General features: G+C 47.6%; 1 long non-coding RNA gene across 1 annotated transcript; it reads left to right on the top strand.

Moving 5' to 3' along the window:
• The first annotated feature begins 25,157 nt into the window (after positions 1-25,157).
• Positions 25,158-102,260, top strand: LOC134929043 (uncharacterized). The gene is made up of 4 exons (XR_010178230.1): positions 25,158-26,410; positions 86,514-86,634; positions 99,678-99,812; positions 101,854-102,260. It is a non-coding gene; the product is annotated as an uncharacterized LOC134929043 (long non-coding RNA).
• The last annotated feature ends 41,919 nt before the right edge of the window (positions 102,261-144,179 follow it).

The following is a 144,179-nucleotide window of genomic DNA, read 5'->3' as shown; positions in this document are numbered from 1 at the left end:
ACATAAAACCCCTGGCAACCAGCATGGATCGCAGAGCATGAAACCCCTGGCAACCAGCATGACACACAGCACGTGAAACCCTTGGCAACAAGCAGGTAATTTAAAAGTAATTAGAAGCTTTACTGTAGGGCATAATGTATCAAGGGCATTGCAGTGAGTGGCATATTATGGTGCAGGAGGCATTACGGTGTGGGGGAACTTATTTATTTTTTCACTGTGGTGGCCGTGATCTGTTGGTGCAGAATAAAAAACTGGGTGTAAGGTAGTCTTTTCAGGCGAGACCACGCCTGTTTTAGAGAGACCACGCCCATTTTAACAAGGACACGCCCCCTTTCCGGTAGCACAGTTGTGTTTTATTATATCTATTTTTTGAATGTCAATGGGGGGGGGGCGCATTTTTAAATCTGGCACTGGGAGCCACATTGGCTAGAAAAAGCCCCTATTGTGGCCTGCGGACAGTTTAAAATGTCACTTTCACCAGTTGTGGGACACAGCGATAGCCACTCTCAGCTTTTTCCGCCTGGGACTGTCACCCAGAAGTTGGCACTACAGAAGAGGAGACGTCCCTCTATATAACCACTCCCTGCCCCTTTCATCCCTTTGTAGCTATGGCTACTGTCTGCCCTTCCCTCTTATCATAATGACCGCCCCCCTCATTTCCCTCAGTGCAGGGGAATAGCCAGAACTTTGTGGGCCCCATAGCAACATTTTGAAGGGGCCCCGTCCCAATGCTTCTAGAGAGACACTTCTTTGCAGTAGTTGTTCATTTTATGCCATATAATAGTGCCCTAGCTCATTTCTGAACCATAGTAATGCCCTAGCTAACGTTATGCCCCATAGTAGTGCCATTGTCTCTTTTATGAATCGCAGTAGTGCTTAAGTTCACCCTATGTCACATTTCAGAGCTGCCAGTACACATTATGCCACACAGTATCCCCAATTCACATTATGATATACAATTCTCCCCGTTCATATTGTGCCTCATTACAGTGCCCCGGTTCATATTATATAACATTAAAATGCCCTCCAATTCATTTTATACCACACTACAACGAGCAGGTCCAGGGGCATACCTAGATATATTGCAGGCTCAAAGGAAAAAGTATGAAAGGGCCCCTACGTAACACCCAATGGCAAAAAATGTACATAACACATGTAACTTAGACAGGGAAGGTGGGCCCCTCTCAGCTCTGGGCCCCATAGCATCTGCACTGCCTGCACTTATGGTAGCTACGCCCTTGCCTCAGTGCTGTAGTTGGCTCACCAAGTAGCCAGCCAGGTGGCAGAGCATACGGAGAACATCCTGTAACCAGCAGCCACCTGCATCTGCCCACTCCCAGCTCCATCACTAGAGTAACTACGGTTAGTCTAATGATGTACTTATGTGCGTTGTGCAGTGGAGGGGGACTGTCTAGTGCCGCCTGTCCACCTCATCTATTTATGCGGGAGCACCAGCACTGCTTGTATAGATGGAGTTCAGCGGCCAGGCAAGGTGGGCTGGCGGAAGGGGAAAGAGTTCCGCATCCAAATAGAGCTGACGGAATGCAGTTCTGCCCCATTCCAGACCACTTTAAATCCTGTTAACAATAATATTTATTTAATAATGTATAAATACATTTTTATAGTAAAATAAACAATGAAACTAGAGTTGGCCAACCCCAGAAACACTGGTGAAAATTAACATAGGATTGTGAGTCTTTGTATATCTACAGTCACTGTTACAACTATCGCAAAATGAGATACGAAACACGAGAAAAAGGTGCTCCGGGCTTCCCCCCCTTCCCCCCCCCCCCCCGTGAAAATGTTTGCACCTATGAGAAGGAGATTGTGTAAGGATAGCAATAACATCGTTGACAATCAATAACATGAAACAACAAAGGATCTGGCAGTCCGCTAGGGTATCCGGACTCCAGGTCGACAACAAAAAGGTTGACACACCTTAGGTCGACGCCAATTGGTCGACACACCTTAAGTCGACATGGACAAAAGGTCGACATGGACAAAAGGTCGACAGGAACAAGGTCAACATGGAAAAAGGTCGACATGAGTTTTTTCACAATTTTTTTCTTTTTTGGAACCTTTTCGATCCACGTGGACTACGATTGGAATGGTAACCTGTGCCGAGCGAAGCGGTAGCGGAGCGAAGGCACCATGCGAGGGGACGCGGTGCACTAATTTGGGATGCCGGTCACTCTACGAAGAAAACGACACCAAAAAAACATAAAAAAACTCATGTCGACCTTTTTCCATGTCGACCTTGTTCCTGTCGACCTTTTGTCCATGTCGACCTTGGTCCATGTCGACCTAAGGTGTGTCGACCTAAGGTGTGTCGACCTTTTTGTTGTCGACCCTGAGTCCCAGACCCGTCCGCTAGTATAGGAAGATTGGGGGATGGGGGGTTTGATTTATGGAAGTCAGACCATATACACCTACAGTAGGAGAGTAAATATGTGGGAACTGTTATTCAGGTACAATAGGCACTGATTTTTCCCACGTCAGCAAGGTGCCAAATTTTACCTATAACCATCAGCAAGGTAGGCGCATAGTGATGCTTCCAGGTGGAGGAAATCAAATATCAAGCTGTGTTGATAATATGAACTGCCAGTCAGCAGGTCTATCTAGAGCTGAGAGGGGAGCAGGTACTATTTAACTGGGCCCAGGCTGGTTAAAGGACCTAGCAGGGCCCAGGTCAGCAATTGCCCCCACCTGTACAAAATAGTATGCATGGCACTGCAAAGCTCAGGCCAGGGCTGGCTTCAGAAGGAAGGCGCAGCTCCAGGGGTCCACCTGTAACACTTTCTGCCCACTATTGGAGGGGGCTGGCCCACCAATAAAGGAATCCAATTCCCCATAACCTCTCCTACAATGTGGGGAGGCAGAACCAAATATCTTATGCAATCTGGTGGGGACCAGGCAGAGGCATATGCTAAGAATTCTGAATGCTTTTAGAAAGAAGACAAATTGTGCTTACCTGCAATCTTTATGTTCAGTTATGCGGAATTGAACTCGGTCTTGTCTCTGCACACGTTACTTCTGATTTGCAGCTACCAGCCTTATGGAGGGGGCAAAGTGCAGTTGGCTATAGATGTAGTTGCAGAGTAAGGGATAGGAAAAGTTGCTCAGAGGCACACATAGGTAGGAGTGGTCAGAAGCACACATGGGCGATGGCAGGATCATAGGCACACATGGAGAGGGTGTTTCAGAGACACACACAATAAGGGTGGGTAGGGGGGTCAGAGGTACAAATGGGGAGGTTGGTTCTGGACTATAGAACACAAGGGGAGGTGGGCAGTGGCTCACATGGAAAGGTGGTTTCAGCAGAACACAGAGGGGGGGGGTTCAGAGGAACACATGGGTTTGGGGGCCAGGGGCACACATGGGGAGGTGGGTTCAGAGGCAAACATGAGGAGTGAGGTCAGAGGAACACATGGGTGGGGGGGTCAGTGAAACACATGGGGAAGTGGGTCAGAGGCACAAATGAAGAGGGTGGTTCAAAGGCATACATGGGGCCAGAGGAACACATGGGAGGTGGGGAGTGTCAGTGGCACAGTATTGCAGGGGTATAAGAAGAGCATTATGCGAGAGGTCAGATGCACACTAGATTATGAATGAGGCACATATTGCAAAGTTACTGTGATACTATTGTGCAAGGCAGGGGCAGGAAGAGAATAAAAGAGGATAGTTGCGAGTCGGGAGTGGGGACATATGTGAATAAAATGAGTCCAGCAGTAGAGGTGGTCTTTAAAGTAAAGTCTGTGAGAGGGGGTCCAGGGAAAATAACTTCCCAAATTGCTTATAATGTTGGATATGCCCTGGGTTAAAGATAGTCCATTCGATCTAGCGGACGATATGTGGGCAGCAGGTCAGCGGGTGTGTACACCCAATATGTCTGTGATCAACATTGTTCACAGACATATCGCTTGGGCCCTGCAACACAGCTGATGCCAGTCTGTCTTGTATGAGATATCAGGGCATCAGGCTGTGTACTGGCGACCCGTCATATCCCATACACTAACTGCAGGGACTAGCATAACAGCTAGTTGGGCAAATTCAAATTGGCCATCTGTATGTCCTGACCATCACATCCAGTGGTCAATAAGCAAGTGTGTATGCTTACCAGAATCAGCTGCTCTGTTGCTCCACCGTCCACTGTCAAGACGGGTCCACCTAAAAGGTGAGCTGGGTGTAGGGATGGCAGGCTCTTTAGGTTCCCTGAGCTCTGTAGCAAGCCCCCGTCTCTGAGCCCCATAGCAACTGCACCCCTTGCACCCACAGTGGCTACACCACTGGGACCAGGTGCAGTGGCTTCACATTGGAGGTGCGGTCTGCACCCAGGTGTCACCCGCCAAGGGTGCTGCACTGTAGTATCATGTTCAGCAACTCAGCTCCTGTCACCCTGTAGAAGCCAGCACCTCAGGCACGCCAGTGTCCAGGGGTAGCCTGCATCTCCCGAAACCCCGGAGTGATGAAAACAGGGGTTGGGGCACTTAGCCACTCCCGCTCCCACGAAGCCATGACCTGTCTTGGAAAGCCACGCCCCTTTTGCTATTGCAGCCACACTGGGTGTACTCCAGGTGAGTGACTCCTCTAACCAGGTGCCACCTATAACAAAATGTTGTCACATTTGATATGCATTGTATAACTAGTGCTTACTCTAGAAGTTAAGAGGAGCTAGAGACCACTCCATTGACTCCCTTACATTTAGTGGAATATACAGTATATGACGGCACTGTGCCAGAGTCATGCACTATCTTTCTGAATATATAAACAAAAAGATGGTGCCCAGTGCCAAATTAAGGTCCACAAGGGCCTGGAGCTGAAATTTATGAAGAGCGTACTGTGTGCTGCGGCAGTGGGTGTGACCATCGCCTCAGGAGTGTGGCTAGTGCTATGGGGTGTGTTACCAGTGTTGTGGAGCTGTGGTCTCATAAAAAACAAACCTCTACCTCAATCCCCTCTTCGTTTAGAATTATCAATGTAATGTATAATGTGAGAATCTGCAAATGAACAAAGGGAAACGCCCCTTGTTATCGTTACCAGAATTTTACGAAAAAGAAAAATGCACCTGATGATGATGTAAATGTGAACCCCTTTACTAATGAATATACGGGTGACTTAGTGATGTCATGAATACAAAATCTCTACATAAAAAAGAGATCTTACCTTACTAATAGCTACAGGGGCATATTTATTAAAATATCCTGTCTGCCAACAAAAATTAAGATCACCTATGCTGAAACGCCTTTCTTATCAATTAATTAGTTCAATACAGGTGACGGCAATCATAAATTAAGAGGAAAGTCCAGGAACAGAGCATTTTGTCCCTCCTGGAATGGATCATGTTGGGAGGTATGCAATAAGGATTATTATTCCACTTGAACATACCAATTTTAACCCCGGCAATCAGGAAGAAGTAAAGTGATTGCATTCTTAGGAGACCGGCGGTCCCCCTACATCCCGCCCCCTTAGAATCTCTACAGTCGGCATGCTGAATAGCAGGGATTATTCACACTCGTTGGTGCCCACGACACCCATAGAGTGGGAATAGAACTCACCCATAGAATGCAGCTCACCACCGAGCCCACAAGGGGCTTGTTGCGTTCACCCCCCCCCCCCCCCCTTCCCCACTGGCCATCTTGATACCGGGATCCCAGCGCCGGTATGGTGACCAACGGTCTACTGACCACCGCTCACGCATACCCAATCTGTATCAATGAAAGGGCAAGCTGTATACAGTAAACATTACGTAATTGATAGGTCTGGAAGAGAACTTATATTGAAGGCCTCCATGAGACACGCCACAGAAATGGAACAAACAGTAGGTAAATCAGAGGTAATTACCTCAAGGTGGCAAATCCTCAAAGATGAAATGGGGATATAAAAATACCAAACATGGTGCAGATACACTACAAAATAAGCACAATTCAATTAATAACATGGAACAAGTGTAGAGGAGAAACAATAAAGTATAAATATTGTGTAAAGTAGCAAATAAGGGAGAGACCATATATAGAAAGTCCTTATGGAACAAGCCATAGTAATAAATAATAAGTATCAGATGTACCTACATCGGGTTCGGTATGGGATACCGGCAGTCAGGATGTCGGCTGACAGCATCCCAAAAGGGGTTCTGGAACAAGGTAAGTCAAATCCTAAATCTCCTCCTAACCCTCCCTCCCCATAGCCTAACCCTAACCTCTCCGCCCACAGCCTAATCATAACCCTAACCCTCCCCGCAGACTATCCCTAACCGCGGCCTAACCCTCCCTCTCCGCAGCCTAACCCTGACTCTGCCTCTCCGCAGCCTAACCCTAACCCTCCCACAGTAGCCTAACCCAAAACCCTCCCCGCAGCCTAACCCTCCCTCCCTGCAGCCTAACTCTCCCTCCCTGCATCCTAACCCTGACCCTTCCTCTCCACAGCCTAACCCTAACCTTTCCTCCCCGCAGCCTAACATTTCCTCTCCGCAGCCTAACCCTGACCCTCCCTCTCTGCAGCCTAACCCTAACCCTCCCTCACTGCAGACTAACATTCCCTCACCGCAGCCTAACCCTGACCCTCCTTCTCCGTAGCCTAAGCCTAAACCTCCCTCTCCGCAGCCTAACCCTGACCCTCCCTCTCTGCAGCCCAACCCTGACCCTCCCTCTCCGGAGCCTAACCCTCCCTCTCCATAGCCTAACCCTTCCTCTCCGTAGCCTAACCCTAACCCTCCGTCTCCGCAGCCTAACATTCCCCCTCCGCAGCCTAACCCTAATCTTTCCCTCACAGCCTAACTCTCCCCGCAGCCTAACCCTCCCTACCTGCAGCCTAACCCTCCCCTCTAGCAGCCTAACACTAACCCGCCCAGCATACCTATGTATGGGATTTTAGCGCCGGTTTTCTGACCGCTTGAACCCGAACACCGGGATGTCAACTACATCCCCAACATCAAGGTACACTGATTCCCCAGGGAATAATATGGATATTAGAATTCCAGAAAAAAGAATAATTAAGGAAAAAGTGGTTTGCCTACATAAATGCAGACATAAATATAAAATTATAGCAAATCAAATAAATAAATAAATAAATAAATAAATATAAAAATTAGAAATAAATATAAAAAAGTGTATGCACCCCATATATACATACACATATATTTACATATTTATGTACATATTCACATATTTGTATGTATGTGTGTGTGTGCATGTATATATATATATATATATATATATATATATATTTATATATATATATATATCTCATGCAATTTATGGTACTCACTGTTCCAGTACATCGGCCGGGGTTCCTTCATCACAGACATATACTGAATATGGGTTCCCTGGTGTGTATCACATCCAAGTAAGGTTCACAGCAAAAACAGTCAAATAAAGTGCATAGTGGAAATTACCAACGTTTTTCAACACCTCTAGGGTGTTATTTTCAAGGTGCTATGCTGCCAACTGCCATTTATTTATTGATTGATTGATGTGGTGAGGATAAGTGAGCTCGCTATGGTGAGTGCTGGATTTTCTGTTTGTGTGTATGTATGTATGTATGTATGTATGTATGTATGTATGTATATATATATATATATATATATATATATATATAAATACAGTATTCTCAGCTAGCAGCAGCCAGCAGATCAGGAAACAACACGTCTGTGACCCTGATCAGCAACAGCCAGGCAGCCAGCAGAACTATACACCTCAGAGTCAGCTCAGGAGCAAAAGTCATTCCCCAGCCGAGCCACCTTCACAGAGCTGTGGAATCGAATGTTCACTGGTTGGATGAATGCAGCAGCAGCTGCTTCAGGGGGCGGTACCTATGTGACGTTTCATTCCACTATGCCGCTATGTATGCATATTCCTTATACCCGGTATTTGATCCGTCAACGGAGAGGGGTTCGCGGGTCGTGGGTCCTTGGAAGGCCACTGCATCAGGGGAAAAATTGCACCTGTTTACAGCAGCATACAACATAGTAGAAGCTGTGGTCTTATTTCAGTGGGGGGCTTGGAACTGTAGCTCCACCTGCCCCATTGTTAATCTGTCTCTGATAGTGCCATCCAAAACAGATGTGAGGGACCCCCAGTTCTTAAAATGCTTAAGTGAGTTCAAGTAAATGGAGCATGTAGCATCCAAGAAATGCTGCTGGGCAGACAGTAAAGGGGCTTGTTTATCCCTCTCAGGCAATGGCAGCTCACACATGTACAGTCTGATTTTCCTGAAGCCCAGTAGTTAAATTATCGCATTAATAATCACGTTACTTCTAAAACATTGCAGGGACGGTTCCTATTGGAGCACCTGTTCCTGCATGTGTTTAATGGCAAATTGTAGCAAACCTTAGTTTCTTATTGCCACAATAAGTAGCATGTGTTTACTCACCGGCATCATAATGCTCAGGGCAAAAGGAAGGTGTCTGTATATGCGCATAGTGATTTGACCCAATGAGAATCCAAGGAAGCACCTCTAGGGGGGTGGCATAAGTGCCTGTGATTAGGTTAATACATAGGTCCCCAAATGCGGCCTTTAAGGCACCCTGACGGTCCAGGTTGTAAGTATATTCATGGCTCAGCACAGATGGTCAAATCAAACTGACTGAGGTACTAATTAAGGCCCTGATTTATCAAGCCTTGAAGAGTGATAAATTGCATTGTGATAAAGTACCAACCAATCAGATCCTAACTATCATTTTTCAAACATAGCCTGCAACATGGCAGGTAGGAGCTGATTGGCTGGTACTTTATCCCCGTGCAATTTATTACTCTCCAAGGCTTGATAAATCTGGGCCTACTGTATGTCACCCGTGGCCAAGCAAGTATATGCTTAAAACCTGGATCATTGGGGTGACTTGAGGACTGCATTTGGGAACCTCTGGGTAAAGGCAACATATTAATCCTTTCATATATTGAATGAAGTCTCTCTGCTAGAAGCTGTATTTAGCAAATGAGTGTGGGACTAGGCCAGTGTTCTCTGAACATGTAGGGGTATATTTGCTAAAGTGAGGGTTTTAGAAGTGAAGATGTTGCCCATAGTAACCAATCAGATTCAAATAATTAATTACTAGCACCATCTGGAAGATAATAACTACATTTCATTGTCTTTCATCTGTTACATATGCCACACAGCATCTTAGTTCCATATAAGGAACTGCAGAACTACTGTGCTAACTTTGTAGGATGCGTGGCCACAGCAGTGTATGGCGATCTTGTGTTTGTGCCTGTGACAAATAAGCCCATTAATCATATAAGTAATCTCCAGAAGATACTACCATATATACAATAGTAGCATATGAGCTACTAGCTCGCAAAAAAACACCTTTCATCCCTGACACACGCGCAGAACGTCTGTGGCTCCTGATATTGCAATTATTTCCCTTCTTTACACATCTCAGGGACGGACTCCTTTTCGAAATCCTTTCACAGGATGTGACTTTTAGTGCATTTGTGAATTTGCCACGAATAACGATGGTAAGAAATTTTAATTTGGCTCAGAAACCGGATAGTTAGCTTGACTTCCACTATAACACAGGGATGTGCGGTAAGGTAAATGCCTGGGGAAACACTGGCTAGCACCAGAGCCAGATTTACACACAATATATGAGCCAAAGGGTGCATGTGGGCATTATACACAGGAGCAGCAGTGCAAACTCCTGGAAATTTGGTGCATTTTGATCAGAGATGTGAGGAAAAGGTAGGCAGGTGAGGCACTGGCTCACCTGTCATAGACTTGTTACTCCAGACTATAAAAATAGTCTCAGACTATAAAAATGATTGGAATAATACAAAGATGATAATTCTAATATATTCTTTGTATTTTTCATATACTTTATGCAGTCAAAACTCTGGCGCAAACACCTGCCTCACCCCACCGCACATCACTGCTATAACATTTGTTGTTTCTGTGTGATGTCCTTTACTTTATAGGTCATTATAGTGGTTAACAAGTAACTTATAATGATTTTACATCATGTATTCTTTACAAACCTGCTCACTACCAATATATAAATTCAGTACTATTCATTTTATTCTTCATGTTTTAATAAAATAATTTTGTGCAAGTGCCCGATATCCCAGTTATTGTGTAACGAGACTGTGAGCAAAAGAAGTATGCTGTTAATGAAAACTAAACATAAGGTTGCAAAAAAGAGTCACAGAGACGTAATCCAACTTCCAAACGGTAAAAACCCCTAAAGGATAGCAGTTGATTTACCGACGGTCATAATCCCGACAGCCATTGACCGACAGTTAAAATACAGACACGGTCAAAATACAGACATTCATTATGCAGACATGTTGAAAATGCTGACATATTCAGAATACCGTCATTTGAAATGCCGACATGTCAAAATGCCGACATGCATTTTGAAAGAATTTTTGGCCAAAAACAGACTTGCTCATACTTTACCATCCCAGTGGACCTGGAGTGGGAACATAATAGTGTGTCGAGTGCAGCGAGGCACTGTGCCCGAAGCATGGCGAGAGCAGCGAGCCCTGTGAGGGGACGTAGTACAATAAGACGGCGTCCATGTCGACAATGACACACAAAAAAACAGAAAACTCATGTAGGTATTTGACATGTTGGCATTTCAAATGTCGGTAGTCTGACTATGTTGGCATTTTGAAATTGTTGGCATAATGAATGTTGGTATTTTGACCGTGTTGGTATTATGACAGTAGGTCAATGGCTGTCGGAATTATGACTGTCGGTATTGTGTCCGTCGGTAAATCATACTGAACCCCCTCTAGATTATAACATTGAGGATCCCAGTTGTTCTTTTCCCAATTATCCTGGCAAATGGGAACCATTCTATACACTGGTGAACTAGAGACTGAGGTCAATATTTGTTATCAGGAAATGGTCTTTGTAATATACCTTGGCCATTAGGGATGGACTCTGCTTTGTACTGTACATTGGCCATCATGGAATCTAAGGATGGGTACACACTGTACGATGTCTGGCGGATGCGACATCGCAAACCATATATCGTAAGTGCATACACAGTAACTAATTAGAGATGAGCGGGTTCGGTTCCTCTGAATCCGAACCCGCCCGAACTTCAGGTTTTTTACACGGGTCCGAGCAGGCTCGGATCTTCCCGCCTTGCTCGGATAACCCGAGCGCGCCCGAACGTCATCATCACGCTGTCGGATTCTCGCGAGGCTCGGATTCTATCGCGAGACTCGGATTCTATATAAGGAGCCGCGCGTCGCCGCCATTTTCACACGTGCATTGAGAGTCATAGGGAGAGGACGTGGCTGGCGTCCTCTCCGTTTAGAGAAGAGAGAGACACAGTATTTTCGGGGAGCATTATTAGGAGGAGTACTACTGTATACTACTATACTACTTGCTGAAGTGATATTTATAGATTAGATAGTGAGACTGTAAGTGTATTATCTGACTTGTGGGGGAGACACTGACAGTGGGGAGCAGTTAGAGTCTGAGAGCAGGACTCAGGAGTACATATAACGTACAGTGCACACTTTTGCTGCCAGAGTCAGTGCCACACTGCCATTGTTGTGACCACACTGACCACCAGTATAATAATATATTTTGTGATTGTCTGCTTAGGCCTCGGAGTACTAGTTGCAAGTTGCAACGTGACCTGTCCTGAAGTGACCACCAGTTTAATAATCAATCACCACTAGTTTAATATATATATATATATATATATATATATAATTGTATATAATATATATATATATATATATATATATATATATATATAATATTGTATACCACCTACCCGTGGTTTTTTTTTTTCAATCTTCTTTATACATACTACTATAGTAGCTTACTGTAGCAGTCTGCGGTGCTGTGCTGACCTGACAGTGTCCAGCAGGTCCGTCATCAGTCATTACATAATAAATATATATAGTACCTATCCGGCTGCAGTACTAGTGATATTATATTGATTTCATCTCATTATCAATAATTTATCATCCAGTCTAGACTCTATATTAGCAGCAGACACAGTACGTTAGTCCACGGCTGTAGCTACCTCTGTGTCGGCACTCGGCAGTCCATCCATAATTGTATACCACCTACCCGTGTTTTTTTTTTTTCTTTCTTCTTTGTACTTACTACTATAGAGTATAGTAGCTTACTGTAGCAGTCTGCGGTGCTGCTGAGCTGACAGTGTCCAGCAGGTCCGTCATCAGTCATCATTACCTAATAAATATATTATCTACCTGTCCGGCTGCAGTACTAGTGATATTATATATACATACATATATATATTGATTTCATCTCATTATCAATCATCCAGTCTATATTAGCAGCAGACACAGTACGTTAGTCCACGGCTGTAGCTACCTCTGTGTCGGCACTCAGCAGTCCATCCATAATTGTATACCACCTACCCGTGGTTTTTTTTTTTCTTTCTTCTTTGTACATACTACTATAGAGTATAGTAGCTTACTGTAGCAGTCTGCGGTGCTGCTGAGCTGACAGTGTCCAGCAGGTCCGTCATCAGTCATCATTACCTAATAAATATATTATCTACCTGTCCGGCTGCAGTACTAGTGATATTATATATACATACATATATATATTGATTTCATCTCATTATCAATCATCCAGTCTATATTAGCAGCAGACACAGTACGTTAGTCCACGGCTGTAGCTACCTCTGTGTCGGCACTCGGCAGTCCATCCATAATTGTATACCACCTACCCGTGGTTTTTTTTTTCTTTCTTCTTTGTACATACTACTATAGAGTATAGTAGCTTACTGTAGCAGTCTGCGGTGCTGCTGAGCTGACAGTGTCCAGCAGGTCCGTCATCAGTCATCATTACCTAATAAATATATTATCTACCTGTCCGGCTGCAGTACTAGTGATATTATATATACATACATATATATATTGATTTCATCTCATTATCAATCATCCAGTCTATATTAGCAGCAGACACAGTACGTTAGTCCACGGCTGTAGCTACCTCTGTGTCGGCACTCAGCAGTCCATCCATAATTGTATACCACCTACCCGTGGTTTTTTTCTTTTCTTTCTTCTTTGTACATACTACTATAGTATAGTAGCTTACTGTAGCAGTCTGCGGTGCTGCTGAGCTGACAGTGTCCAGCAGGTCCGTCATCAGTCATCATTACCTAATAAATATATTATCTACCTGTCCGGCTGCAGTACTAGTGATATTATATATACATACATATATATATTGATTTCATCTCATTATCAATCATCCAGTCTATATTAGCAGCAGACACAGTACGTTAGTCCACGGCTGTAGCTACCTCTGTGTCGGCACTCGGCAGTCCATCCATAATTGTATACCACCTACCCGTGTTTTTTTTTTTTCTTTCTTCTTTGTACATACTACTATAGAGTATAGTAGCTTACTGTAGCAGTCTGCGGTGCTGCTGAGCTGACAGTGTCCAGCAGGTCCGTCATCAGTCATCATTACCTAATAAATATATTATCTACCTGTCCGGCTGCAGTACTAGTGATATTATATATACATACATATATATATTGATTTCATCTCATTATCAATCATCCAGTCTATATTAGCAGCAGACACAGTACGTTAGTCCACGGCTGTAGCTACCTCTGTGTCGGCACTCGGCAGTCCATCCATAATTGTATACCACCTACCCGTGGTTTTTTTTTTCTTTCTTCTTTGTACTTACTACTATAGAGTATAGTAGCTTACTGTAGCAGTCTGCGGTGCTGCTGAGCTGACAGTGTCCAGCAGGTCCGTCATCAGTCATCATTACCTAATAAATATATTATCTACCTGTCCGGCTGCAGTACTAGTGATATTATATATACATACATATATATATTGATTTCATCTCATTATCAATCATCCAGTCTATATTAGCAGCAGACACAGTACGTTAGTCCACGGCTGTAGCTACCTCTGTGTCGGCACTCGGCAGTCCATCCATAAGTATACTAGTATCCATCCATCTCCATTGTTTACCTGAGGTGCCTTTTAGTTGTGCCTATTAAAATATGGAGAACAAAAATGTTGAGGTTCCAAAATTAGGGAAAGATCAAGATCCACTTCCACCTCGTGCTGAAGCTGCTGCCACTAGTCATGGCCGAGACGATGAAATGCCAGCAACGTCGTCTGCCAAGGCCGATGCCCAATGTCATAGTACAGAGCATGTCAAATCCAAAACACCAAATATCAGTAAAAAAAGGACTCCAAAACCTAAAATAAAATTGTCGGAGGAGAAGTGTAAACTTGCCAATATGCCATTTACCACACGGAGTGGCAAGGAACGGCTGAGGCCCTGGCCTATGTTCATGGCTAGTGGTTCAGCTTCACATGAGGATGGAAGCACTCAGCCTCTCGCTAGAAAACTGAAAAGACTCAAGCTGGCAAAAGCACCGCAAAGAACTGTGCGTTCTTCGAAATCCCAAATCCACAAGGAGAGTCCAATTGTGTCGGTTGCGATGCCTGACCTTCCCAACACTGGACGTGAAGAGCATGCGCCTTCCACCATTTGCACGCCCCCTGCAAGTGCTGGAAGGAGCACCCGCAGTCCAGTTCCTGATAGTCAGATTGAAGATGTCAGTGTTGAAGTACACCAGGATGAGGAGGATATGGGTGTTGCTGGCGCTGGGGAGGAAATTGACAAGGAGGATTCTGATGGTGAGGTGGTTTGTTTAAGTCAGGCACCCGGGGAGACACCTGTTGTCCGTGGGAGGAATATGGCCACTGACATGCCTGGTGAAAATACCAAAAAAATCAGCTCTTCGGTGTGGAAGTATTTCAACAGAAATGCGGACAACAGGTGTCAAGCCGTGTGTTGCCTTTGTCAAGCTGTAATAAGTAGGGGTAAGGACGTTAACCACCTCGGAACATCCTCCCTTATACGTCACCTGCAGCGCATTCATAATAAGTCAGTGACAAGTTCAAAAACTTTGGGTGACAGCGGAAGCAGTCCACTGACCAGTAAATCCCTTCCTCTTGTAACCAAGCTCACGCAAACCACCCCACCAACTCCCTCAGTGTCAATTTCCTCCTTCCCCAGGAATGCCAATAGTCCTGCAGGCCATGTCACTGGCAATTCTGACGATTCCTCTCCTGCCTGGGATTCCTCCGCTGCATCCTTGCGTGTAACGCCTACTGCTGCTGGCGCTGCTGTTGTTGCTGCTGGGAGTCGATGGTCATCCCAGAGGGGAAGTCGTAAGACCACTTTTACTACTTCCACCAAGCAATTGACTGTCCAACAGTCCTTTGCGAGGAAGATGAAATATCACAGCAGTCATCCTACTGCAAAGCGGATAACTGAGGCCTTGGCATCCTGGGTGGTGAGAAACGTGATTCCGGTATCCATCATTACTGCAGAGCCAACTAGAGACTTGTTGGAGGTACTGTGTCCCCGTTACCAAATACCATCTAGGTTCCATTTCTCTAGGCAGGCGATACCGAAAATGTACACAGACCTCAGAAAAAGAGTCACCAGTGTCCTAAAAAATGCAGCTGTACCCAATGTCCACTTAACCACGGACATGTGGACAAGTGGAGCAGGGCAGGGTCAGGACTATATGACTGTGACAGCCCACTGGGTAGATGTATGGACTCCCGCCGCAAGAACAGCAGCGGCGGCACCAGTAGAAGCATCTCGCAAACGCCAACTCTTTCCTAGGCAGGCTACGCTTTGTATCACCGGTTTCCAGAATACGCACACAGCTGAAAACCTCTTACGGCAACTGAGGAAGATCATCGCGGAATGGCTTACCCCAATTGGACTCTCCTGTGGATTTGTGGCATCGGACAACGCCAGCAATATTGTGTGTGCATTAAATATGGGCAAATTCCAGCACGTCCCATGTTTTGCACATACCTTGAATTTGGTGGTGCAGAATTATTTAAAAAACGACAGGGGCGTGCAAGAGATGCTGTCGGTGGCCAGAAGAATTGCGGGACACTTTCGGCGTACAGGCACCACGTACAGAAGACTGGAGCACCACCAAAAACTACTGAACCTGCCCTGCCATCATCTGAAGCAAGAAGTGGTAACGAGGTGGAATTCAACCCTCTATATGCTTCAGAGGTTGGAGGAGCAGCAAAAGGCCATTCAAGCCTATACAATTGAGCACGATATAGGAGGTGGAATGCACCTGTCTCAAGCGCAGTGGAGAATGATTTCAACGTTGTGCAAGGTTCTGATGCCCTTTGAACTTGCCACACGTGAAGTCAGTTCAGACACTGCCAGCCTGAGTCAGGTCATTCCCCTCATCAGGCTTTTGCAGAAGAAGCTGGAGACATTGAAGGAGGAGTTTACACGAAGCGATTCCGCTAGGCATGTGGGACTTGTGGATGGAGCCCTTAATTCGCTTAACAAGGATTCACGGGTGGTCAATCTGTTGAAATCAGAGCACTACATTTTGGCCACCGTGCTCGATCCTAGATTTAAAGCCTACCTTGGATCTCTCTTTCCGGCAGACACAAGTCTGCTGGGGTTGAAAGACCTGCTGGTGAGAAAATTGTCAAGTCAAGCTGAACGCGACCTGTCAACATCTCCTCCTTCACATTCTCCCGCAACTGGGGGTGCGAGGAAAAGGCTCAGAATTCCGAGCCCACCCGCTGGCGGTGATGCAGGGCAGTCTGGAGCGACTGCTGATGCTGACATCTGGTCCGGACTGAAGGACCTGACAACGATTACGGACATGTCGTCTATTGTCACTGCATATGATTCTCTCAACATTGAAAGAATGGTGGAGGATTATATGAGTGACCGCATCCAAGTAGGCACGTCACACAGTCCGTACTTATACTGGCAGGAAAAAGAGGCAATTTGGAGGCCCTTGCACAAACTGGCTTTATTCTACCTAAGTTGCCCTCCCACAAGTGTGTACTCCGAAAGAGTGTTTAGTGCCGCCGCTCACCTTGTCAGCAATCGGCGTACGAGGTTACATCCAGAAAATGTGGAGAAGATGATGTTCATTAAAATGAATTATAATCAATTCCTCCGTGGAGACATTGACCAGCAGCAATTGCCTCCACAAAGTACACAGGGAGCTGAGATGGTGGATTCCAGTGGGGACGAATTGATAATCTGTGAGGAGGGGGATGTACACGGTGATATATCGGAGGATGATGATGAGGTGGACATCTTGCCTCTGTAGAGCCAGTTTGTGCAAGGAGAGATTAATTGCTTCTTTTTTGGTGGGGGTCCAAACCAACCCGTCATTTCAGTCACAGTCGTGTGGCAGACCCTGTCACTGAAATGATGGGTTGGTTAAAGTGTGCATGTCCTGTTTATACAACATAAGGGTGGGTGGGAGGGCCCAAGGACAATTCCATCTTGCACCTCTTTTTTCTTTAATTTTTCTTTGCGTCATGTGCTGTTTGGGGAGGGTTTTTTGGAAGGGACATCCTGCGTGACACTGCAGTGCCACTCCTAGATGGGCCCGGTGTTTGTGTCGGCCACTAGGGTCGCTTATCTTACTCACACAGCTACCTCATTGCGCCTCTTTTTTTCTTTGCGTCATGTGCTGTTTGGGGAGGGTTTTTTGGAAGGGACATCCTGCGTGACACTGCAGTGCCACTCCTAGATGGGCCCGGTGTTTGTGTCGGCCACTAGGGTCGCTTATCTTACTCACACAGCTACCTCATTGCGCCTCTTTTTTTCTTTGCGTCATGTGCTGTTTGGGGAGAGTTTTTTGGAAGGGACATCCTGCGTGACACTGCAGTGACACTCCTAGATGGGCCCGGTGTTTGTGTCGGCCACTAGGGTCGCTTATCTCACTCACACAGCTACCTCATTGCGCCTCTTTTTTTCTTTGCGTCATGTGCTGTTTGGGGAGGGTTTTTTGGAAGGGACATCCTGCGTGACACTGCAGTGCCACTCCTAGATGGGCCCGGTGTTTGTGTCGGCCACTAGGGTCGCTTATCTTACTCACGCAGCTACCTCATTGCGCCTCTTTTTTTCTTTGCGTCATGTGCTGTTTGGGGAGGGTTTTTTGGAAGGGACATCCTGCGTGACACTGCAGTGCCACTCCTAGATGGGCCCGGTGTTTGTGTCGGCCACTAGGGTCGCTTATCTTACTCACACAGCTACCTCATTGCGCCTCTTTTTTTCTTTGCGTCATGTGCTGTTTGGGGAGGGTTTTTTGGAAGGGACATCCTGCGTGACACTGCAGTGACACTCCTAGATGGGCCCGGTGTTTGTGTCGGCCACTAGGGTCGCTTATCTTACTCACACAGCTACCTCATTGCGCCTCTTTTTTTCTTTGCGTCATGTGCTGTTTGGGGAGGGTTTTTTGGAAGGGACATCCTGCGTGACACTGCAGTGACACTCCTAGATGGGCCCGGTGTTTGTGTCGGCCACTAGGGTCGCTTAGCTTAGTCATCCAGCGACCTAGGTGCAAATTTTAGGACTAAAAATAATATTGTGAGGTGTGAGGTATTCAGAATAGACTGAAAATGAGTGTAAATTATGGTTTTTGAGGTTAATAATACTTTGGAATCAAAATGACCCCCAAATTCTATGATTTAAGCTGTTTTTTAGTGTTTTTTGAAAAAAACACCCGAATCCAAAACACACCCGAATCCGACAAAAAAAATTTGGTGAGGTTTTGCCAAAACGCGGTCGAACCCAAAACACGGCCGCGGAACCAAACCCAAAACCAAAACACAAAACCCGAAAAATTTCCGGCGCTCATCTCTATAACTAATACGATGTATCAGCGGTGATCGCATCCACCCACATCCCGGAGCATGCAGTACTGTCACATATATTCTGTACTCAAGTGAAGAACAAAAAGATATGTGACATTGTAGACGACCTGCGGGAGATCATCGTATACAATATATCCCGTACACACTGTCCGATGTGACCGATATATCGTATGAGCCGGCGTCTCGTACAATATATCGGGTGCACATTGGAGAGTTTGTGTGTACCCAGCCTAAGTGTACTATACTGCATGCTAAGCACTGTGCCATAGACTCTGAAGGTCTTTTACAAACCAGAAAATATGTGGTCTCACAGCACATTTTAATACAATGTCCCAATGAAACTACGGGCCAAGTTTAGTTTCTTCCACCTCCAAGCACATTTAGAAAACCATCCTTATGCAAGGGAAAATGGCCCCTAAAATACCACGTCACCACATAAATACATTTATTCCATTACTTGAATTTTGCTTATATATCTTATTCCGCGTAATAAAACCCAGCATTTAGTTATCAATGACCCTGATCTGACCAGCAAATCCTATCAGATTAGGCAAAATTTGACACCCACATCAAAATTAGCCCCTTACTGTCACCTGTCCTCCTCCCTGTCCCTGACGAGGGTTGTTCATACTGGAGTGCTGCGAATACTGAGCAGCGGGCGGTTGGGCAGGTGTGGATGTGGGTGGGCAGGGAAAGTTGTGTATGCAGGCAGGAACTGGAAGATGTGTATGCAGGCGAGTGGGCTGGCTGGGTGGCCAGACGGAGTGGCCGTGACCTATGATGTCACACCACCGCGTCTTTAAGGCATAGGTCACGGCCAGGGCACGACTGATCCTCTAAGAAGAGCTCTGGGCAACGGTTCACTCTGAAGGTGCAGGAAGCGGCTCAGGCTCCGCGGCACACCTTGCTACTGGTCGCGGCACACTGGTTGAAAAAGCCTGCACTAGAGGATGCGCACCAAGTGTAATGTATACACAGGAGACAAGGTACTGAGTGCACTATACTCCAACACCCTTCCTCACTCAGGACTGTCTCCGGTCACATATAAAAGAACATGACATTTTATCAAAACTTTTCAATAAAGTCATACCTGTAACCGAAAACATGGTTATGAAGCAAAGAGCAGTAAGAACAAATCCACATCAAATATTTTCTAGTCCACATTCTTTCAAAAACACATTTAGCAGGTGTGATGACAGTCCCTTTGTTAACATGTCGGCAACATTGTCCTCACTTGCCACATATTCCACATTGATGGACTTATTCTCCACTAATTCACAAATGAAGTGATGTCTTATGACAATATGCTTAGACCGCCCATAATGCTTGGCGCTAGAAGAAATCTATTGCTTCTTTGTTATCACAAGCAATGTTGATAGTCTCAATGTGATAAAGAAGACTTAATTCACACAAAGGGGGGTCATTCTGACCCGTTCGCTTGCTGCTGTTTATTGCAGCCGACCGAAGGCCGAACACCGTAGCAGGGCTGCGATCGCCTCTGCCTGATTGACAGGCAGAGGCGGTCGCTGGGCAGGAGGGGGCGGAACGGCGGCGTTTAGCCGCCGTTTCGTAGGCGCGGTCCGGCCAACGCAGGTGTGACGGGACCGAACGGGGGCCAAGCCGCAGCGGTTGCGTGATGTCACACGCAGCCGCTGTGGGCCAGGGGACCGAGGAGTAGCTCCCGGCCAGCACGCCAAAGCTGTGCTGGTCGGGAGCTACTCTTGAAGTGCAAAGGCATCGCCGCTGTGCGATGCCTTTGCACTTCTGCGCGGTGGGGGGGGGGGGGGGGGCAGCACTGACATGCGGGGCAGACTAGCCCTGTGCTGGGCGTTCCCCAGCATGTCAGGGGAAAAGTCTCTTTTATCCATAGTGCTTCCTTTGATGTTTCTGTAAGTGCCATATACTCCGCTTCTGTAGTAGAAAGGGCAACTATGGGTTGCGTCCTGCTCACCCAGCTGACGGTTGTGCCTGCCAATACAAACAGATACCCTGTGTAGGAACGATGGTCATCCTCATCTGACCCCCAGTCAGCATCACAGAAAACTTTTAAGCTGGAATCTTTAGACTTTGTAAATCCCAACTTTAGTGAACTTTAAGGTATCTTAAAATTCTTTTAACTGCAATCCAGTGTTGCCCTCCAGGATTGATTGCAAACTGATGTCAGGACGAGTCCCAATACTTGCGTACATTAAGCTATCAACGGCATTCTGATAAGAAATCTCTTTCATTTCCTCCATCTCTTCCGGGCTGCTTGGTAACATAGCCTTTACCATTTTTACACCTTTGTCAATGGGAGTGCTTACTGGTTTTGTGTCAGACATTCCATACTTGGTAAGTATTTCCTCAATATATATTTGTTGATCAACTGTAACAGTCCGTGTGCTGTTAGCATCCAGTGCTGACAGCTCTGTATCAATTGCTGACTTCCTCTCTGTCCAATCACTGCTTGACTTTGCTTCCTGTATGTTTTGTGGTTCACAGTAAGTGTTTGCATATTCCTCACTGTATTTCTTGGCTGGACACCTTTGTTGCTCCTCATGGAACTCCTGTTTCCTGATTGGTTGTCTACATTGACAGTCTCAGTTTCAGACATGCTTTCTGCTGCCTGTACATCCAATAATACATGTTGTTTTCTTCTTGCTCCACTGCCCCAGTTAGTAGCGCTATTTCATGAAACACCACATCTCTGGATTTAAGAAGACGTTTGTTTGTAATATCCAAAAGTCTGTATCCTTTGCTTTCTTCACAGTATCTGAGCATAATACATTCTATGGAATTTGTATCTAACTTTCTCCTTAGGTATATGTGCAAAAGCTTTGCTCACGAAGACACGAAGATGACTGACACTTGGCTTTTTATTGGACCACGTCTCTAGTTGCGTTTTACCTTTTACAGCTACTGTAGGTGCACAAATTTTTAGGTATACTGCAGTAGACATGCCTTCCATTACTCACATGATAAATTGGAGTACTGTGTCTTTACATCATTATCGGCACATGACACCTCAAGGCAGAGGCGTCACCGGGTGTGGTGACACCCGGTGCGCGCCCCTGATCTCCTGCCACGATCGCAGCAAAAAGGGGCGTGGCCTTGCACTTAGGGGCCGTGGCTTCGCGGGATAATCCTATGAGAGTATGGGATAGTGTGATAAATTTGATCCTCTGTTGAATAACATGGTTTGTGATAATTATGTACATATAAAGATCTCTATGTGTACTGTTAAATTCACTATATATATGTGGAATACGTAATATAATCATGTTATGAGAGTCTAGATAATTGTGATATATTTTAGAATCGGGTTACGTCTGGTCATGATAGCTATAGTAAGCATAATTAATATATAAGATAAATATTTAATAAACAGAAAAAAATTTAAAAAATTTGTTCTTCCTGGGTTTGGAGGTGATTCGAACCCGGGTCTGTCTGTTTGCAGACAGGGGCCTTAGCCTCTTGAGCCACTCTGCTCCACATTGCTCTGAGTGTTATAAAAATATAGTTATTATTTAAAAAGATTTAAGATGAAAATTAACTCCTATGTCTCGTGTTAATACAAATGAATAAATAAATGTATAGTATGGAGACTATATAGTACAAAGTAAATGGGTTTTATATATTTGTATAATAAACATAAATAGATTGTTGCCTTATGCTATAATTTATTATAGTGTTTAATGTGTGAAAGAATGAAAAAAGAAAACACAGGTTTAAAAGATCATCACACCTGTGCTAATTAATGCTAATTAATGCTCTATATTGATTGGGTACCTGGCATTTAAATACGGACAACAGAATGCACCTCAATACCTTCTGATGAAACCGTGAGATTGAAAGCACGGAGAAACGCGTTAAGGAACAATTTTAAAACACCAGCAGGCGGCACGGAATCCCTCTATGCCAGAGGACAATTTGGAGAAATTGCCAGAAACCAACTTTGAAAGTGTACACCCTTCCCCTGTGGACGCTGCAGACACCGCCGCTCCCGCCGGAAAACCTCGGCTTCAACTGCACAAGATCCAGCCTGACGGAGGTTTCAATCTACGGCTGTGGTGAGCATTAAACATTGGCGGTGGGGATAGAAGAGGGTGACACAAGTTGTTGTGCGGCAGACACAACTGTGAACACTTGCAGTTTCTACCAAACTTATTGTTTCAGTCTGTGGATACAAAGTAATAACGGACATCGTCACAAAATAACCAGCTCTTCACCGGGGAGTTATATAAATAGCACTTTGTGTGCTTAAAGAAAAATCTATATTGGAGCTCCAGCGGTATAGGGTTATTTGGACGGTAATAGTCACAGTTCTGGACATTTCAATATTGCAGCCCTGGTGTGTTTTAAAGATTTTATTTATTTTTATGTTGTGCATTAACAAGAAATCGGATTATTAAACAATAAATAAATATATAATTGTAATCAAAAGATCAAAATATATATGCGCTTCCTTGTAATATACATATTTTATATGGTATATGGTTTTAGTGTTCACAGTAAGTGTTTGCATATTCCTCACTGTATTTCTTGGCTGGACACCTTTGTTGCTCCTCATGGAACTCCTGTTTCCTGATTGGTTGTCTACATTGACAGTCTCAGTTTCAGACATGCTTTCTGCTGCCTGTACATCCAATAATACATGTTGTTTTCTTCTTGCTCCACTGCCCCAGTTAGTAGCGCTATTTCATGAAACACCACATCTCTGGATTTAAGAAGACGTTTGTTTGTAATATCCAAAAGTCTGTATCCTTTGCTTTCTTCACAGTATCTGAGCATAATACATTCTATGGAATTTGTATCTAACTTTCTCCTTAGGTATATGTGCAAAAGCTTTGCTCACGAAGACACGAAGATGACTGACACTTGGCTTTTTATTGGACCACGTCTCTAGTTGCGTTTTACCTTTTACAGCTACTGTAGGTGCACAAATTTTTAGGTATACTGCAGTAGACATGCCTTCCATTACTCACATGATAAATTGGAGTACTGTGTCTTTACATCATTATCGGCACATGACACCTCAAGGCAGAGGCGTCACCGGGTGTGGTGACACCCGGTGCGCGCCCCTGATCTCCTGCCACGATCGCAGCAAAAAGGGGCGTGGCCTTGCACTTAGGGGCCGTGGCTTCGCGGGATCCCGGAATCGTCACTCTGGGGGCGTGCTCAGCATCTCCGGAGATGCTGGGCTTCCCCCAGAGCCAGTCTCCGTCCACTGTCGGCTCCTCTTCTGTGACAGGAGCCGGGTGCTGTAGGAGACTTTCTCACTGCAGCACCTGGTTCCTGTCAGTGCGGAGGAGCTGACATTTGGTGTCACCCTCCTCCAGGCGTCACACTCGGGTGCGGGCCGCACCCCCCGCACCTGCCTTGTGACACTACTGCCTCAAGGTCAGGAAACACAACAGGAGGGAGTGGTTCTGGAATAGAGGGCGATACAGGGGCATGGAGACATTGCAACTCCCCCTCCAGGCTACAATAACACGATTTATCGTGAATCACCCGCCTATTTTTCCTCTGTGAGCGGGGAGTGTGGGCGGAAGTCAGCTGGATGTGGGAGACTTGCCCACTTTTTCCGGGTGGCTGGGGGTGCCACCCAATTTTTGAGAGCATCTTGCCCATTCTGGGAGAGTAGGCAAGTATGCCATAGGGTTCCTGCAAGTATGCCATAGGGTTCCTCTATGGCAATGGCCACTCAAACATGCACAGTAGCCCAAGAATGCACAGTAGCGCAGCTAGTCACCTTACCAGGATGTAAATTGATCACATTAATTTGTTCATGTAACTGTAAACAGATACAGAGAATCACAGAGAAGCATAGCCATCTGCAAAAGCCGTCGCAATTACGGATGCCTTAGCACAGGTGCAAATACTAGAAATGTGCGCCGGACACTTTTTGGGTTTTGGATCTGGATTTTTTTTTGCCAAAACCACCTTTTTAGGTTTTGGATCTGGATTTTTTTTTAAAAAATATAAAAACGGCTAAAATCATAGAATTTGGGGGTATTTTTGACCCTACAGTATTAATAACCTCAAAAACATTCATTTCCACTCATTTCCAATGTATTCTGAACACAGCACACCTCACAATATTGTTTTTAGGCCAAAAGGTTGCACCGAGGTAGCTGGATGACTAAGCTAGGCAACACAAGTGGGCGGCACAAACACCTGGCCCATCTAGGAGTGGCACTGCAATGGCAGACAGCAGGGCCGTAACTACCTATGGGCCAGCGGTGCGCCGCACACAGCGCAAATGCGCTGAGGGCGCAGCCGCTGCCATCTCTCTTTGCCGGCACTCACTGAAACGGATGTTACCAGCGGGACTCCCAGCTTCAGTAAGCTGTTTGCAAGGCAGCATCAGGTGGTCGGCGATAGTGCTGCTGTCAGTGCTGTGTGTTCCCGGGGATAGTTATGGTTGTCCCTCACTCCCTCTGCTGGCTGCAGGTCCTGGAGTTCCCCCGCTAATTGGTGCCCAGGGTAAGCTGATATTTGTCCTACTGGGCTCAGTCAGTCAGTGTCAGGCTGATGTGCTCGGGGCTCCATGGGGAAGAGGCAGGGAGGAGAGAGTGGCGATGTCCTGCTGGGCTCAGTCAGTCAGTGTCAGGCTGATGTGCTCGGGGCTCCGTGGGGAAGAGGCAGGGAGGAGAGAGTGGCCATGTGCATGATGCCTGCTGCTGCATGGTGCTATGTATGTATTTATTTATTTATTTATGTATGTATGTATGTACAGAGTACTGTATATGTGTGTATGTAAGTACATTGTCTATGTATATGTACAGACAGTGTATATGTAGGTGTGTACAGTGTGCATGTATGTATGTATGTATGTACAGTGTGTATGTATGTATGTATGTACAGTTTGTATGTTTGTGTTTACAATGTATATCTGTATGTGTGTACAGTGTGTATGTATGTGTGTGTACATGTATGTGTGTACAGTGTGTATGTATGTACAGAGTACTGTACATGTATGTAAGTACATTGTCTATGTATGTACAGTGTATATGTATGTGTGTACAGTGTGTGTGTATGTACCTATGGATGTACAATGTATATGTATTGTATGTATGTACAGAGTACTGTATATATGTGTATGTAGGTACATTGTCTATGTATGTACAGTGTATATGTATGTGTGTTCAGTATGTATGTATGTATGTATGTATGTATGTGTTTGTACAGTGTATATGTATGTGTGTACAGTGTATTTGTATGTGTATACAGTATGTATGTGTATGTACAGTGTATATGTATGTGTGTGTATAGTGTTTATGTATGTACAGTGTATATGTATGTGTATATGTGTATGTACATGGTGTATGTGTGTACAGTGTCTGTATGTATGTGTGTACAGTGTGTGTATAGTGTATATGTATGTACAGTGTATATGTATGTGTGTATAGTGTATATGTATGTACAGTGTATATGTATGTATGTATGTATGTATGTATGAACAGTGTGTGTATATATGTGTGTACAGCTGGGCCATAGTTGGCTACCCTCCCACCTTCTGCGGGAGACTCAGTTCACGGTGGAGTTTCCCGCTGCCCCATATTTTACATGAATTCCCCCAAATTAAATTGCAACATCCTTAATCAGGATTGCACAAGTGTGAGTCCATATACGACAGGGTGGGTCCTGGACGAGAGGACTGGGCCAGAAGCAAACCCTATCCACGAGCCTGCTGGTTCCCCCACCCACCTCCTGACCAAAAAACATCTGACAAGAGCCGTCAAGAAAGGACCCCTCTGCCCCCATCTAGATCCCTGCTACACTGGTAAGTACTGCTTATCTCCTGCACTTTCCCTACTCTGTGGGTACACGACTGATTTACCGACCCTCCAGACTTTAATGTGTAAAAGGAGGCTCTCCCTGCCATAATGTGAAAAAGGGGACTCTGCCTGCCGTAATGTGTAGAAGGGGACTATGCCTGCCGTAATGTGTAAAATGGAGCTCTGCCTGCCATAATGTGTAAAATGGAGCTCTGCCTGCCGTAATGTGTAAAATGGAGCTCTGCCTGCCGTAATGTGTAAAATGGAGCTCTGCCTGCCGTAATGTGTAAAATGGAGCTCTGCCTGCCGTAATGTGTGTAAGTGGTGCTACTGTGCGGCGTAATTTGAATAATGGAGACTACTGTGCAGCGTAATATGAATTGGTATTATTTGGCCACACCCCTATATTTTTTCTGCGCGCCTACTGGCCCTACTTTCAATTTAGTGTGTGGGGTGGGGGGGCGCCAATCCTGTTTCTTGCACACAGCGCTAAAATGTCTAGTTACGGCACTGGCAGACAGGATAGCAGTTTTAAAAACTAGGCCCCAAAGAGCACATAATGTAAAGAAAAAAAAAAGAGGTGCAAGGTGGGCACTCCCACCCACCTTTATGTTGTTTAAACAGGACATTCACAGTTTAATAAACCCATCATTTCAGTTACAGGTGGTCCCCCTGGAAAAAGCTCGCCAAGTTCACCGAATCATAGCTAGCTACAAACATACCACCTCCATATTTGATGACTTTTCACATTGGTGGTCATTCCGAGTTGTTCGCTCGTTGCCGATTTTCGCTATGCTGCGATTTGTTGCTAATTGTGCATGCGCAAAGCACGCAGGGCGCATGCGCTTAGTTATTTAACTAAAAATTTAGCAGATTTGCTGTGGATTCTGCGGCACTTTCCAGTCGCTCTGCTGATCGGTAAATGATTGACAGGAAAGGGGCGTTTCTAGGAGGTAACTGAGCGTTTTCCGGGAGTGTGCTAAAAAACGCAGGCGTGTCAGGGAAAAACGCGGGAGTGGCTGGAGAAACGGGGGAGTGGCTTGCCGAAAGCAGGGCGTGTTTGTGACGTCAAACCAGGAACTAAACGGACTGAGGTGATCGCAATCTGTGAGTAGGTCTGGAGCTACTCAGAAACTGCAAAGAATTATTTATTAGCAGTTCTGCTAATCTTTCGTTCACTATTCTGCTAAGCTAAGATACACTCCCAGAGGGCAGCGGCCTAGCGTGTGCAATGCTGCTAAAAGCAGCTAGCGAGCGAACAACTCGGAATGAGGGCCATTATGAGAAGAGGCAAGAGGAAGAGGACAGTGTCAAGAAGGTGATTAAAAATGAGAGAGGCACACGCAATCAGGAACAACACACAGACTATCACCTCCACTCCTATATTGGTGTGGAACAGAAAGGACTTTATCCAAGCAAATATGTAATTACCACATTACTGGACAAAGTGAAAAACTAGGGGCCAAAGCTTCCAAATTTGTACCCCCTTCTCCATTTTCGGGGATTAAGATAATCTCGGATTTAATGCTGGAATGCAAATAAATTGGTGTATACTGGAGATGTGTGGCGGGCACTTTTCGTGTTTTGGATTTGGTTCTGGTTCCATGCTTGTGTTTTGGAACTGGATTGGTTTTGCCAAAACCACCTTTTCATGTTTTGGTTTTGGTTTTGGATCTGGATGATTATTAAAAAAACATAAAAATAGCTAAAATCACTGAATTTTGGGGTAATTTTGTTCCTACGGTATTATTAACCTCAATAACATTCATTTCCACCGAGGTGGCTGGAAGACTAAGCTAAGCGACACAAGTGTGCGGCACAAACACCTGGCCCATCTAGGAGTGGCACTGCAATGGCAGACAGGATGGCACTTAAAAACACTACAGATAGAGCCATCTTTATCTTGGCCTTTAATAGGATTAACTGAGTCAGGGCAGTCAGACTTAATCCCCTGCTGTAATGACTTAATCCTTGATGTATTGTTCTCTCTGTATTGTATTGCAGCTGAGAACAATAGATGAAGGGTTTATGCTAATAAACCTTGGTGTGCCTGGGCACAGCAGAGAAGCCAAGATAAACGTGGCTCCATCTGTAGGCCCCAAACAGCACATCATGCAAAGAAGAAAAAGAGGTGCAATGAGGCAGCTGTATTACTAAGCTTAGCAAGACAAGTGTGGGGCACAAACAACATGGGACGTGCTGGAATTTGCCCAGATGTAATACATGCACAGTATTGGTGGCACAGGAGAGCATACCCCTAAACCACACACACACACTGCAAAGCCTGTACAATTAATTTGGATAACAATAACCCTTTTATTTGGAGCTATTATAATAATATGCAGCACAGGCAAGCGTACCCCTACACCACACAGGGCAAACCCTGTAAAAATTATTTGGATAATAATATAAGTAATATATATAACCCTTTTATTTGGAGTAAATAATATACAGCACAGGACACCACCACTGGACTTATGGCAGCACAAGACACCACCACTAGACTGATGCAGCATATGACAGCACAATTGGACTGGACTTATATGGCAGTACCCCTGGACTTATACGGCAGTACCCCTGGACTTATTTGGCATTACCCCTGGTGTTGTACGGCAATGTGAGACAGGATGGCACTTTAAAAAACTAGTCCCCAAACAGCACATGATGCAAAGAAGAAAAAGAGGTGCAAGATGGAATTGTCCTTGGGCCCTCCCACCCACCCTTATGTTGTATAAACAGTACATGCACACTTTAACAAACCAATCATTTCAGCGACAGGGTCTGCCACACGACTGTGGCTGAAATGACTGGTTTGTTTTGGCCCCCACCAAAAATAGAAGCAATCAATCTCTCCTTGCAAAACTGGCTCTACAGAGGCAAGATGTGACCTCATCCTCATCCTCTGATTCCTCACCCCTTTGACTGTGTACATCCTCCTCCTCACAGAGTATTAATTCGTCCCCACTGGAATCCACCATCACAGGTCCCTGTGTACTTTCTGGAGGCAATTGCTGGTAAAGGTCTTCCAGGACGAATTTATACCTCATTTTGATGAACATCATCTTCTCCACATTTTGTGGAAGTAACCTCCTACGCCGATCGCTGACAAGGTTACCGGCTGCACTAAACACTCTTTCGGAGTACACACTGGAGGGGAAACAACTTAGGTAAAATAAAGCCAGTTTGTGCAAGGGCATCCAAATTGCCTCTTTTTCCTGCCAGTATACATACGGACTGTCTGACATGCCTACTTGGATGCTGTCACTCATATAATCCTCCACCATTCTTTCAATGGTGACAGAATCATATGCAGTGACAGTAGACATGTCAGTAATCATTGGCAGGTCCTTCAGTCCGGACCAGATGTCAGCACTCGCTCCTGACTGTCCTGCATCACCACCAGCTGGTGGGCTAGGAAATCTTATCCTTTTCCTCGCAGCCCCAGTTGCGGGAGAAAATGAAGGAGGAGCTGTTGACGGGTCACGTTCCACTTGAGTTGACAATTTTCTCACCAGCAGGTCTTTGAACTTCTGCAGACTTGTGTCTGCCGGAAAGAGAGATACAACGTAGCCTTTAAACCTAAGATCGAGCACGGTGGCCAAAATGTAGTGCTCTGATTTCAACAGATTGACCACCCTTGAATCCTGGCAAAGCGAATGAAGGGCTCCATCCACAAGTCCCACATACTTTGCGGAATCGCTCCGTCTTAGCTCGTCCTTCAATTTTTCCAGCTGCTTCTGCAAAAGCCTGATGACGGGAATGACCTGACTCAAGCTGGCAGTGTCTGAACTGACTTCACGTGTGGCAAGTTTGAAGTGTTGGAGAACCTTGTACAAGATGGAAATCATTCTCCACTGTACTTGAGTCAGGTGCATTCCCCCTCCTTTGCCTATGTCATAGGTGGATGTATAAACTTGTATGGCCTTTTTCTGCTCCTCCATCCTCTGAGTGTTGAATTCTACCTCGTTAATACCTATTGCTTCAGGTGATGGCAGGGCAGGTTCAGGAGTGTTTGCTGGTGCTCCAGTCTTCGGCACGCGGTGGCTGAATGTCAAAAGTGGCCTGTCATTTTTCAAAAAAGTCTGCACCACCAAATTAATTGTATGTGCAAAACATGGGACGTGCTGGAATTTGCCCAGATGTAATGCACGCACAATATTGGTGGCGTTGTCCGATATCACAAATCCCCAGGAGAGTCTAATTGGGGTAAGCCATTGTGTGATGATGTCCCTCAGTTTCTGTAAGAGGTTGTCCGCGGTGTGCCTCTTACGGAAAGCGGTGATACATAGCGTAGCCTGCCTTGGAACGAGTTGGCATTTGTGAGATTGTGCTACTGGTGCCACTGCTGTTGTTGCTGCGGGAGGCAATACATCTACCCAGAGGGCTGTCACAGTCATATAGTCCTTAGTCTGCCCTATTCTACTTGTCCACATGTCCGTGGTTAAGTGGACAGTGGGTACAACGGCATTTTTTAGGACACTAAAGACACTTTTTCTGACGTCTTTGTACATTCTTGGTATCGCCTGCCTAGTGAAGTGGAACCTAAATGGGATTTGGTACCGGGGTGACACTACCTCCATCAAATCTCTAAGTCCCACTGAACTAATGGCGGATACCGGACGCACGTCTAACACCAACATAGCTGTCAAGGCCTCAGTTATCTGCTTTGCAACAGATTGACTGCTGTCATATTTCACCTTCCTCACAAAGGACTGTTGGACAGTCAACTGCTTACTGGAAGTAGTACAAGTGGTCTTCCGACTTCCCCTCTGGGATGACGATCGACTCCCAGCAGCAACAACAGCAGCGGCAGCAACAGCAGCAGTAGGTGTACCACTCAAGGATCCTCTGGAGGAATCCCGGTTAGGAGAGGACTCCTCAGTCTTGCGAGTGACATGGCCTGCAGGAAAACTGACGTTCCTGACTGAGGAGGAAGTTGACGTTGAGGGAGTTGGTGGTGTGGCTTGCAGGAGCTTGGGTACAGGAGGAAGAAGGGATTTAGGTGTTAGTGGACTGCTTACGCTCTTACCCAAAGTTTCACAAATTGACACTGACTTCTGATGAATGTGCAGCAGGTGACGTATAAGGGAGGATGTTCCTAGGTGGTTAACGTCCTTACCCCTACTTATTACAGATTGATAGAGGCAACACACGGCTTGACACCTGTTGTCAGGATTTGTGGAGAAATAATTCCACACCGAAGAGGTGGCTTTTTTGGTATTTTACCCAGGCATCACAATGTACTTATTCATCTCACAGACAACAGGTGTCGCCCCCAGTGCCTGATTTAAACAAACCACATCACCATCAGAATCCTCATCGTCAACTTCCTCCTCAGCACCAGCAACACCCATATTGTCATCCTGGTGTACTTCAACAGTGACATCTTCAATTTGAATATCAGAAACTGGACTGTGGGTACTCCTTTCAGCACTTGCCGGGGCGTGCAAATGGTGGAAGGAGCCACCTCTTCCCGTCCAGTGTTGGGAAGGTCAGGCATTGCAACCGCAGACACACTTGGACTCTCCTTAGGGATTTGTGATACCATCTTAGAACCATCTTAGAACCCACAGCTCTTTGCTGTGCTTTTGCCAGCTTAACTCTTATCATTTTTCTAATGGGAGGATGAGGGCTTCCATCATCATGTGAAGCTGAACCACTAGTCATGAACATAGGCCAGGGCCTTAGCCATTCCTTGCCACTCCGTGTCGTAAATGGCATATTGGCAAGTTTACGTTTCTCCTCAGACCATTTAAATTTATTTTTTGGCTCTTTTTACTGAACTTTGGCTTTTTTATTTGACATGCTCTCTACTATCACATTGGGCATCGGCCTTGGTAGATGACGTTGATGGCATTTCATTGTCTATATCATGACTAGTGGCAGCAGCTTCAGCACTAAGAGGAAGTGGTTCTTGATCTTTCCCTATTTTATCCTCCAAATTTTTGTTCTCCATTATTTTTCTGGAGTTATATAACAATATGCGGTACAGGAGAGCGTACCTCTACACCACACAGGGCAAACCCTGTGAAATTTTTTGGGATTAAATATTATTAACCCCTTTATTTGGAGTAAATAATATACAGCACAGGACAGCACCAATGAACTTATATGGCAGCACCACTGGACTGGACTTATACGGCAGTACCACTGGAATTATATGGCAGTATCACTGGAATTATACGGCAGTATCACTGGATTTATACAGCAATATTACTGGAATTATACGGCAGTACCACTGGACATATACAGCACTACCACTGGACTTTTACGCCAGTACCACTGGATTGGATTTATACGGCACAATCACTGGACTTATACGCCAGTACCACTGGAATTATATGGCTGTATCACTGGAATTATACAGCAGTATCACTGGATTTATACGGCAGTACCACTGGAATTATATGGCAGTACCACTGGACTGGATTTATACGACAGTATCACTGGATTTATATGCCAGTACCACTGGAATTATACGGCAGTATCACCCGAATTATACGGCAGTATCACTGGAATTATACGGCAGTACCACTGGACTGGATTTATACGGCAGTATCACTGGACTTATGCGCCAGTACCACTGGAATTATACGGCAGTATCACTGGAATTATATGGCAGTATCACTGGAGTTATACGGCAGTACCACTGGATTTATACGGCAGTATCACTGGATTTATACGGCAGTATCACTGGAATTATATGGCAGTACCACTGGACTGGATTTATACGGCAGTATCACTGGACTTATACGCCAGTACCACTGGAATTATACGGCAGCATTACTGGAATTATACGGCAGTACCACTGGATTTATACGACAGCACCACTGGATTGGATTTATACGGCAGTATCACTGAATTTATATGGCAGTACCACTGGACATAAATTGCAGTACCACTGGACTGGATTTATACGGCATGACCACTAGATTTATACGGCATGACCACTGGACATATACGGCAGTATCACTGGAATTATATGGCAGTACCACTAGACATATACGGCAGTATCACTGGACTGGATTTATATGCCAGTACCGCTGGAATTATACACCAGTATCACTGGAATTATACGGCAGGATCACTGGAATTATTTGGCAGTACCACTGGACTGGATTTATACGGCAGTACCACTGGACATATACGGCAGTATCACTGAATTGGATTTATATTTATACGCCAGTACCAGAGCTGGCCCTAACCAATATGATGCCCTAGGCAAGATTTTGGCTGATGCCCCCTAGCACCACCGCTGGTTCCGCCTCTGACCTTGCACCTCTTTCCCAGCACCATCACCCCTCACCCATAGCAGTCCTTATTTTGGTGTTTGTACCCCCTATATTTTAAATAGGAACAGTTCGCACATTTGGCGCACAGCCCAAAAAGGGGTGTGTTTTTGCTGGCAAGGGGCATGGCCACACAATAATAACCCCAATTCCAATTATGCCACACAGTACTGCAACTTTATTCACATTTGATCATGCGATAGTGTCCATAATTCATATTACATCCCACAGTAGTATTACTTTACCTTATAAACATTACTCCTCACAGTAGAGCTCCTTATTCACATTACATCACACTAAATTGCTCCTTATTCACATTACACCACACCCTATTGCTCTTTATTCATATTGGACAACACAGTAGTGCCCTTTCTATACGCAACGCCACATAGTAGAGCACCTTTTACACATAATGCCACACATTAGTAATGCATTTATACACATAATTCCACACAGTAATGCTCCTTACACATTGTTAATGTCCTTATAAACATAATGCGCCTTACACATTATGACAACCTTTATTAATGCCCTTTTACCCATAATGTCCCTTACATATATGCAGCACATTATTAATGCCCTTATACACATAATGACACACATAGTGCCCCTTCACATTTGCTGCACACTATTAGTGCCCCTATACACATAATGACACATACAGTAGTACCCTGTTACACATATGCCACACATTATTAATGCCCTTATACACATAATGACACACATAGGGCCCCTTACACATATGTTGCACATTATTAATGCATTTTTACATGACACACATAATGCTCCTGACACATATTCCGAATACTACTGCACAACCAACCCACTCACATGCACACAGCAATCACACTGCCACTAACACTGTGACCTCTGCCTCTGCTTGGATATAGATGTGTCCTCATAAATTTTGCCTCAATGCTAACGTCGGGCACCTTTTTTTATGAAAATGCATCTTATTTGCATTGCTATGTGGCTAGGATGCACAAGCAGCTTCTGCTGATTAAAATGATATGCAGCATGCCTATATACTGTGTGGCTGTATCTGCATATGAAATGCTACACACAGAATATAGGCATGCCGCATATCATTTGAATCAGCAGAAGCTGCTGATGCCCCTAGGCATATCAAATGCCCTAGGCAATTGCCTAGTTTGCCTATGCCTATGGCCGGCTCTGGCCAGTACCACTGAAATTATACACCAGTACCACTGGAATTATATGGCAGTATCACTGGAATGTTATGGCAGTTCCACTGGAATTATACGGCAGTACTACTGGACATATAGGGCAGTATCACTGGACTGGATTTATATGCCAGTACCACTGGAATTATATGGCAGTACCACTGGACATATATGGCAGTATCACTGGATTTATACGGCAGTACCGCTGGACAGATACGGCAGTAGCACTGGACATATACAGCAGTATCACTGGACATATACGGCAGTACCACTGGACATATGCAGCAGCACAGGGACACCACCACTGGACCAGTGCCGTCTTAACAGCAGTGTAGGCCCCTGGGCACAGAAATGCACTGGGCCCCCTACCCATCCTCCAGCGGTAGGGGTGGGGGGTGCTATCAGCGGCAGCTTTGCTGTCCCGCGGGCGGTAGGGGGGTGTTCTATCTTCTGCTCAGCATGTAGGACCTGGAGCAGTAATTTCTGCTAATTACTCCTTTACTGCACAGATGGGGCTAAACTGTAGACGGGGGCATTGGGCTGAATGAAGGGGCCCCGGTATATGGCTTCCTGGATGGTAAGAGGTGTTTAATACGTAGGAAAGTGGTGGATAGTGGAGTGGGCTTAATATTCATCATTTTCTGGTGGGAGGGCAGCTTGCTTGACTGCAGATATCTCAAGTTCCTGAAATTAGATTTCTTAGCTTTGAATGGGATAAAAAAAAACTAGAGAGTCCCACCTTTCAGTAGATATTGGGGACTTGGGGATCAGAGCTCAGGAACCAGAGCAATTCACAAATGCAAATATAAAACTGCATACCAGGCGTGTGGAGCTGGAGCAGGGATCAGCTACTGGAAGACTGATATCTCTGGTTCTGGGCATAGTAGAGACAAGCTGCCAATGTCCTCCAAAAGGGGAGAGTCCCAGCTTTTGGATTATACCCTCATAAAAACTCTAAGTCAGACAGAACACGAGATATCTGGCTGGGAAGAGCAATTAACAGGCTTGGATGGGCAGAGGTGTATCTAGGGGTCCGAGCGCCCCTGGCAAAGTAAGGGACTGGCGCCCCCCCCCCCCCCATATTTGTAATGGCGAAGGATGAAAAAAGCGCGTGACCACTCAATAGTACCCCAAATTCAAATTACACCACACAGTAGTGCCCCTTACTCACATTACACTGCATTACATTCATCTAAGTGTGAAGAAATGATGTATTTTGAAAGGTGAATAGTCAGAAGGTATCTACAGCCATTATAGCGGTTTGTGACACACACATAGTCACTGCAGGGGCTATGTAGCCTCCAGTTACAGAATGAGCAAGAAGTCGGTAATGAATGGGTTAATAATCCTAGAACTTGGCATTATTAAAGGCAACAGGTAAAGAGCAACAACTCGCAGCCATAATGTCAACTGATTAGGACAGGAGCTGAGCAGCTGAAATACCCAGGGCTGGCACGAGCAAAAAAACTTTGGTAAGTGAATATATATTTTGGCGCCCCTTACTGAAATATATTAGGGCATGGCTTCATATGGAATAGTATTGTACCAATGCACACGGAGGAAGGCAGCAACGGTGGGCATTGAGACGGGACGTTCATAGTTGACTTTTTATGGCACTGGGCAGCAGGCAACCCCTTCCTCTCAGCCAACAGCTGCCTAATCACCAGCGGCAGGCACATGGCACAGAAAGTACACAGCAGGCACTCACATCAGACTGGGAGCAGAAGCACAGCGCCCAGCAGAGCTCCTATGTTCTTTCCGGCCATGTGACCCTCCTCCCTAGCTCCGTCCACTCCGGCTCTCTCTGTCATAGGTACATACTTGTGGGCAAGGTGATAGACGTGTGCGGTCATCCGTGCATTACAGTGCTGACTGCGGTGCTTATTGCCAACATGGATGTTGGGCAGGGACTCTTCTGGCCAGTAGGTCACCGATCCTCCCGGACTCTGCCTGCAGGGGTATCCTGCCATCTCTCCCCACAGAACCCGCCCAGCACCGACTCACTCTCTTCCCTGCGTCTCCACTCATTGTCCCCCTGCACCTACACTCTCTCCCCAGCACCTACACACACCCTGCACCTGCACTCTCTCCTCTGCACTCTCTCCCTTGCATTTACACTCTCTCACTGCACCTACAGTATATCTCTTGCACCTGCACTCTCACCCTGCGCCTACACTCCATCCCTTGTGCCTGCACCTACATTCGCTCCCCGACACCTACATTCTCTCCCCTGTGCCTGTACCTACACACCCCTGTGCTTACAGTCCCTCCCCTATGCCTGCACTCTCTCCCCTTCACCTCATCAGACCTGGTGCTCTTTGCAGCCGCATACTCTGCCTAATGGTAGAACCGGCATTTGATACTGTATTGCACTCTGAAAGCAGGGACATAGTAAAGGTGGGTACACACTGGCCGATATATCGGGCGTTCTATTGAATGGCCGATATATCGCGGGTCCGTCGGCCAATGTGTACGGCCGATATGTCTGTGAACTCCATCGTTCACAGACATATCGCGTCGGCCATGCAGCGCAGCCTACGACCAATATATCTGCTGATATACTGGCGCATCGCTGTGTGTGTACGGGCGACCAGCCGGCCGCCCGTACACATGCTGCAGTGGCCGGCGGTGATTGACAGCTGAACTGGGCGGGAGTGTGTACACGCTCGCCCAGTTCATGATGTCAGTCCCTGACGGATCGGGCAGTGTGTTTGCACAGCACACTGCCCGATCCATCCATAGATATATCTGCCGATCAATTGATCTGCAGATATATCTATCAGTGTGTACCCACCTTAAGACATGGCTAATAAAGAATAAGAATATATGATTGCTTAGAAGCAGGTAATACAGAAAGGGGCTTGCCTGGGCTGTGCAATGGTCAGTGTATAGTACACTGTGTAAACCAGGTGTCTCAGGCTTGGAGCTCCCACTCCACCCATCATTATCCCCCCTCCTCAATTCCCTCCAACCCTCACTTGCATTTACTATCACCAGCAACACCCTGTCCTGACAGAGCACACTGCACCAGCCACCCGTGACCAGATCATGCCCCGGCCAGAACATAACAGTTTTCTCGTAACCCCTTCCCTACCAGGCAGCACAGACTATGTGCTCACGTCCTGACTAGTAATAAACCAGCACAGACTTCACTGCACACTCGCTGCTGCTCCCTCTCACCATCCATCACTCGTGCCTGTGCTGACATGCAGGCTGTGAGAGGAGGGACGGAGGGGTAACAGCTGCCAGAGGATTAACCCTGCTACTGCCCTATTATATGTTTACCACAACCGCTGTACTCACAAGTTACACCGGGTCACGTCCCTCACTGTGTCCACTGCTTAGCTTCCTTGAACATCCCGCGGCTGCTGATAAGTACAGTACACGCCTACTCTGGGCATACAGCCAATAGGCATGCAGCTGTACCAGGCGAGGTGGCTTCTGGGAGTTGTAGTCTGTTTAGTTTTTTTCACTTTGTGCGGCCGCGGGTGGCACCGCTGGGTGGCGCCCCTCCTCTGCTGGCGCCCCTGGCAAGTGCCATCCTGGCCAAAGCATAGATACGCCCCTGTGGATGGGGACCACTGCTTTCAAGTCGGATATCTCCAGTTCCCCAGGGCCGATTTTCAAAAATCTGGTACCCCTGAAAAGAGGGGACCCTCAGCTATCAGCCTAGGACCCTTATACTCCTGGGGCCCTTGGGCAAGAGCCCATTGAGCCCATACGAAAAGGCGGCCCTGCACTGGACTGATGCAGGACAACACAGCACCACTGCAATGGACGGGACTTATACAGCAGCACTGGACATACGGCAGCAGAGGACACCACCACTGTGACTGGACTGATGCAGCACAAGACACTACCACTGTACTGATGCAGGACAACACAGCACCACTGGACTGGACTTATACAGCAGCACTGGACATATGGCAGCAGAGGACACCACCACTGTGACTGGACTGATGCACTCTCTAATGCCGGAGTGAAAATGGCGGCGACGCACAGCTCCTTATATGGAATCCAAACCCCGCGAAAATCCGTCAGCAGGATGATGACGTCTTGTCTCGTTCTGGTTTCCGAGTCAGGCGGGAAAAACCGAGCTTGACTCAGATCTGGGCTCGGGTAGTGACATTCGGGGGGGGGGGGGGTGTCGGTTCTCATGGAACCGAACCCGCTCATCTCTAGTGTATACCACAGGATCAAGATTGGATATTTTCCCCTCCACGTAGTCTAGAAACTTATTTTGTGGAAATCTTGTGGGTTTCTTTTTTTCCATTTTTTTATTGTATTTTCATTTACATATTTTGTGGCAGATGCCTTATTTTTGTTTTTCACAGCTTCCAGTTACACGCTTGTGAGCATACCTGTATGTCCCAGTAACACACATGTGAGCATACCCAGATCGGGCAAGTTGAGTTCGGGTGGGTTCGGTACAGTACTAAGCTGGACTGTGCAGTGAATTTTTGGTTTATTCAGCCCCTGCCCTACTGCAGATTACCACTCTAGTCGAAACTCATTTCATATTACAAGTAGGCAAAGGGGCGGATTGGGATCGAACACCACCCGGGAAATGTATGAAAGCAGTCCTAATGAGGGCGGAGTCTGTTGAGGGGAGGGGCCTATCAATAGGGCGGGGTCACTCCTCAGAGGTCCTGATTCTGAGATAGACACAGTTGGGGCCTCCTTTGCTTTACGTTATGCTAATGTTTACCTGTGACTGTGGCCCTCATTCTGAGTTGATCGCTCGCTAGCTACTTTTAGCAGTCGTGCAAACGCATTGTCGCCACCCACGGGGGAGTGTATTTTCTCTTTGCAAGTGTGCGATCGCATGTGCAGCCGAGCGACACGAACACATTTTGTGCAAAACAAGACCAGCCCTGTAGAAACTTATCCTGTGCGATGATTCTAGCGACGGAGGTCCCGGAATTTACGTCAGATACCTGCCCTTCAAACGCCTGGACATGCCTGCGTTTTCACAAACACTCCCAGAAAACGGTAAGTTGCCACCCACAAACGCCCTCTTCCTGTCAATCTCCTTGCGTTCGGCTATGTGAGAATGGATTTGTCGCTAAAAGCATTGCACAACAACGATGCTCTTTGTATTCGTATGACGCATGTGCGCATTGCGGTGCATACGCATGCGCAGTTTTGCCATTTTTTTACCTGATCTCAGCATTGAGAAAATCGTCAGCGAGCGATCAACTCGGAATGACCCCCTTTATGCATATGCTGCTACAATACCCTTCCCTGATGCACATCTGTACGTCTGAATTTACAAGGACTGATATGCCCACTTTCAGTGTCTACTGACACTGCAGTCATGCCTTTAATCTACTTCTGATTTTATTGATTTTTCATTCTACAAACCCCTTTTTTTAACCTTATATGTTTCAAAGTACAGGGAGAAGGAGCACACACTACATACAGCACAGTACAGGGAGGGAGCACACACTACATACAGCACAGTACAGGGAGGGGGAACACACACTACATACAGCACAGTACAGTAGAGATGAGCGCCGGAAATTTTTCGGGTTTTGTGTTTTGGTTTTGGGTTCGGTTCCGCGGCCGTGTTTTGGGTTCGACCGCGTTTTGGCAAAACCTCACCGAATTTTTTTTGTCGGATTCGGGTGTGTTTTGGATTCGGGTGTTTTTTTCAAAAAACACTAAAAAACAGCTTAAATCATAGAATTTGGGGGTCATTTTGATCCCAAAGTATTATTAACCTCAAAAACCATAATTTACACTCATTTTCAGTCTATTCTGAATACCTCACACCTCACAATATTATTTTTAGTCCTAAAATTTGCACCTAGGTCGCTGGATGACTAAGCTAAGCGACCCTAGTGGCCGACACAAACACCGGGCCCATCTAGGAGTGTCACTGCAGTGTCACGCAGGATGTCCCTTCCAAAAAACCCTCCCCAAACAGCACATGACGCAAAGAAAAAAAGAGGCGCAATGAGGTAGCTGTGTGAGTAAGATAAGCGACCCTAGTGGCCGACACAAACACCGGGCCCATCTAGGAGTGTCACTGCAGTGTCACGCAGGATGTCCCTTCCAAAAAACCCTCCCCAAACAGCACATGACGCAAAGAAAAAAAGAGGCGCAATGAGGTAGCTGTGTGAGTAAGATAAGCGACCCTAGTGGCCGACACAAACACCGGGCCCATCTAGGAGTGTCACTGCAGTGTCACGCAGGATGTCCCTTCCAAAAAACCCTCCCCAAACAGCACATGACGCAAAGAAAAAAAGAGGCGCAATGAGGTAGCTGTGTGAGTAAGATAAGCGACCCTAGTGGCCGACACAAACACCGGGCCCATCTAGGAGTGTCACTGCAGTGTCACGCAGGATGTCCCTTCCAAAAAACCCTCCCCAAACAGCACATGACGCAAAGAAAAAAAGAGGCGCAATGAGGTAGCTGTGTGAGTAAGATAAGCGACCCTAGTGGCCGACACAAACACCGGGCCCATCTAGGAGTGTCACTGCAGTGTCACGCAGGATGTCCCTTCCAAAAAACCCTCCCCAAACAGCACATGACGCAAAGAAAAAAAGAGGCGCAATGAGGTAGCTGTGTGAGTAAGATAAGCGACCCTAGTGGCCGACACAAACACCGGGCCCATCTAGGAGTGTCACTGCAGTGTCACGCAGGATGTCCCTTCCAAAAAACCCTCCCCAAACAGCACATGACGCAAAGAAAAAAAGAGGCGCAATGAGGTAGCTGTGTGAGTAAGATAAGCGACCCTAGTGGCCGACACAAACACCGGGCCCATCTAGGAGTGTCACTGCAGTGTCACGCAGGATGTCCCTTCCAAAAAACCCTCCCCAAACAGCACATGACGCAAAGAAAAAAAGAGGCGCAATGAGGTAGCTGTGTGAGTAAGATAAGCGACCCTAGTGGCCGACACAAACACCGGGCCCATCTAGGAGTGTCACTGCAGTGTCACGCAGGATGTCCCTTCCAAAAAACCCTCCCCAAACAGCACATGACGCAAAGAAAAAAAGAGGCGCAATGAGGTAGCTGTGTGAGTAAGATAAGCGACCCTAGTGGCCGACACAAACACCGGGCCCATCTAGGAGTGGCACTGCAGTGTCACGCAGGATGTCCCTTCCAAAAAACCCTCCCCAAACAGCACATGACGCAAAGAAAAATTAAAGAAAAAAGAGGTGCAAGATGGAATTGTCCTTGGGCCCTCCCACCCACCCTTATGTTGTATAAACAGGACATGCACACTTTAACCAACCCATCATTTCAGTGACAGGGTCTGCCACACGACTGTGACTGAAATGACGGGTTGGTTTGGACCCCCACCAAAAAAGAAGCAATTAATCTCTCCTTGCACAAACTGGCTCTACAGAGGCAAGATGTCCACCTCATCATCATCCTCCGATATATCACCGTGTACATCCCCCTCCTCACAGATTATCAATTCGTCCCCACTGGAATCCACCATCTCAGCTCCCTGTGTACTTTGTGGAGGCAATTGCTGCTGGTCAATGTCTCCACGGAGGAATTGATTATAATTCATTTTAATGAACATCATCTTCTCCACATTTTCTGGATGTAACCTCGTACGCCGATTGCTGACAAGGTGAGCGGCGGCACTAAACACTCTTTCGGAGTACACACTTGTGGGAGGGCAACTTAGGTAGAATAAAGCCAGTTTGTGCAAGGGCCTCCAAATTGACTCTTTTTCCTGCCAGTATAAGTACGGACTGTGTGACGTGCCTACTTGGATGCGGTCACTCATATAATCCTCCACCATTCTTTCAATGGTGAGAGAATCATATGCAGTGACAGTAGACGACATGTCCGTAATCGTTGTCAGGTCCTTCAGTCCGGACCAGATGTCAGCATCAGCAGTCGCTCCAGACTGCCCTGCATCACCGCCAGCGGGTGGGCTCGGAATTCTGAGCCTTTTCCTCGCACCCCCAGTTGCGGGAGAATGTGAAGGAGGAGAGGTTGACAGGTCGCGTTCCGCTTGACTTGACAATTTTGTCACCAGCAGGTCTTTGAACCCCAGCAGACTTGTGTCTGCCGGAAAGAGAGATCCAAGGTAGGCTTTAAATCTAGGATCGAGCACGGTGGCCAAAATGTAGTGCTCTGATTTCAACAGATTGACCACCCGTGAATCCTTGTTAAGCGAATTAAGGGCTCCATCCACAAGTCCCACATGCCTAGCGGAATCGCTCCGTGTTAGCTCCTCCTTCAATGTCTCCAGCTTCTTCTGCAAAAGCCTGATGAGGGGAATGACCTGACTCAGGCTGGCAGTGTCTGAACTGACTTCACGTGTGGCAAGTTCAAAGGGCATCAGAACCTTGCACAACGTTGAAATCATTCTCCACTGCGCTTGAGACAGGTGCATTCCACCTCCTATATCGTGCTCAATTGTATAGGCTTGAATGGCCTTTTGCTGCTCCTCCAACCTCTGAAGCATATAGAGGGTTGAATTCCACCTCGTTACCACTTCTTGCTTCAGATGATGGCAGGGCAGGTTCAGTAGTTTTTGGTGGTGCTCCAGTCTTCTGTACGTGGTGCCTGTACGCCGAAAGTGTCCCGCAATTCTTCTGGCCACCGACAGCATCTCTTGCACGCCCCTGTCGTTTTTTAAAAAATTCTGCACCACCAAATTCAAGGTATGTGCAAAACATGGGACGTGCTGGAATTTGCCCATATTTAATGCACACACAATATTGCTGGCGTTGTCCGATGCCACAAATCCACAGGAGAGTCCAATTGGGGTAAGCCATTCCGCGATGATCTTCCTCAGTTGCCGTAAGAGGTTTTCAGCTGTGTGCGTATTCTGGAAAGCGGTGATACAAAGCGTAGCCTGCCTAGGAAAGAGTTGGCGTTTGCGAGATGCTGCTACTGGTGCCGCCGCTGCTGTTCTTGCGGCGGGAGTCCATACATCTACCCAGTGGGCTGTCACAGTCATATAGTCCTGACCCTGCCCTGCTCCACTTGTCCACATGTCCGTGGTTAAGTGGACATTGGGTACAACTGCATTTTTTAGGACACTGGTGAGTCTTTTTCTGACGTCCGTGTACATTCTCGGTATCGCCTGCCTAGAGAAGTGGAACCTAGATGGTATTTGGTAACGGGGGCACACTGCCTCAATAAATTGTCTAGTTCCCTGTGAACTAACGGCGGACGCACGTCTAACACCAACATAGTTGTCAAGGCCTCAGTTATCCGCTTTGCAGCAGGATGACTGCTGTGATATTTCATCTTCCTCGCAAAGGACTGTTGGACAGTCAATTGCTTACTGGAAGTAGTACAAGTGGGCTTACGACTCCCCCTCTGGGATGACCATCGACTCCCAGCAGCAACAACAGCAGCGCCAGCAGCAGTAGGCGTTACACGCAAGGATGCATCGGAGGAATCCCAGGCAGGAGAGGACTCGTCAGAATTGCCAGTGACATGGCCTGCAGGACTATTGGCATTCCTGGGGAAGGAGGAAATTGACACTGAGGGAGTTGGTGGGGTGGTTTGCGTGAGCTTGGTTACAAGAGGAAGGGATTTACTGGTCAGTGGACTGCTTCCGCTGTCGCCCAAAGTTTTTGAACTTGTCACTGACTTATTATGAATGCGCTGCAGGTGACGTATAAGGGAGGATGTTCCGAGGTGGTTAACGTCCTTACCCCTACTTATTACAGCTTGACAAAGGCAACACACGGCTTGACACCTGTTGTCCGCTTTTCTGTTGAAATACCTCCACACTGAAGAGCTGATTTTTTTGGTATTTTCACCAGGCATGTCAACGGCCATATTCCTCCCACGGACAACAGGTGTCTCCCCGGGTGCCTGACTTAAACAAACCACCTCACCATCAGAATCCTCCTGGTCAATTTCCTCCCCAGCGCCAGCAACACCCATATCCTCCTCATCCTGGTGTACTTCAACACTGACATCTTCAATCTGACTATCAGGAACTGGACTGCGGGTGCTCCTTCCAGCACTTGCAGGGGGCGTGCAAATGGTGGAAGGCGCATGCTCTTCACGTCCAGTGTTGGGAAGGTCAGGCATCGCAACCGACACAATTGGACTCTCCTTGTGGATTTGGGATTTCGAAGAACGCACAGTTCTTTGCGGTGCTTTTGCCAGCTTGAGTCTTTTCAGTTTTCTAGCGAGAGGCTGAGTGCTTCCATCCTCATGTGAAGCTGAACCACTAGCCATGAACATAGGCCAGGGCCTCAGCCGTTCCTTGCCACTCCGTGTGGTAAATGGCATATTGGCAAGTTTACGCTTCTCCTCCGACAATTTTATTTTAGGTTTTGGAGTCCTTTTTTTACTGATATTTGGTGTTTTGGATTTGACATGCTCTGTACTATGACATTGGGCATCGGCCTTGGCAGACGACGTTGCTGGCATTTCATCGTCTCGGCCATGACTAGTGGCAGCAGCTTCAGCACGAGGTGGAAGTGGATCTTGATCTTTCCCTAATTTTGGAACCTCAACATTTTTGTTCTCCATATTTTAATAGGCACAACTAAAAGGCACCTCCGGTAAACAATGGAGATGGATGGATACTAGTATACTTATGGATGGACTGCCGAGTGCCGACACAGAGGTAGCTACAGCCGTGGACTACCGTACTGTGTCTGCTGCTTATATAGACTGGATGATAATGAGATGAAATCAATATATATATATGTATGTATATATAATATCACTAGTACTGCAGCCGGACAGGTAGATAATATATTTATTAGGTAATGATGACTGATGACGGACCTGCTGGACACTGTCAGCTCAGCAGCACCGCAGACTGCTACAGTAAGCTACTATACTATAGTAGTATGTACAAAGAAGAAAGAAAAAAAAAAAACCACGGGTAGGTGGTATACAATTATGGATGGACTGCCGAGTGCCGACACAGAGGTAGCTACAGCCGTGGACTAACGTACTGTGTCTGCTGCTAATATAGACTGGATGATTGATAATGAGATGAAATCAATATATATATGTATGTATATATAATATCACTAGTACTGCAGCCGGACAGGTAGATAATATATTTATTAGGTAATGATGACTGATGACGGACCTGCTGGACACTGTCAGCTCAGCAGCACCGCAGACTGCTACAGTAAGCTACTATACTATAGTAGTATGTACAAAGAAGAAAGAAAGAAAAAAAAACCACGGGTAGGTGGTATACAATTATGGATGGACTGCCGAGTGCCGACACAGAGGTAGCTACAGCCGTGGACTAACGTACTGTGTCTGCTGCTAATATAGACTGGATGATTGATAATGAGATGAAATCAATATATATATGTATGTATATATAATATCACTAGTACTGCAGCCAGACAGGTAGATAATATATTTATTAGGTAATGATGACTGATGACGGACCTGCTGGACACTGTCAGCTCAGCAGCACCGCAGACTGCTACAGTAAGCTACTATACTATAGTAGTATGTACAAAGAAGAAAGAAAAAAAAAAAACCACGGGTAGGTGGTATACAATTATGGATGGACTGCCGAGTGCCGACACAGAGGTAGCTACAGCCGTGGACTAACGTACTGTGTCTGCTGCTAATATAGACTGGATGATTGATAATTAGATGAAATCAATATATATATGTATGTATATATAATATCACTAGTACTGCAGCCGGACAGGTAGATAATATATTTATTAGGTAATGATGACTGATGACGGACCTGCTGGACACTGTCAGCTCAGCAGCACCGCAGACTGCTACAGTAAGCTACTATACTATAGTAGTATGTACAAAGAAGAAAGAAAAAAAAAACCACGGGTAGGTGGTATACAATTATGGATGGACTGCTGAGTGCCGACACAGAGGTAGCTACAGCCGTGGACTAGCGTACTGTGTCTGCTGCTAATATAGACTGGATGATTGATAATGAGATGAAATCAATATATATATGTATGTATATATAATATCACTAGTACTGCAGCCGGACAGGTAGATAATATATTTATTAGGTAATGATGACTGATGACGGACCTGCTGGACACTGTCAGCTCAGCAGCACCGCAGCATGCTACAGTAAGCTACTATACTCTATAGTAGTATGTACAAAGAAGAAAGAAAAAAAAAACCCACGGGTAGGTGGTATACAATTATGGATGGACTGCCGAGTGCCGACACAGAGGTAGCTACAGCCGTGGACTAACGTACTGTGTCTGCTGCTAATATAGACTGGATGATTGATAATGAGATGAAATCAATATATATATGTATGTATATATAATATCACTAGTACTGCAGCCGGACAGGTAGATAATATATTTATTAGGTAATGATGACTGATGACGGACCTGCTGGACACTGTCAGCTCAGCAGCACCGCAGACTGCTACAGTAAGCTACTATACTATAGTAGTATGTACAAAGAAGAAAGAAAAAAAAAAACCACGGGTAGGTGGTATACAATTATGGATGGACTGCTGAGTGCCGACACAGAGGTAGCTACAGCCATGGACTAACGTACTGTGTCTGCTGCTAATATAGACTGGATGATTGATAATGAGATGAAATCAATATATATATGTATGTATATATAATATCACTAGTACTGCAGCCGGACAGGTAGATAATATATTTATTAGGTAATGATGACTGATGACGGACCTGCTGGACACTGTCAGCTCAGCAGCACCGCAGACTGCTACAGTAAGCTACTATACTCTATAGTAGTATGTACAAAGAAGAAAGAAAAAAAAAAACCACGGGTAGGTGGTATACAATTATGGATGGACTGCCGAGTGCCGACACAGAGGTAGCTACAGCCGTGGACTAACGTACTGTGTCTGCTGCTAATATAGAGTCTAGACTGGATGATAAATTATTGATAATGAGATGAAATCAATATAATATCACTAGTACTGCAGCCGGACAGGTACTATATATATTTATTATGTAATAACTGATGACGGACCTGCTGGACACTGTCAGGTCAGCACAGCACCGCAGACTGCTACAGTAAGCTATTATAGTAGTATGTATAAAGAAGAATGAAAAAAAAAAAACCACGGGTAGGTGGTATACAATATTATATATATATATATATATTATATACAATTATATATATATATATATATATATATATATATATATATTAAACTGGTGGTGATTGATTATTAAACTGGTGGTCACTTCAGGACAGGTCACGTTGCAACTTGCAACTAGTACTCCGAGGCCTAAGCAGACAATCACAAAATATATTATTATACTGGTGGTCAGTGTGGTCACAACAATGGCAGTGTGGCACTGACTCTGGCAGCAAAAGTGTGCACTGTACGTTATATGTACTCCTGAGTCCTGCTCTCAGACTCTAACTGCTCCCCACTGTCAATGTCTCCCCCACAAGTCAGATAATACACTTACAGTCACACTATCTAATCTATAAATATCACTTCAGCAAGTAGTATAGTAGTATACAGTAGTACTCCTCCTAATAATGCTCCCCGAAAATACTGTGTCTCTCTCTTCTCTAAACGGAGAGGACGCCAGCCACGTCCTCTCCCTATGACTCTCAATGCACGTGTGAAAATGGCGGCGACGCGCGGCTCCTTATATAGAATCCGAGTCTCGCGATAGAATCCGAGCCTCGCGAGAATCCGACAGCGTGATGATGACGTTCAGGCGCGCTCGGGTTAGCCGAGCAAGGCGGGAAGATCCGAGCCTGCTCGGACCCGTGTAAAAAACCTGAAGTTCGGGCGGGTTCGGATTCAGAGGAACCGAACCCGCTCATCTCTACAGTACAGGGAGGGAGCACACACTACATACAGCACAGTACAGGGAGGAGGAGCATACACTACATACAGTACAGTACAGGGAGGGGGAGCACACACTACATACAGCACAGTACAGGGAGGGAGCACACACTACATACAGCACAGTACAGGGAGAAGGAGCACACACTACATACAGCACAGTACAGGGAGGGAGCACACACTACATACAGCACAGTACAGGGAGGGGGAGCACACACTACATACAGTATAGGGAGGGAGCACACACTACATACAGCACAGTACAGGGAGGTGGAGCACACACCACATACAGCACAGTACAGGGAGGGAGAGCACACACACTACATACAGCACAGTACAGGGAGGGGGAGCACACACTACATACAGCACAGTACAGGGAGGGAGCACACACTACATACTGCACAGTACAGGGAGGGAGCACACACTACATACAGCACAGTACAGGGAGGAGGAGCACACACTACATACAGCACAGTACAGGGAGGGAGCACACACAAGTAGTGAAACACAGACACAGAGGACCAGCGCAGCAGAATCTGTCCCAGTGGCCAATCCACCCCTGATTACATACATAGCCACCATATTACATACATAGCCACCACATTATTACATGAATAGCACCACATTATACAAATGGCACTGCATTACACGTATAGCACCACATTACACGTATATCACCGCATTACATGTAAAGCACTACACGTATAGCACTACATTACACAAATCATACCTCCCAACTTTCTGTTCTTGTTAAGTGGGACACTCGCGCGGCGAAGCCACGCACGCTCCCGAGAAGGGGCTAAGCAGAGCAGAGCAGTGATTGACAGAGCCTCCCAACTGACCCCCCCCCACCGCGGAACACTGTGGCCCGTGGGTGGGACAGCGGGACAGTCCCCAAAAAACGGGACTGTCCCGCGAAAATCGGGACAGTTGGGAGGTATGCACAAATAGCACCACATAACACGAATAGCACAACATTACAGGTATTGCACCGCACTACACGTATAGCACCGCATTATCAACTAGCACCACATTACATACATAGCCACCGCATTACATACGTAGCCACCGCATTACATACGTAGACACCGCATAAATAGGCCCATCATCATGGACAGATATTGGTCAGCTATAGGGCTAAAGGACATTGCATTAGAGATTGTCTCAGGGCTGGCTGTGAGTGCTGCCTGATCAGCTGGCATCCTGAGAACAAGGTACATCCTGCTCCTGTCCAGTCCCCAAACCATACACTGTGACCGGGGACGCCCTAATCTTTACACTAACATGATAATGCAAATAATGTAATTAAAAATAACCTCTCTGCCGGGTCCCCTTCAGTGCCCAGTCACCACTCTGGCCAGTTCAGTGAGAGTGCGGGAGCTGGGGTGGCAGCGGGTGTAGTGAACCCGGCTCCGACCATCGCTTAGCTGCTGCTCCTGGGCCGGGCTCGTTGAAGAGACTTTTGGCCGGGGCCAGGGAGAGGATGCTGCTGGGCTGGTTAACTTTCTCAAGGTCCCCCATTGGTAGAACAGCATCACCACTTTTCGCGGCTAGCGGCACCTGGAAGTACCCGCTAGCCTAACTTCCGGATTGCATTCCAATGAACCACAAGTACTGGAAGCAGTGTGAGCCAGAGTGTGAATTGGCCTGGCTGAGGGGGATATGGGACCGGCCCATCGAAATCTGTCATGGTGTCCTGGTGGGCCAATCCGCCCCTGGTAGCTGCACTCTCTGCACCTATGGTAGCTACACCCTTGTATAGAACACATGTAACTGTGACAGGGAAGGTGGACCCTCTCAGCTGTGGGTTCCAAAGATGCTGCACCTATGGTAACTACACCCAGCATATAACACATGTAATTGTGACAGGGAAGGTGGCCCCTCTCAGCACTGGCCCCATAGCAGCTGCACTCTTCGCACCTATGGTAGCTACACCCTTGTATATAACACGTGTAACTGTGACAGGGAAGGTGGCCCCTCTCAGCACTGGGCCCCATAGCAGCTGCACTCCTTGCACCTATGGTAGCTACACCCTGTATATTGCACATGTAACTGTGACAGGGAAGGTGGCCTCTCTCAGCACTGGGCCCCATAGCAGCTGCACTCCTTGCACCTATGGTAGCTACACCCTTGAATATAACACGTGTAACTGTGACAGGAAAGATGGCCCCTCTCAGCACTGGCACCATAGCAGCTGCATTCCCTGCACCTATGGTAGCTACAACCTTGGTAAGCCCGCATGGGGCTCTGTTGCACTCGTAACCCCACCGGCAATCTGGCGGCCAGGATCCCGGCATCAGGATGCTGACCGCTGGGATCCCAACCGCTGGTTACACGATCCCAACGCATGATAGAGCATATGGTACTTGCCTATTCTCCCGCAATGTCTTAGAGACCCCAGGATAGCAGGCACCAAGGTGTAGGCATATCTTCAGTAATGCCTCAGTTCCACACGCTGATGCCCACTTCCCGTGTGAAGTGGCCAGGCGAGCTGATGACGCTATTCCTACTGAATCCCATCATCATGGCCCCTTCCCCCGCTTTACAATGATGTAATCGTGGCTTTATATACTGTGCCTTGATGATGCAATTCTGCTGTCATGCCCCTGCACTGCCCACATGGTTGCATCATCATACCCATAGGCGTGTGCAGCTAATTTTATTAGGGGGTGCACCACCAGAGTGGCGTGTCGGGCACCGCCTTTTGGGAGTGTCCAGCACCGCCCAGGGACATATTTAGCATTATTTCACATTCCCTCAGTAAAATCACATGGCTTAATCTAATTTCTCCCTAGTTCCTAATAAAAAAATATAATACACCCCAGGGAAATAAAATAAAACATAATGGTGTGACCACCTGCCGGTACTGACTGTCCGCTACGGCATAACCCTGAGTCCTAGCTGCCACTGCACCCTATCGCTGCTTACACTTCTCCAACCTATCCCTGACCCAGGGTGTGGTGGGCCTAGATGCATATGCATTCCCTCCATCACCCCCACTCCCCACCCCTTGCACTCCCCAGCACCTACTCCTTGATTTTGAGTGGGCCACTCTGAAAAGTACAGGATATTTAGGGGGCCGAACCTTTGAGTTTTAATAAACACAACAAATTTATATTATGCCACACAGTATGAGCCAAATTCACATTTCGCCACACGGTATGAGCTGAAATTCACATTACGCCACAAGGTAAGAGCGGAATTTCACATTAGGCCACATGGTATGAGCGGAAATTCACATTTCCCCACACGTTATGAACTGAAATTCACATTACGCCACAAGGTATGAGCAGAAATTCACATTACGCCACACATTATGAGCGGAAATTCACATTACACTACATGGTATGAGCTGAAATTCACATTATGCCACACGGTATGAGCTGAAATTCACATTATGCCACACGGTATGAGCTGAAATTCACATTACGCCACACGGTATGTCCCCAGCAGTGCCAGGCACCCTTAAAACCCCACTCAGGTAACTACTGAGTGCTTGGCTCAGCTACAGAGTACACCCACAGATCTTAGTTTTTTCATTTTTTTATTGTTTTTTTTTTTGTTGGGTGGGGGGGGGGGGGGGCAACTTTATGTACAGTATATATACAGACAGTATGTATATTCCCCCTGGCTGGCCCCCTCTCTTTCCCCTGGAGCAGGCTCAGCTGCAGCACTACAGTTTACTTACCTAGTCACTGACTGAGCGGTGGTGGTATGAGCGGTGACAGTCTGCTGAATTTCTCCTCCGGGTCTTTGACCCCTTCTGAGAGGAACACTGCATGGCTGTGGCTGTGGATACACACAAGGACAGAGAGAGAGAGCAAGGCAACCACGGGCGGGTGGGCGCGTGGTGTGACATGATGTCACATTGCGGGGCGGAGCTGGGAGATTTTCACTGCAGTGTACCCAGTGCGTATGCCAGACAGTCATATCAGTCTGTCCTGACAGTGCAGCGGGCGCAGCTGGGGGGAGGAGGAACATGTACAGTATGAGCAGCAGCCGATCATTGTGTTGCAGGTGTGGAGTGCGGGGTTGCCAGACATTAGGGGGTGCCTGTGCGCACCAGGCACCCCCTGTGCGCACGCCTATGGTCATACCCCTCCCAACTGGCAGCCAAGAACTTGGTAAGTGTGTGATATCTGGGACCTGTAGCTCACCAGCAAAAAGTATCTATTTTTTAACCATTTCATCACCCCCACATCCACTGCATACAATTGGGTCTATGTACTAAGCCTTGGAGAGAGATAAAGTGGATGGAGATAAAGTACCAGCCAATCAGCTCCTGTCATTTTTCAAACCCAGCCTATAATATGACAGTTAGCAGCTGATTGGCTGGTACTTATCTTCGTCCACTTTATCTCTCTCCAGGGCTTAGTAAATAGACTCCAGTATTTGTAACGAGCCCCAGTGCTTTAGCCTACCAAACACCCACCACCACCACCACCAATTTTGCAACTAAACACTGTACAGCATGAGAGGACATGGGCTGTTATCCGATGTCTCCACTGTACAGCTGGCCACGCGCAGGCCCATCCCGCCTCTGGAGCTGCGGCCCAGGATTATTCATCAATTTGACCTCACACTTGTATGGCCAAACCTGACATGGACTAGTAAAACAGCCCCATGGTGTTTCTGGAGGATCTATAGGGCCAATTCAGAGCTGATCGCTCGCTAGCTGTTTTTTGCAGTCCTGCGTTCACTTAGTCGCCGCACGCCGCGGAATGTATTTTAGCTGTGCAAGTGTGCGATCGCATGTGCAGCCGAGCGGTACAAAAGATTTTGTGCAGTTTCTGAGTAGCCTAGGAGTTACTCAGCCGCAGCGATCACTTCAACCTGTCCGGGACCAGAATTCACATCAGATACCTGCCCTGCAAACGCTTGGGAACGCCTGCGTTTTTCCAACCACTCCCAGAAAACGGTCAGTTGACACCCACAAATCCCTTCTTCCTGTCAATCTCCTTGCGATCACCCATGTGAATGGATTCTTTGCACAAACCCATCGCAGAGCAACAAACTGCTTTGTACCTGTGCCACGTGCCTGCACAATGCGGTGCATATGCATGCGCAGTTCTGACCTGATGGCAGCGCTGCAAAAAACGCTAGCGAGCGATCAGGTCTTAATTAGACCCTATAAAATAGGATTTTAATACCTACCGGTAACTCCTTTTCTCTTAGTCCGTAGACGGGATCCACAGGAGACATGGGCACTTTAAGACTTTCAAAGGGGTGTGTACTGGCTCCCCCCTCTATGCCCCTCCTCCAGACTCCAGTTATAGGAACTGTGCCCAGGGAGACGGACATTTCGAGGAAAAGGATTTATTGTTCAACTAAGGTGAGATTTATACCAGCTCACACCTCAAGCACGCCGTACAACATGGCATTTAACACAACGCAAGTCAACGGCATGAACATTATCAGCAACAGGCTGACTATAAACGTAACACAACATGTGTGTAACCACAACTAATAACTGCAGATACAGTACGCACTGGGACGGGCGCCCAGCATCCTCTACGGACTAAGAGAAAAGGATTTACCGGTAGGTATTAAAATCCTATTTTCTCATATGTCCTAGAGGATGCTGGGGTCACATCAAGAACCATGGGGTTATACCAAAGCTCTAGAACGGGCGGGAGAGTGCGGATGACTCTGCAGCACCGATTGACCAAACATGAGGTCCTCATTAGCCAGGGTATCAAACTTGTTGAAGTTCGCAAAGGTGTTTGAACCTGACCAAGTAGCCGCTCGGCAAAGTTGTAATGCCAGGACCCCCGGGCAGCCGCCCAGGACGAGCCCACCTTTCTAGTAGAATGGGCCTTCACCGATTTCGGTAACGGCAATCCAGCCGTAGAATGAGCCTGCTGAATCGTATGACAGATCCAGAGCGCAATAGTCTGCTTGGAAGCAGGAGCCCCAATTTTATTGTGAGCATACAGGACAAACAGAGCCTCTGTTTTCCTAAACTGAGCCGTTCTGGCGACATAAATTTTCAAAGCTCTTACTAGTGATGAGCGGGTTCGGGTCCTCGGGATCCGAACCCACCCGAACTTCACCTTTTTTTGCACGGGTCCGAGCAACTCGGATCCTCCCGCCTTGCTCGGTTAACCCGAGCTTGCCTGAACGTCATCATCCCGCGGTCGGATTCTCGCGAGATTCGTATTCTATATAAGGAGCCGCGCGTCGCCGCCATTTTTCACTCGTGCATTGGAGATGATCGTGAGAGGACGTGGCTGGCGTCCTCTCAGTTTCTATGTTCAGTGTGCTGCAAATATCTGTGCTCAGTGTGCTGCAAATATCTGTGCTCAGTGTGCTGCAAGTGCAAATATCTACGTTCTCTGCCTGAAAAACGCTCCATATCTGTGCTCAGTGTGCTGCAAATATCTGTGCTCAGTGTGCTAATTGCTTTATTGTGGGGACTGGGGACCAGCAGTATTATATAGTAGGAGGACAGTGCAGAGTTTTGCTGACCAGTGACCACCAGTATTATACGTTCTCTGCCTGAAAAACGCTCCATATCTGTGCTGCATTGTAGTATATAGTAGGAGGACAGTGCAGAATTTTGCTGACCACCAGTATAACTATATATATAGCAGTACGGTACAGTAGTCCACTGCTCTACCTCTGTGTCGTCAAGTATACTATCCCATCCATACCTGTGGTGCACTTCAGTTTTGCACAGTTTGCTGACCACCAGTATATAATATATAGCAGTACGGTACAGTAGGCCACTGCTCTACCTACCTCTGTGTCGTCAAGTATACTATCCATCCATACCTGTGGTGCATTTCAGTTTTGCACAGTTTGCTGACCACCAGTATATAATATATAGCAGTACGGTACAGAAGGCCACTGCTCTACCTACCTCTGTGTCGTCAAGTATACTATCCATCCATACTTGTGGTGCATTTCAGTTTTGCACAGTTTGCTGACCACCAGTATATAATATATAGCAGTACGGTACAGTAGGCCACTGCTCTACCTACCTCTGTGTCGTCAAGTATACTATCCATCCATACCTGTGGTGCATTTCAGTTTTGCACAGTTTGCTGACCACCAGTATATAATATATAGCAGTACGGTACAGTAGGCCACTGCTCTACCTACCTCTGTGTCGTCAAGTATACTATCCAGAGGCAAACGCAGGATTTCTGGAGGGGGGTTTCCAAATGTTTGAGTTTAGAGTGATTGTTGTCAGCCCATGAAGAATGCACAATTAGTATGTAAAAAGCTATCTGCCCCAAACACAGTGCAGTGTATGTAATACAGTACATCATTCATATGTAGACCCAATGACCACGGTAAGCCACTTACCAAATTCTCACTGGTGCGATGATAGATACATAGACACACACATATAGCAGAACTGGTGGGAAAACTTGCTGCCTCTGGACACGTGCAGTAGCACCATTCCGCCCTTAACACCGCATGTAGTGGCTGCTGGCAAGGCTGTGGGGAAGGCGGGATTTTGGGCAACTGAACGCCCACCACTGTCAATCACATTGCGCACTGTGTAAGGTTTCATAGGCATGCTGCGGTTGCTGTGCGTGTGCGGTTTGCCGATACTGCCACCCGCCATTAGATTGCGGACGCATCAAACTAAGGTTGACCCCTGGCAGCGCAGTCAGGTGGTCAGCGGGCATTGTTTTTTCCCGAAGTGGCTGCGTGATTTCACGCAGCCGCCCCGAAAACAGTCACAGCACACCCTTGTTCAGCCCACCCCGTGAACGGCCACCGCTGTCAATCACATTGCGCACCATGTAAGGTTGCGCAGGCATGCTGCAGTTGCTGTGCGTGTGCAGTTTGCGGATACTTGCAATAACTGGGTCTAGCCATCAGTAATAATACATAGATCTTTCTTAATTATTTACATGTCCTCTTTCATATCTGCACCCACCTCGCGATCTAACCCTCTCACATGCACCCCCCCTTTGACCTTTCCCTTTCTTGTGTTCTACCCCACATGACCTGTAGCTCTCTTTTCTACATTCCCCTCATGACCTGTCACTTTCTTGTCTGCCACGTCATGACGTCTTCCTCTGCATGACCTGTCCCTCTTGGGTTGATTCTATTTCGGAGTGGGAGAAGGGACCTTCTGACGTATATAGGGGAGGAGACACGTCACCAGGGGGAGGAGCTACGGGCTTCGCTCGCCACCTGATTACTAAAGGTAATAGTTGGTGGCGTGGATAGTAGAGGAACTATCCCGCTGGCCTTGCTCCTCCCCCTTGTGTTGTGACTCCTCCCCCAGACGGAAAAGGTCCCTTAGCCCACTTGATTCTAGCATCTACCGTCCCTCTTGTTTGCATCCCTCACCTAACTAACTCACCACCACCCGCCAGCCCCCTCGCCCGCCCTCAGCGCTCTCATGATGCCGGTTACACAAACTGCCCGCACAACACTGTGCCTCACCTAGCCGTCTTACACTGTACACTAGCAGCCCCCGGATCTCCTTGACATGTGGCACTTCGCAGAGTCAGTGGGATGGATAGAGACAGCTACAGCACGGTAATCACGGCGAGCGCGCCTCACCTTTCAGAGCCCGACGCGAGAACTGCCAGCGGAGCTGCGTACTGCCACAGCAGCTCCCCCTACATGCAGCCAGCTGTCAGACTCCCAGTTTCAATGTAAGGAGGCAGCTGCTGTAGCCGTGCCGTTGCCGGAGCTCCTGTGCATTATACAAAATAAAAAACAAAATAATTCAGCTGCACGATAGATGTGCGACCAGGGGGGTTTCTAGGTACTCGGAAACCCCCCCTGCGTGCGCGTGTGCTATCCATCCATACCTGTGGTGCATTTCAGTTGTGCGCAGTATATACAGTAGTAGGCCATTGCTATTGATATATTACTGGCATATAATTCCACACATTAAAAAATGGAGAACAAAAATGTGGAGGGTAAAATAGGGAAAGATCAAGATCCACTTCCACCTCGTGCTGAAGCTGCTGCTACTAGTCATGGCCGAGACGATGAAATGCCATCAACGTCGTCTGCCAAGGCCGATGCCCAATGTCATAGTAGAGAGCATGTAAAATCCAAAAAACAAAAGTTCAGTAAAATGACCCAAAAATCTAAATTAAAAGCGTCTGATGAGAAGCGTAAACTTGCCAATATGCCATTTACAACACGGAGTGGCAAGGAACGGCTGAGGCCCTGGCCTATGATCATGGCTAGTGGTTCAGATTCACATGAGGATGGAAGCACTCATCCTCTCGCTAGAAAACTGCAGTGCCACTCCTAGATGGGCCAGGTGTTTGTGTCGGCCACTTGGGTCGCTTAGCTTAGTCACACAGCTACCTCATTGCGCCTCTTTTTTTCTTTGCATCATGTGCTGTTTGGGGACTATTTTTTTGGAGTGCCATCCTGTCTGACACTGCAGTGCCACTTCTAAATGGGCCAGGTGTTTGTGTCGGCCACTTGCGTCGCTTAGCTTAGTCACACAGCTACCTCATTGCGCCTCTTTTTTTCTTTGCATCATGTGCTGTTTGGGGACTATTTTTTCAATCTGCCATCCTGTCTGACACTGCAGTGCCACTCCTAGATGGGCCAGGTGTTTGTGTCGGCCACTTGGGTCGCTTAGCTTAGTCACACAGCTACCTCATTGCGCCTCTTTTTTTCTTTGCATCATGTGCTGTTTGGGGACTATTTTTTTGAAGGGCCATCCTGTCTGACACTGCAGTGCCACTCCTAGATGGGCCAGGTGTTTGTGTCGGCCACTTGGGTCGCTTAGCTTAGTCACACAGCTACCTCATTGCGCCTCTTTTTTTCTCTGCATCATGTGCTGTTTGGGGACTATTTTTTCAATCTGCCATCCTGTCTGACACTGCAGTGCCACTCCTAGATGGGCCAGGTGTTTGTTTTGGCCACTTGGGTCGCTTAGCTTAGTCATCCAGCGACCTCGGTGCAAATTTTAGGACTAAAAATAATATTGTGAGGTGTGAGGTGTTCAGAATAGACTGGAAATTAGTGGAAATTATGGTTATTGAGGTTAATAATACTATGGGATCAAAATGACTCCTAAATTCTATGATTTAAGCTGTTTTTGAGGGTTTTTTGTAAAAAAACACCCGAATCCAAAACACACCCGAATCCGACAAAAAATTTTCAGGTAGGTTTTGCCAAAACGCGTCCGAATCCAAAACACGGCCGCGGAACCGAATCCAAAACCAAAACACAAAACCCGAAAAATTTCAGGTGCACATCACTAGCTCTTACTACTTCGAGAAACTTAGATTCCAGCAAGGCGTCAGTAGCCACTGGCACCACAATAGGTTGGTTCAAGGGGAACGACGAAGCCACTTTTGGCAGAAACTGCTGACGAGTCCTCAACTCTGCTCTATCTTCATGGAAGATGAAATAAGGGCTCTTGTGAGACAAGGCCGCCAATTCAGACACCCGCCTTGCGGATGCCAAGACCAACAGCATGACCACTTTCCAAGTAAGGAATTTCAACTCTACCTTCTGTAAAGGTTCAAACCAATGAGATTGAAGGAATTGCAACACCACGTTAAGATCCCATGGTGCCACAGGGGGCACAAAGGGAGGTTGGATGTGCAACACGCCTTTCACGAAGGTCTGAACTTCTGGAAGGGAGGCCAATTGTTTTTGGGAAAAAAACGATAAAGCTGAAATTTGAACTTTAATTGAGCCCAACTTTAGGGCCGCATCCACACCGGCTTGTAGAAAATGGAGAAAACGTCCTAACTGAAATTCTTCCGTAGGAGCCTTCTTGGATTCACACCAAGGCACGTATTTTCTCCAAATACGGTGGTAATGTGTAGACGTTACTCCTTTCCTGGCCTGAATAAGAGTGGGGATGACTTTCTTGGGAATACGCTTTCGGGCTAGGATCCGGCGTTCAACCTCCAAGCCGTCAAACGAAGTCGCGGTAAGTCTTGGAATACGCACCTCAGGAAGAGGCCAGGGATCTCCTACGAGTAATTCCTGCAGATCTGGATACCAAGCCCTTCTTGGCCAGTCTGGAACAATGAGGATCACTTGAACCTTTGTTCTTCTTATGACCTTTATCACTTTTGGAATGAGTGGAAGCGGAGGAAACACGTACACCGACTGAAACACCCACGGTGTCACCAGAGCGTCCACTGCTATTGCTTGACGGTCTCTCGACCTGGAACAATATCTCTGAAGTTTCTTGTTGAGGCGAGACACCATCCTGTCTATTTGAGGAATTCCCCAAAGACTTGTCACTTCTGCAAAGACCTCTTGATGAAGACCCCACTCTCCTGGATGGGGATCGTATCTGCTGAGGAAGTCTGCTTCCCAGTTGTCCACTCCTGGAATGAAGATCGCTGACAGAGCGCTTTTATATCTTTCCGCCCAAAGGAGCACCTTTGTGGCCTCTGCCATTGCCGCTCTGCTCTTTTTTCCGCCCTGGCGGTTTATGTACGCTACTGCTGTTATGTTGTCCGACTGAATCAAGACGGGCCGATTGCGAAGATGTTCCGCTTGCAGAAGGCCATTGTGAATGGCCCTTAACTCCAGAACGTTTATGTGTAGACACATTTCCTGGCTTGACCATCTTCCCTGGAAGCTTTCCCCCTGCGTGACTGCTCCCCAGCCTTGGAGACTCGCATCCGTGGTCACTAAGATCCAGTCCTGGATCCCGAACCTGCATCCCTCTAGGAGGTGAGAGCTGTGCAGCCACCACAGAAGTGAGATTCTGATCTTGGAAGACAAGGTTATCCTTCGGTGCATGTGCAGATGGGACCCGGACCACTTGTCCAACAGGTCCCACTGAAACACTCTGGCATGGAATCTGTCAAACTGAATGGCCTCATAAGCAGCCACCATCTTCCCCAGCAACCGAGTGCATTGATGGATCGATACTCTTTTTGGTTTCAGCATTTGTTTGACCAGGTTCTGAATTTCCAGAGCCTTTTCCACTGGAAGAAAAACTCTCTGTTTTTCTGTGTCCAGAATCATTCCCAAAAACAACAGCCGTCTCGTCGGAATCAATTGTGATTTTGGCAAGTTTAGGAGCCAACCATGTTGCTGCAGAATTGTCAGGGAGAGTGTAATGTTCTGCATCAATTGGTCCCTGGATCTCGCCTTTATCAGGAGTTTGTCCAAGTATGGGATAATCGTGACTCCTTGCTTGCGTAGGAGTACCATCATTTCGGCTATTACTTTGGTGAAAACCCTCGGAGCCGTGGACAAACCAAATGGCAACATCTGAAATTGGTAATGACAATCCCGAACTGCAAACCTCAGGTAAGCCTGATGTGGGGGATAAATTGGAACATGCAAGTAGGCATCCTTTATGTCTACCGACACCATAAAATCCCCCTCCTCCAGACTGGAGATCACTGCCCGGAGAGATTCCATCTTGAATTTGAATTTTTTTAGATAGAAATTGAGGGATTTGAGGTTCAGGATTGGTCTGACTGAGCCGTCTGGCTTCGGGACCACGAACAGGCTCGAATAAAAGCCTTCTCCCTGTTGTGACGGGGGAACCCTGACAATGACTTGATTGTGACACAATTTTTGTATTGCGGCGCATACCGCCTCACTGTCTGGAAGTGAAGCTGGTAAAGCTGATTTGAAAAATCAGTGAAGGGGAACATCTTGAAACTCCAGTTTGTACCCTTGGGACACTATTTCTAAAACCCATGGGTCCAGGGCCGAACGAGCCCAGAACTGACTGAAGAGCCTGAGACATGCCCCCACTGGTGCGGAATCCCGCAGAAGAGCCCTGGCGTCATGCGGTGGACTTGGCAGAAGCCGGGGAGGACTTCTGCTCCTGGGAACTGGCCACGGCCGGTGATCGTTTACCTTTTCCCTTTCCTCTAGTAGCAAGGAAGGAAAACCCTCGGCCCTTTCTGTATTTACTGGGCTGAAAGGACTGCATCTGATAGTGGTGTGCTTTCTTTTGTGGTGCAGGCACATAAGGTAAAAATTATGACTTACCCGCGGTAGCCGTAGATACCAAATCAGCGAGGCCGTCACCAAACAACACACCACCTTTATACAGTAGAGACTCCATAGCTTTCTTAGAGTCAGCATCAGCATTCCATTGATGAATCCACAGTGCTCTCCTAGCTGAGACTGCCATGGCATTGGCCCATGATCCCAAGAGGCCAATATCTCTTGCAGCTTCCTTTAGGTAGACTGCAGCGTCCCTGATATGACCTAGTGTCAAAAAAATGCTATCCCTATCCAGGGTATCCATTTCAGATGACAAGTTATCTGCCCATTTTTTTCGATAGCACTACTCACCCACACAGATGCAATGGCTGGTCTGAGTAGAGTACCCGTGGTGACATAAATGGATTTCAATGTACTTTCCTGTCTACGATCTGCATGGTCCTTTAGGGCTGCCGTGTCAGGGGACGGGAGAGCCACCTTTTTGGACAGCCATGACAGAGCTTTGTCCACAATGGGGGGTGACTCCCATTTTTCCCAGAGGGAAACGGATACGCCACTACAATCCTTTTGGGAATCTGAAACTTCTTTTCAGGACTTTCCCAAACCTTTTCACAAAGCGTGTTCAGTTCATGAGAGGGAGGAAATGTTACCTCAGGTTTCTTCCCTTTATACATACAGACCCTAGTATCAGGAACAGTAGGGTCCTCAGTGATATGTAAAACATCGTTTATAGCCACAATCATGTACTGAATGCTCTTTGCCAGTTTTGGATCTAATCTGGCATCACTATAGTCTTCACTTGAGTCAGTGTCCGTGTCGGTATCCGTGTCTGCCAGCTTGGCAAATGAACGTTTTTGTGACCCCGAGGGGGTCTGGACTTGAAACAACACATCCTCTACGGATTTCTTCCAAGCCTGGTTCTGAGACTCAGATATATCCAGTCTTTTATTTATCAGAGCTACATTTGCATTCAAAGCACTCAAAACATTCACCCAATCAGGTGTCGGCAGTGCCGACAGGGTCACTCCCACAGCCGTTTGTGTCCCTCCTCCTGGGAAGAGCACTCCGCCTCAGACATGCCGACACACGTGCACCCACCACACACAGATACACTGGGCCTATAGGGGACAGACCCACAGTAAAGCCTGTCGGAGAGACACAGAGGGAGATATTGCCAGCTCACACCCCAGCGCCCAAACCCGGTCTGAAAACACTACAGAAAATGTCCCAGACCTGCAGCGCTTTTACAAATTATATATATAATGCATCAAAATCACTGTGTCCCCTTCCCCCCCCCCCCCGTTTTGCACCCTGTTACTTGTACAGCAGTGTGAGGAAGGAACAGCATCTCTGCAGCGTTATGGAGAGAAAATGGCGCCGGGCTGTGTGCTGTGAGGGCTAAGCCCCGCCCCCGTAATGGCGCGCTTCAGACCCGCTCTTTTTTAAACTTTTTTTATACTGGCGGGGGTCCGGACAGTGCCCTGGCACTTAGTCCGCTCTTGCCAGGTAGTGATTTGAGGTTAAAATGCTGCCCGGGCCCCCCCCCGCGCCCTGCACCCTGTAGTGCCTCTGAGTGTGGGAGCATGGCGCGCAGCGCGCCCGCTGTGTGGTACCTCAAAGCCGTCACTGAAGTCTTCTGATCTTCTTCTACTCACCTGTCTTCTGGCTCTGCAAGGGGGGTGACAGTGGGCTCTGGGAACGAGCATCTAGGCGCACCTAGCGATCTGACCCTCAGGAGCTAATGGTGTCCTGTAGCCAAAGAAGCAGAGCCTTTAAACTCATAGAAGTAGGTCTGACTTCTCTCCCCTAAGTCCCACGAAGCAGGGAGACTGTTGCCAGCAGTGCTCCCTGAAAATAAAAAACCTAACATAAAGTATTTTCAGAGAAACTCAGTAGAGCTCCTCAGTGTGCATCCAGTCTGCCTGGGCACAAATTCTAAACTGGAGTCTGGAGGAGGGGCATAGAGGGAGGAGCCAGTTCACACCCCTTTGAAAGTCTTAAAGTGCCCATGTCTCCTGTGGATCCCGTCTATACCCCATGGTTCTTGATGTGACCCCAGCATCCTCTAGGACGTATGAGAAACACTATGTTATGTGCACATTAAGTGGTATAAATGAAAATGTATGGAACATGAGTAATTAACATGAATTAAAAACAAATCATCACATTATAATGAAGTCCAGTAAACATGACACGATGGGAGTTGTAGTGCACAAAGGTCCTCCTAGACAGATCCGCACATGACATTCCACCATGCACTGGGCTCAGCCACCAAGTATCCCTGGAACTTGTTATAAAATGTTGCCAAGTATGACAGTCACATATCAAAGTAAACTCTAAGTGTATCTACTATATAAAAGCGAAAATCCGTCCTTCTGTCTTTCTATACAAATCCACAGTTTACAAGTGACGATCGTGAAATTTTACATATGAGCGTATTAAAACACGGCGGAGTCAACTAAAACAATTAGAAATCCCTAGCACCCCTAGGGGGGCAGACAGCAGCACAGAGTATATCAATAAACAGCATAACTCCGGAATTGCTGGAGCAATGGCCCTCATTCCGAGTTGTTCACTCGCTAGCTGCTTTTAGCAGCATTGCACACGCTAAGCCGCCGCCCTCTGGGAGTGTATCTTAGCATAGCAGAATTGCGAACGAAAGATTCGCAAAATTGCGAATAGAAATTTCTTAGCAGTTTCTGAGTAGCTCGACACTTACTCCGCCACTGCGATCAGTTCAGTCAGTTTCGTTCCTGGTTTGACGTAACAAACACACCCAGCGTTCGCCCAGACACTCCCCCGTTTCTCCAGCCACTCCTGCGTTTTTCCCAGAAACTAGTGATGAGCACCGGAAATTTTTCGGGTTTTGTGTTTTGGTTTTGGGTTCGGTTCCGCGGCCGTGTTTTGGGTTCGAACGCGTTTTGGCAAAACCTCACCGAATTTTTTTTGTCGGATTAGGGTGTGTTTTGGATTCGGGTGTTTTTTTCAAAAAACCCTAAAAAACAGCTTAAATCATAGAATTTGGGGGTCATTTTGATCCCAAAGTATTATTAACCTCAATAACCATAATTTCCACTCATTTTCAGTCTATTCTGAACACCTCACACCTCACAATATTATTTTTAGTCCTAAAATTTGCACCGAGGTCGCTGGATGGCTAAGCTAAGCGACCCAAGTGGCCGACACAAACACCTGGCCCATCTAGGAGTGGCACTGCAGTGTCACGCAGGATGGCCCTTCCAAAAAACACTCCCCAAACAGCACATGACGCAAAGAAAAAAAGAGGCGCAATGAGGTAGCTGTGTGAGTAAGCTAAGCGACCCTAGTGGCCGACACAAACACCTGGCCCATCTAGGAGTGGCCCTTCCAAAAAACACCCCCCAAACAGCACATGACGCAAAGAAAAATTAAAGAAAAAAGAGGTGCAAGATGGAATTGTCCTTGGGCCCTCCCACCCACCCTTATGTTGTATAAACAGGACATGCACACTTTAACCAACCCATCATTTCAGTGACAGGGTCTGCCACACGACTGTGACTGAAATGACGGGTTGGTTTGGACCCCCACCAAAAAAGAAGCAATTAATCTCTCCTTGCACAAACTGGCTCTACAGAGGCAAGATGTCCACCTCATCATCATCCTCCGATATATCACCGTGTACATCCCCCTCCTCACAGATTATCAATTCGTCCCCACTGGAATCCACCATCTCAGCTCCCTGTGTACTTTGTGGAGGCAATTGCTGCTGGTCAATGTCTCCACGGAGGAATTGATTATAATTCATTTTAATGAACATCATCTTCTCCACATTTTCTGGATGTAACCTCGTACGCCGATTGCTGACAAGGTTAGCGGCGGCACTAAACACTCTTTCGGAGTACACACTTGTGGGAGGGCAACTTAGGTAGAATAAAGCCAGTTTGTGCAAGGGCCTCCAAATTGCCTCTTTTTCCTGCCAGTATAAGTACGGACTGTCTGACGTGCCTACTTGGATGCGGTCACTCATATAATCCTCCACCATTCTTTCAATGGGGAGAGAATCATATGCAGTGACAGTAGACGACATGTCCGTAATCGTTGTCAGGTCCTTCAGTCCGGACCAGATGTCAGCATCAGCAGTCGCTCCAGACTGCCCTGCATCACCGCCAGCGGGTGGGCTCGGAATTCTGAGCCTTTTCCTCGCACCCCCAGTTGCGGGAGAATGTGAAGGAGGAGATGTTGACAGGTCGCGTTCCGCTTGACGTGACAATTTTGTCACCAGCAGTTCTTAGAACCCCAGCAGACTTGTGTCTGCCGGAAAGAGAGATCCAAGGTAGGTTTTAAATCTAGGATCGAGCACGGTGGCCAAAATGTAGTGCTCTGATTTCAACAGATTGACCACCCGTGAATCCTTGTTAAGCGAATTAAGGGCTCCATCCACAAGTCCCACATGCCTAGCGGAATCGCTCTGTGTTAGCTCCTCCTTCAATGTCTCCAGCTTCTTCTGCAAAAGCCTGATGAGGGGAATGACCTGACTCAGGCTGGCAGTGTCTGAACTGACTTCACGTGTGGCAAGTTCAAAAGGTTGCAGAACCTTGCACAACGTTGAAATCATTCTCCACTGCGCTTGAGACAGGTGCATTCCACCTCCTATATCGTGCTCAGTTGTATAGGCTTGAATGGCCTTTTGCTGCTCCTCCAACCTCTGAAGCATATAGAGGGTTGAATTCCACCTCGTTACCACTTCTTGCTTCAGATGATGGCAGGGCAGGTTCAGGCGTTTTTGGTGGTGCTCCAGTCTTCTGTACGTGGTGCCTGTACGCCGAAAGTGTCCCGCAATTCTTCTGGCCACCGACAGCATCTCTTGCACGCCCCTCTCGTTTTTTAAATAATTCTGCACCACCAAATTCAAGGTATGTGCAAAACATGGGACGTGCTGGAATTTGCCCATATTTAATGCACACACAATATTGCTGGCGTTGTCCGATGCCACAAATCCACAGGAGAGTCCAATTGGGGTAAGCCATTCTGCTATGATCTTCCTCAGTTGCCGTAAGAGGTTTTTAGCTGTGTGCGTATTCTGGAAAGCGGTGATACAAAGCGTAGCCTGCCTAGGAAAGAGTTGGCGTTTGCGAGATGCTGCTACTGGTGCCGCCGCTGCTGTTCTTGCGGCGGGAGTCCATACATCTACCCAGTGGGCTGTCACAGTCATATAGTCCTGAGCCTTCCCTGCTCCACTTGTCCACATGTCCGTGGTTAAGTGGACATTGGGTACAACTGCATTTTTTAGGACACTGGTGAGTCTTTTTCTGAGGTCTGTGTACATTTTCGGTATCGCCTGCCTAGAGAAATGGAACCTTGATGGTATTTGGTACCGGGGACACAGTACCTCCAACAAGTCTCTAGTTGCCTCTGCAGTAATGATGGATACCGGCACCACGTTTCTCACCGCCCAGGATGCCAAGGCCTCAGTTATCCGCTTTGCAGCAGGATGACTGCTGTGATATTTCATCTTCCTCGCAAAGGACTGTTGGACAGTCAATTGCTTGGTGGAAGTAGTAAAAGTGGTCTTACGAGTACGACTTCCCTTCTGGGATGACCATCGACTCCCAGCAGCAACAACAGCAGCGCCAGCAGCAGTAGGCGTTACACGCAAGGATGCATCGGAGGAATCCCAGGCAGGAGAGGACTCGTCATAATTGCCAGTGACATGGCCTGCAGGACTATTGGCATTCCTGGGGAAGGAGGAAATTGACACTGAGGGAGTTGGTGGGGTGGTTTGCGTGAGCTTGGTTACAAGAGGAAGGGATTTACTGGTCAGTGGACTGCTTCCGCTGTCGCCCAAAGTTTTTGAACTTGTCACTGACTTATGATGAATGCGCTGCAGGTGACGTATAAGGGAGGATGTTCCGAGGTGGTTAACGTCCTTACCCCTACTTATTACAGCTTGACAAAGGCAACACAGGGCTTGACAAATGTTGTACGCATTTCTGTTGAAATACTTCCACACCGAAGAGCTGATTTTTTGGGTATTTTCACCAGGCATGTCAATGGCCCTATTCCTCCCACGGACAACAGGTGTCTCCCCGGGTGCCTGACTTAAACAAACCACCTCACCATCAGAATCCTCCTGGTCAATTTCCTCCCCAGCGCCAGCAACACCCATATCCTCCTCATCCTGGTGTACTTCAACACTGACATCTTCAATCTGACTATCAGGAACTGGACTGCGGGTGCTCCTTCCAGCACTTGCAGGGGGCGTGCAAATGGTGGAAGGCGCATGCTCTTTATGTCCAGTGTTGGGAAGGTCAGGCATCGCAAACGACACAATTGGACTCTCCTTTGCTGTGCTTTTGCCAGCTTGAGTCTTTTCATTTTTCTAGCGAGAGGCTGAGTGCTTCCATCCTCATGTGAAGCTGAACCACTAGCCATGAACATAGGCCAGGGCCTCAGCCGTTCCTTGCCACTCCGTGTGGTAAATGGCATATTGGCAAGTTTACGCTTCTCCTCCGACAATTTTATTTTAGATTTTTGAGTCCTTTTTTTACTGATATTTGGTGTTTTGGATTTTACATGCTCTGTACTGTGACATTGGGCATCGGCCTTGGCAAACGACGTTGCTGGCATTTCATCGTCTCGGCCATGACTAGTGGCAGCAGCTTCAGCACGAGGTGGAAGTCGATCTTGATCTTTCCCTATTTTTGGAACCTCAACATTTTTGTTCTCCATATTTTAATAGGCACAACTAAAAGGCACCTCAGGTAAACAATGGAGATGGATGGATACTAGTATACTTATGGATTGACGAGCGACTGCCGACACAGAGGTAGCTACAGCCGTGGACTACCGTACTGCGTCTGCTGCTAATATAGACTGGATGATAATGATATAAAATATATATATATATATCACTACTGCAGCCGGACAGGTATATATTATATAATGACGGACCTGCTGGACACTGTCAGCTCAGCACTGCAGACTCCTAAAGTAAGCTACTAGTATCAAGAAGATAGAAAAAAAACAAAACACCACAGGTAGGTGGTATACAATTATGGATGGACTAGCGTTTGCCAACACAGAGGTAGCTACAGCCGTGGACTACCGTACTGCGTCTGCTGCTAATATAGACTGGATGATAATGATATAAAATATATATATATATATATATATATATCACTACTGCAGCCGGACAGGTATATATTATATAATGACGGACCTGCTGGACACTGTCAGCTCAGCACTGCAGACTCCTAAAGTAAGCTACTAGTATCAAGAAGATAGAAAAAAACAACAACACCACAGGTAGGTGGTATACAATTATGGATGGACGAGCGACTGCCGACACAGAGGTAGCTACAGCCGTGGACTACCGTACTGCGTCTGCTGCTAATATAGACTGGATGATAATGATATAAAAAATATATATATATATCACTACTGCAGCCGGACAGGTATATATTATATAATGACGGACCTGCTGGACACTGTCAGCTCAGCACTGCAGACTCCTAAAGTAAGCTACTAGTAGTATCAAGAAGATAGAAAAGAAAAAAAAACACCACAGGTAGGTGGTATACAATTATGGATGGACTAGCGACTGCCGACACAGAGGTAGCTACAGCCGTGGACTACCGTACTGCGTCTGCTGCTAATATAGACTGGATGATAATGATATAAAAAATATATATATATATCACTACTGCAGCAGGACAGGTATATATTATATAATGACGGACCTGCTGGACACTGTCAGCTCAGCACTGCAGACTCCTAAAGTAAGCTACTAGTATCAAGAAGATAGAAAAAAAAAAAAACACCACGGGTAGGTGGTATACAATTATGGATGGACGAGCGACTGCCGACACAGAGGTAGCTACAGCCGTGGACTACCGTACTGCATCTGCTGCTAATATAGACTGGATGATAATGATATAAAATATATATATATATATATCACTACTGCAGCCGGACAGGTATATATTATATAATGACGGACCTGCTGGACACTGTCAGCTCAGCACTGCAGACTCCTAAAGTAAGCTACTAGTATCAAGAAGATAGAAAAAAAAAAAACACCACAGGTAGGTGGTATACAATTATGGATGGACGAGCGACTGCCGACACAGAGGTAGCTACAGCCGTGGACTACCGTACTGCGTCTGCTGCTAATATAGACTGGATGATAATGATATAAAAATATATATATATATATCACTACTGCAGCAGGACAGGTATATATTATATAATGACGGACCTGCTGGACACTGTCAGCTCAGCACTGCAGACTCCTAAAGTAAGCTACTAGTAGTATCAAGAAGATAGAAAGAAAAAAAAACACCACAGGTAGGTGGTATACAATTATGGATGGACTAGCGACTGCCGACACAGAGGTAGCTACAGCCGTGGACTACCGTACTGCGTCTGCTGCTAATATAGACTGGATGATAATAATATAAAAAATATATATATATATATCACTACTGCAGCCGGACAGGTATATATTATATAATGACGGACCTGCTGGACACTGTCAGCTCAGCACTGCAGACTCCTAAAGTAAGCTACTAGTATCAAGAAGATAGAAAAAAAAAAAACACCACGGGTAGGTGGTATACAATTATGGATGGACGAGCGACTGCCGACACAGAGGTAGCTACAGCCGTGGACTACCGTACTGCGTCTGCTGCTAATATAGACTGGATGATAATGATATAAAAAATATATATATATATCACTACTGCAGCCGGACAGGTATATATTATATAATGACGGACCTGCTGGACACTGTCAGCAGAATGCGTTTATAGAATAAAAACACCACACGACGAGTGTTTAACTTTTTCAGGCAGACAATCACAATATACTGGTGGTCAGTGGTCACTGGTCAGTCACACTGGCACTGGCAGTGGCACTCTGGCAGCAAAAGTGTGCACTGTTAAAATATGTACTCCTGCTATAACTGCTCCCCAGTCTCCCCCACAATTAAGCTGTGTGAGCAGTGAGCACTCAGCACAGTCAGATATACAGTATTACATAGATGATGCAGCACACTGAGGGCACACTGAGGCTGAGCACAGATATGGTATGTGACTGTGTCACACTGTGTATCGTTTTTTTTCAGGCAGAGAACGGATTAATTAAACTGGTGGTCACTGGTCACACTATCAGCAAGTAGTACTCCGTCCTAATATGCTCCCCAAAATTAGTAAATCAAGTGTCTCTACTCTCTACTACTCTCTAGTCTACTCTAAACGGAGAGGACGCCAGCCACGTCCTCTCCCTATCAATCTCAATGCACGTGTGAAAATGGCGGCGACGCGCGGCTCCTTATATAGAATCCGAGTCTCGCGATAGAATACGAGCCTCGCGAGAATCCGACAGCGGGATGATGACGTTCGGGCGCGCTCGGGTTAACCGAGCAAGGCGGGAAGATCCGAGTCTGCCTCGGACCCGTGTAAAAAGCGTGAAGTTCGGGGGGGTTCGGTTTCCGAGAAACCGAACCCGCTCATCTCTACCAGAAACGGCAGCGTTTTTTCACACACACCCATAAAACGGCCAGTTTCCGCCCAGAAACACCCACTTCCTGTCAATCACACTACGATCAGCAGAACGAAGAAAAAACCTCGTAATGCCGTGAGTAAAATACCAAACTTCTTAGCAAATTTACTTGGCGCAGCCGCAGTACGAACATTGCGCATGCGCAGTTAGCGGAAAATCGCACCGATGCGAAGGAAAATAACGAGCGAACAACTCGGAATGAGGGCCAATGTACTCAAAACTTGGTACACATATGCCTTACAATCTGGGAACAAACACTGTGGGAGGAAGACACCCCTAGCACCCCTAGGGGTGAGGCAGCAGCACTGAGTATTTCAGCAGACAGCATAACTTGCCTGCAGCAATTTACAACAAACTTGGTACACATGACTTTCACTGTGGAAACAAACACTGTGTGGGTCAGACACCCCTAGCACCCCTTAGGGTGGGACAGCAGCACAGAGTATGTCAGTAGACAGCATAACTGTGGAAAGCCTGGAGCAATTTACACCAAACTTGGTACACATCTGACTTACAATCTGCAAACAAACGCTGTGGGGGTTAGACACCCCTAGGGGTGGGACAGCAGCACAGAGTATGTCAGGAGACAGCATAATTCCCGAATGCCTGGACCAATTTACAACAAACTTGGTTCACATATGACTTGCAAGCTGGGAACAAACACTAGCACCCCTAGGGGTGAGGCAGCAGCACAGAGTTTTTCAGCAATCAGCATAACTCTGGAATGCCTTGAGCAATTTACACCAAACTTGCTACACATATGCTTACACTCTGGGAACAAACACTGTGAGGGTAACACACCACTGGTACCCCTAGGGGTGGGCCAGCAGCACACACTATATCAGGACATGCATGATATCTCAGTGATGACAGGGCTGCATGTGACAGGGCCAGTGACATGATGTGAGGAGGGGAATGGAGGCAGCAGGAAGTCACAGACTGAGAGCTGTATAGTGGGAAGAGCAGGGTCCCTTGGGGGATTAAAAAGGGGTGCGGCCACTACACAAAGTACATCAGGGAAACAAGATATTCCTATATACTAGCATACCTTCCAACTGTACCTTTTTGGCAGGTACAGTACCTTTTTTTATGATCTGTACTGATTTTTGGCTCTCCAAACTTCCATTGAACCGCTTTTTATGTGTAAAATAAAATGTTGGAGGGTATGTACTAGATCTCCAATCAATGTAAATTAACAAACTATCATTCTAATTTACCATCCTCATCCCGTACCAAAGCATGGGTATTCAGCTATCTACAATGTTATTTATACTGTGTGTTTAATATTTCCATTTATTTTTGTAAACAGACATTCTTAAAATCCGGGGCAACGCCGGGTACTCCAGCTAGTATATACTAAATCATCTGTAACAGTAGCAATATTCTGAGCATATTGGAAGTCTCACAACAGAATGTTTATAGATAGAGTTTAAGATTGTACATGTTAACATTCAACAATATGCTATGTCGGCATGTCCTTTTATGGAGTCTATGTAAGTCATTAGCAAAACCAAATGCTCCGTCTACATACAGTACAGCCAGTAGCGGATCTTGCCACAGGCAAGCTGGACTTTTGGCCGCGGCGCCGCCTTCCGGAGGGCGCCGCACCAGGGCAAGATCCGCTGCTGCTGTGCCCCCCGCTGCCCCCCGCTGCCGCTGGCCGCTGTGAAGGGAAACTAGAGTTTCCCTTCGTGGAGAGGTCCTTTACCGTGCGGTGCGCGACGACGTCATCGCGCACCACACAGCAAAGGTCCTCTCCACGAAGGGAACTAGACACTACGCATCTAGTTTCCCTTCGTGGAGAGGACCTTTGCTGTGCAGTGCGCGATGACGTCATCGCGCACCGCACATTAAAGGACCTCTCCACAAAGGACTTCACAGCGGCCAGCGGCAGCGGGGGGCACATTTCAGAGCGCTACAGTAGTCTGTACAGGGGGTGTAAATGACCACGCCCCCTGTACGAAGCACACGCCCCCCATTGCCACCCGGGGCACGCAAAGCCCCAGAACCGGCCCTGAGTACAGCGCAGGCACAAGGTCGTCATGCAATAAGTGATATGCCTGCCAGACTCTTATACCTAAGTTTCCTTTTGATGCTTGATCCAAATAATGTATCACTAACAATGACATTACTGTGAAGTGGAGATGATTAGGATGGTCACCTGTAACACACATGCAATGTTTCTGTGACATGGAAAAACAATGGAAGAAATGTTATGGAGTCACCTTCATTGTTGTCCTAGCCCATACTTGCCTACTTTTGAAAACTAGTTTCAGGGAGATTTTAGCCAGTAGTAGAGTGCGTCAAGCCGCTAAGAGGGTGTGCCAAGCTCCGCCCAAAGGGTGTGTCTATGTCTACCTATTGGCATGTTTCTCACCACTAAGTGGTGTGTCCAGCAGTGGCAGATGATAGCTAAAGTACTAAGTGCAGCATGCTGCGAGAGAGGGGGGGGGGGGGGGGGGGGTCTAATTCACATCAGACAACCTGTGCTTTATCCGGAAATAGCTGTGGCAGAGCTCAGTAACTCTCTGTTCTTGATACAAAGGTGGACGTTGCTACATTCCCTCTGCCACCTGTTGCTGGAATTGAAGGAGTGATAATATGCAAATGCTAGTTTCAGCATTCTCTTTGTGTACTAGTGTTTGCCTCATTGTTCAAGCCCTGAGATGCCCACTTTCTGAGCCCTTGCATGCTGTCACCTCGCCTGGTGGTTCTAGACAGTCCAACAGCAGCACACCATAGTGTCCACCTATGGCAGATACAGTGTCTCTGCATGAACATGGACCCAGTGGAAGCAGCTATGTGTCTGATGTGATGCGGTCAGCATCCCACTGTTCTGGATCATCACTCAGAATCCTGGCGCTGGAAACATTGACTGCTGACGTCCCGAAGGTAAGTATTGGGGGGATGGTTAGGGCCTGGGGGGGGGGGGGGTTACGGACTAGAAGGGGGGTTATCCATAGACGCCACCCCTCAGAGTCTTAGCCCTAGCTGCCAACCGATGCGACTTTGCTGTAGAGATGAGCGCCTGAAATTTTTCGGGTTTTGTGTTTTGGTTTTGGGTTCGGTTCCGCGGCCGTGTTTTGGGTTCGAACGCGTTTTGGCAAAACCTCACCGAATTATTTTTGTCGGATTCGGGTGTGTTTTGGATTCGGGTGTTTTTTTCAAAAAACCCTAAAAAACAGCTTAAATCATAGAATTTGGGGGTAATTTTGATCCCAAAGTATTATTAACCTCAAAAAACATAATTTACACTCATTTTCAGCCTATTCTGAACACATCACACCTCACAATATTATTTTTAGTCCTAAAATTTGCACCGAGGTCGCTGTGTGAGTAAGATAAGCGACCCTAGTGGCCGACACAAACACCGGGCCCATCTAGGAGTGGCACTGCAGTGTCACGCAGGATGTCCCTTCCAAAAAACCCTCCCCAAACAGCACATGACGCAAAGAAAAAAAGAGGCGCAATGAGGTAGCTGTGTGAGTAAGATTAGCGACCCTAGTGGCCGACACAAACACCGGGCCCATCTAGGAGTGGCACTGCAGTGTCACGCAGGATGGCCCTTCCAAAAAACCCTCCCCAAACAGCACATGACGCAAAGAAAAAAAGAGGCGCAATGAGGTAGCTGTGTGAGTAAGATTAGCGACCCTAGTGGCCGACACAAACACCGGGCCCATCTAGGAGTGGCACTGCAGTGTCACGCAGGATGGCCCTTCCAAAAAACCCTCCCCAAACAGCACATGACGCAAAGAAAAAAAGAGGCGCAATGAGGTAGCTGACTGTGTGAGTAAGATTAGCGACCCTAGTGGCCGACACAAACACCGGGCACATCTAGGAGTGGCACTGCAGTGTCACGCAGGATGTCCCTTCCAAAAAACCCTCCCCAAACAGCACATGACGCAAAGAAAAAAAGAGGCGCAATGAGGTAGCTGTGTGAGTAAGATTAGCGACCCTAGTGGCCGACACAAACACCGGGCCCATCTAGGAGTGGCACTGCAGTGTCACGCAGGATGTCCCTTCCAAAAAACCCTCCCCAATCAGCACATGATGCAAAGAAAAAGAAAAGAAAAAAGAGGTGCAAGATGGAATTATCCTTGGGCCCTCCCACCCACCCTTATGTTGTATAAACAAAACAGGACATGCACACTTTAACCAACCCATCATTTCAGTGACAGGGTCTGCCACACGACTGTGACTGATATGACGGGTTGGTTTGGACCCCCCCCCAAAAAAGAAGCAATTAATCTCTCCTTGCACAAACTGGCTCTACAGAGGCAAGATGTCCACCTCATCTTCACCCTCCGATATATCACCGTGTACATCCCCCTCCTCACAGATTATCAATTCGTCCCCACTGGAATCCACCATCTCAGCTCCCTGTGTACTTTGTGGAGGCAATTGCTGCTGGTCAATGTCTCCGCGGAGGAATTGATTATAATTCATTTTAATGAACATCATCTTCTCCACATTTTCTGGATGTAACCTCGTACGCCGATTGCTGACAAGGTGAGCGGCGGCACTAAACACTCTTTCGGAGTACACACTTGTGGGAGGGCAACTTAGGTAGAATAAAGCCAGTTTGTGCAAGGGCCTCCAAATTGCCTCTTTTTCCTGCCAGTATAAGTACGGACTGTGTGACGTGCCTACTTGGATGCGGTCACTCATATAATCCTCCACCATTCTATCAATGTTGAGAGAATCATATGCAGTGACAGTAGACGACATGTCCGTAATCGTTGTCAGGTCCTTCAGTCCGGACCAGATGTCAGCATCAGCAGTCGCTCCAGACTGCCCTGCATCACCGCCAGCGGGTGGGCTCGGAATTCTGAGCCTTTTCCTCGCACCCCCAGTTGCGGGAGAATGTGAAGGAGGAGATGTTGACAGGTCGCGTTCCGCTTGACTTGACAATTTTGTCACCAGCAGGTCTTTCAACCCCAGCAGACCTGTGTCTGCCGGAAAGAGAGATCCAAGGTAGGCTTTAAATCTAGGATCGAGCACGGTGGCCAAAATGTAGTGCTCTGATTTCAACAGATTGACCACCCGTGAATCCTTGTTAAGCGAATTAAGGGCTGCATCCACAAGTCCCACATGCCTAGCGGAATCGCTCCGTGTTAGCTCCTTCTTCAATGCCTCCAGCTTCTTCTGCAAAAGCCTGATGAGGGGAATGACCTGACTCAGGCTGGCAGTGTCTGAACTGACTTCACGTGTGGCAAGTTCAAAGGGCATCAGAACCTTGCACAACGTTGAAATCATTCTCCACTGCACTTGAGACAGGTGCATTCCATCTCCTATATCGTGCTCAATTGTATAGGCTTGAATGGCCTTTTGCTGCTCCTCCAACCTCTGAAGCATATAGAGGGTTGAATTCCACCTCGTTACCACTTCTTGCTTCAGATGATGGCAGGGCAGGTTCAGTAGTTTTTGGTGGTGCTCCAGTCTTCTGTACGTGGTGCCTGTACGCCGAAAGTGTCCCGCAATTTTTCTGGCCACCGACAGCATCTCTTGCACGCCCCTGTCGTTTTTAAAAAAATTCTGCACCACCAAATTCAAGGTATGTGCAAAACATGGGACGTGCTGGAATTTGCCCATATTTAATGCACACACAATATTGCTGGCGTTGTCCGATGCCACAAATCCACAGGAGAGTCCAATTGGGGTAAGCCATTCCGCGATGATCTTCCTCAGTTGCCGTAAGAGGTTTTCAGCTGTGTGCGTATTCTGGAAAGCGGTGATACAAAGCGTAGCCTGCCTAGGAAAGAGTTGGCGTTTGCGAGATGCTGCTACTGGTGCCGCCGCTGCTGTTCTTGCGGCGGGAGTCCATACATCTACCCAGTGGGCTGTCACAGTCATATAGTCCTGACCCTGCCCTGCTCCACTTGTCCACATGTCCGTGGTTAAGTGGACATTGGGTACAACTGCATTTTTTAGGACACTGGTGAGTCTTTTTCTGACGTCCGTGTACATTCTCGGTATCGCCTGCCTAGAGAAGTGGAACCTAGATGGTATTTGGTAACGGGGGCACACTGCCTCAATAAATTGTCTAGTTCCCTGTGAACTAACGGCGGATACCGGACGCACGTCTAACACCAACATAGTTGTCAAGGACTCAGTTATCCGCTTTGCAGTAGGATGACTGCTGTGATATTTCATCTTCCTCGCAAAGGACTGTTGAACAGTCAATTGCTTACTGGAAGTAGTACAAGTGGGCTTACGACTTCCCCTCTGGGATGACCATCGACTCCCAGCGGCAACAACAGCAGCGCCAGCAGCAGTAGGCGTTACACGCAAGGATGCATCGGAGGAATCCCAGGCAGGAAAGGACTCGTCAGACTTGCCAGTGACATGGCCTGCAGGACTATTGGCATTCCTGGGGAAGGAGGAAATTGACACTGAGGGAGTTGGTGGGGTGGTTTGCGTGAGCTTGGTTACAAGAGGAAGGGATTTACTGGTCAGTGGACTGCTTCCGCTGTCACCCAAAGTTTTTGAACTTGTCACTGACTTATTATGAATGCGCTGCAGGTGACGTATAAGGGAGGATGTTCCGAGGTGGTTAACGTCCTTACCCCGACTTATTACAGCTTGACAAAGGGAACACACGGCTTGACACCTGTTGTCCGCATTTCTGGTGAAATACCTCCACACCGAAGAGCTGATTTTTTTGGTATTTTCACCTGGCATGTCAACGGCCATATTCCTCCCACGGACAACAGGTGTCTCCCCGGGTGCCTGACTTAAACAAACCACCTCACCATCAGAATCCTCCTGGTCAATTTCCTCCCCAGCGCCAGCAACACCCATATCCTCCTCATCCTGGTGTACTTCAACACTGACATCTTCAATCTGACTATCAGGAACTGGACTGCGGGTGCTCCTTCCAGCACTTGCAGGGGGCATGCAAATAGTGGAAGGCGCATGCTCTTCACGTCCAGTGTTGGGAAGGTCAGGCATCGCAAACGACACAATTGGACTCTCCTTGTGGATTTGGGATTTCAAAGAACGCACAGTTCTTTGCGGTGCTTTTGCCAGCTTGAGTCTTTTCAGTTTTCTAGCGAGAGGCTGAGTGCTTCCATCCTCATGTGAAGCTGAACCACTAGCCATGAACATAGGCCAGGGCCTCAGCCGTTCCTTGCCACTCCGTGTGGTAAATGGCATATTGGCAAGTTTACGCTTCTCCTCCGACAATTTTATTTTAGGTTTTGGAGTCCTTTTTTTTCTGATATTTGGTGTTTTGGATTTGACATGCTCTGTACTATGACATTGGGCATCGGCCTTGGCAGACGACGTTGCTGGCATTTCATCGTCTCGGCCATGACTAGTGGCAGCAGCTTCAGCACGAGGTGGAAGTGGATCTTGATCTTTCCCTAATTTTGGAACCTCAACTTTTTTGTTCTCCATATTTTATAGGCAGAACTAAAAGGCACCTCAGGTAAACAATGGAGATGGATGGATTGGATAGTTTACTAGTATACAATTATGGACGGACTGCCACGGTTAGGTGGTATAAAAAAACCACGGTTAGGTGGTATATATTATAATAATAATACAATTATGGATGGACGGACTGCCTGCCGACTGCCGACACAGAGGTAGCCACAGCCGTGAACTACCGCACTGTACACTGGTTGATAAAGAGATAGTAGTATACTCGTAACAACTAGTATGACACTATGACGACGGTATAAAGAATGGAAAAAAAACCACGGTTAGGTGGTATATATTATAATAATAATACAATTATGGATGGACGGACTGCCTGCCGACTGCCGACACAGAGGTAGCCACAGCCGTGAACTACCGCACTGTACACTGGTTGATAAAGAGATAGTAGTATACTCGTAACAACTAGTATGACACTATGACGACGGTATAAAGAATGCAAAAAAAACCACGGTTAGGTGGTATATATTATAATAATAATACAATTATGGATGGACGGACTGCCTGCCGACTGCCGACACAGAGGTAGCCACAGCCGTGAACTACCGCACTGTACACTGGTTGATAAAGAGATAGTAGTATACTCGTAACAACTAGTATGACACTATGACGACGGTATAAAGAATGAAAAAAAAACCACGGTTAGGTGGTATATATTATAATAATAATACAATTATGGATGGACGGACTGCCTGCCGACTGCCGACACAGAGGTAGCCACAGCCGTGAACTACCGCACTGTACACTGGTTGATAAAGAGATAGTAGTATACTCGTAACAATTAGGATGACACTATGACGGTATAAAGAATGAAAAAAAAACCACGGTTAGGTGGTAGGTATATAATAATAAATAATACAATTCTGGTCGGACGGACTGCCTGCCGTGTGCCGACACAGAGGTAGCCACAGCCGTGAACTACCGCACTGTACACTGGTTGATAAAGAGATAGTAGTATACTCGTAACAATTAGGATGACACTATGACGGTATAAAGAATGAAAAAAAAACCACGGTTAGGTGGTAGGTATATAATAATAAATAATACAATTCTGGTCGGACGGACTGCCTGCCGTGTGCCGACACAGAGGTAGCCACAGCCGTGAACTACCGCACTGTACACTGGTTGATAAAGAGATAGTAGTATACTCGTAACAATTAGGATGACACTATGACGGTATAAAGAATGAAAAAAAAACCACGGTTAGGTGGTAGGTATATAATAATAAATAATACAATTCTGGTCGGACGGACTGCCTGCCGTGTGCCGACACAGAGGTAGCCACAGCCGTGAACTACCGCACTGTACACTGGTTGATAAAGAGATAGTAGTATACTCGTAACAATTAGGATGACACTATGACGGTATAAAGAATGAAAAAAAAACCACGGTTAGGTGGTAGGTATATAATAATAAATAATACAATTCTGGTCGGACGGACTGCCTGCCGTGTGCCGACACAGAGGTAGCCACAGCCGTGAACTACCGCACTGTACACTGGTTGATAAAGAGATAGTAGTATACTCGTAACAATTAGGATGACACTATGACGGTATAAAGAATGAAAAAAAAACCACGGTTAGGTGGTAGGTATATAATAATAAATAATACAATTCTGGTCGGACGGACTGCCTGCCGTGTGCCGACACAGAGGTAGCCACAGCCGTGAACTACCGCACTGTACACTGGTTGATAAAGAGATAGTAGTATACTCGTAACAATTAGGATGACACTATGACGGTATAAAGAATGAAAAAAAAACCACGGTTAGGTGGTAGGTATATAATAATAAATAATACAATTCTGGTCGGACGGACTGCCTGCCGTGTGCCAACACAGAGGTAGCCACAGCCGTGAACTACCGCACTGTACTGTGTCTGCTGCTAATATAGACTGGTTGATATTTAAAGAGATATTAGTAGTATACAACAATACTATACTGGTGGTCAGGCACTGGTCACCACTCCTGCAGCAAAAGTGTGCACTGTTAATTAATATAATTGTACTCCTGGCTCCTGCTAACAACCTGCAGTGCTCCCCAGTCTCCCCCACAATTAATTATAAGCTTTTAATTTATACATTGATGACTGTGCAGCACACTGGGCTGAGCTGAGTGCACACAGACTGAGTCACACTGTGTGACTGACTGTGCTGTGTATCGTTTTTTTTTTCAGGCAGAGAACGGATATAGCAGAGAGAAGTGAACGGATATATTATATTAAATAAAAGTTAACTAGCAACTGCACTGGTCACTGACTGTGGTAAACTAACTCTGTCTGCGACTCTGCACAATCTCTCTCTATCTAATCTATCTATCTCTATTCTAATGGAGAGGACGCCAGACACGTCCTCTCCCTATCAATCTCAATGCACGAGTGAAAATGGCGGCGACGCGCGGCTCCTTATATAGAATCCGAGTCTCGCGATAGAATCCGAGCCTCGCGAGAATCCGACAGCGTCATGATGACGTTCGGGCGCGCTCGGGTTAACCGAGCAAGGCGGGAAGATCCGAGTCGCTCGGACCCGTGGAAAAAAAAGTGAAGTTCGTGCGGGTTCGGATTCAAAGAAACCGAACCCGCTCATCTCTACTTTGCTGTAGCCGCCACCCCCACTAATTTAGCCCTACCCAGGGCCGGATTAAGGCTCCACGGGGCCCGGGGTACTTAAGACAAGGGGGCCCCCTAAGGGCTAATTGTAGTATATATATATATATATATATATATATATATATGGGGGGAAGGGGGGGATTCCATACACTATATATATATATATATATGAATGCTGTTATAGTACATATTATTGAACAGAAAAATAGAAAGCCAATGAGTCCAAAGTAGCAAAACAAAACAATATCACATTGTGGTACTCAGCTGGACTCAGAGAATCAAATGTTGAAGCTGGTCTGCAAGGTACAAGGCCACCCCAAACCTGTCACACGGTAGGTGGTGTTAGTATGATGTGGGGGTACCCTCTGCAAGTGTCTAAGGGCACACAAGCTGCTGGTTACAATAGCTCCAAAAAGAAAACTGTTACCACACATACACTGTACAGCATACTTACACACACACACCATACATACACACAACATATATACTGTACACACACACACACACACACACACACACACACACACACACACACACACACACACACACAGCAAACCTATAGACACACACACAGCATACATGCACACAACATACATACTGTACATACACAACACACACACAGCATACATACACGACACTAACCAAGAGAGGAGATTGTCACTGCCCGAGTCCATGTGAGCGGAGCTGCTGCTGCACATACTCAGTAGCTCCCTCTGCTGTCTGCAAATGTATCCAGTGCTGCAGATAGCTCTGCTGATCAGAGCTCTCTGTGAGGAGCAGCCGTCCATGCTGGCCGCTCTGATAGTCAGTGACTGCAGGTGTGCCCGCCCGGTGCAGAGATGGAGACAGGGCTGTCTCCATCTCTTGAAAACAAATTTGGTCCACGCGGGAGGGGTAGTTCTGCGCCACTGCCACCAATGGCAGAACGTTATATATGTATAAATAAATAAATCAGTGTAAATGTCCAGTGCTTGATGGCAGACAGGGGGGCCCCAATATAAGGGGGGCCTGGGGTAATGTGTCCCCTGGGCACCCCCTTTAATCCGGCTCTGGCCTTACCCTAGCCGCCACCTCAGACAGGTTAGGGTACGGGTAAGTTAATTACCCCATCCCCTGTCCGCATTGTAAAAGTCAAGATGCCAGGTTAGGTTAGGTTTAGGTACCTCTGGGGGGTGGTTATGCACTAAGGGGGAGGTTAGGGTTAGGCTGTAGGGAGGGTTAGGGTTAGGGGGGTGGGGAGAGGGAAGAACACCCCCTACTCACCCCTGTCGGTATTCTAATCTTTTGGATCCCTTTGTTGAAATTTGAGCGGCGGAATCCTGTGCAGTGGGATAACCTGCTGATTCCAACCAAAGGGACACAAAAATATCTTCAAAGGGTCATTTTGTTAAATGTGATTTGATTAGGCTGCATTCTGTCTTCTCTGACAGCCTCTCACCTTCCCAGTGCAATCCTTTTTGTATAAGACCGCATACACAGTAAAAAAATATTATTAATTTGATTTTAACTGTTTCTTAACAAGAGGTCCAGAGCCCAGCATTTATCTTTCTTCTTGTGGCACTAAACATTCCAAAGATCATTCTTCTGCCTCTCTGTCTTCCTATACTTGTGTGTGTGAGAGAGAGCGTGAGATGGGGATGGACAGAGAGAGGAAGAGAGAGAGGAGGGGGAGAATGAGAGAGAGAGGAAAGAGAGAGAGAGAAGAGAGGGAGAGAGAAGGGGGAGGGGGGAGTGAGATGGGAGAGAGGAAAGAGAGAGAGGGAGAGAGAAGGGGGAGGGGAGAGTGAGAGGGGAGAGAGAGGAAAGAGAGAGGGAGAGAGAAGGGGGAGGGGAGAGTGAGATGGGAGAGAGAGAGGAAAGAGAGAGAGGGAGAGAGAATGGGGAGGGGAGAGTGAGATGGGAGAGAGAGAGAGGAAAGAGAGAGAGGGAGAGAGAAGGGGGAGGGGAGAGTGAGAGGGGAGAGAGAGAGGAAAGAGAGAGAGGGAGAGAGAAGGGGGAGGGGAGAGTGAGATGGGAGAGAGAGAGGAAAGAGAGAGAGAGGTAGAGAGAAGGGGGAGGGGAGAGTGAGAGGGGAGAGAGAGAGGAAAGAGAGAGAGAGGGAGAGAGAAGAGGGAGGGGAGAGTGAGATGGGAGAGAGAGAGGAAAGAGAGAGAGGGAGAGAGAAGGGGGAGGAGAGAGTGAGAGGGGAGAGAGAGGAAAGAGAGAGAGGGAGAGAGAAGGGGGAGGGGAGAGTGAGAGGGGAGAGAGAGAGGAAAGAGAGAGAGGGAGAGAGAAGGGGGAGGGGAGAGTGAGATGGGAGAGAGAGAGGAAAGAGAGAGAGAGGGAGAGAGAAGGGGGAGGGGAGAGTGAGATGGGAGAGAGAGGAAAGAGAGAGAGGGAGAGAGAAGGGGGAGGAGAGAGTGAGAGGGGAGAGAGAGAGGAAAGAGAGAGAGGAAGAGAGACGGGGGAGGAGGGGGGAGAGGGAGAGAGAAGGGGGAGGGGGGGGAGAGGAGAGAGGGAGAGAGAAGGGGGAGGGGGGGGGGAGGGAGAGAGAAGGGGGAGGGGGGGAGAGAGAGGGAGGGAGGGAGAGAGAGAGGAGGGAGAGTGTCTGTTGCAGTCAGGGAGCAGGGACACAGGCTCACAGAGAGGAGCAGGGAGGAGTAGAGACAGCTGCACACCAATAACCAGGGAGTTTCCAGGGCGTCTGTGCTGTACTTATGTGTACTCTGCCCCTGTTAATTTGTTTCTAGAACAGTTAATTTGTTTCTAGAACAAGTTAGGTAGCAACAGGTGGGGAACCTGCCCATGAGCTCCCCTTCCCAATCCTGCTCTGAGTGTTTATTAGTTAGAGCTCCAGCCTCCCTCTGACTACTGTGCAGTGTGTGCATTGAAGGGAGAAATGGCTTCAAACGGGCTCAGTGAGATCACCAAGGACTCCGTGGAGCACTACAGGAGGAGGAGTTGAAAGTGACACACAGAGAGAGACTGACAGCAGCAGCATGAGGTGTGAGAGGAGGAGAAGGAGGGAAGTCCGCAGCCCTGCTGAGTCCCTGCTCTTAGCTATCCATGCACCCCAATAAATCAGACAACCAGGTATCCTATAGCTTTCCCCATGTTCCTGATCACACACTCGGGCCACCACACCCCTCTTACCCTTCTCCTTTCTGGTCGGGTTTCTGTGCGTCTTGCTGACTCCCTCATTACAGCTGGGCTCTTTGCTGCTGTGCCAGATCCCCCTGCGCTGCCCCCACTGTCACTCCAGCCGCAGTACAATCACTCCAATAAGCGACTGCTGTGGGTGTCTGATCCAGCTAGCCTCCTCTCACTGTTGCTGCAGCACACATGCGGGGAGGAGAACGAGGAGCTGGTACAGGCACAGTGCGGGATGCCGGGGTATAGCTTCCGGCTACCGCTACCCATAACTCCGCGGTGGCCGCCCCTTGTGTTCTGATGTCACAAAATTAGTTCCTGGGCAGTGGCGAATCCGGGAGATTTATATAGCTTCCTGGGGCAGCGGGAGACTTTGCGTCCAATCAGGAGTCTCCCGCGGAATGCGGGAGGGTAGGCAACTATGTCCTAGTTGATAGGATAACCAGAAGAGTAGCTTTGGGTTGAGTGTCATGAGATTAAATGAAAACCAAAAAGTTATGTACCCTCCAGGTTCCATTCTCAGCAGTCCAGCTGTCGGTACAATGGTGCCACGTGGTGCCACAGGGCACAGCCACGCTCACTGTCCACTCAACCTCTTTCCAACACGTCCAGCGAGAGTGAACAAGTCGAGTGCATGTCATTACCTATTCCCTGTGAATGTCACCATGCGGGCCCACCTTACAGTTTTATGTCCCTCATTCCAGGTTGATCGCTAGCTGCTTTCGTTCGCAGTACAGCGATCAGGCAAATAACCGGCAGTTCTGCGCATGCGTATGCGGCACAATGCGCATGCGTGTCGTACTCTTACAACGAATGATGTAGTTTCACACAAGGTCTAGCGAGGCTTTTCAGTTGCACTGCTGACCGCAGAGTGATTGACAGGAAGTGGGTGTTTCTGGGTGTCAACTGACCGTTTTCAGGGAGTGAGTGAAAAAATGCAGGCGTGCCGGATAAAAACGCAGGCGTGGCTGGTGAAACGTAGGCGTGGCTGGCCGAACGCAGGGAGTGTTCGTGACGTCAAAACAGGAACTAAATAGTCTGCAGTGATCGCAAGCTAGGAGTAGGTCTGGAGCTACTCCGAAGCTGCACAAAATTATTTTGTAGCCGCTGTGCGATCCTTTCGTTCGCACTTCTGCTAAGCTAAGATACACTCCCAGAGGGCGGCGGCTTAGCGTTTGCATGGCTGCTAAAAGCAGCTAGCGAGCGAACAACTCGGAATGAGGGCCTGTATACGCTGATATTGAACAATACATTTCTAGTGCGCCACAAAAAAGACAACTCTTATTTGTTCTCCTCTTTTTACGCTCATGGGTTACACAGGCTCTGTGGCTGATTAAACCAGGTGAAATGCAGACTTGAGGTCAGCCAGCCACAGAAACGGTATAATTCGTGAGTTTCCTGGTTTAATGGGATAGTATAGTTAGTATAGCTCTCTCTCTCTCTCTCTCTATATATATATATATATATATACACACACACACACACATCGGAAAATGGTTAATTCAGACTCTTAGATAAAGAGCTTTATTTCCTTATAAAATATAAGTGGTGATTTAGTCTAGAAATTTCTGTCACTTATCTTTTCCCTTTACCTATACATTGAGGCACTCTGTACAGTATTGCCTTATATTTCATTTTCTACACTAGTCTCATTTTTTTAAACTAGAAACTCATGTATATCCAGTTGTAATTGATGTAGAAAATGAATATGTAAGATAGCTGTAACTCTGTAGCTTTGCTGCTGGTTACTGTGACATCACACCTAGCCTGTGACATCACTAGCCCATGACATCACAATGCTTCTTCCTGTAATATTCTATCTACAGCTGCTGACGTTTCCAGTTTCCATGCAGGAAGACAGGTAGGAGGAGGTGAGTCCTACATAGCAGGGTATGATGGAGAGGGGTAAGAAAGACAGAGTGCAGTATAGTCAGCTGAGAGGCAAGACAAGATAGACAGAACAGGGAATACAGGTACAAGGACACATAAATAGGAGAAGTGCAGGAAGGAACGACATATTTAGGAATAAAAATGTAGCGTTACAGGAATAAAGAGGGCGGTATGGAGGATAAGCACACAAACAGGGGATGCAGATAACATGGGTCTCTATGAGGCAGGATCGTGGCTTTGGGATGAAAAAGTTAATAAAATAGATAAATGGGATATTGATAACTTTGAAAGTATCTTGTTTGGTTTAAGGAAAATTGGGAAACTGGTTGACTCATGGACATTTTATTGTACTTAAACTAGTACTATGCTTAATGATAGTGTTTTGTGTTTTTTAGATCATCTGGCAAAGAGATTTGCAGAGTGTCGGGTGACCGGCAAAGAGATCTGCAAAGTGTCAGTTGAAGACGACGGGAGGGGTCGCAGAGGTAGCAACGACTGGAGTATAACATGAAGGTGGTAAGTTACCATACTCTCTCTGCACATGTTACATCTGCCCCACCTACAGTGCACATGGTTTTGTCCATTAGAGAACAAATTTGCTGCTGCGATCAGGTCTGAATTAGGCCCAGTGTATGATACTAACATGGTCATAGCACTAGGGAAGACCTGGAGCAGATAACTTGGGTCTCTATAAGAAATAATAAATTGGGTATAGTTTGCTGCGCTGTGAAGGAAAAAAGCTGCTCAGGTTGTTATTTGGTGATTGTTGGGATTTGTTAAACCAAGCGCTTGTGTGTACTGGTGTGTAGTGTTCTGTAGAATTGTTTAATGAACCAGTAAAAAATTATGTAAATGGCTGAAAAAAATGTAAAGAAGAAATAGAGTGAAGAAAAAAGAAGAAAATGAAAAAAAATGAAACAAATGAAAAAAAATGAAAAAAGTGAAATGAAAAAAATAAAAAAATTAATAAATGGGGAAGAAAAATAATAATATATTGTAAGTACTGAATGAAAAAATAATAATAAAAATAATAATAAAATAAAATAAATATATTTAATTTAAAATAGGGAAGGGAGGGTAGGGTAAGGGGTAAAGTGCAATGTTTACAGCTCCTTTATGAATAATTTTGGAGCTTTTGGACACTTGATTAAAAAGGGTACAGTCTGTTGCGGTGTAGCTATCCCTGACTTACCCTATTTGTCTGGTGCAAGCGTGGCTGGGGGTCCCGGTGTCTGTGGCAGCAATTAGCTGATGGACAGGCTGGCTTTTCCTGCCTGTTAGGCCGTAGCTCACGTCCTCCTTCCCCTGGCTGCACTGTAACCGCTGCTTCGTCCGCTCCGCCGTGACCGGAAGTTCGGATGTTTACTTCCGGTATTGCAAGTGCTGGCGGCGGCGGAGTCCGTGTCCTAGATGGTTGTTTCTTTTTCTCCAACGCGTTTCGAATCCAAGTCCGGATTCTTTCTCAAGCTCCAAAATTATTCATAAAGGAGCTGTAAACCTTGCACTTTACCCCTTTACCCTACCCTCCCTTCCCTATTTTAAATTAAATATATTTATTTTATTTTATTATTTTTATTTATTTTTTTCATTCAGTACTTACAATATATTATTATTTTACTTCCCCATTTATTAATTTTTTTATTTTTTTCAATTCACTTTTTTCATTTTTTTCATTTCTTTCATTTTTTTTTCATTTTCTTCTTTTTTCTTCACTCTATTTCTCTGACGTCCTAGTGGATGCTGGGGACTCCGTAAGGACCATGGGGAATAGACGGCTCCGCAGGAGACTGGGCACATCTAAAGAAAGATTTAGGTCTATCTGGTGTGCACTGGCTCCTCCCCCTATGACCCTCCTCCAAGCCTCAGTTAGATTTCTGTGCCCGGCTGAGCTGGATGCACACTAGGGGCTCTCCTGAGCTCCTAGGAAGAAAGTGTTTGTTAGGTTTTTTATTTTCAGTGAGACCTGCTGGCAACAGGCTCACTGCATCGAGGGACTAAGGGGAGAAGAAGCGAACCTACCTAAGTGGTGGTAGCTTGGGCTTCTTAGGCTACTGGACACCATTAGCTCCAGAGGGATCGAACACAGGACCCGACCTCGTCGTCCGTTCCCGGAGCCGCGCCGCCATCCCCCTTACAGAGCCAGAAGCAAGAAGGTGGTCCGGAAAATCGGCGGCTGAAGACTTCTGTCTTCTCCAAGGTAGCGCACAGCACTGCAGCTGTGCGCCATTGCTCCTCATGCACACCACACACTTCGGTCACTGATGGGTGCAGGGCGCTGGGGGGGGGCGCCCTGAGCAGCAATACTGACACCTTGGCTGGCAAACTGGCACCATATATAGCCCCAGAGGCTATATAGGTGCTTTTTAACCCCTGCCAGAATCCATAAAAATGCGGGAGAAAGTCCGCAAAAAAGGGGCGGAGCTATCTCCTTTCAGCACACTGGCGCCATTTTTCCCTCACAGCTCCGTTGGAGGGAAGCTCCCTGGCTCTCCCCTGCAGTCAATACTACAGAAAGGGTTAAAAAGAGAGGGGGGGCACAATTTAGGCGCAGTATACAATATATATTGGCAGCTATACGGGAAAACACTCTTATATGTGATATCCCTGTGATATATAGCGCCCTGGTGTGTGCTGGCATACTCTCCCTCTGTCTCCCCAAAGGGCTTTGTGGGGTCCTGTCCTCTGTCAGAGCATTCCCTGTGTGTGTGCTGTGTGTCGGTACGGCTGTGTCGACATGTATGAAGAGGATAATGATGTGGAGGCGGAGCGAATGCCTGTAAATGTGATGTCACCCCCTGCGGGATCGACACCGGTGTGGTTGGACTTATGGAAGGATTACGTGAAAGTGTCAACTCCTTACACAAAAGGTCGACGACACAGAACAGCCGGCTACTCAGCTTGTGCCTGTTCCAGCGTCTCAAATGTCATGGGGGGCTCTAAAAACGCCCGCTACCTCAGATGGCAGAAACAGATGTCGACACGGATACCGACTCCAGTGTCGACGACGATGAGACTAGTGTACCCTCCAAATAGGTCCACCCGTTACATGATTGAGGCAATGAAAAATGTATTACACATTTATGATAATACCCCAGGTACCACATAAAAGGGTATTATGTTTGGTGAGAGAAAACTACCAGTAGTTTTTCCTGCATCTGAGAAAATAAAATGAGGTGTGTGAGGAAGCGTGGTCTTCCCCCGGTAAGAAATTGATAATTTCTAAACGGTAATTGGCAGCGTACCCTTTCCCGCCAGAGGATAGGTCACGTTGGGAAACACCCCATAGGGTAGATACAGCGCTTACACGCTTATCAGAAAGGGTGGCACTACCGTCTCCGGATACGGCCGCCCTGAAGGAACCTGCTGATAAAAAGCAGGGGGTTACCCTAAAAGATATAGTCACACACTCGGGCATTATATTGCGACCAGCCATTGCTTCGGCATGGATGTGCAGTGCTCCCGCTGCGTGGTCAGATTCCCTGTCGGAAAATTACTATGGATAGGGACAATATTTTGCTGACAATAGAGCATATAAAAGACGTGGTCTTATACATGCGTGATGCACAGAGGGATATTTGCCGGCTGGCATCAAAAATAAGCGCTAGGTCCATTGCCGCCAGACGGGGGTTATGGACTCGGCAATGGTCAGGCGATGCCGACTCGAATCGGCACATGGAAGTTTTGCCCTATAAGGGGGTAAAACTGTTTGGGGATGGTCTTTCAGACATCGTTTCCACAGCTGCTGCTGGGAAATCGACTTTTTTGCCACAGGCTACCCCACAACAAAAGAAAGCACCGTATCATCAAGTACAGTCCTTTCGGCCCCAGAAAAGCAAGAGGGCTAGAGGCTCATCCTTTCTGCCGAGAGGCAAAGGTAGAGGAAAAAGCTGCAGCACACAGCTAGTTCCCAAGAGCAGAAGTCCTCCCTGCGTCCGGTAAGTCCACAGCATGACGCTGGGGCTGCTCAGGCGGACCCGGGTACGGTGGGGGCCCGTCTCAGAAATTTCAGCGCCCAGTGTGCTCTCTCACATGGATCCCTGGGTCCTTCAAGTAGTATCTCAGGGGTACAGGCTGGAGTTCGAGACGTTCTTCCCCCCGCCGTTTCCTAAAATCTGCCTTACCGACTCCTCCCTCTGCCAGGGAGGTGGTGTTGGTGGCTATTCAACACTATAATCACAACAAGTGATTGTCAAGGTGCCCCTCCTTCAGCAAGGAAGGGGTTACTATTCCACAATGGTTGTGGTACCGAAACAGAACGGTTCGGTGAGACCCATCTTAAAATTAAAATACTTGAACTTTTATATCAGAAGATTCAAGTTCAAGATGGAATCGCTCAGGGCGGTTATTACGAGCCTGGACGAGGGGGATTACAGGGTCTCCCTGGACATCAAGGATGCGTACCTGCATGTCCCCATTTACCCTCCTCACCAGGAGTACCTCAGATGTGTGGTACAGGACTGTCACTATCAGTTCCAGACGCTGCCGTTGGAGTTGTCCACGGCACCGAAGGTCTTTACCAAGGTAATGGCCGAAATGATGATACTCCTTCGCAAGAAGGAAGTTTTTATTATCCCGTACTTGGACGATCTCCTGATAAAGGCGAGGTCCAAAGAACAGTTGGTAGTGGGGGTAGCACTCTCTCGGGAAGTGCTACAACAGCACGACTGGATTATCAATATTCCAAAGTCACAGCTGGTCCCGACGACACGTCTTCTGTTCCTGGGAATGATTCTTGACACAGACCAGAAAAGAGTGCTTCTTCCAGTGGAAGCACACGAGTCCTAAAAAAAAAAATGGTAGCTTCGTACGAAGCATAATTCCATTCAGAAGGTTCCACGTAAGGACGTTCCAGTGGGACCTGTGGGACAAATGGTCCGGGTCCCATCTACAGATACAACAGCGGATGACCCTGTCGGCAAGAAACAGGTTGTCGCTGCTGTGGTGGCTGCAGAGGGCTCATCTACTAGAGGGCCGCAGATTCGGAATACAGGACTGGGTCCTGGTGACCACGGAGGCCAGCCTTCGGGGCTGGGGTGCAGTCACACAGGGAAGAAATTTCCAAGGAGATTTCGCTTCAAGCAAGGCCCCTGCTTCAGAACCAGCCGGTACTGATCCAATCAGACAATATCACGGCGGTCGCCCATGTAAACAGACAGGGCGGCACAAGAAGCAGGATGGCGATGGCAGAAGCCACAAGGATTCTCCGATGGGCGACCTACACCCGGGAGAATGGGGACTTCTTCCAGAAGTTTTCCAAATGCGGGTAAACCGTTGGGAATGACCACGGGGGACATGATGGCGTCCCGCCTCAACAAAAAGTTGAAAAGATATTGCGCCAGGTCAAGGGACCCTCAGGCGATCGCTGTGGACGCTCTAGTGACACCGTGGGTGTACCAGTCGGTTTATGTGTTTCCTCCTCTACCTCTCATACCCAAGCTACTGAGAATAATAAGAATGATCAAAGCCAGGAAGGATGTCACCGCAAGACATTATTACCGCATTTGGCGGAAATATGTTGCTTGGTGTGAGGCCATGAAGGCCCCGAAGGAGGAATTTCAACTGGGTCGATTCCTACACTTCCTGCAAGCAGGGGTGACGTTGGGCCTCAAATTGGGGTCCATCAAGGTCCAGATTTTGGCTCTGTCGATTTTCTTCCAGAAAGAACTTGTCACGATCCGGGTATCTGGACGCCATTTCTTACCCATCAGATGCCTCCTAAGGCTGGCTCAGCGCTCCAGGACCGGATCCCATCTGTTATCCTAATGTTCACATTCCTGCATCCTCTCCTGTCTCTCTGAGACGCTGTCACAGTAACGCCTTATTACATCTGGCATGGCGTCTCCCGCGGCCTCCGCCGCCGTCCCTGAGCTTCTGCATGCAGAGTGTCAGAGTGGCGATTACGTCAGCCGCGGCCTCCGCTGTGTCCGCGTGGTTGTCAAACCTAGTTCCTGTTTGTCTCTCTCCTGTGATTGTCTGTCTTCCAGGTTCCAGCTCCTGTCTCAAGACTTCCACCATAGAGACCCGCACCAGCATTCCACCTGCGGTGTAGCCTGACTCTCCAATCCATTGTGGATTCATCTGTTTCCAGCTACAACATTACCTGCTTCCAGCTCAGCTTCCAGCAGAGTACAGCTTCCCTTAAAGGGCCGGTGTCCTTTCTACACTTTACCACTCTCCACCGGTATTATTATTTCTCCGCTCTCAAGTTCTACATTTCAGTTCATATTTCATCGCTCCCAAGTTCATTTATTATTTAACTGGTTCCAGCCAGTATCCACTCCGTGCTAACAACAGTCTGGTTCCAGCCAGTATCCACAGCAGCTGTTTTATCTTCAGCAACCCAGCTTTTCCTGGAACACCAGCTGGCACAATCCTGGGTTATCTCCATTGCTACAGTCGGGCCTGGTAAGGACTTTCCATCTAGAAGATCATAAGAACTATCTCACACTACCAGTGCCCTGTGGCTCCTGCCATCCTGTAGTACCCAGGAACTGTATTTATTCTTTGCTGACTTTTACGTTTTCTTTAACTGCTGCTGTGTTGCGGAGTTGTCATAATAAACATCATTGACTTTTATCCAAGTTGTCGTGGTCACGCCTTCGGGCAGTTATTATTCATGTTACTTACATGTCCAGGGGTCTGATACAACCTCCCAGGTTCCGGTACATCTCAGCCCCTACAACTGAGGCTGCCTCCCGTCAGCTCAGGCCCTCAGTTGTGACAGTAAGCACTGACCTAATGAATCCAGCCGGAGACCAGGATCAAGCGGCCAGGCCGATGCAAGAACTAGCAGCCCGACTAGAACATCAGGAGGCTGCACAGGGCCACATCATCCGCTGTCTCCAGGATCTCTCTACTCGGCTGGATGGGATTCAGACAACTCTCCGTGGATCAGGCGCGTCTGGTGCGTCAACCACAGTGACTCCAGCTATAACCCCACCCACCTTACCCATTTCTGCTCCACGTCTTCATCTTCCAACGCCAGCAAAATTTGACGGATCTCCAAGATTCTGCAGGGGATTTCTCAACCAGTGTGAGATTCAGTTTGAGCTACAACCTGGCAATTTCCCCAGTGACCGTACAAAAATTGCCTACATTATTTCTCTTCTCAGTGGCTCAGCCCTTGATTGGGCATCACCGTTATGGGAGAGGTCCGACACCCTGCTATCTTCCTACACTGCCTTCGTGTCAACATTCAGGCGCATCTTCGACGAGCCAGGCCGGGTAACCTCAGCTTCATCCGAGATTCTCCGTTTACGCCAGGGGTCACGTACTGTAGGACAATATCTGATACAGTTCCAGATCCTGGCATCCGAACTGGCATGGAACGACGAGGCCCTGTATGCTGCATTCTGGCATGGCTTATCTGAGCGTATTAAAGATGAGTTAGCTACCAGAGACTTACCTTCTAAGTTAGATGAGCTAATCTCACTCTGCACGAAAGTTGATTTACGTTTCAGAGAGAGAGCAACTGAGCGTGGAAGATCATCTGCTCCAAAATCTTCTGCTCCTCCTCCTCGTCAACTGTCACCATCTAAAGATGAGCCCATGCAACTTGGCCGTTCCCGTTTAACTCCTGCTGAGCGCCGAAGACGTCTCTCCGAGTTTCTCTGTCTCTATTGTGCAGCTCCGTCTCACACCATTAATGCCTGTCCCAAACGTCCGGGAAACTCCAAATCCTAGCTCGCCAAGGAGAGGGCCGGCTAGGAGTAATGATCTCCTCTCCATCTCCTCAAGATTGTAATCTCCCATTCTCGCTTCAAGTTGCTCAACGTTATCGGAACGTCATTGCCCTCCTTGATTCCGGAGCAGCTGGGAACTTTATTACCGAAGCCTATGTTAAACGGTGGTCCCTACCCACCGAGAGACTTCCTTCGTCCATTTCTTTAACTGCCGTGGATGGCAGCAAAATTTTTGATGCAGTTATTTCTTTAAGGACTCTACCAGTTCGTCTGAGAGTGGGAGTTCTTCATTCCGAACTTATTTCTTTTTTAGTGATTCCAAGAGCCACACATCCTGTGGTCCTGGGCCTTCCATGGCTCCGTCTTCACAATCCTACAATTGATTGGACGACTACGCAAATCCTGGCATGGGGTTCCTCCTGTGCTGAGACATGTTTGTTTAAAGTATTGCCTGTCTGTTCTTCCTCCCCCAGGTCGTCTGATGTTCCACCTCCTCCATATCAAGATTTCACGGATGTGTTCAGTAAAGCTTCTGCTGATATCCTTCCTCCTCATAGAGAATGGGACTGTCCGATTGATCTCGTTCCAGGGAAGGTTCCACCTCGAGGCCGAACTTATCCGTTGTCTCTGCCTGAGACGCATTCTATGGAGGAATATATTAAAGAGAACCTAGCAAAGGGGTTCATTCGACCTTCTTCTTCTCCAGCCGGCGCAGGCTTCTTTTTTGTAAAAAAGAAAGATGGTGGTCTGCGGCCGTGCATCGACTACAGAGGTTTGAACGACATTACCATCAAGAACCGTTATCCTTTACCCCTGATTACTGAGCTCTTTGACAGAGTTAGCGGAGCTACCATCTTTACAAAGCTGGACTTGCGAGGTGCATACAATCTCATCCGGATCCATGAGGGTGACGAGTGGAAGACCGCCTTTAACACCCGTGACGGACATTATGAGTACCTCGTCATGCCCTTCGGCTTGAGCAATGCTCCAGCTGTCTTCCAGCATTTTGTCAATGAGATCTTCAGAGACATTCTATACCGTCATGTCGTGGTCTATCTAGACGATATCCTCATTTTTGCCAACGATTTAGAGGAACATCGTTTTTGGGTTAAAGAGGTTCTGTCCCGTCTCCGTGTCAATCATCTCTATTGCAAATTAGAAAAATGCGTCTTTGAAGTCAAGTCCATTCCGTTTCTAGGGTACATTGTGTCCGGTTCCGGACTAGAGATGGATCCTGAGAAACTACAAGCAATCCAAAATTGGCCGGTACCCTTAACCCTCAAAGGGGTCCAGAGGTTCTTAGGGTTCGCCAACTATTACCGAAAGTTTATACGAGACTTTTCCACCATTGTGGCGCCTATTACTGCTTTCACTAAGAAGGGTGCTAACCCGTCCAAGTGGTCTGAAGAAGCCATGCAAGCATTTCATCTTTTAAAACAAAGGTTCATCTCTGCGCCTGTTCTGAAACAGCCTGACATCGACTCTCCTTTCATCTTAGAGGTGGATGCCTCCTCCGTTGGAGTAGGAGCGGTGTTATCTCAGAGGGCTAAAGATGGCCATTTACACCCTTGCAGTTTCTTCTCCCGGAAGTTCTCCCCAGCTGAGCGCAACTATGCCATTGGCGACCAGGAGTTGCTAGCCATCAAGCTCGCTCTAGAAGAGTGGAGGTATCTGTTGGAGGGAGCTTCTCATTCAATCACCATACTTACAGACCACAAGAACCTTTTATACCTGAAGGGCGCACAATGTCTCAACCCTCGTCAGGCCAGATGGGCACTTTTCTTTTCCAGGTTCGACTTTAAACTCCAGTTCTGTCCGGGCTCTCAGAATCGCAAGGCCGATGCCCTTTCCCGCTCATGGGAGCAAGAAAATGAGTCAGAGTCTTCAGACAAGCATCCTATTATAAATCCGTTGGCATTCTCCACGGTAGGGATGGACTCTACGCCCCCATCAGGGAAAAGTTTTGTGAAGCCGATGCTAAGGAAGAAGCTCATGCATTGGGCCCATGCTTCCCGTTTTGCCGGACATACAGGTATCCAAAAAACCCTGGAGTTTATCTCTAGGTCCTATTGGTGGCCAACTCTGAAAAAGGACGTCTTGGAGTTTATTGCATCTTGCCCAAAGTGTGCCCAACATAAAGTATCCCGCCAGTCGCCTGCGGGGCAACTGGTTCCACTATCCGTTCCCCGTCGACCATGGACCCACTTGTCGATGGATTTCATTACAGACTTACCCATGTGCAACAAGTTCAATACCATCTGGGTGGTAGTTGACCGGTTCACCAAGATGGCACACTTCATTCCTCTCACCGGTCTTCCGTCAGCTTCCAAGTTGGCTCAAGTATTCATACAAGAGATCTTCCGACTCCACGGTCTTCCTGAAGAAATTATCTCAGATCGAGGAGTTCAATTCACAGCCAAATTCTGGCGAAGTTTATGTCAAGTCCTCCAAGTCAAGCTAAAGTTTTCCACGGCTTACCATCCTCAGACCAATGGTCAAACCGAGAGGGTGAATCAGGACTTGGAGGCCTTCCTCCGCATCTATGTGTCCTCCTCTCAAGATGACTGGGTTCAATTACTTCCCTGGGCCGAGTTCTGTCATAACAACCAGTATCATTCTTCATCTGCTTCAACACCATTCTTCGCTAACTTTGGATTCCACCCTAAAGTCCCTGAGTTCCAACCGCTTCCAGCAACTTCTGTTCCCGCAGTGGATATCACCTTGCATCAGTTTGCCAATATCTGGAAGAGCGTACGATCAGCTCTGCTCAAGGCATCGTTCAGGTACAAGAAGTTTGCGGATAAGAAGCGTCGAGCAGTTCCTGCTCTCAAGGTGGGTGATCGGGTATGGTTATCCACGAAGAATTTGAGGTTAAGAGTTCCCAGTATGAAGTTTGCACCTCGCTATATCGGTCCTTTCAAGATTGAACAAGTCATCAATCCTGTTGCTTACAGACTCCAGTTGCCTCCCTTCTTAAAAATACCCAGGACATTCCATGTTTCCCTGTTGAAACCGCTGATCTTGAATCGGTTTCATTCCTCACTTCCTCCAACTCCGAAAGTCCAAACTCAACGAGGCGTTGAGTATGAAGTGGCCAAGATCCTGGACTCACGTCACCGTTACGGTCAACTACAATATCTTATTGGGTTATGGTCCTGAGGAACGTTCATGGACCAATGCTTCTGATGTCCATGCTCCTGCCTTGGTCCGGAGATTCCATTCCAAGTTTCCTCAAAAGCCAAAGAAGTGTCCTGGGGCCACTCCTAAAGGGGGGGGTGCTGTCACGATCCGGGTATCTGGACGCCATTTCTTACCCATCAGATGCCTCCTAAGGCTGGCTCAGCGCTCCAGGACCGGATCCCATCTGTTATCCTAATGTTCACATTCCTGCATCCTCTCCTGTCTCTCTGAGACGCTGTCACAGTAACGCCTTATTACATCTGGCATGGCGTCTCCCGCGGCCTCCGCCGCCGTCCCTGAGCTTCTGCATGCAGAGTGTCAGAGTGGCGATTACGTCAGCCGCGGCCTCCGCTGTGTCCGCGTGGTTGTCAAACCTAGTTCCTGTTTGTCTCTCTCCTGTGATTGTCTGTCTTCCAGGTTCCAGCTCCTGTCTCAAGACTTCCACCATAGAGACCCGCACCAGCATTCCACCTGCGGTGTAGCCTGACTCTCCAATCCATTGTGGATTCATCTGTTTCCAGCTACAACATTACCTGCTTCCAGCTCAGCTTCCAGCAGAGTACAGCTTCCCTTAAAGGGCCGGTGTCCTTTCTACACTTTACCACTCTCCACCGGTATTATTATTTCTCCGCTCTCAAGTTCTACATTTCAGTTCATATTTCATCGCTCCCAAGTTCATTTATTATTTAACTGGTTCCAGCCAGTATCCACTCCGTGCTAACAACAGTCTGGTTCCAGCCAGTATCCACAGCAGCTGTTTTATCTTCAGCAACCCAGCTTTTCCTGGAACACCAGCTGGCACAATCCTGGGTTATCTCCATTGCTACAGTCGGGCCTGGTAAGGACTTTCCATCTAGAAGATCATAAGAACTATCTCACACTACCAGTGCCCTGTGGCTCCTGCCATCCTGTAGTACCCAGGAACTGTATTTATTCTTTGCTGACTTTTACGTTTTCTTTTACTGCTGCTGTGTTGCGGAGTTGTCATAATAAACATCATTGACTTTTATCCAAGTTGTCGTGGTCACGCCTTCGGGCAGTTATTATTCATGTTACTTACATGTCCAGGGGTCTGATACAACCTCCCAGGTTCCGGTACATCTCAGCACCTACAACTGAGGCTGCCTCCCGTCAGCTCAGGCCCTCAGTTGTGACAGAACTGGCTTCACTGCCTGAAGTTCAGACTTTTGTCAAAGGAGTTCTGCATATTCAGCCTCCTTTTGTGCCCCCAGTGGCACCTTGGGATCTCAATGTGGTTTTGGCATTCCTGAAATCACATTGGTTCGAACCACTTAAGACTGTGGAATTGAAATATCTCACGTGGAAAGTGGTCGTACTGTTGGCCCTGGCTTCGGCCAGGCGGGTTTCAGAATTGGCGGCTTTGTCTTGAAAAAGCCCTTATCTGATTTTCCAGATGGATAGGGCAGAATTGAGGACTCGTCCTCAGTTTCTCCCGAAGGTGGTCTCAGCTTTTCACTTGAACCAACCTATTGTAGTGCCTGCGGCTACTAGGGACTTGGAGGATTCCAAGTTGCTGGACGTAGTCAGGGCCCTGAAAATGTATGTTTCCAGGACGGCTGGAGTCAGAAAAACTGACTCGCTGTTTATCCTGTATGCACCCAACAAGCTGGGTGCTCCTGCTTCTAAGCAGTCTATTGCGCGCTGGATTTGTAGCACTATTCAGCTGGCGCATTCTGCGGTAGGATTACCGCAGCCTAAATCAATAAAAGCCCATTCCACAAGGAAGGTGGGCTCATCTTGGGCGGCTGCCCGAGGGGTCTCGGCTTTACAACTTTGCCGAGCAGCTACTTGGTCAGGGGCAAACACGTTTGCTAAATTCTACAAATTGGTTTCCCTGGCTGAGGAGGACCTGGAGTTCTCTCATTCGGTGCTGCAGAGTCATCCGCACTCTCCCGCCCGTTTGGGAGCTTTGGTATAATCCCCATGGTCCTTACGGAGTCCCCAGCATCCACTAGGACGTCAGAGAAAATAAGATTTTACTCACCGGTAAATCTATTTCTCGTAGTCCGTAGTGGATGCTGGGCGCCCATCCCAAGTGCGGATTGTCTGCAATACTTGTACATAGTTATTGTTACAAAAATCGGGTTTTGTTGTGAGCCATCTCTTCAGAGGCTCCAATTGTTATCATACTGTTAACCGGGGTTCCTATCACGTGTTATATGGTGTGATTGGTGTGGCTGGTATGAGTCTTACCCGGGATTCAAAAATCCTTCCTTATTGTTTCAGCTCTTCCGGGCACAGTTCCTAACTGAGGCTTGGAGGAGGGTCATAGGGGGAGGAGCCAGTGCACACCAGATAGACCTAAATCTTTCTTTAGATGTGCCCAGTCTCCTGCGGAGCCGTCTATTCCCCATGGTCCTTACGGAGTCCCCAGCATCCACTACGGACTACGAGAAATAGATTTACTGGTGAGTAAAATCTTATTTTCTTCTTTACATTTTTTTCAGCCATTTACATAATTTTTTACTGGTTCATTAAACAATTCTACAGAACACTACACACCAGTACACACAAGCGCTTGGTTTAACAAATCTCTATAAGAAAGAGTCTTGGGTTTTGGATAAAAAGTCAATAAAATAGATAAATTGCAAATGAATAAAAATGAAAGTACGTAACAAAATGTGGTAGTATAATTATACACAAAGTATGTCTGACCAGGAAATTCTGGTTATTTAGATCATCATTTGGCAAAGTTCTGGCAAAGAGAATTGCAGAGTGTCGGGTGACCGGCAAAGAGATCTGCAAAGTGTCAGTTGAAGACGACGGGAGGGGTCGCAGAGGAATTAGTGACTGGAGAATAGCATGCAGGAGGTAAGTTACCATACTTGTGTAATTGTGTGTGTGGTGGGGGTATTGAGAGCACAGTACAAAACATAAGGTCTATGGTGGGGGAGAGCGGACAATACAAAACATGCAGAAGGGGGCAACTTGGTATAGCACATACAGATGGTGTGGGGGCACAATACAAAAACATAGAAATTGTGGCGTACTCTATAGGACATATAGAGGAAGGACATACACTTTTGGGGGTTGCAAGATGTAGAACATACTGTAATGCAGAAAAACAGGAAGGGTGGGGAGAGCATGATACAGAACATACAGATCGAGGGATGAACAATACAGATCGGGGGAGATAGTGAAATGGCTGACATTTACAGTATATCAATGAACTGGGGCAGGTGTACAAAGAGTGATAAAGTGGAGAGAGATAAACTAACAACCAATCAGATCCTAGTTGTCATTTTTCAAACACAGCCTGCAACATGGCAGTTAGGAGCTGATTGGCTGGTACTTTACCTCTCTCCACTTTATCATCTCCCCCAAAGAATAACCAAATGATGACATGGTACAGAATGGTATAAATTATGTGAATTGGAGCTGTAACAAGTGACTGTTTCCCTATCTTTACATATAATAAAGGTGACATAGGTGGTCATTCAGAGTTGATCACTAGCTGCATTCGTTCGCTGTGCAGCGATGAGGCAAAAAAACGGCAGTTCTGTGCATGCGTATGCGGCGGAATGCACACGCGCAATGTACTATTACAATGAACGATGTAGTTTCACACAGGGTCTTGCAAAGTTTTTCAGTCGCACTGGTTGCCGCAGAGTGATTGACATGAAGTGGGCGTTTCTGAGTGGCAACTGACCGTTTTCTGGGAGTGTTCTAAAAAAACGCAGGCGTGGCAGGACAAACGCAGGCGTGGCTGGGCTAACGCAGGACGTGTTTGTGACGTCAAACCAGGAACTGAACAGTCTGAAGTGATCGCAAGCGCTTAGTAGGTTTTGAGCTACTCTGAAACTGCACAAAAAGCTTTGTAGCCGCTCTGCGATCCTTTAGTTCGCACTTCTGCTAAGCTAAAATACACTCCCAGTGGGAGGCGGCATAGCATTTGCACGGCTGCTAAAAACTGCTAGCGAGCGATCAACTCGGAATGACCCCCATAGTCTTTTCCCCAGAGTCCTTCTCCTTACCACTCAGGGGGCCTGATTCAGATGCGGACGCAGATCCTCTGTTGCACCAAGTGGCTCAATGCATTTTCACTGTACATGCGTGTAAGCTGCACTGCACACAAAATGAAATCAAGCTCACAGGGGATCCCATCGCAAAGTGATTGACAGGAAGTCAGCGTTTCAGGTGGTAACTGGGGTGGCTAACTGTATACAGGCATGTCAGGTCTGTTCAAACACCGTTCCATGTGCGTGCATAAATTACCCATTGCGACCTGTGTTGCTGCTGGGGAGCCCCCTGTGTCTAGGAGACTTGCTCAGCCTACGACTGCTCAGACTCACAATGCAATTGTGAGCGGCAAGATTGCAGCAGCGATCGCTTCAACAACCACAACTGAATCAGGCCCACAATTACACCATTATATTTTACTATTTTATCACATTTAACAACTAAGGGGTCAGTTTAATTAGGTGCGAGTTTGTATTCCAACAGCCGCACTTTCCGGTAGCCCCATAGGCTGAATCTGGCCACGGAGGGTGTGAGTTTGGATGCTGTTGAAAAGTCGCAGCAATGGTAACTCGTACCTAATTGGATTGACCCCTAAATGTTAGCAATTCATAGCTTTTATTATTTACTGGTCAAATTTATTTTCTGAAGGTACCCACTAATTACTATAAGAGAGAACTTATCCCCCCAATGTGTGTATTGTATAAAAACAATGGGCCCTTTGGGATAATTGTCCTTATTTTAGGTATTTTCCATGTCCTCAGTAGGTAGAGTAACATATTTACATAGAGAGATTTTTCTCTCTACACAACCACACCACTGTTTGCAGTTTGTCTCTCTGCTTGTTCATCCACTAACAATGATTTTTCATCTCTTCCTCTTCGTCTACACGCAGTGGGTGATGCTTGAATAGCTGCCCTGGGAGGAGAGCTGCGGACACATGCTCCAAATGTTGGGACATAGGCATTACCTATTAGGAGATGCGGTAAAGATGCCGGCTGACGGGTTTATGGCAGTCAGAATACTGACACTGGGATCCCGACACTCTTCAGACTCCCGACGTTGGAACTTCGAATGGACAAAGATTCCGACGCCCGTTTCCCCACGATCATATGTTTAGGGCTGGGCAAGGGGGGTTAGGTTTAGGCGTCAGGCGGGGGGTTAGGGTTAGGCTGCAGGTGGTGAAGGGTAAGGATATGCTGCGGATACGGTGGATTAGGCACCCCCGGGGGTGGTTAGGCTGCGTGGGAGAGAGGGTTAGGTTTAGGCATCAGGCGGGAGGGTTAGGTTTAGGCGTTAGGCAGCGGGGTTAAGTTTAGGCTGCGGGTGGGGGTAATTTAGGATTAGGCACCCCCGGGGGTGGTTAGGCTGCGCGGGAGGGAGGGTTAGGATTAGGTGGGGGGATTAGGTTTAGGAGTCAGGCGGGGGGGGTTAAGTTTAGGATGTGGGTGGGAGGAGGTTAGGGTTAGGCTGCGGGTAGGGTGGGTTAGGAACCCCTGGGGGCGGTTAGGCTGCGGGGAAGGGAGGGTTAGGTTTAGGCATCAGGCGGGGGGTTAGGTTTAGGCTGTGTCTGGGGGGAGGTTAGCGTTAGGCTGCGGGTAGGGTGGATTAGGGTTAGGCAACCCCAGGAGTGGTTAGGCTGCAGGAGAGGGAGGGTTAGGCAGCAGGGACGGAGGTTTGGATTAGGCACCTCCGCAGGTCGGTTAGGCACAAAGGGGGAGGTTAGGGTTAGACTGCGGACAGGCAGAGTTAGGGGGGTAGGGAGAGGGTTAGGCATCAAGCGGAGGGGTTAGGGTTAGGCTGTGGGTACGGTGGGTTAGATTTTAGATTTAGGCATCAGGTGGGGAGATTAGGTTTAGGCGTCTGACGGGGGGTTAGGTTTAGGCTGTGGGTGGGGAGAGGCTAGGGTTAGGCAGCGGGTAGGGTTGGTTAAGGTTAGGCACCCATGGGGGTGGTTAGGCTGCGGGGAAGGGAGGGTTAGGTTTAGGCATCAGGTGGGGGGTTAGGTTTAGGCATCAGGCAGGGGGTTAGGATTAGGCTGCGGGTGGAGGGAGGATAGGGTTAGGCTGCAGGTGGGGGGAAGTTAGGGTTAGGCTGTGGGTAGGGTGGGTTAGGCACCCCTGGGAGTGGTTAGGCTGTGGGGAAGGGAGGGTTAGGTTTAGGCAGCAGGGACAGAGGTTAGGATTAGGCACCTCCATGGGAGGGTTAGGCACAAAGGGGGGAGGTTAGGGTTAGATTGCGGACAGGCAGGGTTAGGGGGGTGGGGAGAGGGGAGAACACCCCTTACTCACCCCTGTTGGTCTTTTCTGTACTGGGATCCCGGCATCGGTATGACAACCACCGGGATCCCATGCACTGGGATAGCATACTGACCCCTCTATTAGTACACCTCTTAATGCCCAGAGGGAAGGGCGATCCGGAGGCCATGGTTCCCCAGAGGTTTCCCCCTAAGGGGGTTTTTCCTCTCCTGAGTGCTGAAGGATGACTCTTTGTGAGTCCAGAGGTGTAGCTTTTATGCCATAATGAGTACCAAACTCATGCCCGTCCCTGCAATGTATAAGAAGTAAAATAATTGCTAATGCGATCACTTTACTTCTGGGTTTAGACCCCGGCTGCGCTAGTTCACATGTGCAATCGTCAGACTGTGTATGTGGGAGCAGACAGTAATGCAGAGGGATCCTAAGGATACTTCTCCTGGGAATTATTGCATAATGTAGCCCACAGGCTACAAAAGCCATTTAGAAATGGCATTAGCTGCCGGGCCAAGGTCAGCAATGCTTTGCATTCTGGAGCTTGATGAGTTTCACAGTTTACCATCTGCTGTAGAAACTTTTGGTGGCTGCTTTTGTGTTCAAAATAGGAGGAACGCAATAGATATCGCAAATATCCATTGCAGTCCCCAATACATACATTCAGGGGCTGGATAATATTTGTGGGCAGTCCCCAAAACCGACTGTTTTTGGAGATGTCTCGCAAATATTATTTATTAAATATTCCACTTAATAAACTTTTTATATTTTAACATAAACTAAAAAATGTTTTGTGTATTCATTGACTGAGTCTCCCGTCTTTACTGAATGCTAATTTGACAGGGTCCGCAAATTATTACTGATATGACTGTTACTCTACTGTCCTGCTGGTGCTCCTGGCCTGCTGTATAGCAGGCAGACATATATTTTATATACAGCACTCTTGGGGAGATGTATCAAGCCTTGGATAGAGATAAAGTGCAGATGTCCAAACCACCCAGTCATCTTCTGTCACTTATCTAGCACAGTACATGAAATGATACCTGTAGTTAGAAGCTTCATTTGATTTGGGCAAATACTCAACTTTATCTCTCTCCACGGCTTGATACATCTCCCGGAAAATATCATGTCTTCCTTTCACTTAATTAACAAGTTAAATAAATTATTTGTCTTGGAAACAGGGTAAGAAATTCACAGTATAAGATAATATAATAAAGGCTTGTCAATTCCTCCTGGTACATTTACATTGATTTAGCATTCACATTTCTTCCATGCCAGACAGGAGCGGATTGGGAACGTAAAGTGGCCCTGGAAATATATGAAAAGTGGCCTCATGTAGGTTGGAGTAAGTCAGCTATAAGCGGGGCCCAACACAAATTGGGCTTAAGCAAATTGTTAGCATTATCCACAGTGGTAGTAAGCAAGGCTAATGCAGCATGGTAGGCAGTCACAGCACCAGCAGTAGGATCGTGTCACAGGAGGTAGAGATCACACCAGTAGGTGGGGCATTGTACTGGTAGGCAGTCACAGCACCAGCAGTAGGATCGTGTCACAGAAGGTGGAGATCACACCAGTAGGTGGGGCATTGTACTGGTAGGCAGTCACAACACCTGCAGGAGAATCATGTCACAGGAGGTGGAGATCACACCAGTAGGTGAGGCATTGCACTGGTAGGCAGTCACATCACATGCAGGAGAATCATGTCACAGGAGGTGGAGATCACACCAGTGGGTGAGGCATTGCACTGGTAGGCAGTCACAGCACCAGCAGGAGGATCTTGTCACAGTAGGTGGAGATCACATCAGTAGGTGAGGCATTGCACTGGTAGGCAGTCACAGCACCAACAGGAGGATCGTGTCACAGGAGGTGGAGATCACACCAGTAGGTGAGGCATTGCACTGGTAGGCAGTCACAGCACCAGCAGTAGGATCGTGTCACAGAAGGTGGAGATCACACCAGTAGGTGAGGCATTGTACTGGTAGGCAGTCACATCACATGCAGGAGAATCATGTCACAGGAGGTGGAGATCACACCAGTGGGTGAGGCATTGCACTGGTAGGCAGTCACAGCACCAGCAGGAGGATCTTGTCACAGTAGGTGGAGATCACATCAGTAGGTGAGGCATTGCACTGGTAGGCAGTCACAGCACCAACAGGAGGATCGTGTCACAGGAGGTGGAGATCACACCAGTAGGTGAGGCATTGCACTGGTAGGCAGTCACAGCACCAGCAGTAGGATCGTGTCACAGAAGGTGGAGATCACACCAGTAGGTGAGGCATTGTACTGGTAGGCAGTCACATCACATGCAGTAGGATCGTGTCACAGAAGGTGGAGATCACACCAGTAGCTGAGGCATTGCACTGGTAGGCAGTCACAGCACCAGCAGGAGGATCTTGTCACAGTAGGTGGAGATCACATCAGTAGGTGAGGCATTGCACTGGTAGGCAGTCACATCACCGGCAGGAGAATCATGTCACAGGAGGTGGAGATCACACCAGTAGGTAAGGCATTACACTGGTAGGCAGTCACAGCACCAGCAGGAGGATCTTGTCACAGGAGGTATAGATCACAACAGTAGGTGAGGCACTGTACTGGTAGGCAGTCACAGCACCAACAGGAGGATCGTGTTAAAGGAGGTGGAGATCACACCAGTAGGTAAGGCATTGCCCTGGTAGGCAGTCACAACACCAGCAGGAGGATCTTGTCACAGGAGGTGGAGATCACAACAGTAGCTGAGGCATTGCACTGGTTGGCAGTCACAGCACCAACAGGAGGATCGTGTCACAGGAGGTGGAGATCACACCAGTAATTGTGGCATTATACTGGTAGGCAGTCACAGCAGGAGGATCGTGTCACAGGAGGTGGAGATCACACCAGTAGGTGAGGCATTGCACTGGTAGGCAGTCACAGTACCTATGGTAGCTATACATCTATATATAACACATGTAACTGTGACAGGGAAGGTGGCCTCTCTCAGCTCTGGGCCCCATATAGGACTGTGGGAGGAAGCAATGCTAGCCTCTGTGCCAACAGCATGCCTCAGCCTGGCAAGCCAGACATCTTTCTGGCTGTAAGCCACCATGAGACTCCATACTAGGCCCTGGACTTATACAGCATAGGCAGCACACCTGGAGAATTACACAGCACAGCAAACAGGAAGCAGCACCCCTGGATTTAAACGACAGTGGGGCAGCACCCCTGGACTGATAGGGCAGAGGGGCAGCATCCCTGGAATGATGTGGCAGACAAAGAAAAGACGAGCAAGATGGAATTGTCCTTGGGCCCTCCCACCCACCCTTATGTTGTATAAACAGAACATGCACACTTTAACAAACCAATCATTTCAGCGACAGGGTCTGCTACACGACTGTGGCTGAAATGATTGGTTTGTTTGTCTCTCCTTGCACAAACTAGCTCTACACAGGCAAGATGTCATCCTCATCCTCCGATTCCTTACCCATTTCAGTGTTTACATCCTCATCCTCACAGAGAAATAATTCCACACCGAAGAGGTGGATTTCTTGGTATTTCGACCGGGCATGACAATGGGCTTTTTCATCCCATGGCCAACAACTGTCTCCACTGGTGCCTTATTGAAATAAACCACATCACCATCAGAATCCTCATTGTCAACATCCTCCTCCTCGCCAGCTACACCAATATCCTCCTCATCCTGGTGTACTTCTACAGTGACATCCTCAATCTCAATATCATAAACTGGAATGGAGGTGCACCTCCAAGCACTTGCAGGGGGCGTGCAATTGGTGGTAGGAGCCTCCTCTTTCCATACAGTCTTGGGAAGGTCAGGCCTAGACATCGCAACTGCGGACACACTTGGAGTGTGTGCACAGTTGTTTTTTCCTGTGCTTTAACAAGCTTTATTTTTTTATTTTTCAAGAGGGAGGAGGGCTTCCATCTTCATGAGAAGCTAAGCAACCAGTCATTAACATAGGCCAAGCCCTTAGCCTTTCCTTGCCACTTCATGTTGTGAACACTTCATGTTTCTTATCAGATAATTTCTTTCTTTTTTTGGTTATTAATTTTTGCTTCTTGGATTTTACATGCCCTCTATGACATTGGGCATTGGGATTAGCAGATTACATTGATGGAATTGCAACGTCAATGTCATGACTGGTGGCAGCAGCAGCTTCAACACTAGTACTAGGAACTGGAAGTGGTTCCTGATCTTTCACTATTTTTTCCTCCAAATTTTTGTTCTCCATTTCACAGGACAGCACCCCTTTATTATTACAGCACACAAAACAGTGCCCCTTTATTTTCACAGCACCCCTGTATTTTTACAGCGTATAAGACAGGGCCAGTGTAGCTTCACAACACCCCTGTATTTTTTACAGCATACTGGACAGAAACAGCACCCCTGTATTTTCACAGCACCCCTGTATTTTTACAGCATACAGGACAAGGCCAGTGTACCTATATTTTCACAGCACCCCTGTAATTATACAGCATACAAGACAGGGCCAGTGTACCTTTACAACACCCCTGTATTATTTTTTACAGCATACAAGACAGTTCCCCTGTACAGCACAGTGACAGGACAGCAAGACCCATATACAGCACCCCTAACACCACAGTGACAGGACAGCACCCCTAACAGCACAGTACACCACAGTGACAGGACAGCACCCCTAACAGCACACAGGACAGAACCCCTAAAGAGCACACACTGACCCCACCCAACACCACCACCCAAAGAAAGACAGAGGACAGCACCCCTAACAGCACAGGTACACCACAGTGACAGGAACAGAACCCCTAAAGAGCATACACTGATGCCACCACCCACAGAGAGACAGAGGTCTGTCTTCCTCACTCTCCAAGTCTGGAGTGAAAATGGCGGCGATGTGCAGCTCCTTATATGGAACCCAAAACCCGCGAGAATCCGACAGTGGGATGATGAGGTTTTGCCTCATTCTGGGAAGTCCCAAGCCGGACTCAGATCAGATCCTGCAGTCCGAGGGGGTTTGGATCTCGGAGATCCAAACCTGCTCATCTCTAGCAAATACCCACTGATGATGACTGTAAGTCACATCTACTATGTGTTCTTCTCAGCATCATGCCTTAAGAATATCATTTTTATTCTATTATATAGCAATGCTGCAAGTTTGTTTCCCATGTTCAATAACAGTTTTCCTTAGGAAAGGCAATTCTGTAAACCAGTCCTACAGTATACTTATCACATACTTAAAATCTACAAGGATGTTAAACAAACATGAACAAAACTGCAGGAATATATCAGGAAGTGCATAATTCTGTTTGTTCTATGACCCAATTATTTATTTGATAACATATAAAATAAACAAGTTAATCTCTCAGCATCCAGCCCAACAAGTTATCAGGCACAGTTATTTCACAGTACAGGAAAACAAATCTGGCTTGAATCGTGTGAGAATGTGAAGTACAATGACGTGGAATAAGGCAGCGCTGTCTGTAAAGAAGACCTTTTCTTATCATTTTTGTCACGTAACCCACTCCATGAAACGGTTCTGTGTTTCCTGAAAGACAATAGTAGACTAAAAAAGGATTTTGTTAAATTGCCAGATCCCACTAGGTGCTTCATGCGGCAAAACACCCTTGTTGATAATTTGTATGTTGTGTTGCTATAGTAAAACTTTCATCTTATAATAGATAACGGCCGCTATTCAGGTTGGATTGCAATTTCATTGCGGTCGCAGCCGTTGGGCGGCTTTGCCCTGCGTTGGGCAGCCCCCAGCATGCTATAGAAACGATTGCAGATTTTGCTTTTTAGCAGAATCTGCAATCCAACCTGAATAGGGTTTTCCCACTTGGTTGGTCGGTCCACGCCACCAACCGAGTGGGAATAGAACGTTTGGCGCATGAAGGTCTCCACTGGGCCTAAAGCATGGCGAGCGCAGCACACTAGGGGACTCATCGCCTCGCTGCCGGGATTCTGGCAGACAGGATGCCTCTGTCGCTATACTGACAGTTAGCATCCCGTCTGCCAGTATATTATACTGGATCCCTTCGGAGAGAGAATTGACTGCATAGGAAAGGAATGAGTTAAACATCTTGTGAGGGGTGGACCTAGCTGTGAGGAAAGTACAGCCTTTGGAAAAAGGGGAGGGTTTAATATATATAGGGAAGGCTAGGCCATTTTGCTCACTCTTGTTGGTGAATTGCCTTGGGGTGAGTGCTGCATAGCAGAGTCTCCCCCTTTTGATTGTCAGTTAACTATAATTGCTTTCCCTTCATTACACCTGCTTGGGCCATGGCTTCCTCTCGCCCTCGCCGTTCCGCCGGGACCCCTGCTTGGTACCGCATACCGGGCGGTGGAGCTGGGCCCGAGGACGGGCTGGCTGGCCCGGGGGACGGCGTCCCGTCCCCCGGGGCCTGCACGGGCTCTGGCGGGGTCACGGAGCGGCAGATGCGGTCATCCATGCCGCTGGGGGCCGGGCCGGCTTTGCCGGCCGGGCGCGGGCGGCGGGGAGGGACGGGGGCTCAGTCAGGCCGCCCGGCGGTGGAAGGGCAGCAGCTCTCACCTCCGGCCGCGGCGAGGGACACAGCAGTGACGGGCGCGCGCGTGCCACAGGAGTCCCCGGTCTCTTCCCCCTCGTCAGGGCAGCACGGCGGTGCCAGGCGAGGGGGGGGGAACCAGGCGGGAGGCGGCGGTTAGCCGGACGAGGCCCGTCGCGGGGCCTCGTCCGTCGGATACAGCAGGTGCGGTGGACGGAGGCTTGTCGGCAGGAAGAGGCGGGTTGCGCACACGGGGTGCGCGCGCACCCGCGCTTGCGGCGCCGCTAGTCTCCTCGTCTCCCCAGCTCACTCCCCTGCAGCCGGAGTCCGGCAGGGAGAGGGGGAGGAGGAGGGACAGGGAATGGATGGTGGTCAGCAGGGCTGCACAGAGCAACAGAAGCTCTCGCCGCGGGGCCACCCCAGCAGGCGGAGGTAGCTCCGGCCTGCGGGGGGAGGGTGCCCGCGGGGAGGGGGAGAGTGATGGCGGCGCTGGTTCTGACGGGCGGCCGCATGAGGAGAGCGGACCGTGGTGGCGGACCGGGCCGCTGGCGGTCAGGGGCGCTGCCGGTTCCCCGCCGGGTCAGACTGGGCGCAGGGCGTCGGGGCACCGGTCGGCGCGTGTCGGGCGTCGGGTGAGCCGGCGCGCGCCGACGCCGGCTGAGGAACCCACGGGGGACGACGACATGTTCTGGGGGGGTCAGGACCCCTCCGGAACACTGGCGTCGGCCCTGGCCACGGTGGTGGCGGCTTTGGGGCCGCTGGCCGCTGCCGCGTCCCCGGGGGAGGCGCACAGTCCCGGCACGCCGGCTGTGTCAGGCGGGTCCGGGGCGCGGGCGGTGTCGGCAGCGCAGCGGGTTGCCCGCGCCTGCCGGGAGCTCGGGGGCGGCCGGGGCGCAGCTGCAGCATAGTGCCGGGCGGGACGAACAGGGGCGTGTAGCGGGTACGCCTGCACCCCGGAGTGCTGGGTATGCGCCGCGACTGCTTTCCGGGTCCTTTGCTCCGTTTTCTTCTGCAGGTGAGCGCGGAGAGAGGGAGATGACAGACACCGAGGATGAGGATGTCGGGTTTGCCACCCCGGAGGATTTCGTGTCTGAGCAGTCGACGGCATCAGGTGAGGTGGAGCAATCGGGGTCGGGCTCTTCCACGCGCTCTAGTTCTAGCTGCTCTTCCTCTTCTTCCTCTTCCTCTTCTCTGTCGTCGCCTGCGTCCGAAGTCAGTAGTACGACTAGGGCGAAGAAGCGTACGACGAAATTCGCCAAAAGGGCGGCGGGTCAGCAGGAAAGGCGGAAGAGGCGCAAGCGGCTTAGCGAGGACGCTCGCAGGGCCAAGAAGCGCCGTGATTTGCCCGGGGTTGTCCGCTGCGACTACACTGCCGTGATGCGGTGGCTGAGGGACAGCTGCCGTAGGAAGATCCGCAGGGGGGACTACGTCGATGTGTTCGTCTTGACAAAGGACGCGAAGAAGGACTATAAGTCGGCGGCAGCAAAGAAGGGCATCGGGGCCGAGGCCTTCCGGACCTTCGACAACTGGCTGGCTGGCTTTTGGGTCTTCGCGGCTTGTTACCTAGAAGATAGGCCGGACGAGCACATGAACATCATTCGGTACCTGCATCTCATACACGATAGGCAGCGCACATCGTCGGGCACTGAGTGGCGTAGGTATGATGAGGAATTCCGGGAGAAGCAGGACGGGTTGCAGGTCATGGACTTTGGGTGCAAGGACGTGGAAGTCTGGCTCAAAGTCACTCGGGCTTCGCAACAGGCTAAGGAGCCCCGGAACGCGGGGGCGGATGGGCACCGCGCAGGGTCGTCCGCCCAAGGGTCCGGCGGGGATGGTGGATCGGCCAAGACAGGTAGGTCGGCCGTCCATGCAGGGGGGCAAGCCGCCGCAAAAGGAAAATGCTTCGCGTTTAACAACGCGGCCTGTTCCTTCAGCAAGCAGTGTCGTTTTAGACATTCGTGCGTGCAATGTGGCGGTTCCCACCCAGCCTCCTCCTGCTGTAAAGGCAGTCGTCAGGGTGCCCGGGGTAAGCAAACTTACACAAGACCGGGCGCGGGCGGGAGCGCTCCGCAGAGTTCCAACGCCAATTAATTTGGATACGATGGGCAAGTGGTTGGATTGGTATCCAAATAGGGCGGATGCGAAATTTCTGTTTTCCGGTTTTCGTTTTGGTTTTAGCTTGCCTGTTGCGAGCGAGGTGTCGGTTCGGGCCCAGCGGAACCTTTAGTCTGCCCGAGCCTTGCCGTTGGTGCTGCGGGAAAAAGTGGATAAGGAGGTCATGGTTTGGTCATCTCCCCAGTTGGGGTGGTTCCCAAGAAGACTCCAGGCGCTTTTAGGCTCATTCAGCATCTTTCTTACCCGTCGGGGGCGTCGGTCAATGACGCGATACCGCCGGCTCATTGCTCGGTGGTGTATCAGTCGTTTGACGAGGCATTGGAGCTGGTCCGCAGTTACGGGACTGGGGCCCTCATGGCTAAGATTGATGTTGAGTCCGCTTTTCGGTTGCTGCTGTTACATCCGGACTCGTTCCGTTTTATGGGTATTCGGATTGGAGCGGAGTATTTCATCGACAAATGTTTGCCGATGGGATGTTCCGTTTCATGCTCGTTTTTCGAACGGTTTAGCATGTTTTTACATTGGTGCGTGGAGTCTTCGTCAGGGGGTCACGGGGTCGCCCATTACCTCGATGATTTCCTGTGCGCGGGTCCAGCAATTTCACCGCGGTGCGGCGACTTGCTTTTCAGCATCCGAGCTCTGTTTTTCCACTTCGGCGTTCCCGTGGCCGAGGATAAAACAGAGGGACCGGTCTCCTGTTTGTCATTTTTGGGGATTGAAATTGACACGGTGGCGGGATCGTGTCGACTGCCTCGGGACAAGGTGGTGAAGCTCCGCGACGCTATTTGCCGGTTCGAGGGGTCGCGTAAAGTCCTGCTGGGCATGTTGAACTTTGCCTGTCGGGTAATCCCGATGGGCAGGGTTTTCTGCCGGAAGTTAGAAAGGGCGACTGCGGGGTGTGCCAGACCACACCATTTCGTACGCCTGTCCTCCGAGATTAAGAGGGATTTGGCCGTATGGGCCTCGTTCCTGGAGGACTTCAACGGGGTGTGTATATGGCAGGCACCAACGGTCGACAGCGCTAGGTTGCAGCTGTTCACCGACGCAGCAGGTGCCTCTGGATTCGGTTGCTATCTGGAGGGATCTTGGTGCGCGGCATCGTGGCCGGCTGAATGGCATCGCGAAGGTTTAACTAAGGACCTTTTGCTTCTTGAGCTTTTCCCCATTATGGTGGCGCTGGAGGTCTGGGGCGATCGGCTGGCCCATCGCAGCATCTTGTTTAGATGTGACAATCTGGGCGTGGTGCACGCGATAAATAACCAGAGGGCGAAGTCGCTGGTGGTTCTGAGGGTGCTGGGACAGTTGCTATTGACATGCCTGCGTAGGAACGTGTGGTTCCGCGCGCAGCATGTGCCTGGTCTGGAGAACGGAATTGCCGACGCATTGTCGCGAGGGCAGTGGGAAAGGTTTTGTTTGTTGGCACCCGAGGCCGACGAGCATGGTTTTCATTGTCCCGGTTATGTCTGGCAGGTGATCGGGCCGGACTGGAGGGTCTAGCGTTGCGGTCAGTCGCGCCAACCACGCTGGAGGCCTACGGGCAAGCTTGGAGAGAGTGGGAGGAGTTTGTTCGAAGACGAAATCAACAAGGTAAGAGCGGGCATCGGATGATGCTTTCTTTTATTTGGCAGCTTTACGTTTCGGGTAGGTCCAGAGCGGTGGTATCCCGGTACTTGGCTGGTATTTCGTTTTTCAGCAAAATCAAGGGCGTCCCTGACGTGACGAAAAGTGGGATTCTGCTGAAGGCGATGAAAGGATGGGCGCGTGTTGCGCCAGCGCCGCCTGACAAGAGGCGGCCCATTGATGCGGCCTTGCTGCCGGCTGTCATCAGGGCGGTTGGAGGTATCGCGTCGTCCATGTTTGAGTCGCGGTTGTTCAGTTTGGCGTTCTCAAGGGCTTACCACCTTTAGGGTTTCGGAATTGGTAGCGCCTTCTAAGCGAGCAGATTCGCGCATGCTTGTCGGGGACGTGGTGGTGGGTGAGAGGTCCTTGCTATGCAGATTGCATCGCTCTAAGACGGACCAAGTGGGGAGAGGTCGTTGGGTCACCTTGGTTCCGGCACTTGAGGAGAGCATTTGCCCAGTAAGCTTGGCAGTGCAATATGAGGCAGTGCGGCCCGAAGGTTGGGGGTCATGGCTGCTGCATTATGACGGGCTGCCGGTGACGAAATATCAATTTCGTTGGATGCTGGGTCGCTGTCTGGCGAGCTTGGGCCTTCCACCCGCTGCTTTCGGGACACATTCCTTCCGCATAGGGGCTGCGACGTCGGCTGCGGCGGCGGGATTTTCCATTGCTGAAATCCAGGCGGTGGGGCGATGGAAGTCGTCAAGTTACAGACGATATATTCGCCCCGTTGCATGAGATGTTGGCTTGCGCGTGGTGTCTTGTTTAATTATATTTGTTATAATCATGTTGTTACAGTTCAGTGCGTTCTTGTATTGTGCGTTTGTTTGTCTTCCCGTTTTATCCTACTCAGGGATTAGCCACTCGCCGTTGCTGGCATGAGCCGACAGCGGGGGTCTGGAGTTCTTTTGCGATTTTTTGCCTGACTTGACGGACTGAATTCTAATCCACAATTCGGCTGATCAGTTCTAATCAAAGTCCCTCAGCAGGTTTTTACGCTTTCACCTCCAGCTGAGTTCTTACATGTTTTTCTTCTAGCAATTAAATAAGTCTTTTAAGATTAAGATTTATCAAAGGCTAGAGAGAGATAAAGTGGAGAGGGCTAAAGTACCAATCAGCCTCTGTTACTTCACAGGCAGTAACATGACAGTGTGGAGCTTATTGGCTGGTACATTATCTCTCTCCAAACCTTGATAAATCTCACCCTTTGTATTTGTTTGGGTGTGTAAAGACATGTTCGGTGATGTTTAATAGAACATATTGCATATCTGACAATGTCATGTTGGTTGGATAATGCCATCACTAAAGTAAGAAACCAAGCACTTTTGAGTGAAAGGGGTTTGAAATGGGCCAGGAGAGGGTACAAATTGGGCGGCTGTTGCTGGTGTTTAAACACCATGGCAATTGCAATTCGCCCCCTTTGCCCACAATTGAATTCCCCCCATTATTTATTTTCTCCAATGAATAAATATTAACTTAGAATTAAGATGCGTTAGTTATGGGTTAACTTGATGAAACCGTCATGTAGGGGTGTCTGGGCCTGTGGCTGCCAGTCCTGCTGAGTCTGACATCCCTCTAGTGTCTTGTACCATGCCTGTGGTACTGTGTACTGTACTGTATGCACAGAAACAAAGTCTCTCAAGATGACTGAACATCTCATGAGACGGAGGGCCTAATTCAGATCTGATTGGTGCTGTGCATTTTCACACAGCAGCCGATCAGGTCTGAACTTTGGCACATGCCAGACAGCAGATGTCCGTCTCAGCCCTGCTATCGCCTCTGCCGGATTGACAGGCAGAGGCGGTCGCTGGGCAGGAGGGGGCGGGCCAGCAGCAGTTGGCCGCCATTTTAGGGGCGCGGTGCGGGCAACGCAGGCGCGCCCGGACTATGCGGGGGGGCTGGTCGCGGTGGCTGCGTGACATCACACGCAGCTGCTGTGATCCTCACAGCGATGAGTGCTCACTGCCAGCGTGCAGGAGCTGCGCTGGTGGGGAGCTAGTCTTCAAGTACAACAGCGCTTTTGTACTTTTGCAACGTGGCAGGACCTGGCATGCGGGGCGGACTTACCCTGTGCTGGGCGTCACTCCGCATGTCAGGGAAGATGATCGTAGATGTGCTAAATTTAGCACATCTACGATCAGGTCTGAATTACCCCCAGAATGCATAGCTCTGCGACGGCCACTGTCTTCATTCATGGAATGGCTGCTGAGGAGGACCAGCACTAGGGAAATACTACTCACCAGATTATGGCCCTCATTCCGAGTTGTTCGCTCGTTCTTTTTCATCGCATCGCAGTGAAAATCCGCTTAGTACGCATGCGCAAAGTTCGCACTGCGACTGCGCCAAGTAACTTTACTATGAAGAAAGTAATTTTACTCACGGCTTTTTCATCGCTCCGGCGAACGTAATGTGATTGACAGGAAATGGGTGTTACTGGGCGGAAACACGGCGTTTCAGGGGCGTGTGGCTGAAAACGCTACCGTTTCCGGAAAAAACGCAGGAGTGGCCGGAGAAACGGTGGGAGTGCCTGGGCGAACGCTGGGTGTGTTTGTGACGTCAACCAGGAACGACAAGCACTGAACTGATCGCACAGGCAGAGTAAGTCTGGAGCTACTCTGAAACTGCTAAGTAGTTAGTAATCGCAATATTGCGAATACATCGGTCGCAATTTTAAGAAGCTAAGATTCACTCCCAGTAGGCGGCGGCTTAGCGTGTGTAACTCTGCTAAATTCGCCTTGCGACCGATCAACTCGGAATGAGGGCCTATATGTGTAGGGGCCCTCTGTGTGTTGTGGGTAGCTGCCCTTTCAGTGATCCCCGGCTCTACCATCATGTATAGCATCCAGTTATTCTACTCTTACCAGCCCCAATGGACCAAAATATTTTTGTTCCTACTTTGTGTCACATTGACATATTCCTCTGTGCAATCCTGGCAAAGCAAATAAACAAGGACTTCCAAATCAGTCAATAGATAGGGGTTTCGGCCCCCAAACCAAACGTCAAATTCACTGCTCCATAGCATTGTACTGTGACAGTTTCATCACACCTGTGGGTGGAGTACACGCATCAATTATATGAATGGGGCAGCTTAATACAGCAGCACATACTTCCCTGGGTTAGTGCTACAGTGTAATAGTAGTGTGACATTCACTGGGCCAGGTATATCGGGTGCCTATAATACTACGTTTTCACTGTTTCTTACCATACAATGCAAATTAAGTTCAAATACATACAGGCATTAATGACACAATTTAGCGAAAAAAGTTTTATTTTACGGGAACGTTTCAGAAAAGCTATCTTCTCTGTAAAGGATTTCAAACGATTATCTCATTAACTTGCATAACAGAAACGATTACGTTCAAAATATGTATACAGTTACAATTACAGTTACCATATTTAAACAATTGGGGCCCCAAATCGCCGATTTGCTACAGACGTCTCATAGAGTCTGGCTCAGTTGGCTTGTCTGTCAATATATTGCTCGCTGTTCAACTGCAAGTAGGAGAGCAGGTCCACCGTCCTCGCCTTTTATGGGTATGAGACCGGGTCCTGTGTCTCCAAGGGAGCTGTGTCACACCCATAAAGGCGGCCTCCAGTAGTCAGATACCCGCCTCCACTCTGCCCAGCCCCGCCTCTTCTCCGGCCAACCCCGCCTTCTCTCCGCCTCCTCTCCTTGACCTCAGGAAGCTGTGGAGACGCTCCGGAGATGGCTGAGATGACCAGGCTGCCTTTTATGTACGCAGGGATGCCGGGACCACCGTGACACAATGCTCCCAGGAAGTTGCCCAAGAGGCTCTATCAACTGCCGCAGACCCCCCCAACCTCCCCCCCAACAGCCGGATCACGAGTTCCCTCATCTCCCTAGAGCCGCATGATTACACAGGAGTCAGAGCACGGGTGAGAGTCCTGACCACTAGGCACAGGCTCTGCAGCTGCTGTCCCGCTGACACCAATGTAATCCAGCTCCATTTAAAATAAATAGTTATAAAGGCAGCACTTTTTATTGAGGCTATAATGCCCCCCTCATACAGGTCTGCTGCCTGCTCCCCTTCAGACAGCATGGGGTCGCACAGTTGGGGTACCACAGTAGTAGATGGGTTTAGGAAGTCCTTGCTTTTGCACAAAGCCCGCTAACCATAAAACATATAAAACGTACGGGGTACTCATCCACTGTCTATCTTCTACTGGTTAAAAAATCCTATTGCCTCTAGATCAGTGGTTCTCAAACTCGGTCCTCAGGACCCCACACAGTGCATGTTTTGCAGGTAACCCAGCAAGTGCACAGGTGTATTAATTACTCACTGACACATTTTAAAAGGTCCACAGGTGGAGCTAATTATTTCACTTGTGATTCTGTGAGGAGACCTGCAAAACATGCACTGTGTGGGGTCCTGAGGACCGAGTTTGAGAACCTGTGCTCTAGATACCTATAAACAAATGTTACAGTGCCCGAACTATGGAGGTGGATATTCTCATACCCTCAAGAAAAGATTCTATTTTCCCAGAAACTCTTCTTGGAAGGAGGGGTTTAAAATCTAAAAAAATATATAGAATTTTTGTTTTACAAAACAATTTATATCCTCTACTCATTCACACAAACACATTAATCGCAAGGCTGCTGTCAATATACACCGTCGGGTCACATTATTATGACTACCTCCTACATTTGATGTCGGCAGCGCGTAGCCCATGAAGTACGTCACGTGTCGTGCGCTGGTTTGGTGGGTATATGTAAGGTGTGCGATAGGCTGTCTGCATACATATCACTCGTTGCTGTCATGGGTAAAAGGGGCGATTTATCTGAGTTGCAAAAAGGGATGATTATTGGGTTTTGGGCTAAGGGTGGCAGTATTTCTGAAACAGTTCGCGTGCTGCTGAGGTGAAGGTGTATTGTGACTGGACAAATGGCACCATTGACAATAACCGACGTGGAAACTGCGGAGCACCACGTGCTATTGATGTGAGAGGTGAACTTTGGCTACAAAGGCATGTGAGGGCTGTCCAATATGCTACAGTCAGGGAAGTAGGGTTTGATGGTGCAGGTGCGCAGTTGTCCCAACCTGTGCATCACAAGTGATGTAATAGCACCGCCCCCCGCTATGCTGAACTGGGAGCGCCCTCCCAGAGGGGGCTGTTAGAATGTCGACAACTGTGATATAACATGAGGCATCAATCATCAGTTAGGGATCCAACTCCCCAAATCTCTGACTCTGAGAGAGCCCCCATTTATATTATATATACAGCATACTTAGTATTATTAAAGGATACTCCTATATGGTACATGAACCGGTTGGGAAAGCTTGTATAACGTAAGACCGAATCTTACATGATATAAATTCCCACTGCCAGTACAGGCTGAAGTCCAATTCGAGAATCGGGGAATGCATAACCACGATAATGTAAAAATGGACACGATTCTCGCCTTAAGTTATGTGGGAAAAACCTTGCATTCACCTTGAATATGCCCCTGTGTCCCAGGCAACCCCTCCCTAGGATGCCTAAAGTCCCTGTTTTCTTCAAAGCAGAGGTGTCACAAAGTGTGGTGATACCCAGTGCGCACTCTGCACTGCTCCCCCCGCGCCTCCAGCGCGGCCTCACAAAAAGGGGGGTGGCCTAACAAAAGGGGACATAGTCTCGCGGGGGTCTCCATTTCTTCACTCCAGAGGCGTGTCTGGCATCCCCGAAGATGCTGGCTGCCCCCGGAGACTGGACTGAGTGCAGTGACGTCTCTTCATGTGTGACAGGAGCCGAGTGCTGCAGGTGAATATCACACTGCCGCACCCGGCTCCTGTCACTGCAGAAGAGCCGGCACTTTGGTGTCACCCCTTCCGTGCCGCATTCCCCACACCCGGCATGTGACGCCACTGCTTCAAAGTATGAAAAAAAATAACATCCATACGGTGACTATAAAAATATAAATTAGAGGCTCAAAGCAAAGCTGTGTTTGGTGTAAAATGGACAAGCCATAGAAAACCCATTAAAATTTGATTAATCCCACAACCTGGCAAAATGGTTTGCAACAATGAGTAATTCACAATTTCATAGATTTCTGTTTAAATGACTATTATTGGGATTTTCTGAACATTGTTTTCAAGAATCAATCATCAGCATTTTTGATTAATAAAAAAAAAAGAATAAAAACAAGTTCAAATGAAGCTGTGCTGTATATATTATTGTGATCTATAACTGTATTAATATTGGCTGCTGAAAAAAAAAATCTGCCATGAAACCACTAGATGGAGCCAAAGCAGTATAAAATATAACAGTGGAGCCTTAAGACTATCAATGTTAGAATAAAACACCCTAAAACAGTCAAAAGCAGATATCACAAGTCAAAACTATAGCAACAGAGGTGGTAATTCAGAGTTGATTGCAGCAGCAAATTTGTTAGCAGTTGGGCAAAACCATGGGGGTCATTCCGAGTTGTTCGCTCGTTATTTTTTTCTCGCAACGGAGCGATTAGTCGCTAATGCGCATGCGCAATGTCCGCAGTGCGACTGCGCCAAGTAAATTTGCTATGCAGTTAGGTTTTTTACTCACGGCATTACGAGGTTTTTTCTTCGTTCTGGTGATCGTAATGTGATTGACAGGAAGTGGGTGTTTCTGGGCGGAAACAGGCCGTTTTATGGGTGTGTGCGAAAAAACGCTACCGTTTCTGGGAAAAACGCGGGAGTGGCTGGAGAAACGGAGGAGTGTCTGGGCGAACGCTGGGTGTGTTTGTGACGTCAAACCAGGAACGACAAGCACTGAACTGATCGCAGATGCCGAGTAAGTGTGGAGCTACTCAGAAACTGCTAAGAAGTGTCTATTCGCAATTTTTCTAATCTTTCGTTCGCAATTTTGATAAGCTAAGATTCACTCCCAGTAGGCGGCGGCTTAGCGTGTGCAAAGCTGCTAAAAGCAGCTTGCGAGCGAACAACTCGGAATGACCCCCCCATGTGCACTGCAGGGGGGGCAGATATAACATCTGCAGAGAGAGTTAGATTTGGGTGGGTTATTTTGTTTCTGTGCAGGGTAAATAAATACTGGATGCTTTATTTTCATACTGAAATTTAGATTTCAGTTTGAATACACACCACCCAAATCTAACTCACTCTGCACAAGTTATATCTGCACCTCCTGCAGTGCACATGGGGGGTCATTCCGAGTTGATCGTAGCTGTGCTAAATTTAGCACAGCTACGATCATCTTCCCAGACATGTGGGGGGGATGCCCAGCACAGGGCTAGTCCACCCCGCATATCAGTCCACCCCCCCTCCCCCGCACAAGTACAAAAGCATCACACAGCGGTGATGCTTTTGAACTTGAAGAGTAACTCCCAGCCAGCGCAGCTCCTGCGGCTGGCCTGGAGTTACTCGTGGCTGCCCCAGGTCACAGCGGCTGCGTGTGACGTCACGCAGCCGCTGCGGCCCGCCCCCTGCATGGTCCGACCACACCGCCGTGCCGCCCCCTCCCACCCAGCGAACGCCTCTGCCTGTCAATCAGGCAGAGGCGATCGCTAGGTAAAGACGGCCTCCGGTCGTCTGGCATGCACAGTTCTGACCCGATCGCTGCACTGCGAACAACTGCAGCGTGCGATCGGGTCGGAATGACCCCCATGGTTTTGCCCAACTGCTAACAAATTTGCTGCTACGATCAACTCTGACTTAGGCCCGGAGCCATTTAGTTAACACCAGTTTGAACTAGTTAAGTAACTGAGAAAAGCTACTGTATGTTTTGAATTTCATTTTAGAGATTTTAATAAGCAATAGTATCTCTATTATGCTAACTTTTTGATTCAAAGTGCCACAGTAGCATGCTTTGTTGCAATAAATGAAGAAGGCTGTACTAATGTCTTGATTAATACTTTTTGGGGGTGATTCTACTGTTTGCAATTCCCCCCACTGGGCGTCTAAACTAAAACCGTAGTTTGTGCGCTCTAACCACTGTTTTAGACGGGGTTAGCTGATTTGGTGGCTAAACCTGCTGCTTTTTGGCTTGTCAACGGGGCAGTAGAGAGCCTGGCTGGGCCAAGGTACTTTACGGGGGGGGGGGGGGGGAGGGGGGGGTCCTAATCACAGGAGACGTGGTCATGCACCTTTGGGGAAAAAACTGAAAAAAAAAATATTTTAAGGGGCTTCCTGGCCACACTGTAACCCAGCACACATCAGTGTGTGCTGGGCTGAGGAGAAAGCTGCAGCTGCTGCTGACATCCAGCACCTATTTGTATAGATGCCCAGGAGGGATCGCCAAGAACAATTGAATCACTCCTTTTATTTTTTAAGTTGTCTATCTGTAATTAATACTAGTTTTACCTACAACTGGCCATACACTAGACCAACCCTTCATCCAATAATCCAACTACCTGGTCGGTTGGATGATAGTTGGACTAAAGTATGGTCAGCTTAACATTTACTTGTGAGGGTAAACACCAGTGGTGCAAGTAGACTAAGGGGGCTATTTACTAAGCCTTGGATGGAGATAAAGTGGACGGAGATAAAGTACCAGCCAATCAGCTCCTAACTGTCATTTTTCAAACACAGCCTGTGACATGGCAGTTAGGAGCCAATTGGCTGGTACTTTATCTCCGTAGTCAAAAAATTAATATGGCCACATGCCCCAAGGGGCATGGCCACTGAAAATTGTGGCATGTCATGTTTTCTCATCACTCTGGGATCATTCCATTCCAAATGCACCTTACCTACAGTATTTGAAGACATGTATCCTCCTGGACAGACAGTGTCTTTAGTTGGCATTCACCAATTGCTGTTTGTGTAGCAATATAACCAAGGTCATCATCATACAACAGAGGTTAAACCAGACTCGTGCCACCTGTGTCACCTCATCCCTACTGCATCTCTCAGTCACACCATCATCTCCCGCTTGTGTCTCCTAGCCACACCATCATCTCCCCCCTGCAGCTTTCACCATCCCTCTCACTTTGTTTTTCAGCCTCCCCTTCACTCTGTATCACTCAGCGACACCCTCATCACTCTGTGTCTCTCAGCCTTCTCTTTCAGTCTCTCAGCCTCCCCACTTCACTCTGCCTCTCAGACTCCCCCTCACTGCTCTTTGTGCCTAACAGCCTCCCCAACTCCTTCACTCTGTTTCTAACAGCCCCAACTTCATTCTGCGTCTCTCAGTGATGCTTCATCTGCTTCTCTCAGCCTGCTCCCTTCATTCTGTGTCTCTCAGCCTTCCCCTCCCTTCACTCTGTCTAACACCTCCCCTCTTCATTATGTGTCTCAGTCTCCCCCCTTCATTCTGTGCCTCTCAACCTCCCCTACCTTCACTCTATTTATAACAGCTCCCTCCTCTTCATTCTGTGTCTACCAGCCTCCCCCCTCACTAGACACTATAGCAGGTCCCCATACCCCATTATTACACCTTCTCTCATTGACTGCACTGTATATAAGTGATCCAGGCTTATGAGAAGGCGTGGCCATGCTGAGCCTGTTAGGACAACCGCGTACCATGGTTTGCCTACTCCCAGCATCAGTGAGGAGAGATGGAGCAGGCCAAAGCACAGATGTGCCTGCTGCAGCTCACTTCAAGAAAAGAGAAGCCACCCACAGGGCTCAGAAAGTGAGCACCTGCCCCACACTGGGTCATAGTATTGACTCAGTGTTGTGCAGCTTAACTGGGTACAGGCAGGCCCGGTGCATACCGCTCAGCAAAGGGATGCAGTGCAGGTAGGCGCCAGAGGGGAGAGGCACTCTCCCTGCTGCTCTGCATCCCTGTGCTGAGTTCCCCTGCCCTGCTGATGCCGGCTGCTGCGCCTGTCAAACTCTATGACAGGCAGCGGCGACGGCATCATGAAGCCTCCTCTCCCCTCCCCTGTCACATACTTACACTCGTGCTGGCAGGGGGCGTGTCACAGTGTGCTGGGCGGGGGGCGTGGCCTGGCTGGCAAACAAGGCGGCTGTGTGCTCGGTGTGCTCCTGCCTGCTGGACTTGGAAACAGTCTTCCATAGTGCCTCACGATTGTTTATCTCCCCCTGCTGCGCCCCCCTCTACCTCCACAGTGTGCTGGGCAGATCTAAAAGGGGTGGAGCTTCATGGGAATAAGGGGCGGAGCTACACGGGACCAGGCTGCAGCCTGATCACAGGAGGACAAGTTTCCAGACTTTTTTCTATGTAAGTGGCTGGAAAGAGTGTTTGTGTGGGTGTGTGTGTTTGTGTATATGTGTGTGTATATGTGTGTGTGACTGTATGTATGTACAGTGTATATGTGTGTGTGACTGTATGTATGTACAGTGGGGGTCATTCCGACCTGATCGCACTCTGCACTTCTTCGCAGCCATGCGATCGGGTCGGAACTGCGCATGCGCGGCGGCTGCATTGCACAGGCGCATCGTTGCCTGGTGACAGCCGTCGCCAGGCAGCAACGCTGCGAATGAAGAAAGCGGTCGCAGCAGTGATCGCAAGAAGATTGACAGGAGGAAGGCGTTCCGGGCCGTCAACTGACCATTTTCTGGGAGTGGTTCGGCGAATGCAGGCGTGTCCAGGCATTTGGAAGGTGGATGCCTGACGTCAATTCCGGGACCTGCATCGCTGCATCGATCAGACAGGGTAAGTAACTATTACCCTGGTCTAGTTCTATACAAAACTTTTTTTGCATAGCGGGGGCTGCATAAGCGATCGCAGCCTTGCTATGCAAAAAAGCCCTCCCCCATAGGCGGCGTCAAGTTGATCACACGGGCAGCAAAAAGTTGCTACGTGCGATCAACTCGGAATGACCCCCAGTATGTACAAGTGTGTGTATGTATACGTGTATGTGGTGTATGTGTGACTGTGCAGTATAATGTGTGTAAGTGTTACTGCTTCAGGAGGCGCTGCATCTTGTATAAGCGTTAATAGTAAAGGGGGCGTTAAGTGTGCAAGCGTTACTGGTACAGGGGGCGTTACGTGTGTAAGCATCACTGGTACGGGGGTGTTATGTGTGTGTCAATGCTACAGGGTGCGTTACGTGTGTAGGTGTCACTGCTGCAGGGGGCGTTACGTGTCTAAGTGTCACTGGTACAGGGGGCGTTACATGAGCAAGCGTCACTGCTACAGGGTGCGTTACGTGTGCAAGCGTCAATGCTACAGGGTGCGTTACATGTGTAAGCGTCACTGCTGCAGGGGGCGTTACGTGTGTAAGCGTCACTGCTTCAGGGGGTGTTACGTGTGTAAGCATCACTGCGTCTTGTATAAGTGTCACTGGTACAGGAGGCATTACGTGTGTAAGCGTCACTGCTGCAGGGGGGCGTTACGTGTCTAAGTGTCACTGGTACAGGGGGCGTTACATGTGCAAGCGTCACTGCTACAGGGTGCATTATGTGTGTAAGCGTCAATGCTACAGGGTGCGTTACATGTGTAAGCGTCACTGCTGCAGGGGGCGTTACGTGTGTAAGCGTCACTGCATCTTGTATAAGTGTCACTGGTACAGGGGGCATTACGTGTGTAAGCGTCACTGCTACAGGGGGCATTACGTGTGTAAGCGTCACTGCTGCAGGGGGTGTTACGTGTGTAAGCGTCACTGCGTCTTGTATAAGTGTCACTGGTACAGGGGGCATTACGTGTGTAAGCGTCACTGCTGCAGGGGGGCGTTACGTGTCTAAGTGTCACTGGTACAGGGGGCGTTACATGTGCAAGCGTCACTGCTACAGGGTGCATTATGTGTGTAAGCGTCAATGCTACAGGGTGCGTTACATGTGTAAGCGTCACTGCTGCAGGGGGCGTTACGTGTGTAAGCGTCACTGCTACAGGGTGCGTTACGTGTGTAAGCGTCACTGCTGCAGGGGGCGTTACGTGTGTAAGCGTCACTGCGTCTTGTATAAGTGTCACTGGTACAGGGGGCATTACGTGTGTAAGCATCACTACTGTAGGGGGGCCGTTACGTGTGTAACTCCCACTACTACAGGGAGCATTATGTGTATAAGCATTAGGTGTGCTGTCCCTTTGTAAAGTATGGGAGGGTGCAAATTTATAGTTTGCAGGGGGGCGCCGAACACCTTAGCACCGTCCCTGGGTACAGGGAGGGGGGCGGGACCTGAAGGTGGCCTGGGCCCTGTGTCAGTCACACCCAGGGGTGTGAACAGGTCTACCGGGCCCTGGTATACGAAGGAGGCAAAACCAATGGGGGAGGCGTTGCCAAATCCCTACTTTAAAAAAATGTAAATCATGTACTCTACGCGGCTACAAAGCAGACATGTGCTGCACAGGGTGCCGTGTTCAATACGGCGAGGTGCAGGTGTGATCACCTGCTCCCCCGCACAGGGAGTCTCTGCAGCTGCTTCTCTCCCTAGCTCAGCACAAAGCACTGAGCACTGAGTAGCGGCTGCAGCAGCAGTTCTTACTCTCTCCCTGACTGGCTCTCTGGGGGAGTTGAGCAGAGGGACCCGGGCCCACTCTGTGCCCCTCCAACAGGTCCGGATAAAGAGTACCCACTCCTCCCCCCTCTCTGCACCACTGATCACACTTCCTGAACCTACTGTACTATAGCTATGTACGCCTATGAATGTAAGTGCAACCAGGGGTGGAATTAGTGGTCAGACCGCCCCAAGGCCATTTGCATGTGTCTATCATGGATTAAGAAACTTCTATTCCGGGAACCCGGATTGCACATGCAAATGCTTCTGAGACACTTCCCAATACAAACTTAATCTTCAGGGCTCCTGGACTGCACATGCGCCAACTCCTGAGACTTCCTCCATGCATTACGGGAGATGTAGTCTTTGTTCTGTGTCCAAATAGCTGCGGCTGACTTTGGGCATTGGAAAGCTCTGATGCAGGGGAGCTGCTGTGCTGCCCTCAACTAGTTGCTCCCAGGGCCAGATTAACAATGGTGCTGATGGAGCTGCAGCTCCAGGCTCACCATCAAAATAGGCCTTCTGCTGTAGACAGGAAATAAAAATTCCCACTACTCTACAGCATTCTGGCCAGAAGCTACACCAGGCCCACCCACTAAAACCCCGCCGGCGTTTAATTTCAAACACTACCAGATACATGGCCGCACAGTAGGCTGCAGCTGTACTAGCCCCCCTGCACTGCTTAGTGACATGGCGCCGCCTATGCTCATCGTGGTAGCACGGCGTATAATGTCATATGTGCCGCCCCCACCACCGCATCTTTAAGCAGCCGAGCATGAACTTACTGTATCTACATGAGGGCTGCCCAGCTGGCCGACCGGACGAGTGACTGATCGTGAAGTGCTGCTGACTGGATGTTGTTTTGTTCATACGTTTGTAAATCCAGTCATCAGGACACAGAGACATGTGAGTTCACTGCTGTGCTGTTTATTCCCTCCAACTCCAGGCACACTGCACACTGGACCACCCACTTCCCAGCATTCCCCTGGTCCCAGGGACCATCACTAAAGATTCAGGCTTACACCTATTAGTAAGGGGGTGTCTACAAATATTAATACACTAACATCACATCCTCTTTTCTTTAAAGATAAGCCCTGCACGCTTCAATGCAACAATTAACAACGTCATATTAAGAACATCATCTAACACGTTTCAATGAGTCTCTCAGGTCTGCGTATTTCCCTTTTGGGTCTTTCATACACAGTCTGTGTTTCATCGACCATGTTGGACCTTTCTAGAATTGTGGTTTGTTCACCATTATCAGGATCATCATACATGTCAGATGAAGGGTATTCTTCAGTCATGTTGTCTTCATTATGGTTAGGTTGAGATCTTAAATCCACCCGATTTCTTCTTACTTCCGTTCCACGCTCTGTACGTATAGTATAAGATCTTGGTGCTACTTGTGCTTGCACAATACCTTTCTGCACCCAAATACCTTTCTCGTGATCTCTGAGACTTGGTCACCCGATTTTAGATCAGATAAGCTTTTTGCTCGCCTGTCATGGAACAGTTTCTGTTTCGCCTGTTGATGTTCCTTACTCAGTCTGACCAACGCTGAGTTATGTGTATTAAGCAGTTCATCATGTATCGGGAGATTTGCTCTAATCCTCCTTCCCATCAGCATTTGTGCAGGAGAAAGTCCATTCTGTAAAGGTGTACTGCGGTAGATTAAAAGACTTTTGTAGAAATCTTCTTTACCTTCTTGAGCTTTTTTCATGAGACTCTTTACAGTTTTTACTGAACTTTCCACCAACCCATTTGAGCGTGGATAGTGGGGACTTGACGTAGTATGGACAAATTCCCACTCATCAGCAAATTGTCTAAATTCAGCACTGGAAAACTGAGGACCACTGTCAGTGAACACTTCCATAGGAACACCATGCCTTGCAAAGATTGACTTCATGCAATTGATTACGGATTTACTAGTAGTTGTATGTAGTGTCTTCACCTCAGGGTAGTTAGAGTAATAATCAGTCACGACAATGTATGTTTTCCCATTACAATCAAACAAATCTGCGCCAACTTTCTGGTACGGTCTCTCTGGCACTGCGTGAGGACTCAGTGGCTCGACTTGTTATTTTGGTCTATACGTAAGACATAATTCACATGTAGCTGTAGTCTGTGCTATGTCTTGGTTCATTCTTGGCCAATACATAACTTCACACGCTCTCCGCTAACATTTTTCTTCTCCTAAGTGGCCTTCATGTATCTTGCACAGCATAGTTTTTCTTAGTCATGCAGGTATGACAAACCTATTGCCTTTGTAAATAATACCATCGACAACTGTAAGGTCACTGCGGTACATCCAATAATCATGGATAGACAGCGGGCACGCATGTTTTTCTGCTGGCCAACCTCTCAGAATGATATCTTTCAACACTTTCATTGTGTCATCTGTCTCAGTTTCTTTCCTAATCTGTTCTTGTCTTGCAAGAGACACTGGTAGAGAAGCTACGATCAAATTAACATAGGCTTCTATCTCTTCATCCATCAGACTTTTGGAACCTTCACTTTTGTCCACAGCATGAGAAAGTGTATCAGCAATGTACATGTATTTGCTGGGACAGTACAGCAAGTGTACATCATATTTCTGTAGTCTGATAAGCATTCGTTGAATTCTCATGGGACAGTCATGTAATGATTTAGTCATGATAGCTATCAATGGCTTGTGGTCAGTTTCCACTGTAAATGTTTGACCATACACAAACTGATGAAATCACTTGCATGCATATGTGATCGCTAGAAGTTCTTTTTCTATCTGAGCATACCTTGTTTCAGCACTTGTCAGTGCTCTTGATGCATAGATTACTGGTTGCCATGTATCCTCATGTTCTTGTAACAGCACTGAGCCTAGGCCAAATTGCGAAGCATCTGCTGAAATTCTTATTCTTTTCGCAGGATCAAAGAATTTTAGCACTGGTTGCTCTGTAATGATCTGTTTCAAGTTTTGCCAACTTTCTTCTTGTTCATGTGACCACATCCACTCATTATCTTTGTCCAACAACCATCTAAGAGAGGCTGTTCATTCAGAGAGTTGAGAAATAAACTTTCCTAAGTAAGTAATCATTCCTAGGAATCTTCTGACGTCGTCTTTGTTGTTAGGACGTTCCATGTTCACTATGGCTGATATTTTCCTTGGGTCTGGTTTTACACCTTGATCCGAGACCACATCGCCCATAAAGGTAAGTGTATTTATGCCAAATTCACATTTGTCCTTGTTTAGCTTTAGATTCACTTTCTTGACAAGTTCTATTACTTGTCTCAATCTAGAATTATGTTCTTCCTTTGTAGATCCCCAGACAATAATGTCATCCATCATTGTTTCAACACCTGGAATATGTTCAAAAATCATGTGTATCTTTTTGTGATATACTTCTGGAGCAGACAATATTCCATATGGTAGTCGAAGAAATCTGTATCGACCTTCTGGTGTATTAAATGTACAAAGCTTTGAGCTGGCCTCATCTAGCTTCATTTGCCAGAATCCTGAAGATGCGTCCAATTTACTGAACCATTTTGCTCCCGCAAATTGCGACATGATTTCATCTCTGGTTGGTAGTTTGAAATGTTCTCGTTTAATAGCTTTGTTTAAATCTCTGGGGTCTAGACATATTCGGAGTTGTCCATTTTTCTTTTCAACGATTACTAAGGAGCTTACCCATTCAGTAGGCTCATCAACTTTCTGTATCACACCCAAGGCTTCTATGCGATTTAACTCTTGTTTCAGTTTTTCTCTCAGCGCAAACGGCACTTTTCTACAGGGGTGTATTACTGAAGAAACTTGCGTGTCTATATATATTTTATGCTCTCCAGGCAAACAACCTAGACCTTTAAACAAGTCTCTGTATTCTGTAAACATCGATTTGCAGTCATCTTCTACTTGTGATGTCACCATAAAAACTTGCTTTAGAAAGCTTAGTTTCTCACAGGAACTTAATCCTAGAATCGGTTGCACATTTTTATCCACAATCAGTAGAGATGTTTTAAACTGTTGTCCCTTATATTTCAGTGTCACTAAGCATGTACCTTTCACAGGAATTTCCTCCCCAGTGTACCCTGTAACTTTCACTTTGGCTGGGTGAATTTTAGGTTTTACTCTAAAAGTCTTATAGTCTTGAAATGATATTAAATTCACCTGCGCACCAGTATCAAGCTTAAAGGGAATGACAATCTCGTTCACAGTTAAAGGAACAATTCATTCTTTCTTATCTGCACTGCAAAGTTCAGTGCAATCCACAAAGAATTCATCTGTTTGTTTAACAGCATGCACTTTGGTTTCACTTTCCATTTTACAGCATTTGGCAAAGTGATTAAGTCTACCACATTTCATGCAGGTTTTACCATAAGCAGGGCACATTTTAGGATTGTGAGCATTTCCACATCTACTACACATTTCCTTATTAGACTGTGGCTTAGACTGCTTCATTCGTGAGAATGGAGGTTTGCATGGCTCTGTTTTCTGTACTACATTCACATCAGCATTAGCTTCCTTGTGTAACTTTTTGGCTTGAAATCTAGTTATTTCTGCAGATCTACACATAGTCACTGCCTTTTCTAGTGTTAGGTCTTGATCTCACAGCAATCTCTCTCTGAGTCCATTATCAGGTATTCCACAGACAATACGATCTCTAATCAGTGAATCCTTTAAATCACCGAACTCACAGGTTTTACTGAGTGATTGCAGCTCTGTAACATACTGATCAAATCAATCTACAGACTTCTGATCACATGAGAAAAACTTATATCTTTCATATGTCACATTTTTCCTTGGCACAAAGTAATCTTCAAACTTTTGCATTATAGAAGATAGCACCATATTCTGCCCCTCAGCAAACTTAAAACTATTATAAATGTCCAGCACATCCTCTCCTATCACATGGAGGAAAATGGATGCCTTAGTTTTGTCAGTCTCTGAATCAGCTCCACATGCAGCAAGATATATATTAAACCTTTGCTTAAATCTTTTCCAGTTTTCAGACAAGTTACCAGACATCAGCATGCCGGTTGGAGGAGCTAGTTTATCCTTGGTTACTCACTGTTTGAAGATAGGAGCACACGGCAGGTTTTGCAGACACTGAGTATCACAGCCTGACAGACTTCTGCAGGATTCTTTCACACTCTGAGAGCACTAGCAGTCCAAGTTAAACTTCTTTTGACACCATGTTTTGTTCATACGTTTGTAAATCCAGTCATCAGGACACAGAGACATGTGAGTTCACTGCTGTGCTGTTTATTCCATCACCAACTCCAGGCACACTGCCCACTGGACCACCCACTTCCCAGCATCCCCCTGGTCCCAGGGACCATCACTAAAGATTCAGGCTTACACCTATTAGTAAGGGGGTGTCTACAAATATTAATACACTAACATCACAGATGTCATATCCTGCTCGCTGCTGCTGATCACCAAGCCTCAGATAGTGCTCTCATAAAGGTACAGTATGCAAGCACATAAAGAAATAAACATTTTGATCAAATTCATCAAATTTCATATACTATGTGTGGATACTGTGGTATGTGTTGTATAACATACATTATGTGTATATATATATATATATATATATATATATATATATAAAATTATTATTTTTATATATATATATATATATATATACATACATATATATATGTAGTAGTCCCCCTCCCCTTTAGCTATGCCCCCTCTCTGGCTTCCACCCCATCAAAGCTACATCCCGCCCCTCCATATACACAGGACACAAACATACGGGTGTGGTATGCGCGACCGACGCCGGGATGCCTATGGTCACCACGGGTTTTATTCCTACTCTATGGGTGTCGTGGACACCCACGACTGGGAATAGTCCCTGCTGGTCGGCATGCCGACCATCAGGATTGTGAGGGGGCGGGATGTAGCAGGAGGCTAAGTGACCATCTGTCTCCTGACCGCCGGTCACATAACTATATCCCATACATACATATACAGTATGTGCTTATGGATTTGTGTGTGCATGTGTATACAGTAGCGGATCTTGCCACGGGCAAGCAGGACTTTTGCCAGGGGCGCCGCCTTCCGGAGGGCGCTGGCGCCATCCGGAGGGCACCGCACCATGGCAAGATCCGCCACTGCTGTTCCCTCCGCTGCCCGCTGTGTCCCCCGTCTGTGCCTCCTGTGAAGGGAACTAGACGCATAGCGTCTACTTTCCCTTCGTGGAGAGTACCTTTTCTGAACGGTGCGCGATGACGTCATCGCGCACCGCACAGCATTCAAGCGGCGCTACTAATGTACAGGGGGCGTAACTGGCCACGCCCCCTGTATTAAGCCAGCGGGCTTGAAGCGGCCCTGTGTATATGTATATATATATATATATATTTATATATACACACACCTATACCTATATGGAAACAAAGGTTCTGCACTAATAGATGTAAGGAGTATCGGGGGCACTACGATGTGGCATAATGTGTGGCATAACGTGTATCGGGCATTACATTGTGGCAAAAGATGTATCAGGAATATTACAAAGTCGCATAGTGCCTGATTCTAAGTCTGACGCATAAGCGCACAAAGCAGCGTCTACTGGAGGTCGCCCATCTGCGACTTAATGCTAATGCTACAAACTCCTTCCCCTGGGTTCCGGTATGAATGGTCGACCATGTTATGGTCGACAGTCATTAGGTCGACCACTATTGGTCGACATTGACATGGTCGACATGGACACATGGTCGACACATGAAAATGGTCGACACATGAAAGGTCGACATATGAAAAGGTCGACATGAGTTTTTTAACTTTTTTTGGTGTCGTTTTTTGCGTAAAGTGACTGGGAACCCCATGCTTCGGGCATGGTGCCTTCGCTCCGCTACCGCTTCGCTCGGCACACTTTACCGTTCCAATCGTAGTCCATGTGGATCGTAAAGTATGGAAAAGTTCCCCAAAAGAAAAAAAAGTTAAAAAACTCATGTCGACCTTTTCATGTGTCGACCTTTCATGTGTCGACCATTTTCATGTGTCGACCATGTGTCCATGTCGACCATGTCAATGTTGACCAATAGTGGTCGACCTAATGACTGTCGACCATAACATGGTCGACCATGTGAACGGATACCCTTCCCCTGTGCACATCCTAGTGGCTGAATGTGCAAGGAATGAGACTCCCACTTTCAGTGTTCATAGCCACCTCCTAGCCACCACCCAAGAACACCCATCACTTTTTCATCCGTGCGCATTGAACATTAAAGCACCTTTGTGCATATACTCTGTGTGCACTGCGGAGCATGCATAGTTGAAAAATTGTGTGCATGTGTATGTACTGTATATGTGTCTATATATGTAAGAGATATAGCATTCTTGGGAGTGTTCTGAAATTGGCTTGGTGTGCGTTCAACCACCAATGGTATGCGTATTTCAGAGGACAGCACCTACGAGAAGGACACTAGAACCTACCATAGTCAACTTTGAGCCATGTCAGATTAAAAATACATGTACTATCAACCACCTCCAGATAGACTTTCCTACTTGGATGGGTCTTCAATTAGTTGGAGACTAGCCCAGGTGCTCACTGCATACAGTATACTGTATATAGATTATCCAAATAATGTGTGTATCAGACACACTATGGTGGTCATTCCGAGTTGTTCGCTTGCTAACAGTTTTTAGCAGCTGTGCTAACGCTATGCCGCCTCCCACTGGGAGTGTATTTTAGTTTAGCAGAAGTGCAAATGAAAGGATCGCAGAGCGGCGGCAAAGTTTTTTTGTGCAGATTTAGAGTAGCTCAATACCTACTCAGCGCTTGCGATCACTTCAGACTGTTCAGTTCCTGTTTTGACTTCACAGACACGCCTTGCGTTTTTTCGAACACTCCCTGAAAACGGTCAGTTGACACCCAGAAACGCCTACTTCATATCAATCACTCTGCGGTCAGCAGTGCGACTCAAATGCTTCGCTAGACCTTGTGTGAAACTACATCATTCGTTGTAATAGTACATTGCGCGTGCGCATTGCGCCGCATACGCATGTGCAGAAGTGCCGTTTTTTTACCTCATCGCTGCACAGCGAACGAATGCAGCTAGCGATCAACTGGGAATGACCACCCATGACTCAAATCTAACAACCAGCAATCCCCTGCCTCTATGGACACTGGGAACACTGGAAGACCCTTAGGTCATCTAGTCAACAAGATAGATCAATACTGAGAGGACTCAAAATCAGGAACTTTTACCAATAGTCAGGATATAAAAAGCAAAACATTTTACATTTGTCTCTCTGATCCACAGACTACTTATCTTAGAGTGAAGTAGCATGTGCATGGTGATTTAGGGGCTATATAATTAAGTATCCAACTTGTCGCGAGGTATATTGGTGAATATTTAATTAAAGGAGCATTTCAAGCAGCTACCCCCCACAGTCCCCTAACACTGCTACAAAAGTAGCAGTTACACTTACCGGTAATGACCCGGCTGACCTGACCTGAGACCATGCATGCACACAGCCAACAGTTGCGCAGCTCAGAACCCTCTTTACAACGGAGCTTGGCACGCAAAAAAGCTGCAGCCTCCGCATTTCAGCACTTCGCACACATTTTGAACGATACAGATGCTTGGCGCAGTTGAGATGCCTAGGACCTAGCACTCAGAGAGGGGCTATTTGGCACATCTGAAACCACAGTGTATGAGGGATTCGGTATGATTTACCGCCGCCCGGGATGCCGAATGCCAGTATCCTGACATCGGCATCCCGAGCAGTACAATGCCGGTAGGGGGGCGAGCAACAAAGCCCCTTTTAGGTTCACTGCGCTCACCACACTGCAGGCTTGGTTTCGAGCTTTGCTTGCCACAATGTAATGTAATGGACACCCATAGAGGGGGAATCACCTACCTCGCCGGTATACCGGCGGCGGTATGGTGCCCCAGTCGAGATCCTACTGTTGATATTGTGACCACCAGGATCCTGACGAGAGGTATGCTAACCGCATACCTGTATGTGGAGACATCTGTTTGTGGTATGAAAAGAAGCTAAAGTGCAAAAGTCCAAATCTAGCTATCTGTGGCACGGTGTCTAAGTTGTGCCATATACCGCAAAAACACTAGGTGAATAAAGAAACATCTGTACCGTTAATGATTTTGCAGTAAAGTATATTTACTTTGCAATGTGATATAATAGATTAACCCAATTAAGGATATAAAAGGAGCTTGCAGCAATATCCTTTTAGACAGACTAAAAGAAATTGTGCCCTATCATCTCTACAACATAAATATATACTGTGACAGATACTGTATAATAAAACATGGCAATTATAGATTTATGCATTGCTTATTTATCTTTCTGTTGGATGTCACTTTACTTTTGATGTAGTAGGCATGCTGAAATTAGTGGGTTGAGATGCCCAGCACGAAATATCTATCACTATTTGTTGGCATGGTTACTACTTTCAAAGGCACTAATGAAGACACAGCTGTTTATTTAGTTCCAATTTTCAGTTTTACACCAACCAAAAAATCAGCTTCATTTAAATAGATGAAAAGCTAGAGCACTCCTCTTCAGAAGCATGGCTCATTAAGGGGTACATTTACTAAGCAGTGATAAGAACAGAGAAATGAGCCAGTGGAGAAATTTCCACATCAACCAATCAGCAGCTCTGTATCATTTTATAGTATGCAAATTATAGATGTTACTTCAGTGCTGATTGGTTGCCATGGGCAACTTCTCCACTGGCTCACTTCTCCGCTCTTATCACTGCTTAGTAAATGTACCCCTCTATCACTTATGACTTGAGATGACTAAAGGTGGGTACACACTAATAGATATAGCTGCAGATCAATTGATCTGCAGATATATCTATGGACGGATCGGGCAGTGTGCTGTGCATACACACTGCCCGATCCGTCGGGGACAGACGTCATGAACTGGGCGGGCGTGTACACACGCACGCCCAGTTCAGCTGTCAATCACCGCCGGCCGCCGCAGCATGTGTACGGGCGGTCGGCCGACCGCCCCGTACACACACAGCGACGCACCAATATATCAGTAGATATATTGGCCGTCGGCTGTGCTGCGGGGCCGACGTGATACGTCTGTGAACAACGGACTTCACAGACGTATCGGCCGTACACACTGGCCGATGGTCCCGCGATATATCGGCCGTTCAACAGAACGGCCGATATATCGGCCAGTGTGTACGGGCCTTAAGTCAACTGTAAATATTTCATTCATTTACGGTAAAGATTGCTTCACATAATGTGACATCCCATTGGCGATATCCCTATATTAAGAACTCATAAAAATATATACACACAAATATGTATATATTACATTCCCACATTACTTCACACTCTAATCATATTTTATTTAATTTGCCATGTATGTGCGTGAGGTAATATTGAGTACTTAAAATAACATTTCTAATATATTATTATGACATTAGAAAATAATGTAAATGAGCCTAAATATAGCAGGTATTAACTGTAACAGTATAATAATAGTACTGCTACTACCGCTACAAGCAAAATCCATTTAATAACATGCATGGTACATTTATTTTCTGCCACCTGCACAAGCAGTCTTTAATAACAGACTGAAGAACCTCTATGGTTCTCTCATCACAAGAACAATACCATATTGTAGTAAGTAATTGTAGTCCATGTAGCTGGCAACCGTTCCTAGCACTTTGCTTTTCCATGACATTGAGGTCACGTAGTCTACACAAAGAAAAACGGATAAAGGAACCTTAGGTAATGCAGACAAGCCATTCCATTTCCCTTTGCATAGTTCCCGCCCTATCTATTATATACGGGGTGCCATGAAAATGTTCGGACCTGGTACTTTTGACCTGACACGTGTGATGCCTGGCAAAGCCCCACTGTGAATATCAGCGTATGTAAAGAAATTGTGCCACCGGAGGAGGGGGCTTGGCCACAGCATCTTGGTGCATGGCTCCCATTTAAAGAGCGCACCTTGGCCCTGATTCAGATGTGGTTGGAGGTGTAGCTCATAGTGCAAAGCACTAATGTTCGGTACTTTGCACATGCGCCACACCCATACTGAGTGTGTGCAGTACGAGTAATGAGTTGTTGGATGCATTACAGCTGTAGACTGTCAATGACTGACATTTTGCTGCCGTTTGAGGGTGGGGAAGGAGCGACAATGGCCATCGTTTCCCAAAACGGAGGCGTGTCTCATCCATTTTAGGGGAGTAATGAGACCAGGATCTCTGTCAGAAGATGGAGATTTTGTGGCATCTTTCTAGGAACTGCGGCAGTGAGCTTGTGTGACCCCATGGGTCATGCTACCAGCAGATGTAGTCGCATGTGATGTGATGTTGCGTCCTAGTATGCAGCATGCAACACTAATGCAAGCAGGAGGCGTCTACTTATTCCGGATGCCTCCTGCTGCATTACTATACTAGTGTATCTAGTAGCAATTGTACCTCTAACCACATCTGAATCAGGCCCCTTGAGTGAATGTGCATGCTCAGAAAATGGGCGCATGCAGCATGCATTTTGATTACATCTACACTGATAACAGTGGAAGTGAACTGGGATGAGGTGGGGCATTTCAACGTAGGCAAAGTTAAGGGAGAGTGTGTTCACACAAATGCAGTTTACACAGTCTACAATGTGAGTGAAAATACATTTGTTTGTGGGGATATTTTTTTACATTCAGAAATAAGTGCTGGCAAGTGCAGCTGATTATGATGACCAGAAGCAGATAAGGCAAAGGCACTGGTACACAGGGCTGTTTCTAGCCAATTTGGCTACCAGTGCAAGATTTAAAAATGCGCCCCCCTCCCCCCATTGACATAAAAAAAATAAAGTTTGCCCCCCTCCCCCCCCATAGATATAAAAAGAAAAAGCATGCGCGCGCCGTAGGCGCGCACGCTCCCGGCAAGGGTGTGTGGCATCATTAAAATGGGCGTGGTCTCATCTGATCTCATCATCACGGCCACCTCAGGAAAAAAAAAAGTCCCCATTTTACACAGTACGGCAGGCAAGAGTCCCCATTTTACACATTACGGCAGGCAAGAGTCCCCATTTTACACATTGCGGCAGGCACGTGTCCCCATTTTACACATTACAGCAGACACGTGTCCCCATTTTACACATTGCGGCAGGCACGTGTCCCCGTTTTACACATTACGGCAGGCACCTGTCCCCATTTTACACATTACAGCAGGCAAGAGTCCCCATTTTACACATTACGGCAGGCAAGAGTCCCCATTTTACTCAGTACGGCAGGCACGTGTCCCCATTTTACACATTGCGGCAGGCACGTGTCCCCATTTTACACAGTATGGCAGGCAAGTGTCCCCATTTTACACAGTACGGCAGGCACGTCTTCCCATTTTACACATTGCGGCAGGCACGTGTCCCCATTTTACACAGTATGGCAGGCAAGTGTCCCCATTTTACACAGTACGGCAGGCACGTGTCCACATTTTATACATTGCGGCAGGCACGTGTCCCCATTTTACACATTGCGGCAGACACGTGTCCCCATTTTACACATTGCGGCAGGCACGTGTCCCCATTCTACACAGTACAGCAGGCAAGAGTCCCCATTTTACACATCGCGGCAGGCACGTGTCCCCCTTTTACACAGTATTGCAGGCAAGTGTCCCCATTTTACACAGTACGGCAGGCAAGAGTCCCCTTTTACACAGTACAGCAGGCAATAGTTCCCCATTTTACACAATACGGCAGGCACGTGCGCCCATTTTACACATTGCGGCAGGCACGTGTCCCCATTTTACACAGTATTGCAGGCAAGTGTCCCCATTTTACACAGTATTGCAGGCAAGAGTCCCCATTTTACACAGTATTGCAGGCACATGTCCCCATTTTACACAGTATTGCAGGCACATGTCCCCATTTTACACAGTATTGCAGGCAAGTGTCCCCATTTTACACAGTATTGCAGGCGTGTCCCCATTTTACACAGTATTGCAGGCAAGTGTCCCCATTTTACACAGTATTGCAGGCAAGTGTCCCCATTTTACACAATATTGCAGGCAAGTGTCCCCATTTTACACAGTATTGCAGGCAAGTGTCCCTATTTTACACAGTATTGCAGGCAAGAGTCCCCATTTTACACAGTATTGCAGGCAAGAGTCCCAATTTTATACAGTACGGCAGGCAAGTGTCAAGTGGGGGGAGAGGAAGGGAGAAGGGGGGGGGGAGAGAGACTACTTACATACAGTATGAAGTGGCTCTTCCCGCTCTTCGGCCCGCGCCGGCCGCCTCCTCCTTCCAGCTGGCTCCCCCTCCTCTTGTCATCGGTACTCCTGTTCGGGGGGCGGAGTTTCGCGGAATGATGCGATTGCGTTGTGACGTCACGATACAACCGCGTCATTCCGCGAAACTCCGCCCCCCGAACAAGAGTACTCGGGGAGGGGGAAAAGGACCTGCAAAGTGCCGCGGCGGGCGCCCCGTGCGGTTGCACGGCTCGCCCGCCATTAGAAACGGCACTGCTGGTACAGACTTACAGACACAGTTGGAGCAGTGGATAGCATTATTGCTTCATGAGCTCAATTCCTAACCAAGGCACTATGGTAGGTTATATTACATACTGTATTGCATGTATTTTGCGATACATCTCACCCACTATAGCATGTGTACCAGTGTTTATTAAGGCTGGTATGCATGGATACTTACCTGCCCTGACAGCTCTTCTGATATAGAGCTGTCTTGGTGAAATACCGACTTCTGGGTTTATGACCCAGGAATACTAGTGCACCTGCGCGGATGTTGGCCTGTGCCTGCAGAAGTGATGGGGGAAAGGATAGGGATAGTTTGGATTATTCTCCGGGGGAATCATTGTAAAATGAAACCCCTAGGCTTCTATAGGCAACACCATACCAGCCCCACAGAATTCTATAGGGCTTACTGTAGTAGGAAATCTAGATTGTAAGCTCCACTGGTGCATGGACTGATGTGACGTGACCCCCCCCCCCCCATGACTGCATATCACCCATCCAGGATTGGAAGCCCACCTGTCATCAGTGCCGGTATCATTATCTCTCCTGTTTTATCAGCCCCGGGATCATCAGCCCCCCTGTCATCAGTGCCGGGATCATCAGCCCCCCTGTCATCAGTGCCGGGATCATCAGCCCCCCTGTCATCAGTGCCGGAATCATTAGCCCATCTGTCATCAGCGCCCCCTCAGAACACCAGCACACTCTTTACTGCCCACAACCCCTCCCCCCAGAACAGCAGCACTTTCACCCCTGCCTGCTCAACCAGTACAAGCGGAACTGCACCTCCCCCTGACTTCTCTTTTTTTGCGCCCTACCCCCACCCACTTCCTCCTGACTTTTCTCTCTCTGCCCTAATCTCACCCACCTCTTACTGACTTTTCTCTCTCTCTGTTCCCTAACCTTACCCACCTCCTCCTGATCTCTCTCTCTCTGCTTAACTTCACCTACTTCTTTCTGCCCTTTCTCTCTCTCTGCCCTAATCTCACCTACCTCCTCCTGACTTTTCTCTCTCTGCCCTATTCTCACCCACCTCTTCCTGACCACTCTCTCTCTCTGCCCTAAACTCTCCCACTTCCTCCTGACTTTTCTCTCTCTGCCCTATTCTCAACCACCTCTTCCTGACCACTCTCTTTCTCTGCCTTAACCTCTGCCACTTCCTCCTGACTTTTCTCTCTCTGTCCTATTCTCACCCACCTCTTCCTGACCACTCTCTCTCTGCCCTATTCTCACCCACCTCTTCCTGACCACTCTCTCTCTCTCTCTCTGCCCTATTCTCACCCACCTCTTCCTGACCACTCTCTCTCTCTGCCCTAATCTCACCCACCTCTTCCTGAACTCTCACTCTGTCTCTGTTCCCTAACCTTACCCACCTGCTCCTGACCTCTCTCTCTCTGCCCTAACTTCACCCACTTCTTCCTGCTCTTGTACGGCTAAAACAGCGGCACTACTGCAAACAATAACCAATGACTATAATGCTGTGTCCACATTTCTGAATAAATATGCTGATTAATTCAGTATACTATGATTATCTACCATTAAAAACATTCTGGAAATCAAAAATTCCCTAAAAGACCAATATAAAAGACATCATAGATTAAAACCAGTAACAAATGAAACAATGTGTATAATTATATCTACATGTTGCTCTGTAACCTGATACTGTCAATAGAACACTGTGTGATTAGACATGCAAACATTTTTTTTTTAAACAACTATTTATTTCAAACATGCAGAAGTAGACAAGCACTGTTCGCCTACTTCTGTGACATCACAAGTAGAGTTGAGCGGGTTCGGTTCCCAGAGAGCCAAACCCCCCGAACATCCCATTCCGAGCCAGTTTCCGAGTCCGGCTTGGGACATCCCACCAGACTCTGAAACCAGAAGGATAAAAAACGTCATCATCCCGCTGTTGGATTGTTGTGGGTTTTGGATTCCATATTAAAAGCCGTGCATCGCCACCATTATCACTCCATACTTGGAGAGTGAGGGAGACAGACCTCTGTCTCTCTGTGGATGGTGGCGTCGGGTGGTGTCAGTGTGTGCTCTGTAGGGGTTCTGCTCCTGTCAATGTAGTGTACCTGTGCTGTTTGGGGTGCTGTCCTGGCTGTCACTGGTGTTTCATGTGCTGTTAGGGGTGCTGCAGCTGTACATGGGTTTAGCTGCCCTGGCTGTCACTGTGTTGTACAGGGGGCAGGGGCACTGTCCTCCTGTATGCTGTGAAAATACATGGGTGCTGGCTGTAAAAAATCTGGGTTGCAGTGAAAATAAATGTACACTGGCCCTGTCTTTTATGCTGTAAAAATTCAGGGGTGCTGCTGTTACAATAAATGTACACTGGCCCTGTCTTGTAGGGGTGTTTTTAAAATACAGGGGTGCTGGCACTGTCTGCGGTTGCGATGTCTAAGCCTGACATTCAAAACACTGTATGGGAAGAGGAGGCTCCCACCACCATTTGCACGCCCTCTGCAAGAGCTAGGAGGAGCACCGCCAGTCCAGTTGTTGATATTGAGATTGAGGATGTCACTGTACAAGTATACCAGGATGAAGAGGATATGGGTGTAGCTGGCACTGAGGAGGATGTTGACGATGAGGATTCTGATGGTGATGTGGTTTGTTTGAATAAGGCACCAGTGGAGACAGATGTTGGCCATGGGATGAAAAAGCCCATTGTCATGCCAGGGCAAAATACCAAAAAAGCCACCTCTTCATTGTGGAATTACAGTATTTCTCCACAAAACCGGACAACAGATGTCAAGCCATCTGTTGCCTTTGTCAATCCATAATAAGTAGGGAAAAGGATGTTAACCACCTAGGAACATCCTCCCTTATATGTCAACTGCAGCGCATTCATCATAAGTCATTATCAAGTTCAGAAACTTTGGGTAATAGTGTAAGCAGTCCACTGAAACCTAAATGATGTGATTTGTTTGAATATTATTTCTATGTGAGGATGAGGATGTAAACACTGAAGGGAGGGCGGGAATCTGAGGATGACATCTTGCCTCTGTAGAGCCAGTTTGTGCAAGGAGAGATTAATTCCTTCATTTTTGGTGGGGGCCCAAATAAACCAATCATTTCAGCCACAGTCGTGTGGCAGACCCTGTCGCTGAAATGTTTGGTTTGTTAAATACAACATAAGGGTGGATGGGAGGGCCCAAGGACAATTCCATTTTGCTCGTCTTTTCTTTGCAACATCACGCCAAGGGTGCTGCCCTATATGGGGTGCTGTCCCTCTGTGCTATCAGTCCACTGCCCCACTGCAGTTTAAGTCTAGGGGTGCTGTTGCCTGTCTGCTGTGCTGTGTAATTCTCCAGGGGTGCTGCCTATGCTGTATAAATCCAGGGGTGCTGCTGTACTTGATTCTACAGTAGGTTTAAATTAAAGCCTAGAGCAGATATGAAACAAGCTTCAACATCACAAACAGATTTGTGAAAACATAGCTGCAAAGGTGGAAATGGAAATTGCTACTGAAAGTGTTTTTTAATAAAGTTGGAAGAGATCACATTTGTGGCCAAAGTCAGTGTCTCAGAAGAGACTGAATTATAATCCAGCGCAACTGCCGGAGAGGTAAAAGTTAGATTTTCTGCCGGAGCATTAGAGGAAGGTTCGTCTCAATTATTTAATGTTAGGGACTCACTCAAATGAATGGCTCCAATTAGTCAACCTTAATTTTGATTTATTATTGATGTTCCACATTTTGGAATTATTTATTTACAAGATGCGCATTTGTTGTACAGGGATCATCTTTTCCTAAGGGCTGTGTAGGGTTATTGCAAGACCTTGCGGTGTTAGAAGAACAGAGTTTCAGTGATCTTGCATTGCATCAGCTTTCCATTGCATTGCAGCACTAGATGGGCCAGGAGCTCCTGTGAGGCACAAACAGTTACTGAATAAGGCCCAGTATGGAGTCTCATGGTGGTTTACAGCCAGGAAGAAGTCTGGCTTGCCAGGCTGAGGTATGCTGTGGGCACAGAGGTTAGCATTGCTTCCTCCCACAGTCCTACTTATAGAATGAAACGATTTGCAACTATAGAGTGGTAAGATTCACTATGGCAGGGGCTCAATAACAAGAAATCCACTGCACAGTCCTGCTTAGTACTGTACCGAACCCACCTGAACTCAACTTGCCCAATCCGGAGCTGCTGTGGCTGCTAGGAGGGGCTGCTAAAACATCTAAGGAGCTGCTTTATTTAAAAATTAAATATGAAAAAAATAAACATGATACACAGGTATGCTCACATGCGTGTAACTGGGACACACAGGTATGCTCACATGAGTGTAACTGGGAGCTGTGAAAAATGAAAATAAGGCATCTGCCACAAAATATGTAAATAAAAATGCAATAAAAAATGGAAAAAAGAAACCCATGAGAGTTTCACAAAATAAGTCTCCAGAATCCGTGGAGGGGAAAATATCCAATCTCGATCCTGTGGTACACCAGTTCATTTGCATCCCAGCATTAAATTCGACATTATCTTAATCCCTGAACATGGAGAAGGGGGTACAAATTTGGAGGCTTTGGCCCCTAGTTTTTCAGTTTGTCCAGTGATGTGGTAATTATAGATTTGCTTGGTTGAAGTCCTTTCCGTTCGACACCATGTTACATTTGTACACCCGCAGATACGGGTTTAGAGACTTCAGGTTTAAGATGGGTCGTACCGAACCGTCTATTATTGGAACGACAAAAAGACTGGATTAAAAACCTGTGTTGTGTAACGGAAGAGGTACAGGAACCACCACCCCTGTCCGCAAAAGTTTTTGAATTCCAGCCGGTATCCTTGGGAAATGAGGTCCCTCACCCAAGGATCTCGGCAGGACTTCGCCCACACGGGGGCGAAGTGTTGAAGGTGAGCACCTACCTGAAAATCGCCCTGCTGCTGGGGACAACTATCACGCAGAAGGCTTAGCGGCAGGGGATCCAATGGTCTGGTCCAGGGAGGCAGCAGCTGCAGGTTTACAAGACTTACCACGAGATAC

The sequence above is a fragment of the Pseudophryne corroboree genome, chromosome 5, assembly GCF_028390025.1.
Source record: "Pseudophryne corroboree isolate aPseCor3 chromosome 5, aPseCor3.hap2, whole genome shotgun sequence".
In the NCBI taxonomy this organism is placed as follows: domain Eukaryota; kingdom Metazoa; phylum Chordata; class Amphibia; order Anura; family Myobatrachidae; genus Pseudophryne; species Pseudophryne corroboree.
The sequence above is the reverse complement of the archived record's forward strand: the minus strand, read 5'-3'. Positions and strand labels throughout refer to the sequence as shown.